Below are 144,179 nucleotides of genomic sequence, written 5' to 3' on the forward strand. Positions count from 1 at the left end.
CAAACTTCCTCGATCGATCTTAAGACGGTATGAATGAATTCTACCTTCTTTTCGCATGTTTCAGGTGTTTTCGCATTCATGATTTTCCTCCAGGTCAAGCCTGAAGTACTTTTTTTTCTGCAACAATGATGTCGACTCCTTAACGAGAGAAAATTTCACAAATTTGATGTTTATTTTGATTTCATTCAACTATAATTATGACGAGAAGAAATAACTCGATGTTCGTTATAATTTTGCTGTGACAGTATGCATCTCCTCTATCTGGATATCAATGTTATTATTCGTATAAATGGTATATAGGATGTATTTAATTGGCACCCATTCACTCATAGGCTCTACTTTTATATTTCCCAACATTGATCCGTTTTTTCTGCATCGAGATACCTTATTCGTTTGCATGTTGTGTTCACCTAGCTTTAAGTTCAAGCCTGAGGCAAACCATAAATTCATAAATCGAAATCAAAACTAGATCGCACAAAAAAATCTCGTTCATCAAAAGTAGATTATTATTATTATTAATATAATTAATGTATAAATCACTTACACGGATGTTTGTGTGAGTGTGCTTTTCAGTCCTAGCATGTACCAATTCTGAATAATCTAGCTGCCCTACTTTCGTTTTATTAATCAGTTAAGGGTGGATGCAGGATCTTACACACTCTGATTTACCGGCCATCAATCATTTGTATTTATTAAATGCAGAATCGTTATCCCAAATGATGTTGGCATCTGTTTTTTTTTTCTTTTTATAACATGTGCAATCCAATCAATTATATACACTGGTTTTATTGTTTTCCTTTCTCGTACGTTCATTATTTTCTTAAAATGAGTCGATTGGAAACCTCATGCGCTTTAGCACCGTGTTTACAAAATACATTGACATGATAGAGGCATTTACTTTATTGGTTAGTTTCTCAAAAAAAGTCTCCCTACCCAAATTTGAGAAATCACATTTGTTGAAGCTTATAGGGTATGATTGTCTCTTTTTCATGTATATCCAATCAAAGTTTCAACGAGATCCAATATATAAAGAGTTTTTACTTTCTGATTGATATCAATTGCCATCTATTTTGAACAGAATCACGCATCTCTTTTTCACGTTGGTCATCAGTATTTGATTTCTGTTCTATTGGCACAGTTTTCCCCACCTCGAACATGCTGCTTTGTAATTTCTTTTGCCCATTATATTTTCCTAAAATCATACTCAATTTCAGTAAAATCAAACTCATGGCTACGCGCCTCTTGATACTTCTATCAAGACTCCCATACTGTTTTATCGCCCAAGGTGTGCTTGACGTTAAGCTTGATGTTCATCCAATTTCAAGTTTTGACCAGAACCAAATTTGCAAATTTGTTATATAAGGTTAATACGACTTATTGAAGTACATTTCATTATTACAATACAATAACTTAGCAATTGTACTATAAAAAATTAGCATGTACATTTCAGGGTGACCAGACGTCCCGTATTTCCCGGGATTGTCCCGTATATTGCTCCTTTGTCCCGGCGTCCCGACAAACCCTTCCCGGGACACTTTTTTGTCCTGTATTTAAGAAAAGGGGTGAATTTTCATCAAATAACCAACAGATGACGAAGCAGAGATAAGAATGAAACTATTTTGGAGATGTAATCGGTGGAACAAATTATTGAGTTTTCATAACTAGATCTTGTTGTTTTCAGCTTTCGTTTTGAGTCTTGTGTATGATGCCACTATGTTTCATCTAATTCTTAAGTTTGACAATGTTTCACTTGAAATTTTACTCATTTCTAAATAATTTTAGTTTTTCAAAATTATGAAAATATATTAATTAACACCAAACTTCATTATGATGACGGAAACCTTTTTTTCTCTCTTTTATTATTTCTTTCATCCCTCTTTTATTTTAGTTTTCTTTAATGTTTTTCTGTTCATTTTCCCCTTCAGTTCATTTTTTCTTTCTTTCTTCATCTCTTCTCTTTTATCTTTTCTTTCTCTCCTTCATTCTTTCGTTTACCCTCCCTTTGAATTGTTTATATTTTTCACATCCCATTGTGTATCTTTGTTGATCTTTTTTGTTGATTGTCCCATATTTTATTTTGTGAAATCTGGTCACCCTGGTACATTTCTTTATTAATTGAAACATGGGGTATTGTGTTTGTAACCAATTATGTGTATACATTCAATGCTGAATTTGTTGAAGATCTGCCAGCATATATAAGTTATGGGTTCTTTCTCTTCTTTTTAACCATCTTTCGGACTGCAGAATCTTCTTTGCTTTTGTTTTGTATACTAATATCACGACATGTATGCATTCATTGATCGATCTTTCTTATTCTACAGGCTTAAATCCTGCTTCCTGTTTTGCTTTTTTTTAATTACTATTTAGTTTTCTCCATTTGATATGACCTCGTTTTGTTATTTTTTGTTATTTTGTACAGATTTCATCAGGGGAGACGGACACAGTATGAATATTTTTTGTCTGCCCTTGCCTTATTTTTGCTTACTTTCTTGTTGATATTTGTTGCTTGTTTGTTTACATTAGGTCTATTTTTAGTAATTCACTAAGGATCAGTCAAGTTTGTTTTGTTTTCATTTTTGTCCTGTTTTTCATCACCTTTATTTCCACCCCCCCCCCCCCCCCTCCAAATTTTGCACTGCAGAAGGTCAATTCCCATGCTTTGTTTTTTTATTTCTTCTTTTACTCCTCTTTTATCGCCTTTTCACTGACACATTTTTTTCTTCTTCTCTTCTACACATACTCGGGAACGGGCACGTTGCACAGTGTATTGTTTCCTTTAGGTTCCATTTAACCACCATCTCCCCTGCTTATGACGGATTTTTCTAGGTTTCCATTTAGCTCTTTAAATAACGATGACTTGTTGTCTCTCTCTGAGCAACATGGTGTTACTTGCACACCAAATAATCATGATAATTCCAACTATGATGCACACGTACAGAATTTTATGGACAATAATACATCGGATCTTAATTACAACTTGGATGCAAATGATCACTTCGGACAGTTCACTACATCACATTATTTCACAGAACAACATTTCAAATCATACATTACATCAGATAACACTGGCGGAAGTTTTTTCTTCTCCATTTTAATATCAGAAGTGCCAGTAATTTTTTTTATAAACTTAGACTATTTCTCGATAAAACCCGGTTTTGAAAACTTCATTTATTGGTTTAACCGAAACATGGTTCTCTGATAAAATTCCCTCTTCACACTCCCTGATTTGTATTTGATTGTTAACAATAGAACGCTAAGACCTGGGGGGTGGCGTCACTCTTTACATACCGCAACAATAGGACCATACTCTTATAGCTAACATGACCATATCAAACGACGTTCTAGAAACCTTATTTGTTGAAGTCACAAACCCCAAAGGTAAAAAAAACTTAGCACTTGGTGTTTTTATAGACCCCCTCAATCTAATGTTAATACTTGTTTTAGAATCTCTCAATGAAATTTTATCAAATCCTGTTTTCAAAAATAAAGATTGCTTTTTTATGTGTGACTTTAATATTAACTTAGTAGATTGTAATTCAAACAGCACCTCACATGAGTTTCTTGCAATGTTTCTTTCACATTTTTTTTTACCGCTTATCACTAAACCGACAGGAGTGACAGATAACTCGACCACTTTAATTGATAATATTTCTAGTAATATAACTCAACAAATTCCCAAAACCGATATTATCCTTAGTGACATTACTGATCACTTTCCAATTTTTGCTAAATTATCTACAAATAAAATTACCATGAAAGAAACCTTCAATACTCCATTTCGAAAGATTACTGATGACAACATTAACAATCTAATTAATAATACAACAGACTGGTCAACTGTATTTGAATCCACAGACGTTGATGACGCATATAACTTTTTCATTTCCAGATTAACCTCTTCTCTAGATACTCATGTTCCTTTCACCACTAACAGAAAATCGAATGATAAAAAAAAAACGTTCACTCCACCTTGAATAACTAAATCACTTTTGAGATCAATCACCCGAAAGAACAACCTTTACTTTAAATACATAACCAAACGAAGTAACGAATCTCGCTTTAAATATACTTCATACAAAAACACACTACTTTATTACCCATTGCAAAAAAAGAGAATATTATACTTCCCAACTCAATTTGTTCAAAAACGATATGAGGAACAAATGGAAAATAATTAATGGAGCATTAAATAAAAACAAAAAAGTACTTCTATAACAAAAATAAAATTAAACAATAAAATTACCGACGACAACATCTCAATAGCACAATAATTTAATTCATATTTTTTTAAAATTGGCTATAATCTGGCAAGCAAAGTCCCTCAAACTCATAAATATTTCAACAGTTTTCTTGACAACCCAAATCCAAACTCTTTACATTTATTTTTTAATCCTACTAACACAAGATAAATTATCAATATTGTTGATAATCTACAGACCAAGAAGAGCCCAAGTTCCGATGGTATTCCTAATTTCCTACTTAAAAAAAATAATTTTAACTATCGTCGATCCTCTGGTCCACATATTTAATGTTTCTATGGACACAGGGAAGGTACCTAACCTAATGAAAATAGCCAAAGTCATCCCCCTTTACAAAAAAGGTGATAATCAGCTTGTTTCTAATTATCGTCCTATTTCATTGCTCTCTTCGTTTTCTAAAATTCTCGAAAAACTTATACATACCCGTACAACTACGTTCTTTAAAAAATACAATACTTTTTCGAACTCGCAATTTGGTTTCCGCGAAAATCATAGCACCTCGCATGCAATTTTGACCTTTGTTGACAATATTACTTCTTCCATAGATAAAGGTTGTCATATTGTTGGTATTTTCCTGGACCTCTCCAAGGCCTTCGATACCATTAACCACGAAATACTTCTTCAGAAACTTTCTTTTTATGGTATCAGGGGGAAGGCCTGGGGGTGGTTCAGGGGCTATCTAACAGACAGGTCTCAATTTGTGTCAGTCAACAACGTTGTTTCTTCTACTCTTCCTTTAACATGTGGAGTACCACAGGGTAGTTTACTTGGTCCTCTTCTTTTATTACATATATTAATGACATTAAGAAAGGTATAATTTACTATCATTTGTATTGTTTGCTGACGATTCGAACATTTTCTTTTCTCATGATAATGTAAACCAACTTGTAAGAATTGTAAACTCAGAATTTATACATGTCACTGACTGGATTAAAGCGAATAAACTATCACTAAACTTAAAAAAAGACGTATTTTATGCTTTTTAGTAATAGAATAAATACAATACCTAATAACATAATTTTTGATAATACTGTTCTTAAAAATGCTTCAGAGACCAGATTTTGGGGGGTTACTATTGAAAATAAGCTATCATGGAAACCACACATCAATAATATTTACAAAACAATTTCAAGAAACATCAGAATTATCAACAAACTCAAATATTTTCTCCCATCTCATACTTTACTTACACTGTATCATCCATCAATATTACCATACATTAATTATGGCATTTTGGCATGGGGTTATGCGACCCAAACACAATTACAAAGAATACTGTTGCTGCAGAAGAAGGCTCTTAGAATAATTTTTCAAACCCAATACAGATCACACACAGATATACTATTCTTCCAAAATACAATTCTTAAAGTGAGCGATTTATATCTTTTCCAACTCGCCCAATTTATGTATAAACTAAACACAGATGATCGCCCAACAATTTTTTCAAATATGTTCTGTAAAAACTCCTCTATACACGATTACCCAACGAGACAACGTAACTGTTATCACCTACCCCCTACCCGTACTACATTAGCCGCTGCGATAAAACTCTTTTATCTTTTTTGGACCTGTGTATTGGAATTCCCTGCCCAACGATTTTAAAGAATGTACAAACCTTTATCTTTTTAAACGCAAACTTAAAAAGATGCTCATTTGTCAATACTCCACACCAACAAGTCAAGCTAACACATAACTAAAACTACATAATAACTTATCCTTTAACTAGCAATAAATTTGTCAAAGTTTACTTATAAAAAACAACAACATTACATCATGATACAATACATTACGACATGTGCACCTGCCATGTTCCTCTTTTCATTTGCACTTTTTATTTGCACCTCCCTTATCTCCCTCTTTCTTTCCTTTGTCACTTTACCCTCCCTATTATAAGTTTGTAAGTAGTTTTTTTGTGTTACCATTCTAATTATTATTTGAACTACTTCCTCTTTTTTTGTGGATTATTCTTTTTTTTTTTAATATTTGTAGATTACTTGTTTTAAGTTTGTCTTCTGCGTCCGTCTCAATTTTTGTACATAGTTGTACATATAGTTTGTTTATAATTAGTATTGAAACTAAGTTTAGGGGCTTGCCTTCTCTACAAGCTTTTGCTTTTCTTGGCAAGTCCCCCCGTTCATTTCTTGTTTCTTTTCATTGATACAATTACTGCAACAAACTGTAGTTTTGTTTAATTTATATTCAATATTTGTAACGAAATTTCATTGATTTGTTTGTATTATCTATTATATTGAATATGTATTATGTTCATTGTATTTTAAAAAAAAATGTTGAACCGAAATAAACAAATCTAAATGAAATCTAAATGAACTTCCAAGCAGTCAGAAAAATTGTGCCATCCTTTCTATCATTCACCTTTCTAAACTTTGTTTCCGGTATTTTGAAGAAGAATTGCCATTTAAAGAAAACTTATTTTCATTTTTCTCTTTTGGAAGACTTACTAGGCAGCTTTTTACAGAGAGCTTTCCCTTGTCAAATCACTGTTGATTTGGGGGCTGCTGGCAAAATATGACATGCGAGCATCGTTTGCAATAAAAAAATACAGTTCTTTTGGCATACATTTTCTCTTTCCTCTCAACATGTTCATACTCTTGAGCTTTATTTGGTTCTTTGGAAAATAGTGCATTTTATCATTCGCGATATTTATTAGGGTTTGCAATATTCAAATCGAGCAGATAAGTTATTTTTTTGTTTTCTGTTCTATGACATGTATGCTTCCCTTTAACAAATCCATGACTATTATATTGCTCCGTCTTGACTGGAACGAGAATGAGAACAAACACATAATTTTGACAGAAAACAACATTGGGAAAACCAGTATCATCAGACACAAAGAAATAAAAAGTTGCCCGCGAAAATAAAACCCTAAGGCCCGTATTCTGAAGTGAGGTTTAACTAAGACCACGGTCTAACTCTGTGCTGAAATTATTGGAAGCCAAACGTGTCAACATTTTCATTATTATAATGTCAATGCCTCAATTAGAATTACTGGCCTAATGCACTAATTAACATCTATGTGCAATATATCAAGCATATATTCCTATGACCGGTGTGTTGGCTCAGTTGGTTGAGCGTCCGTCTCACAATCGGGAGGTCGGGGGTTCAAACCACGGGAGCTTCAGGCCAAAAGACGTTAAAAGACAGGAGTTGTTGCTGCCCTGTTTGACGTTAAACCATTAAAGGGATAGAGTCTCATCGATCTGGCCCTGCTCACCGGCTACCGGGCCCACGATCAATTGGGAAAGCAAATTTTCGGACTATTTCATTTCATGTCTATTTCGAACAATAAATTATGGATTTTCATTTTTTTTCTACGTTAGCTTACATGTATATGCCTGAAAACATGAAAAATACAGCTATCCTATGGTTAGTGGTAATTAAAATACAGGTGCAATACATGTATTTCGTTGTCACTGTAGTTATTGTCTCGCCTGCATAGTAGAGGGAAACTATAGGCGCCGCTTTTCCGACGGCAGCGGGGACGGCATCGTCGTCAACATTGATATCATATAAACCAAGCAATGTCAATGTCATCATAACTTAGAAAGTATATGAACCTAGTTCATGAAACTGGGACATAAAATTAATCAAGTATTATTGAACAGCTTGCCTCAGTTTCAGGTCGCATGACTAATGTCAATGGTCATTTTAATTCGGCCCATGAACTGAGATCTTGTTGGGGAATTCATATCAAAATCTTAACCAAGGATAAGTTTTTGAAATGTCGTCATAACCTAGAAAGTGAATGAACCTAGTTCACGAAACTTAAACATATAGGTAATCAAGTGGTTTACTGAATATTCTGTTTGAGTTTCAGGTCACATGACCTAGGTCAAAGGTCACTTAGCGTCAATGAACTTTGGCCATGTTGGGGGTATTTGTGGAATTGTCATAACTTTAAATGTTTATGGATCCAGATGAAGTTAATGAAACTTTGACATAAATGCAACCATGTAGGCCTATCCATGTATATCCTGTGCGCATGTCAGGTCAAATGACCAATATCAAAGGTAATATAAGGTCAATTAACTTTGGCCATGTTAGGGGTATTTTTTAACTTGGCATCATATCTTAGAAAGTTTATGGATCTAGTTCATGAAACATAAACATATGGGTAATCAAGGATGAAGGATTGTTTTGCACACATGTTAGGTCACTTGATCATGGTCTAAGATTATTTTGGATCAATGGACATCTTATGAATTGTTCTTACGTGAATATTTTATTCAATAGCTGTTTTCAAAGTCAAAACTGCTGCTCTATAAAATCGCGTAATGCAGGCGAGAATGCCAGAGGCGTTCCACTTGGATGAGCTCATTATGCCAATTAAGCTAATTACACCATTAACATTGTTTGAAGTGATATACGGTATCATATTAATTCCTTGTCATAGAAAACTGTGAAATAGCTGTATTATTCATGTTTTCAGGCATGAATTCAGTTTTTTTTAATATATAATGACAAAGGAATATATATATATATATATATATATATATATATATATATATATATATATATATATATATATATATATAATATATATAATAATAATAATATGTCCTAATATGTCCATTTATATAGCGCAGTTACTATGTGCATATACTCAACTGCGCTTTGAAACTTGGTATCATATTAAGAGGCGCTAAAGCGTAACAGGATTAAATACTACCGTGTACCCATTCACCTCAAATGGGTCAAGTGAAGCACAATAAATGTATTATATTTTTAATTATGTTAATTAGCGCAGTATACTGATTGCACTAATTACACAAAAACATTTCGTTATATATAAGAATTGTAAAAGCAATTACATTCATTTATCTAGTAATTTCTCCCTTTAAGGGTATTTGGGAATGATTAAAGCTTGTGTATAGTCTTAGTAAATCCACCAAAATGCACCTATCACTATTCCAATTTATTGCTAGCTAATATGAATGGATATGCCCTATAACAGTTATGATGTGGAGGATATGAAATGAAAATGTGTTTTACAGGATAAATTTTGCGATTTTACATGGAAATTTAACTTGATCGGGTCACCCGATCAAGTTAAAATATCTGTGTGTTTTTGTCTTTTAATTTAATCCTATTCCAAATCATGGAATGGGCTGAAACTTTCAAGATATGTTCTTTGTCTGTAACTTTTGGATATCTAATCACTAAATTTATAAGATTAGTGCTTGAATGCCCATTTTAAAAATTTAAAACAAGCATCATCGAGAGAGGGCGCTATATATCCAAGATTATTTGAAATTTTCTCAGAGAAGTGCAGTTGGAAAAATATCTAGCGGTCTCTACGCTTCAGCAAGACTGTCATATTAGATGATATTCGATTATCAATCACATTATTGACCCTTTACCTAAGCTATACACAGGCTTTAAAGAACATTCTACAACAAGTTTGTAAAAGCTTTTGTTAAGGAGGCCTCTGCCTATTTAAAGGCCAAGGATTATTGTTATTTCTGAATAGAATTGTATTGGTAGTGGAAATGAACAATAGCCCTAGCTATTTTGTTGACACATGTTAATTTCAGTGAGGTCATTCAAGAGTCTTCTGGAATTTGACTTTTCCTGAAAGAATGTTTCTTTTAAAAGACAATTACAGAAGCTTCCATAATAGTGAATATAGAAGCCTCTAGAATAGTGAATTTTAGAATGATCGAGAATAGTTGTAATTAGTATATAAAGCTGGCAGATTCGTCAAGGACATCACATCACATCATATGAGATCACTTCACCAGATCAGATCACAGCTAAGAGTTTCACGCCAGACTTTACGTCAGAGCATACTTCATTACCACCTGGAATATTTACCCGTCATCAATGAACTGTTTGCAATTATTTTGAGAGAGGAATTCTCAGTTCTCATCGAGATCATCAATTCGTTTTATTGAACACTCTTCAACCAATGGATTGCTGAAATTGACTGTTAATCATCATCAACATCGTGCTTCAACATCAGTTTCATCATCGCCATCATTGTGAATTCATTTTCGCCAACCAACTGTGAGTTTATTTGGATTAACCATTATAACCCTGGATTTTATATCAGACACTTCAAGAGATTGATGTAAGATAATTTGTTTTAATTTTGTTTAAGTACATGATTTATTACCCTTGATAAAGAAAGGAAAAATCAAATTTAAAAATTAAATCTTCTTTCTGATTTGTTGCAGTATCGTAACAATTTGTTAAACGGGAAAAATAATGTCACAAAAGAATTCTTCATCATAGAAAACCATTGGATAGATGTAATTGTTTGTTTTCAGGCTTTCTCAATATAATATATATATATATATTGCACATATATATTAGCGCATTATGCTAATTACGAAAATTACATTGGTAAAAAATGTAAATATGTCATAAGTGATTTCCTAGTCGTAGGAAATCATAGGATAGCTGTACTATTCATGTTTTCAGGCATTCTTGATATAAAATGACAAAGGAATATATATTAATATGTAATATATATTGCTCATATAAGTTAATTAGCGCATTATGCTGATAATTAAAACAGTAACAATTGTTAAACGGGAAAAATAATTTCATAAAAAATTCCTCATAGAATAATACCAAAGGATAGCTCTATTATTTATGGCTGTTGTATTACTTTGACAAATAAATAAATAAATATATATATATATATATATGTTAATTAGTGCATAAGGTTAATTATGCTTATTAGGCTAATTACAGCGACTGAATTGGTTAAAATGGAAAAATAATGTCATAAATGAATTCCTCGCCATAGAAAACCATAGGATAGCTGTATTATTAATTTTTTGGGCATTCTCAATATTAAATGACAAAGAAACATGTATTTTATATATATATTACACACATATATGTTGATTAGTGCATTATGCAAATTATGCTAAAGTACATTAGTTAAGATGAAAAAAATAATGTCATAAATGAATTCCTCGCTATAGAAAACCATAAAAGGGTTGCATTATTTACGTATTGGGAATTTTCTGGATAGACATCCACAAATACATATATACAGTGTATTACACTTATGCTTATTACTTCATTATGATAATTAGGCTGATTACGATAATTGCATAACTTAGATATTTAAAATATTGTTATGCATGGATTCAACGTCACATGACCTCTTAGAAAAATGATATTATTTATGTTTTGAGTCTTTCTGGTTTAAGAGAAGTAGCATATTACATATCGTACATGTGCTAATTAGATGATTATGGTAATTAAAAAAAATGCTGAAGGTTGCCAAGGTGGCAACCAAGCTGAATTTACTTCAATACCCATCTAGAACACAAATCAACAAAAAAAGCCTTGTACTACTTTTCCAGGTCTTGTACATGGGCTATGAGACCGTCTTCTGGACTAATATTATATTTCTAGATAACAAGTCGTCTAAAAAAACCCTTAAATTTGCCCCTTTTTGTTTTTGAAAGAGTAGTCCCAACCCAATTTAAACTGTACTACAGAAATGAAAAATGATGGTTTGTAAAGGAGGTAATTGGAAAGAAATGAGATAAATTAATTAGAACAATGAAAAACAGATAGAAAACAAAAAGGGAGGAAATAAACAAGTGCTCCAGTGCCATTGCATTCCGTGCAGTTGATTAGGTTACAAACTTGCAAACAAAAACAAAATGGTTTGCCCTACTAAAGGCCTGGTCACACCGCCCGAGCGTTGTTGGAGTGGTCGTGGAGCGAAGAGAAAAAAATCATCACCGCTCGCTACCGTTCACCATTTTCGATTTCGGTTTATTTTTTCGATTTTTGTTTCCGATTTTTCCCCCAATTGTGTGAGCGAAATTCGACCCTCTCTCCCTACCGCTACACGACCGACAACAACGCTCGGGCGGTGTGACCAGGCCTTGAGTAGTTGGTGTGTGTGGTTATGTGCTTCAAAAGATGTATGAACATGAATATATGTATGCTTACCTTTTAATAACAGGTTTGTCCAATATCAAAGATGAAATAGAACTCATTTTCCTGGTTTATTCTGTCACCATCCATGTTGACTCAATTGTACCATATCTATCACATTCAAGCACATCTATAGGTTTATACTACGTCAATTTGAATCCTTCCTCTCAAACGTATCATAACAGTTAGTACACTGAGAGTCCCGCCTTTCGGTAGACTTTGTTTATGCACTGCCAATTGCTAAACCCGATTGCAAACCTCTTTAACGCCCGAAAGAAAAAAAAGGGTTGGTTGCTAAGAGATCACCATAACATGACATTGATATATGTGCCTAATCAACCGGGACATGGTATTGTGCATTCTAGATAGCACATAGACTTTGTAAAACAGGGAGAGGGAGTTTTCCAATTATCATATTCTACTATATATTATTTCGTTTGGTGTGGATGAATGGAAAGAAAAAAAAAACAGATGGAAGGGCAGAAATAAAGAGAGAGCGAAAGAGAGATATGACAATCATGTGACTGTACAGTATGTAGTCATGTCTAACAGACGTGTACAATAATCTATCTTGATTTGATAACAGCAATTGGCTTGTGTGTACGTTATGATTCATGTGTTTTAGTGGTTGATTATGTGTGTACGTTGCGAATGTATGAGCTCCCTGAATGGTATATAAGGGGTTTTTTTGTCGTAATTACTTGATTATATTTTAACAGTTTCAAGTTAAAATTCGGTGGTTAATTGTTTCAATAAAATATTTTAGATTTAAGACGCCATTGCACAAGGCAGCATATACCCTGAAGCATGTGGATGATATCATTATGGGTCTTTCCTTCTCCCGTACAGGACAGCACATGCCAAAAGAAGTCGTTTCTAACTCGTTTGGCATGTGCTGTTGTACCCTTTCAAGAGCACTTATAGTATATAGTTGGTAATAATGTACAAACGTTGAGTGAAGGAAACCCCTTTTTCTACGTCATGAAATTAATATAATTGTGGGTTAATGTATACATGTATGTTTCAATGTATATAGATCGTCCAACCACCCAACTGTATAAAGAAATTCAATACATTAAGCAAGAGACAAAGTTAGAAAATGGGAGGTAAAAGAGAGAGAGAGATAACAGTGTGACTGTCTATTGATTTGATAACTCAGTGTACTCAAGTACGCCAGGTGTGTGTGCTTGTGGAGATGTATGTGTGTGGGGGTTATATACATATGCACGTTGTAATGGTTTCAGCACTCAATGGGCCTTAATGTTTTTTTCTCTGTTACAAAACCTTACTTATTTCTTTTTAAATAGCCCCAACTTAAGATTGGACAATAATTGTGTATAAAAGGTAAACACACGCGCAAAAGCCTCATGGCGGCTGCATGCAATATCACCCTATTGGTATGAATAATTCTCCAGTACAAAACATGGTGATTAAACGTACTGTCTATGTATATAAGAATATCATCCCGGTTTGTCTTTCTTCCATACAGGAGAGCGACAGACCAGAGAAGTAATTTCTAACTCTTTTACACCAGCAATAATTCCTTCCTAAGAATTATAATGGGTAGTAGCGGAATGAAGAAAACCGGAAACCCCTTTTCTAAAAGCAACTCTAACTGTAGTAGATAGGTATCAAAATTGTTTATTGCAAAGATCATAGTAGCCAAAGGCCAAGTTGTGATCAATTTTACCAAAATACAAAATCATTTCAACTATCCAATAAAGCTTTTACAGTCGTAAACCTTTGGTGCTGGAGGGACGAGGAGTTTTAAAACTTCGAAATTTACTTTATATTATTATTTTTTTCTTGTTTTTACCCATAGTTGTTCATCCGATGTAATAAATACCAGTGATGCTCTCATAATCAGGTCGGCAGCTTTTTAAATACACACACACACACACCTACACACCGTAATAGTACAAATAGTAAGACAAATCATTCAATTATGAAGAGTTTTAAATTTGATTGTCATTTTGTAATGAAAGTAAATTTCATGTACTCATATATACGCCTTTTCAGAGTAATATTTAAAAAGATACCCTTAATATTAGGACTGTGATACTGAACAGTCAAACCAATTCGTCTACATTTAAACCAAGTAATATACCGATCATAAGAAGGGTAATTCTATATCCATAATCCTCAGCCAAGTTAATGCAAATAGGACATTTCACTAATGATGATAAATTGACCAATACATCCCACACTATTATAGATTAAATACATGTATATTCATATATATATATATCTATATACATGTATTCATACAATGTAAAAATGAAGTGCTATTTTAGCACCTACAGTGCTTGTATAGTGATTGCACTACGGGTGCTGATTTTCTAGTTTAAATTTAAACTAGAAAATCAGCACCCGTCGTGCAGTCACTATACATACATTGTAAGTGCTAAATTATCACTCATTTTTTACAGTGTACTTTCGACATGATCTTTTTTTTCCATTCGGCGCAGGCCATATTTTGTTATAGTATCCTGGATAAAGGGTTCGTGTTCGTTCAGGCATAAAAAAAGACTTGTATATATTTTTGGTGTAATCTGACGAGACGAAACAGCTTCTATCAATATCACTCAATCAAGATCTTCATCACACATTTAACAGTGTTTAAGAAACGTGATTCCTACGGCTTTTTTAATTAAAGTGTTTTCTTCGTACAAGGAATGTATATCTGAGCCTCAAACTTATTATATAGAAATATTAACTTAATAAAGAAACATTTTCGACATATATTGATTCTTCTCAATTTTTATTCTATACTACGAAAAAGAAGCAGATACAAAGAATATTTATAGCGCATCAGAAATCAAATAATTCATGATACATAGCAGAAATTAACAATTCAAACGAAGAGCTCTGGCAAAAAGCCGTCTGTGGCACTCTCAGTGATGTAAGGCGATGGATTTCAAAGTATTTACAATAAAATGCGTCCACGAGGTTAATTATTCTCACCTGGAACGCAAATCCATATAATAACAATCATTAAAATCTATATAACAATAACATGGATGATAATGGACAATAGAAGTGGCGGCTCTGATTCTTCTACAAATAGTGGGTCTTATGTTACAATCCTACTCCAGGCATTATTTTCATTCAACAACAAATTTATTAAAAGCTACCATGATTGTGGTTAGCATCCTTAAGCACTGGTAACCAGCATGTAACCCACATCACACACTATAATATTGTATCATCTAACGATGACGTAGAATATTCATCCCCGTCTTTTTCTTTGTCCTTTAAACTCTTAAGAAATAACGTACATACAGATAAGACCATGTCAAGCTTTGCTGTTGTGCTGGGGCTTTTTCTTTAAAAACATATAAAGAATCCAAATTTCTTGATATTGGTTTATATGCAGCACGTTGCATCAACAGAAGTTGTTTTTGTTTCTGTTGGCTAGAACCTGTGTATTCAACTAAACTGAACTTCGGAATGACCTTCAATAAAACTATTATGTAACATGCGGATGGTCAATATATCATAATACTTGGAGCAGCCAGAATCTTACAAAAATTTATGAAAAACTATGCACAAATTTTAGAAAATTACAATGTACATGATGTTAGGTTATAGGGATTTCTCAGTCCCTTTTCTTACTGTAAACATATATGATTGTATACACCACATCATACCACGTGTACATATGGACCAACTCTATTAAGCATAACAATCAAACGTAATCATTAAAGCAATACCCCAAACAATGCGTGAATAGTAAAATTTACAACAGTGCACTAGCCTGATCTTATCTTATATACAAACTTTACGAAACTAACATGTAAGGTTATCAGGTTATAGTGATTTTTTTTCTTGCCGTCAACAAAACAATTCACAAAAAACAATGAAAAATACAAAGACAGTGTTAATGTAATGAAGTTTTTTTACAGATATATACAGATATCAGCAATATTGTGAGGTTGCAAGGATTGTTGAACGTCATCCGTTTTTTTTTTACTTCAACTTTAGTGATTTATGACTGATTACCTATCTTTTCAGCATGCCCGTTTAAGGTATGCCACGTTTGTCACGCACATTTACATTCATTTTTAATACTGTCTTGTATTGACAAGAAATTATGAGATCAAATAAACTCATCGGATTGTGTTTTATTTTACTTAAGGCCAGCCCTTATACATATAAAATGCTACAAAAACAAGGCATCGAACCAATGATGCAATCGGCAATATAAAGTTATAATTTGTTACTCTAATGAAAACATGTTAGGTAGTTTGCTTTTCTCTGCTTAGATTACGTTTTGTACACATGATTTAACTATCCTATTTTCAAACGATATACACGTACATTATACATACCACATTCAACCTCATATGTGGTATATGTTTAAAAACTGATTGCTTATTTCTAACCAAGATCATAACAATGCAAAAGTACAATGAAAAGTGCCTGTTCAGACAAGAAGGTGGCTTATCGTGTCAGGCCAAAAAAAAAATGTGACCGGAAATCAATTCATTTCTTTAAAGAAAGATTATACAGTATTTGATCAGTAGAAATTAACTATCGGAAAAACCAGTTATCGCAATGACAATCGGTCAAATACAGACCACGATGTGGGAAGGGATGTGTTACAATCGCTCTCTCCATGTTGGTTCTCTATCTTCGACTCTTTTAAAATCGGTTGGTCAGAAACAAGTTAAAAGGCACGTCCACCCCAGCGAATACTTCACTTGGATGAAATAGGTAGATTCGAAAAAAGTGCAACGCTGGAAATTTCGTCAAAATCAGATGAAAATAGGAAAGTTATAATGGTTTATCAAGTCTAGCTTTTTCAACAAAAAACAGTTATATTCCCAGCAGGATGATAACATGAACTCATTATTTCATTCGATTTTTTATTCATTTCTCTCTAGTCTTGTCCTTTACACTGAAAAAAATACATGTATAACTGATGGAAAATACAGCATGTATAGATTTGACCATAATTACATATATTCATTGATGGCATTTCTATGCAGCATGTTGCATCAACAGTAAGGGGTTTTGTTTCTTGATTAGAACTCGAGTATTCAACTCAACAAAACCTCGAAACTGGGCCCCTGAATAGTAAATTTACGATAGTGAAACGATCTGATATTATTTCTCAACTGCATGACCTTCAATGATTACGTTACTTGCCGATGATCAATATTATGATAATAATTGAGTAACCAGAATATTAGAAAACGTTATGAGAAACTGTATACATGTACAAACTTTGTGAAATTACAATGCAATGTTTCACAGATTACATAATGTCCCTATCTTGCGGTAAACATACATAATTATATAAACGCATACATCACATTGAACATGAGTTCATATGGACCTACTCTAGGCATAACAATCAAACATAATTATAAAAACACAAAATGCATGAATGGTAACATTTACAACAGTGCAACAGTCTGATCTTATCATATATACAAACTTTACGAAAGTACAGTATAAGGTTATAGTGATAACGTAAATCTATTTTTTGTCTTGCCCTTAACATGCCTAAGTATTTACAACATCATATCACGTGCCCTTGTAGACGTACCCCTAACATAAGAACAATAACTAGAGCAATGTAAAAAAAAAAATACACATATATTTACGTTCATGCAATATAGTGCTCATGAGTACTATACATGCACCACTTTTTTACCATTTACACCCGATACTGTGAGATTTGATACTATTTTACAGCAACCAGCAACATTGTGAGGTTTGTAAAGATTGTTAAACATGCTGAACATCATTCTTTTTTACTTCAAAGTTAACAGCGAACCATTTGCGACTGATAACCCATCGTTTCCTGCACGCCTATTTGAGGTATGCACGTACTTCACATTAATTTTACTGCCCTGTACTGACAGAAATGGTTATCTTGATCTCTTTTGTGTCATTACTTTTTAATTTCATTCAATTTTCAGGCAGTAAAACTTTTCTTTTTCTTGATTTTGTATTTTGATTATTTAAACTGTTTAAACATTACAAAAGAGGATGCTGCGCTCTCCGAGCCCCGCCTTTAGCTGCATCCTCCATTCATAACCAGTTTGTATGATTGTACGTGATTTTATTTTGTTGTACTGCTTATTATAATCGCGGGAAATGTAAGATACAACAATTAAATGAAATTATGAGATGACATAGAGTCATCGCAGTTATTTCAGTCGATCAATCTGTACGTGAAATGCTACATATACAAGTCATCGAAACAATGATGTAATCGGCAATATAAAATGATAGTTTGTTACTTTACTAAACACATACAGTATTAGGTAGCTTGCATTTCTCACTTAAAACTATTTTTTATACAAATCATGTAGCTATCCTATTTACAAAGGATATGTAGATACAGCATTCATCCTCATATCAGACATTAAAACGATCACTTGTTTCTAACCAAGATCACAGCAATGTGAAAAATAAACAAGAAAATTAGCATACCGTATCTTGCATCAAAAAATAGATTGTGAACGAAAATTCAATAATTTCTTAACGAGAGTTTATATCTGATCTGGGGAAAAAAGGTCAAGTCCACCTTAGAAAAAAGTTGATTTGAAATAGTAAAGAAAAATCTAACGACTGAGCATTACGCTGAAAATTATCGGAAGTGAAATAAAAAAGATTTGACAAAGTTTCGTTTTTTACTCAAAATAGCTATAAGCAATAATATGCAATTGAGAGAGTCGATGTTGTCCATTACTCGTTTTTTTTTTTTTACTTTTTAAATTATACAATTTTGTAATGTTTAATGAATTTACAATAATATAAAACTTGATTGAACCACATAAAATTGAAAAATGTTAATTTACTCGGCTCCAAACATATGTTGTCCTTTTTTGACAAAGTGTACTGACACCATGGAGTGGTCTCATTTGTCATGTTTGTATAGATCTAATCATTTTCAAACAATAAAATACTTAACGCCCTATAACATCAGATGCATTTTAATACCCCCTGGAATAACGCCCAGGTCGGTCATTTAACTGTCATAGTACAAGTCATGACGTTCATGACGTTGCCAACTGATCGACAGCGGGAGCATATCTACCTCTATAACTATTCCGAATACTGTACGATAAACCGAAATGAAAAAAAAACAACCCCTGTGTTTCATGTTGGCTGCCATGTTAGGATCGTCTGAGTCGTCATGCCGCAACTTCATCTTCGAAATTACTACCTGTTTGTTGGTATATGAGAGAAGAGAGAGATACTTACATATAAGATTTTTGCGAAATGGAGGAAAAAAACTAATAAGAACATGAGGAAATGGCGAAAGAGAAGCCGGGAGTGGGGGGGGGGAGCAAAATATATTGATCTACACACGCGTGACAAAAAAAAAACGCGTGAAAAAAGGAGGTGTCTTTTAAAGTCCTGAACGCGGACCGCGCATGCACTCGTTAACCCTAAAGATCAATTGAGGACTGGTTTGGGAGGGGGCATCATGCCCCCACCCCCTTCTGATCTGGGCCGCCGTTCGCGCGATCTCACCGAAATTTGGCACGCACATTGCTTACCACGTAAACTACAAGACAGTACAAAACAAAATTTTTTTTAGTGTAGCCTCTTTTACTATAATACAAGTATAGGCTAACTGGTACATTATACATGCATAACTCAGTGGCGTAGCTACGGGGGAGGGGGGGGGGGACACGTGCCCCTCCCTGAGATTTGGTGTGCCCCCCCCCAGGTGCCCCCGAAACGAAAAAAAAGGGAGAAAGAAAAAGGAAAAGAAGAAAAAGGAAAAGAAGAAGAAAGACAGAAGAAAAAAGAAGAGGAAAATAAGAGGAGGAAGACGAGTGAATGAAATAATATGAGGGGAAGACTTGCAATTAAAAAAAAATCTTTTCATGTTACTATGTAAATTTTTTGCTGGAGCTTCGCGCCATAGTTACCTGTTCGATGGGGTTCATATCTTGCTCAATAGGCAAGTTTTGAAGTCAATATGCAAAACATACTTCAGCTCGGACATCGAGCTTTCATTATTTTTTTTTTTCATTTACAAATTTAAATGCTCTGTAAAATGTCCGTTTTATGGTCTACATATCAGCATTTTAAGCTCACGCTGCGTGGTCCCATTGTTTGATTTGCCAAGTTCATGTTGTCTACGTGTATTCCATAATGTTCCTTTAAACAAATGTATTCAGAATGCCCAGATTTTAGGTCTAAATATAAAACATGCGCGATAGCCTGCATGTTCTTTATTTAAAATGTACTTGAATTATCCAGTTTTACATCAGAATATCAATAATTGTCTGCTCACGCTTCACGATCGCATTATTAATGATACCCAATTAACTACATGTATATTATATTTATGACTTACAAAATATGAATAGAGTGTCCCGCTTTTAGATCTAAAATCTCAATTTTCTTCCTCTCGCGCTTCGCGCTCGCATCAATTGTTTAGTTACATACATATCTCATTAATTAATACAAAAATTGGTTAGAATGACCATTTTTTTAAGGTCGGAATGTCAAAAAATTTGCTCGCGCTTCGCGCTCGCATTATTGAAATATGTACCGTTTTCGTAGGTAACTGTAAGCAGTCCTTAACAGGTCCCTTTTCGATAATGCTAGAACAGTTGATAAAAATTTCTGTTCGCGCTTGGGGGTACATTTGAATCTTGTTCAGGATCACACTTAACATTGCCCAGAAAATTAAATTTTCAGGAAAAAATACATTAAAGTAAAAAAAAATTAGCTCGCGCTTCGCGCTCGCACTTTTTATAAGGCTTATGAGATTATTTTATGTTTGTTGTTTTATAAGAATAAAACTAAGAAGCGACTGATATAGGAGAAGATACTTTTGGGCCCCGTGTTCTATTGGCGAAAGTCGGATCCGCCCTTGTGGACACATACACACACACCGGAAAGATGGCCGGTGCCCCCCCCCCTGAAAAAGCAAGGCCCCCCCGTGCCCCCTCCCCGGGAAAAAATCCTAGCTAAGCCACTGGCATAACTAAAATAAATAATAATACATTTAATTCACTGAAATAACACTTAGAAAACATGAGAAACTAGGAATGGGTTGAAATAATTCGGGAATTTTTGAACTTCATCAGAGAAAAATCAGGGAGTTTTGTTTTCTTGAAAAGTTGGGAACCGTGATTGGATTAAGCCAGCCGTTAAATTTCTACAGTAGATCGTATACATAGAGGTGGATAAATAAACATATTTTTTCCACCTCTACATGTATATTAGCGTTATTTTACAGAAAAATAGCAAATTTGATTGTTTTTCACAAAAACCTTCGAAAATCCCCTGAAACAGACAAAAAATCCCTAAAGTTTGTTTAGTCCCCATATATTTTTCGTCCCCAATGCACAGACTTTGGAAAATCCCCACTAATTTTCAAAATTCAGTTGGGGATGAAATATACGTCGCTCTAATTGTACTCCCCGGGGCGCGCGTGTGAAGATTTGATGCCGGCGCGCGGAAAGCAACTTTAAAATTTTCACCAGAAAATTGAAAACAAGTCACCATGCAGACTTTACAAATTAGAGGCATGTAGACGAAATGAATGTTAGACTATCTGGAAATTAGACCAATTGCACATTAGACTAACTGAATAATGGACCAAGTGAGGATTAAACCAACTGGTATTAGACCAACTAGTATTAGACCATCCGACTATTAGACGAAATTGCAATTAGACCAAAATTTAGACCAAGTGACAACTGGGCATAAGACCAAGTGGCTATTAGACCAAGTGTTCATTAGACCAAGTGGCTTTTAGACCAAGTGGTCATTAGACCAAGTGGCTATTAGACCAAGTAGTCATTAGACCAAAAGAGAATTGGAGTAAGGGGGTTTAGCCCGAATGTTGTTAGCCCATCTGATGATTAGACCAAGTGATAATAGACCATCCGTCAGTAAGCCTAGGGAGTGTAGTAAATAAGCGTGTACCATGATGAAAACGCACTCATTAATTTCGACTTAATATTAAAGTTTCCAACGCGATTAGATGAATATATTCTTTACGCACATCTTACAATTAATTGTTAAGATAACGTTACATTTTTGGGTATGGATTGTAAGCTAACGAAGTAAACTTTACATGATTAGAAGCTCTTATCATTAGGGTAACGTGGTTATGCTCTTTCTTTAATAGTCATTTAAATTCAACTTTGGCAAGAATCTTTATTTCTCTCATCTGCTTTTTCTATTAGTGATCACACACATCCCTGAATGCATTTTTAAAATGTTATTTTCTTGCCTTTTGGCCAGACTGATCGAACAAAAACTTTAGCTTCTTATTCCGCTACAAGTATTTGAAAACATACTTTCTGTCAAAATATTTATTATGAATTATGATGAGATTAGAATGATAAGGACATGTCGACGATCGGTTTTATATTTCACAAAATTTATTGGAAAATATAATGGTCTCTAGCCAGCTTTCCGTGGAAAGTGTAGAAGTGTAAAATAACTTTTATATTATATAATTGTGTAGTTACCAAACACCTAGATAATTCCGTTGGAGAGGGGATCTGGGGATCTGATTGCACAATTAGAAAGAAAAGAAAATATTTGATAAAATGAGGTCTGATGACTTACCACTCTGGTTCGCCATGTACTATCTCCACCTGTATCCTATGTTCATCATTAGAATCAATGCTAGAAGGATCTAAGCTCTCATCAGTCCCACATCTTATGAATCTAGTAGTATTAACATGGAGAGAAGACGCATTCGTTGGATTAAATTGTTTTGCGTGTTATGGGGAGGCTGATATTTTTTGGTTTGGCTCTAGGGAAAGTGAGGTAAAATCACCTGCAAAGGCGGGGACAAAATAAGGTTAAATAATGGAACTACAAGGCATGAATACCCATTTGATAGGTTAAAATGTAAGTATGTATAACATAAGATGTGCATAAAATTAAAAAGAAAATAAAATTAATGCAAAGACAAGGTGTTGTCATTTTTAGCAGAAGAGCATCTACCCATCAATTTCCAGCATGGCCCAGCAAAACAAACTGACCCCCAAAATAAACGCAAGACAATAAATCATTCCGGTAATTCTCGTTCGAATATTTTAAGCAGTACCAGTATTATACAAGTGGAATGCCTCTGGCCGTCTCACCTGCATCACGCGATTCAACATAGCAGCAGTGCTGACTTTGAAAACTACTATTACTCGCGCAAGAGGTTCAGTGATACTTGGTTACTCTTATTTCCACGTTTTATGAACTAGACCAATACACTTTACAGAGATAGGGTGGTAATTCAACAAATACCCCGAATGTGGCCAAAGTTCATTGACCTCACATGACCTTTGACCTTGATCATGTGACCTGAAACTTGCACAGGATATTCGGTGATACTTGATTACTCTTATTTCCAAGTTTCAAAAGTCATATCAATGAACTTGCAAAGATATGATGGTAATTCAGAGATACCCCCATTATTGCCAAAGTTCATTGACCTTTGACCTTGGTCATGTGACCTAAAATGCGCACAGGATGTTCAGTTATACTTGATTACTCTTATGTCCAAGTTTTATGAACTAAACCAACATACTTTTAAAGTTATGATGGTAATTCAACAAATACCCCCAATTCGGCCAGTTCATTGACCCTGAATGACCTTTGACCTTGATCATGTGACCTGAAACTTGCACAGCATGTTCAGTGATACTTGATTACTATTATGTCGAAATTTCATGAATCAGATTCAAAAACTTTTAAAGTTTGATTGTAATTCAACGGATACCCCCAAATCGGCCAAAGTTCATTGACCCTAAATGACCTTTGACCTTGGTCATGAGACGTGAAACTCATGCAGGATGTTTGGTGATACTTGATTAGCCTTATGTTTAAGTTTAATGAACTTGGTCCATATATTTTCTAAGTTATGATGACATTTCAAAAACTTAACCTCATGTTAAGATTTTGACATTGATTCCCCCAACATGGTCTAAGTTCATTGACCCCAAATGACCGCCGCCGTCGGAAAGCGGCGTCTATAGTCTCACTCTGCTATGCAGGTGAGACAAAAAGTATGTTTAACTACGTCAATACGTGCGGTCGATTGTACACATCAAAGGGGGAATAAACTCTAATTTTAATAACTGCCATATCTTTAATGTCATGCTTAAACACAGTATAAGATCATACTAGACAACGGATTTGAGCTTCTTTCTAGGAGTATTTATTTTACGTTATACATAAAATATCATTTATACAATTGTCCATCGAGTTGCATAAGGGTTTCTTGTTATGTTTTTGGCAGTATGTGTGTATCCTTCACAATAAAGAAGCGAACAATGGACATTTGGAAAGGATGTACCTTAATCAAATCAATAAATGATCATCGCTAATCAAAAGATGATAGAAATAAAGGAAAGATAGCTCACCCCAGGATCCTCAGATTTTTGAGATCGTGTGTTGATTTGAAAGCTTGAATGATGCGTTCGGCCTGATCGTTACCGATGTTGAGATCTGTGAATGTGACCTTGACAAGCTGAGATGAGACATTGTGGAGTGCATTGGGTAGTGAGGTGGGATCATCGTAGAGAGAAGCCAGGCAAGCAACATACCCATACATGTCATATCTTTGAATAGTGAGCTCTGTCGCTGCTGGTAGATGGATCCTCTGGATGACGTCACATCTGATCGCGCCCCATACCTGTATGGTGATCCTCTTCACATTGTCAAACATCGAACCACAATCCTGCCATTCTCTTAGTGCCATATCAGTAACGGTCAGATCAGTCACAGTTGAACTCGTGTTGCATTCATCCTACGATAGATGCAAAATAAATAAATAAATAAATGAAAAATAACAAGAGATCATGCTAGTGGAAACATGATATCTATCAACTACCACCCCATCAGCTGACAATTATCAAAATAGAACAGGAGAGAGAGAAACAATATAACAAGCTAAAGAAAAAACACATACCATATCACAAGAAAAATACTAAGATTGTATTTGTTATCAGGTTAATCATAATTTCAAGGAACACCAAGGTTGATTCTGTATTCACTTCTCTGCACCCCAAAATGTATTTTTTATGATAAATTCACATTTACCAACATGTTCTTACAAAAACATACTTCATTTTATGAATACAAACAGAAGATCAGTAATTGCACAACAAAATGAAATGGAACAAAATTAAGAGTAGAATCTGTAATTCAATCAAAACTGGATGTAAAACTAGAAAGCTATGCACTAAAAGTTCGTATATTTTTTTCCACAAAACATTTCTATGCATGGCATACAAACGGGATATTCGATTTTGTAGATAAATATTTGTATATTTTGTTCGAATTATGCAATATTTCATTTTCACAGTACAGTAACACTTCATTAAATCAAAATAGTTCACAACAATGGAAATTTACCTCGATCAGAAAGAAATCAAACATTATTCAACATTGTAATGAGAGCGAAAAATAGACATATATCATGCAAAATAAAAAAATGTAAGGGATTGCTTTATCAGTTTCCTCCTTTACATGCCGATCACGATGTGTACATAAAGATGTTTATAAAATTGAACAGAGTTCTATTTGACGTCCGATTTGGGGGGAAACGGTAAGGAAATAAGCTTGTTTTGTTTTCATTTTTATGCATTGCAACTATTCGAAGAGCAGTAAGATGAAGTGGCGTCATTGGGTAAATATATTAACATTATTATTGTTATCATAATTATTATCATTATAATAATCATTATTATGTCTAAAACGGGCTAGACATTCATGGCTGAAGAAGATAAACACATTTCTCTTTCACTCCCTAGTACATATATCAGTGCAATCAAATTCAGTGGAGGAATGAACCAAAATACTTTAAGGGAGCGGGCATGGCATGAGAGGCAAAATTTTACCCCCCCCCCGAAAAAAAGGGAGAAAGAAGACAACCATTTCTTTCTGTTTTGCATTTATCTTATTTTTTTTAAATAAAAAAAAACATTTTGCTGTATCATTTCATCTGTAGGCCTACTCTGATGTTCACTTTCTACTATACCGCACTTCAAGACGATTTCGACGTATATCTTTGCTCTATTTTCAGACGGACATGCCCCTGTGCCATAACTGTAGTTTGACTATCAAAAGGTGAAATAATGATATTCTTAAGCGACCAACTACATATTCATCCAAAATCAGGACTTATACAAAGAACTGAAAAAAACTCAAATCCTAATATATGTATACAAAAAAAGTATTTTCAATAGGACCGCAACATTACCACACCTTTTAAAGTTGGTGTTAGTAGAGAAAAAAAGGGGGGGGGGAACAAATCTATGATTTGATTTCAAGTACTGCTACATCTGAATGTAAGTACCTCCTTCTAGATATTACCTTTGCAGTCGAGGCCATCGAGGATGATGAAGAGTAGAAGTCATCATGATGCTGATTCATCTTACAACATGTACAAAGGGACTGAGCAAGGTGACGTAATGCAGACGGACGTTCACTGGGATCAGCATAGAGATCAAGAGTGTCTATTTGCTATAATAGTAATATCAAATGAAAGTTAAAATCACTTGTAACTATGAGCATTGTAATTACCTGTCGTTGATTGTATTTACGAAATAATACACAGATCTGATATTTCAGTAATCATGGTAAAAGAATTGGTATTATTTAGATAATTGTTCAGGGTATATGTTTAACATTGCAATTTCAGGTTACCGGAAAGTTATTTTTACATATTTGTTCATTCCATTTTCAGGAACATGATACTCGTAACAATATTATATATATGTACACTGAAAATAATCATCATACAATATTCAAAGTACAATATCAGAATGAATAGAAATAAATAAAGAGAAAAGAACAACTCCCGCCATGGGTGAAAAATCTCTCCCCAAGAATAGGGGGACCAGGGGCTTATCCAGGACTTTCCAAGGGGGGGGGGCATTTCCCCCGAGAAATCTAACCCCCCCAAAAGAAAATTATTACCCCAAATGTAAGGTTACTTTGTACAAAATAAATTTCACAAGAAAAAAAAAACACGTTATCACTTTCAGTCGGGGGGGGGGGGGAGCGGGGGCACACTTTGGAACAGAAACGATTAATGATCAATACTATGTACTGTTAATGCTTTTAGTTGCTACAAATGTCATTTGAATATGTTTATAACTTTGAGCATAAACCAGTCAAAAAATCTTTGAATACACTGACGTGACGGGAAGGGGTCATACTATCTTGGCGTCTTTGTGGAAGCGGGGATAATTTGTACAAAGATACAGGCATACTCTCTACTTCAGGTTAACAGTACGATGAGATACTGACCAAATCAATGCCAATAATGAAACACAACGAGGGAAGTTAGGACAGCAATACTTACCACACACTTTACAATTTCACCCTTTTGTAGGAGACACTTAATTACATTTAATTCCATAACAATCTAAAAAAACATGAATGATGCATCACCTCCCAATACAATCTTTAAGATAATTCAAAATCTTTCCTTTCTGCAATATTCTTCTTTTAATTTTCACCATTGTGATATTTATTCGTTCTTGGAAGTTTATATTGTGGCTGTAATGACCAATAATCATTTCATTCATTATCACCCTTAGTCCCATAATAATGATTCTCCTTTTCATTCTCATGTCACCTCTGACCAGTGAGGAAATGAGTTTTCATTGCACAAAATATTGACTGTCATACTTATTTACTCTTCATATGTTTTCCCCTTTCTTCTGTAGTTCAATTTATTGATAATTTACCTTTATCATCCTCTGTACTATTCACAACATTTTAAACGACTGAAACAACTTTCCAAGGCTCGCCCACTACGTTCACTCGCTGGATTTCTCCCATAATTACACACCACTTGGAATACGGTTTTTGGTCATCATTCTATTCTCCAACTATTTAAAATTTGCTCGCTCGCATTTTGATATTCATATAGTTATATACTAACACCTTCACTACAATATAGCCATTGAACAAAGTCATGATAGGCATGTAACTGAAAGATAGAAGTATGTAATGTACACCAAGTATATAAACACGTATACATTGCCCGTGATGTGATAAATGACACACCACTTGAAAAAGGTTTTTGGGAATCATTTACAACTACTGAAAATTTGATCAATCGTTTCGCTCGCTCGCATATTGATAATAATTGTAAATCATTACTTTATAGCCATGATAGCCATGAAGACATCGTTATATGAAAAATGGTAGTATTATGTACATATGTATCCTTCACGGTTAAAAAAAACCTGATTTTACAGAAAAAGGAAAGAAGATTTTGCAAAAAGCAATAACAGAATCATTCTGTAAATTCATAAAACAGGATTTTTTTCTGCAATTTGACAGATTAAGTCTGTTTAAAAAGTGGGAAATTATGTTTTATCAAAGGAAATTTGTAAGGTTTCATAAACCAAATACCCATATCCTGTAAGATTGCGCAATCTGGTAAGATTACAGGTGTTCTCGAGACTCTGCTGCAGGAACTTCTTTTATTTTAAGGATAAATTTTCTAACAGTGTTATACATAGCCCTTGGTGTGGGATGTCACTAAAATTTATATTTTTTTATCATCCCCCACTACTTGGACCTCATTTACGCGAGTGAAGAATCAATTTGATAAATAAAACAGAAAAAGAAAATAATTCTAAATATTTTTTTCGTGGGATATAATTCGGTTGTTGAAGATTCAAATATCAAGCACAATTTAGAAGCTACGTTAATTGATTGAGTGAATTTGGCCACATAAAGTAGTTCATGGGGGCATTATTGATAAATCACTTTTTGCAGATTCTAAGAAATAAAAATGAAAAGAGAAACAATTATTGAATGATTCCTGAATTTTCTTTGGTAAGGACCTGTTGACTATTGACTATTAAATGACAATTGATTTTAATAACAATTCAAGAAAAGATTCATTGCAAAGTGAAACTGGCAATTTTAGTTTATATAAGGCATCGCAGCGTCATGAGACAATTTGAAGAGCATTATGGTTTCATTAAGTACTGTCCCTTTACATATAAAGACTTCTTACTATATATTACCTTTGTAGTTGATGCCATCGACGATGATGTTGAGTAGAAGTCATCATGATACTGACTGGAGAGTGTGAGGTTCTTCAGATGATTCATCTTACAGATGAACTGAGCGAAATCACGTGATGCAGACGGACGTTTACTGAGATTCTCATTGTGATGAAGAATCTCAATCTGATATAATAGTAACGTGAAAATAAATTGAAAATTACTGTATATTCCTTACACTAGTGCGCAGTAAAATCATATTCACCATATCAATCAATAACTTCAACAACACAATGAGACACTAATGTTGCATGACGTTATTCGTGGTAAAAATAAATGATGCAATATGTATATAAAAAAATCAACAACAATGGAAATATGTTCTCCATTTCGGTTTGCGTGTCTCCTAAAATACCATACCCTTCTTTTAGGAAATTATCATCCCGATTTTTATGAGAAAATATAAATAGAAATAAAAAAAAATGTAAAAAGTTGTTACACAAGGTTCATTTCGCAGTGCAGCATCATGCAACCGCTATGTACAGAACTACCAAAATGCTTACAGTCCCGAGAGTTAAAAGAGTAATATTCAAAATGATATTGATATTTTATAAACTATATAAAATCATATAAACTATGTAAATAGTTTTTGTTGTTCTGTTGAAGCTTCACAGTGGACCTCTCCATTTCCAGCATGTTATTTTCAGCCACAAATATTCCATAATCCATATTAAGTTTCAAATGTATAATTTAGATGAATATATATATATATATATATATTGTCACGAAATGGGTTTTATTTCGTGTTAGAAAATTATATTTGGTTGATTTATAATGATTTTGTCGTAGCTGGCGATATTACATGCGTGTTTCTACAGCAATAATGACGTAGATAAGACATTGAAAGTTCTGCATGTTTTGAACCGTTTTTGTGGAATATGCTGGAGATGCTTAACTGATTATTATGGTTATCACAAGCTTGATCTAAATGAATGCTTTAATTTGATATGTCATTCGTGCATATCCGGTTTCGGAGAGCAAAGTTATAGCTGTTTAAGATTGTTAGAGAGGTTAACTGTAACAGATATTGTATAAATAATGCATAAGTACAGTAACTTAGTGCACTCGTGAAGCTTTGCCGAAATACGGCGCCCACGGGGTCCATTGCACGTAAAGTATGCAGATTGATTTGGATCTGCTATCCAGTAAAGTTGGTGGATGCGATCGAAGTGATTTATATGATCGTTCGCAAGTCTTTCCACGGGGAAACCTAGAATCCTAGGCGACAACTGTGGTTAGATTTCCTTGTATGTTGGGTCTTTTGCACGCCAGCAAGAGACTATACCAGGGCTTGCTCTTTTGGTGGTCTGGAGGCGGACGGTTCGGAGTCTGGAGCAGACGGCTGGTGATCCGGAGTAGACGGGTTGGTCTGAGGCGGATGGTTGCTGGTCTGGAAGCAGACGGTCGGAGGTCCGGAGCAGACAACGGGGAAAACTACAAGTAGAGCAGAGCCGATGGGTGTGGTCGTGGGAGCCTGACTGCAGAAGGACCCATACATATAGTCGAAGAACCAGACGTCGTTTCCGGTACTGAACAGAGGTCACTGGTTGCAGTACGGTAACAGACGTGGTTGCGGTACTGAACAGACGTGGTTGCAGTACTGAACAGATGTCAGCGGTTGCAGTACGGACTCAGACGTGGTCGTGGTACTGAACAGACGTTGTTGCAGTACTGAACAGATGTCAGTGGTTGCAGTACGGACTTAGACGTGGTCGTGGTACTGAACAGGCGTGGTTGCAGTACTGAACAGATGTCAGTGGTTTTAGTACGGACTCAGACGTGGTCGTGGTACTGAACAAACGTTGCAGTACGGTATCAGACGTGGTTGCGTACTGAACAGACGTGGTTGCAGTACGGAAATTCAGACGTGGTTGCAGTACGGAGCAGACGTGGTTGCTGTACTGAACAGACATAGTAGCTGGTCGTTACAGAGTCCATGGGTATGGTCGTAGGAGAAACCCATACCTATGGTCGAGAGAGCTTAACTACAGGAATCAGATGCATATGGTCGTAGGAACTTAACTACAGGAATCAGATGCATATGGTCAGCTGTTGGAGCTGACAACAACGAGTGTAGCCGTCTGGAGGTTGCCTGGTGGTGGTACTGACAGGATCAAGGCGTGTGCAAGTGTCAACTGCGGCAGTATACCTCTGCCAAACGGATCTACGACTTAAAGTTTGGAAATCGAAGTGGCGACACACCCGCCGGCGGCAGGCATCCTGACAAGAGCGAGCTGCCGGGGGACCGAACCCACGCCCCGCCGAGCGATTCCATCACAATATATATATATATATATATATATATATATATATATATATATATATATATATATATATATTGTGTTACATGTTTCTTTATTACATTTCAATTGTTATAGCTGTATTTATGATGGATTTTGTCTACTGTTTTGTTGGAAATGAGAAAAATAAAACTGAAGCTGAGCATTATTATTATTATCATCGATATGATTTTAGGTCTTAACCGTTAGATTAAATGTTCATAATACATTGAAATTATAAGGTAAAACATTGTTCGATTTTGTAATAATTATTCATATTTAGTCTAGTCTTGTGATCACAATGCTTGTTTAATCCGAATTTAAAGCCTGATACCCTTCATATTGTTTACACAGCTATTCTGCCAAGATGCAAATATATTGAAATTCTATTTGTCTGAAATACAGGTACATTTATTGTTGAGCAAGTTGCGTATTTCATCATAATATGTCAATTGCACGGTGTATAGTTGTTGATCATGTTTATGATTTTTTCCTGGGTCTTGCTCACTATTGACTATTAAATGAAAATTGATTTTAATAACAATCCAAGAAGAATTTCATTGCAAGGTGGAATTCCCAATTTTAGTTTATGTAAGGCATAATGGCGTCATGAGACAATTAGAAGACCATTAAGGTTTAATTACGCACTCGTGCTTCACATATGAAAACATCCTAATAACTAATTACCTTTGCAGTTGATGCCATCGACGATGATGTTGAGTAGAAGTCATCATGATACTGACCGTAGAGTTTGAGGTTCTTCAGATGATTCATCTTACAGATGAACTGAGCAAGATCACGTGATGCAGACGGACGTTGACTGAGATTCTCACTGTAATGAAGAATCTCAATCTGATATAATAGTAACGTGAAAATAAAATTAAAATTTCTCTACATTCCTTGCACTCGAGTGTGTATTGAAATGATAACAACCATATTAATAATTAATCCCATTAACACATGGACACAATAACGTTGTATGACAGTATTTATGGTAAAAGAAATCGATGCAATATAAAAAAAAATTGAGATATGTTCTAATTTCCCTTTTTCGTGTCTCCTATAATACCATAACCCTCATTTGGGAAGTTATCATCCCGATTATTCACTGGAAATAGACATAAAACTTGTTACAAGCTGATACACAAGGTTCATTTTGTAGTCCAGCCCTATGCAACTGCAATGTACAAAAGTACCAAAAAGCTACCAGTCCCGAAAGTTAAAAGAGTAACTTAATAATGTTAAAAAAAAATTTGCGATGTTCTTATGATAGATCTAGTTATTGAAATTCAAACAAAACGAAATTCCAAGCGGCTTATTGTGTAAAATGAGGCCAATATGATTTCATGTCTTAACTGTTAAATAAATAGTCATAATACATTAGAATGAACTGAAATCAGAAAGTGAAACTTTGTTCGATTTTGTTGTAATAACACCATTTAGTCTGGTCCTTTAATCACAATGCATGTTTAATCCTAACAAGATACCCAAAAGCCTTCATTTCTTTCCCCACTATAGTGCCACGATGCAAATATTCTGAAATTAATTATTTGTTTGAAATACATATACATTTATTTTTCAGCGAGTAGTGCATTTTTATCACAATATGTCATTATGCCCAATGCATGTTGGTATTTTTTCATATATATTCTTGGGTTTGGGTCTCATCTCTCCAATTAAATAAAAGTTTTGACAGAATGTTACACTTGAGTGAGCACTGTCCATTTTTATGCAAAGCTCGCACTTTCAGTCAATTGAAATACAACGGATATATTCGAGGTTATTGTAACAATTTTGACACCCAAATTTAAATTTTAACACTTAGGAAGCGCAACCTTTACCCTTTTTTGTGCCAGCAGGATCTGAGGAAATAACTGAATCTAAACAAAAGCTTACATCAGACATTTGCAACATTTTATGACTAAATCTTAATCATTTATTGTGGGTTTACATTTTATTTTTCATTTAATACTTTTTCTCCACACTTTTCCCAAGCTTGATAATGATTGACAAAATGAAAATCAATGCTAAACTATTTAACGTAAATTATAGCTTAGTGTAACACAAATATCGTCACGATTGCCTCGGTGTGTGGGTGAGTGGGGTGGGACGCAATGGCACTCTTCGAAGTGCTTTGGAAAAGGAAACAAGTTAAAAAAAGGTAAATGATATCTTCAAATCAATTTTACTAGCAAAATTCCATGTGTTCTTCATGATTAAGTTCTACTTTTATTCGCATAACTATTTCAAAGTACTGCGCAAATCATTTTTCACTAACTGCACAAAAGTGGTGGTCACTCATACTGAAATATTTTTACAGTCATAACGTCAATTACTGAAATGGATCCATACCAATGTTAAAATGTCGAAAAATCTTGAGGATATTACAAATGTATAACTTTGCAGGATATTTTTCAAAGTGTTAACTTTTTTATATGCACTATATAATACCATACCCCTTATTTGGGAAATTATCATGCTGCATATTTAACTGAAAATAGAAATAGAAATAAAAATTCATAACGATTTTTCATCAAAAAAATAAAAGGAATTGAAACAGAAGAACAAATCATTGTTGGATTATTAGTAGTAATAATGTACACTATTTTACTCTTGTTCTTGGATCACAATGCTTGTTTCTTCCGAATAATAATCCTAATAGCCTTCATTTCTTGCACCACCATACTACTACACTGCAATTATATTGAAATTAATGATTGGTATAATATACAGAATACAAATATTGTTGAGCGAGATTATGTATTTTGTTTATCACAATATGTCGAATGCATGTTGTATCATTGTTAATCAGTAATCCATGTCCATTCTTCATCTAATTGTTCTCTTTTCCTTCAAACCGCTGTGGCGGCTGGGGAGGGTGTGGCGGATAACGAGGGATTCATCTTTATTTTTACACCACCGTTCTACCCCAAAGAGAACAAAAATGTTATTTGTACAATTCATCGTGTTTCATCCGATTGGTGGTGAAATAATCAAAATGAGGCATAATGGTTAGTTGCGTGCATTTGAGTGTCCGAAAGTCCACACACACAGCTTCAACATGGGAACAATGGTTTTCATGAACGTAATATTGTAGGTATCCGGGTATATCTTTATAGCTATCAATAATCTCACACCGGACTGATAATAATGTGACAAGTTTATCCAATTCCATTAATTCGATGTGAATATTACAATTTATTCATTATTTACGTCTCGCTGTTCATTTGAGGGTGTCCATGTTAACAACTCCTGCTATGGCAAACGGTCTGAAACCACCCATATTTTCGAGACGCCAGCACCTTTGTTTTCCCACTGGAATATCCTTAAGGGTCAGAAAGGTCGAGATTGATTGTTATCCCAATGGTTAATAGATTACCTACAGTTTGGTGCGACTGGTATAATGGTTACATCTTATTTTTCTCCCGAACTTTGAGATCGAGCAAGCAGAACATGGCATATTTTGTGTACAACGTCACGTGACTAACGTATGATAGTTTCTGTTCCTAGATCCTTTTCATTTGAAACAATTAATACAGTTCAAACAAACTTAATTAACGCATTCAATGTTTAAAGTAACAATGTTCTTGTACTATAAAGCTTTGCATGCTGATATTTATAATATAGCTTTAGTTTAAGGAAGCAAGTAACTAGAGTCTGGAATTGATTTTGATTCGCAAAGGGTCTGCGTAAGTGTAATATAATATATTATACTAGCAGGTTAGCATCGTCTGCTACGTACATAAAATGAGCGAACATGACCGAAAGTAACCATTATGATAAACAATTATTTTGTATAGCAGTCTTGTAACTTTTTTGTAAAAACTGGGGACTGAAAACAAACTATAATTGCCTTTAAAAGGGTGGACATTCTCAATGACTTGTGCTGTTAACCTCAAATTCAATGGATTGGTAATATCAAAACGATTCAAAACGCATGTATAAAATATGCTGAATTTAGACAATGAGCAGCATATTCAGGGATAAAGAACGATATATTAATTTATGTTAAGAGGTTTACTATTAAACCTACCATTTTAATTAGCATTTTCAACTAAAAAAATCATCATAGAACGTAAATTGGTGTTCAATCTGTCATAATTATTAGCCGATAGAATCTAATAAAACTTGATTCCATCTACCCCGTAATAAATATTATATTTTGGCAGGGTTCCGTTCAATTTCAAGCAATATCCTCAATTTATCTGGAGGAAATCATGGCCAAAGTGAAACACAGACAGAATGCTTAGTAATATTTTATTACTCTTATGTCCAAGTTTAATGAACTAGGTTCATATACTAAATTTCAAAAACTTACCCTTGGCCAAGATTTCAATGTCGACGACGCCGCTGTTGGATTAGCGGCGCCTGTAGTGTCGCTCTCCTAAGCAGGCGAAACCACTGGCGTAATCCATGTTGATGGGTGGGGGGATGACTGAAATATTTTGGCATTTTTTTGCAATCATGTTTTTAGATATGCAAGGAATTGTCATTGATATGTCCACACAGGCGTTCCGTGGGTCACGGCATTGTGGGGGCACCAGCATTTTTTTTTAATCACTGAGTGAGCGCGCAAAGCGCGAGCTGATTTCTTTTTATATTAACACCTAAAAAGGGACATTATAATCAAATTTATGTAATCATGATAGGTACCTGTCTTGCTAAACAATGCGAGCGCGTAGCGCGAGCTGAATTTTCGTATATTTTGATCACCAACAGCGAGATTTTAAGGAATATATTTTAGGAATCCATTAAGAGTATGCATATCTCACCATAGTCATCTAATGCAAGTGCCAAGCGCTTGCTGATTTTATTAGAATTACATTTGAACACATGAAACACTCTTTGTCATTGCAATAATGATTATCATACGCATCTCACCAATCAAATATTGCGAGCGCGAAGCGCGAGCTGAAAATTTAGATAATTCAGACCTGAAGTGGGGCATTCTAAGGTTTCTTTGTAGGAATTAACTAGGACCATATAGGTATTTCATTAACCAAATGATGCGAGCGCGAAGCGCAACCTGAATTTTTTTCATATTCAGATCAGAAGAACATGAAGAAGGGACATTTTAAGGACTGATTTTAGGATTTCATGAAAAGCAGACATATCTCACCAATCAACTAATGCGAACGTAATCACGGACAGGAAATGTTTATATATACGGAGACCTTAACATGGGGCAATCACTTTTTGAGTCACGTAAAAGAAGCACATGTCAATATATGATAACTCAAGTGCTAGAAAATATATTTGGTTTATATTGACCTGAAAACGTGATGTTTTAGTACAACAGGAATATATATCTTGTTAAACAGACAATGCGAGCACCAGGAACAATGAAGACGTAGGCCCTGGGCAAATTATGTTTCATAAAGTTATTATAAAATGTTTCTTATGTAATGTAACATAAATAATTATAATATAACATTATAATGAATTATATTTTCCTCTTTCCCACTACGTTTCTCTTCTTTTCCCCGCTTTTTTTTTTTTTTGGGGGGGGGGGCATGTGCCCCCCATGCCCCCCCCCGGTAGTTACGCCACTGTATGTCCATATGGCAAATACCCCTCCGATATTGTTATCTTTTTTACCCCATGATGGTTTAATGGTTTTATTAGAGATTACATTCAAAATGTTTTGACATTCCATCTTAATCCCTTCCCTCCAAAATCCCAACATTGATGAATTGGTAGAAACGGGGATTCTCTTCAACGTTTTAGGAAGAATTTTCACCAACAAAACAATTATCTCATGCGATTTTTTTTTCATTTCTTCCGTAAAAAGTGGGGGGATGTTTGTACATGCCATCGCCCCTCCTCGAAAAGTGGGGGATATATCCCCCACCCCCCGGGGATTTACGCCAGTGGGCGAAACAAAAATGCATTTCTTATAGGTACACTACTATTCATACATGTAGATTTGTTTTAAAAAAATTGTTGGATTTTGGGTAATATAGACAAACAAACCTGTAATGTTTTTTTGTGTTTCTTTTCTGTTTTATTTTTTGTGCGTTTTTTCTATGAAATTTTTATCAAAATGTAACTTATTCATAATGTACAATGTTATTCTACGATGATGCTAGACATGATTATGAAATATGTTACTCTGACATTTCTTTATAATTATGAGATGGTTATACCAAATAAAAGTGTAAAAAAATAATGTGATTTATTTTCGGTTTATTCTATTTTTATAATGATATAATCATTTACAAATTGAATTACCGTTTTCATACAAAACTATGTTATAAATTAATGCAACGCTGTTTAATATATTTAAAAAAAATTAAATATGTTTGAAAATCATGAATAACGAAGTCGTAACATATTAAATCATCAATCAAGTATGATTGTTTAACATGTGAAAAACATATAAAGAGGAATGCATAATATCTTTAAAAAGCATATTTATCTTCCACATCAGCATATTTATCTGTGCTTGCTTTTAAAAATGCATCATTCCTTGTGGCTGCACCAACTGGGGGAAATTGTTTAATTTCGTTTAAAAAAAACGAAAATGACTACGTGAAAAGGATACTTTTGCGGTTGATGCTAGGGATGATAACGTTGAATAGAACTCTTTATGAAGTGAGGGACTGGCGTTTCCATATTTATCATCGAGAAGAAGTTCCCTGAGATGAGGCATCTTACAAATGAACTGAGCGAGATCACGTGATGCAGACAGACGTTGACTGAGATTAATGTAATTGATATCAAGACGCTCAATAATGAAGAAAGAAAATTACGTCATCAAAGAAGGGCTTGAATGAGCCATTATAAATACTCATGTACCTGGATTTGAATAAGAATACTGGGAATTATTTGCGCGAGGTTGGAATGCCGTTACAGTATTTACCAATAATAGCAATGTTGACATTAAAACCAAGGCTGAATAATCCCTCCATTCTTTCGAAATAGAGGCCTGGTATAAATATTGTATAATTTTTTGTACATTTTACTTTTAATGAGTTAAAACGATAGATCTTTGTAATTTTGTGCTTGTACTCGTTATTCACCCTTTTACCTTAAGGTCATTGTACTAGTACGACTAATCATGAAAAACATTATCACAGTGGCAGCCATTTTGGAATTTTGCAAATTAGACGTCTTTTCATCACTTGGATTTTCTAAACGTGTATTTTTTTTAACTTCATGGAAATGCATTATACTGAAATAAATTGTACTGCAATTATTTGCACGAGAGGACTGTTTATGATAAATTTGTTATGCTAAGTGTCAATATTTCGAAATGTTAAATTGATTGACCTTTACCAGCCCTCCGGGGTTTTAAAGGTCGAGACTTATAATGCAAAATTATCTCTAGAATGTAAAGATGCCATAAAATCATTATTAAATAACTATTTTGCAACAAAACCGTATTTATCGTGAAACAATGATGCAAAAAGGTCAATATTTTGATATTTGGCAAGTTTGGAGTTACTTGACTGAAAACGTGTGATATCAAGACGCTCAATCTGCCATAATAGTAAGATGATGAAGAAGCCAAACTACGTCATCAAACAAGGGCTTGATTAACCACTACACTCTATTCTACCTTCAGCGCAATGAGGAGAGCTGGACGACATCCTTTTTTACATCAATAACCATGTCTGAACATTACGTAATAAACAGAGTGAAAAACTGGACTAATTTTCTTCATTTCATATAGTTTATGCATGTTCATGGCTGTATAATCAAACTTGTATGAAGTAATGGATATGAGTTAAATTGCACACTAAACAGATGTCAATATGGAAGGCAAAATCATGATTATTAGGATTTATGATCATTCCTTGTGGTTGTACTTGGGGAGGGGGGATCGTTATTTAATTAATTGATTTATTTTTCAAATAAATGAATGAAATGAAAATAAAAAGAAATATGTTTGGTCACATGATGACCTTTAAACCAATCAGCATACAGGATTCAATTTATGTAGGTTATAATGCACACTATTCTATCTTCAGTGGAATGGAGGGAACTTGAAGACCTGTTTGTATGTAAATATACCCAATGTTATAATCATTTCAACTTGTTTATTAAGTAAACGTTTAAAAAACACAATGAACAGATGTCACTATGGAAGGTGCAAGTAATCAATACAAGTTCAGAAGATGCTGATCATCGTGGTAGTAAAAAGGAAATAGCTGTAGGAGTTGATCTGTGGATAAATTAAATTATTATTGAGACGTTCCGACTACACCTGTTAGTCTTAATCGGGCAATGAGGACAGTCGCCGCTTGGTTGTTATACAGTATACTGTTCTACTATATATTATTAGTGGGATGATAATACAGCCCCCCCCCCCGGAAATGTGATATATTATTATCCTCCAGGATCGACGCATTTATTTATTTGTTTAAAAAGAGGGAAGCCCATTCATTAATATGTTCGTCTACCATGGGGCCCTGTGACAATGTACATAGCATAGCATTACATTTATAAGAATTCATTTACATAGTAGCATCATAAGTTAGTAAATAAACTAGTAAGTACATGTGAAGGAAACTTACAACTAAAGTTGCTAGTAAAAAACAGTCAGTTATCAATAAAAGTACAATTATTTAACATAAAAACAGATGACGTTAAATTATTACATGTATTGTTACAATCACAATTAGCCAAAATCTGTAAAATCAAGAAAGTAACCTGAAGTTGTGAGCAGAGGCGTCGATTATGGGGGGGCAGGGGGGGCGATCGCCCCACCAATGAAAATATTGGGGGGGCAAACATATCGTTTTGCCCCCCCAATAATTCCGCATGTGCTAAAAATAAAATAAGATTGTAATGTTACACAGAAATCAGCAAGCGAGATTGAGATACACAACTCGTTCTTCGTCTAAAATCGTGCTCAAAATGTCCACTTTTCAGATTGGAATATCAAAAAATTTCAGCTCGCGCTTCGCGCTCGCATCATTTGTGAAACAAAAACCCATACTTTCCATGATTAAATAGGTGAATATGGTCCCGTTTTCAGTTCTAAACCTCAAAAGAACTCCCACTTCGATTTGCAATAATCTTTTGTTGGATATATATCTTGTTCTTTATCAAAAACGTCCATTAAAGTCAATTTTTTTTCATATCGAAATATCAAAATTTTCAGCTCGCGCTTCGCGCTCGCATTAATCTGCTGGTGAGATATATATATATGTGTGTGTGTATATATATAGGCATATGTGTGTGTGTGTGTGAGTTTGTTTGTTTTGTGTGATCGAGCGCCTTTGGAAAATTGATTCATGATTTTGCCCCCCCAATCTGAAAAATGGATCGACGCCCCTGGTTGTGAGTCGAACAAAATATCGAAATAGATGGCCGAATGTAAATTATGAAAGTGATTTCGGAAACCCTTGAAAAGAAGAACTCTCATGGGTCAAAAGTAGCTAATGCTATATGCTTCATCAAATGATATTTAAATGATGCAAGGCGAATTTCAGATCTATAGACCAATTTCACGGCCGGTTTATGTATTTGGCCCTCTATCGGCGACGCCATTGCTGCGGTGGGCAAGTGCGCTGACCGCGATTGGCTCTGTGTACAAATTCAATGAAAGATTACAGATAAGCTCAGATTTTGTGTCATTAACTTCATCATAAATCAATAAAATAAAGCATGGACACCTGGGTAGACGATGTAAAACAATGGCCATATCTGACCGATGAAGGTATGATGAATTTTTGCACTTTGGCTACTTTTTCCCCTTAGTTTTGTCAGTAAAGTGAGTTGATGATGGAATCGCTGTTGGTTTTCATCAGGGAGCTCACTTCTTGTTGCTAAAAAATTGCGTTAGAGTAGCGGGAGAGTGAACGAGACATAGAGAGAGAGAGAAAGAGAGGATGAGAGAGGGGATGAGAGAGGGGAGAGGGGGAGAGAGTATGTGTGAGAGGAGGGGGATAGTGAGAAGGGGGGGGGGGGTGCTAGCGAGAGAGTGTGTGAGAGAGGGAGAGAGAGAGAGATAGTGTAATACAGACAAGGGGATAGTGAGAGGGAGAGAGAAAGTGGGGTAGTGTGAGATAGAGAGGGAGAGAGAGAGGGGCTGATATTTCCATCTAAGCATGATCAAATAAATCCCCCCCCCCACAAAAACCCCACCATCACCACATTTTATGCAGGCCTATAAGTATCCAAAAGGAGGGGGCAAGGCAAGATAATAAAACAGAGAGGAAGGGGAAGAGAGGGTGGCCAGGCCCCTTTTTCATAAAAAGTTGTTATGATAGCAACTCTTGCTGGAATGGCAACTTTTATTATAAAAGCCAATCAGGAAGCAGAATTCTCACTTTTGCCATGGTAGTTACCATTCCAGCAGGAGTTGCTATCATAACAACTTATGCATGAGATACGGCTTCACACACAAACAGGCTTCATGAGTCCAAGGCGAGTGAATTTCACATTCACTTTGCTTCCAGCTTTCTCCAATTGTTGTGGCAATTGAACACAGCACAGCTGCGGCCTGAACTTCTCCGATTAATGCTCATTGTGAATCTTACAAGAAATCTGCTCAATTGGTCCAAAATAAAAAAAAACGAACGAATGTACCAAATACCCTATTGACTTGTGTACTATAAAAGTTGATTCGCCCACCGCAGCATGGCGACCAGTCTGCTGCCCTCTCACGTTGTGAAATTGGTCTATTGGTAGCCGGGTTGGTACGTATACAGTGCGTATCAAAAAAAAGTTTACACTTTGAAAAAGTCCTATAAAATTATACATTTGTAATATCCTGAAGATGTTTACACATTTTAACATTGGTACAGATCCATTTAAGAAAATGACGATATAACTATCGAAAACTATTTCCGCTTGAGTGAGTACCACTTACTTTTGAAAAGTTAGTGGAGAATGATTTGCACAGAACTTTGAAATAGCTATGCGAATAAAAGTAAACCTTTAACAGGAAGAACACGTAGAATTTAGCAAGTAAAATTTATTTGAAGATATCTTTTACCTCTTTTAACTTGTTTCCTTGCCCAATACACTTCGAAGAGTGCATTGCGCCCCGCCCTACTTCCCCACACACCAAGGCCATCAAGACGATATTTGATTTACACTGAGCTGTGATTTACATAAAATGAATTAGGCCCGATTTTTATTTCATTAATAATTGTCAAGCATGGGAAAAGTGTCGAGAAACATGTAACAAAGGAAAAATTAAATTTCAACCCACTTTAAATAATCAAATCTTAGTGAACAGTTGCTGGAGATGTCTGATGTAAATTTTTGTTCAGATTCAGTTATGTCCTCAGATCCAGTTGGCACAAAAAGGGTAAAAGTTGTGCTTACTAAGTGTTGAAATTTCAATTTGGGTGGCAAATTTGTTTAAAAATGCTTGAATGTATCTGTTTTATCTTAATCGACTAATAGTGCAAGGAAAATGTAGGAAAACTGTATCGCAAGGTAAGTTTGATTTTACCCTTTCCTCTTGACACTGCGTGAAAACGAGCATTTCTGCGCAAACAGATTTCTGCGAGCTTTAAATAAATGGATAGTGCTCACTCAAGTGTTACATTCTGTCAAAAATTTTACTTTCATTGGATAGATTAGACCCAAACCCAAGATTATATGTGAAAAAATTACCCACATGTTGTATATTTTTTTAATTCCCAGAGCTTTTTCAAAGTGTAAACTTTTTTTGATACGCACTGTATAGGGAAGGGCCGTCATAGCATAAATGCGTTTTTACGGTATTCTGTGCAACATTTAGGGAGTACTAGGCATAATTATGTATTATGAAACAATAAAGAAATATGTTTGAAAGTTTTCATTGTTCTTCCTTTAAAACCATAGCAAAATAAAACTCACTGTCAAACCATATTGACACAAAACAAGCAAACATTGTACATGTCTTGCCGATCTTAGACCTAAGAGATGTACTGTCAACCTATTAATTATTAACGGATTCTTAAAATTATATTCTGCTAGCCCACTGTGACTCCCCGTCCCTGTTTCTCCACCGTTTGTGTATCTCTCTCCTTCTCTATCACTCTCTTTCTTTTCTCACGTATTAAATTAGGAAAATTTAAAGAGTAAGCTTTGCGGCCATGCCCGCTCCAAAACTTCAATCGCCAAGATTATGAGAAAAAAAGACAAAAAGGTAAATGAGTGAATGTACCATTTTCTATATTGTTTTCTCAACCAATTCCAAAGTTAGCTAAGAGGGTCATTTTTTTGCTTGCTCTCTTCGATCCCTTAAGATTTGTTTTCACTACACAATGTTTTGCCCCCACAATTTAGGGGGTTGATCATGCAACCCGCACGAGGCTTTTGAATATGACAAAAGTCAGCTAATATGTGATCAAGTTGATTATTGTTTATAATATTCATTCAGAATAAAAGATTTTTGCTGCAAATAAAAAGGGAAAAGTAAACTACTGTAACCTGCATTTGTAGTAATTATCTGCAGTATTATCCTAACAGTAAAACAACAGTAAATACATTATATTGGATGGCTCATTTTTTTTATTCTAGCCTATGGGATATTCGAAGGTTATCAGTCCTTTGTCCAATACGCTCTCGTATTGATGCAGACCACTGATGTAGACAAAATGTGCATTTATATTGCATTTCTAAAACACTTTATAACAATCCATATCATCAGAATTTATTAATATTGATTACAATAATCATTGTCAAAATCATGATCAGTTATCATTATAACTGTTTTCATATTGTTCAAAATCATTATCATTATTATTACTAGTATTATCATCTTTAATAAGTGTCATCATTTGACCTTTCAATATTATGATCTTACTAATCAATTAAAATGGTGACAATTATGATCATAAAATAAAGTGGATGACACTACCACTACTTGTATTTTGGCCATTATTGTCATTGAACATGAGCAACAATTTATATATTTAAGTTTATTACAGAAAAGGCCAATAAATGTATAACAACAAAAAGTCTTGAAATTCCAAGCTTCAAAATCCTTAGAGAATGAAACCTTTGGAACAAGATAGCAAATGGGAAAACAGAAATATCAAAGAAACAGATCAACGCAAGTTTGAGAAAAAATAGACAAATAATGAGAGAAAATTATGAGCATTTGAATATTGTGATCACTAATGCTATGGAGGTCATCAAACTGGCAATGCTATAGAGATGTGTGATGTCACTGGTGCACAACTCTCCCTATTACTTAAGTATCACTCAAAATTGCCTTGTTTATAACATCTATCAATGGATCATGTGTTCTTTCTATAGGAGGGCATGTAATAAAGATTTTTAAAGAAATACATCATGGATAAAGATTTGACATCACCACAAGAAAAAGCAGAAAGAGATATTTTGAAGATATTTTACAGTGACATCACACATCCTTGTTGCATTGCCAATTGGGGGATCTCCGTAGCATTGTTGATTGCAATATCTAAATGCTCATAACTTTCTCAGTATTTGTCCGATTTAGCTCAAATTTTCTTTCTTCTTATTCCTTGATATTTCTGTTTCGACACAAGCCTACTTATTCCAAAGGTTTCATTCCCCGTTAAGGTCAAGGCCGAACCTTGAAAGTCTTAGGCCAATCCTTTGAAAAAGTTTGCCTCAAGGCCAAGGCCGATTATCAACGCACTACAACACTGGCTGAAATATTTTTTTTTGTCAAATGATATTCCTGTTTATCATTAACCAGTGATGCTAATTGTCAATATTCTGAAACGTTAATTCATTGACCTCTGCCAGCTCTTGATGGTCAATGGTTAAGACAAATGATACACGATATCTGTCTAGAATAGCAGGGTTCCTTTAAAGTCAATACCAAATAGCCCTTTTTTGTACTATAACCATATTTATTATTACTAACAAATGATGCAAAAGGTCATTTACCTCTAAAGGTTAGCAGAAGTCAAATCTGAAAATTTACATCTCAATTTTAAACTGGATATTATGACAAGATATAGCAATAGTGAAAGGTTAATGCTTAAATCAAGTTTTTTTAAAGTGCTAGGATCAGATCAGTGTCTGTACAACTACGATTAATCATGAAAGATTCTCACGATGGCAGCCATTTTCATTTTTTTTTCTACCACTTAGATTTTATAGACTGGTACTTTTGGGGACTTCATGGAAATGCATTGTGCTGAAATTAATTGTACTGCAATATTCTAAAAGTTTATTGACCTTTGCCAGCTCTCCAGGGTCAAAGGTCAAAAATTATAAAACACACCAATTATCTCTAGAATATAAAGATGCCATAACAATCAATATTAAATAGTTTTTTTTTAACAAAACCATGTTCATCATGTAATAATATTGCATAGGCACCAATATTTTGATATTTGGATTTGGGTGACTGAGATCAATACGTGTGATATCAAGACGCTTAATCTGGAATAATAGTAGTAACAATTGAAAAAAAAATACGTCATCCACCACTACACTCTTTTCTACCTTCAGCGGAATAGAGTAGAGCTGGGAGACATCCCCCTTCTTATTTTAAATCGATAGTACATGTATACGAATAATGAATGTTAATGAGTGCAATGGACAGAATATTTCATGAGGCGAAAGATGAAATGATCAATTCAACAAGGCTGATAAATTCAAGCATTTTGTGACAATTTTGCCACCCAAATTGAAATTTCAACACTTAATAAGCACAACCTTTTCCTTATTTGTGCCAGCTGGATCTGAGGACATAACTGAATCTTAACAAAAGTTTATATCAGACATCTCCAGCATTTCTTTACTCAGTTTTTTTATCATTGAAAGTTGGTTTACATTTCAGTTTTCATTTAACATTTGTTTCTCCACAGTTTTCCCGAGCTTAGCAATGATTAACTAAATGAAAATCAAGCTTAAGCCATTCCATGCAAATCACAGCTCAATGTAAAGCAAATATCGTCACGATGGCCTCGGTGTGTGGGGAGTGGGGTGGGGCGAAATGCACTCTTCGAAGTGTTTTGGGCAAGGAAACAAGTCAAACAATGTAGAAGATATCTTCAAATCAATTTTACTAGCTAAATTCCATGTGTTCCTAATTATTAAGGTCTACTTTTATTCGCATAATTATTTCAAATTTCTGCGCAAATAATTTTTCACTAACTTTTCAAAAAATAAGTGGTGCTCACTCAATCGGAAATATTTTTCGACAGTTATATCGTCATTTGCTTTAATGGACCTGTACCAATGTTAAAATGTGGAACAATCTTCAGGATATTACAAATGTATAATTTTACAGGATTTTTTCAAAGTGTAAACTTTTTTTTGATACGCACTGTATTGGCATGAAAGCGTGATGTTTTGGTACAACAGGATTATATATCTTGTTAAACAGACAATGCGAGCACATGGAACAATGAAGACGTAGGCCCAAGTTATTATGTTTTATAAGGTTATGATAAAAATGTTTCTTATTTAATGTAACTTAAATAATTATAATACAACATTATAATGAATTATATTTTCTTCTTTCCCACTACGTTTCTTTTCCTTTCTCCCTCATTTCTCCTTTTCCCCTTTTTTTTTTTTTGGGGGGGGGGTGGTCAGCCGATGGGGGGGGGGGGTGTTGCACCCACAAATGTAATAACGCCCACAAATGTAATAACACTTTACCCACAAATGTAATAACGCCCACAAATGTAATAACACTTTACCCACAAATGTAATAATTTCACCCACAAATGTAATAAAGCACTTTACCCACAAATGTAATAATTTTCGATCGCCCACAAATGTAATAATGACTTTACCCACAAATGTAATAAATTTGAAGGGATTTTTGGCAAATCCGTTCTGAACTAAAATCGTATAGTAATGCGTTCATATAGCACAAAAGTGCAAAGTCTCTTTTCCTGACCCGGTTAATTAACAAATTAGAATATAAATCCAAAGTCTTTATTCCAGACCCGGTTGTTTCAAAAATAATAATATGAGCCCAAAGTCTTTATTCCAGACCCGGTTGTTTCAAAAATTATAATATAAGTACAAAGTTTTTATTCCAGACCCGGTTGTTTAAAAAATAATCATATGAGCCTAAAGTCTTTATTCCAGACCCGATTGTTTCAAAAATGATAATATAAGTCCAAAGTCTTTTCTCCAGACCCGGTTGTTTAAAAAATTATAATATAAATCCAAAGTCTTTTTCCAGACCCTGTTGTTTAAAAAATTATAATATAAATCCAAAGTCTTTATTCCAGACCCGGTTGTTTAAAAATAATAATATAAGCCCAAAGTCTTTATTCCAGACCCGGTTGTTTCAAAAATAATATGAGCCCAAAGTCTTTATTCCAGACCCGGTTGTTTCAAAAATTATAATATAAGTACAAAGTCTTTATTCCAGACCCGGTTGTTTAAAAAATAATCATATGAGCCTAAAGTCTTTATTCCAGACCCGATTGTTTCAAAAATAATAATATAAGTCCAAAGTCTTTTCTCCAGACCCGGTTGTTTAAAAAATTATAATATAAATCCAAAGTCTTTTTCCAGACCCGGTTGTTTAAAAAATTATAATATAAATCCAAAGTCTTTATTCCAGACCCGGTTGTTTAAAAAATAATAATATAAGCCCAAAGTCTTTATTCCAGACCCGATTGTTTAAAAAATGATAATATAAGTCCAAAGTCTTTTCTCCAGACCCGGTTGTTTCAAAAATTATAATATAAATCCAAAGTCTTTATTCCAGACCCGGTTGTTTCAAAAATAATAATATGAGCCCAAAGTCTTTATTCCAGACCCGGTTGTTTAAAAAATTATAATATAAGTACAAAGTCTTTATTCCAGACCCGGTTGTTTAAAAATAATCATATGAGCCTAAAGTCTTTATTCCAGACCCGATTGTTTCAAAAATGATAATATAAGTCCAAAGTCTTTTCTCCAGACCCGGTTGTTTCAAAAATTATAATATAAATCCAAAGTCTTTTTCCAGACCCTGTTGTTTCAAAAATTATAATATAAATCCAAAGTCCTTATTCCAGACCCGGTTGTTTAAAAAATAATAATATAAGCCCAAAGTCTTTATTCCAGACCCGATTGTTTCAAAAATGATAATATAAGTCCAAAGTCTTTTCTCCAGACCCGGTTGCTTAAAAAATTATAATATAAATCCAAAGTCTTTATTCCAGACCCGGTTGTTTCAAAAATAATAATATGAGCCCAAAGTCTTTATTCCAGACCCGGTTGTTTCAAAAATTATAATATAAGTACAAAGTCTTTATTCCAGATCCGGTTAATAAAAAATAATCATATGAGCCAAAAGTCTTTATTCCAGACCCGATTGTTTAAAAAATGATGATATAAATCCAAAGTCTTTATTTCAGACCCGATTGTTTCAAATATTATGATATAAGTCCAAACTAAGATACGATAATGATGTTCCGGTGGAATAAAAATGAGAATCCTGCCAAGTCTTCTCTCCGAACCCACTTAATTAAAACTGGTGGAATCAAAGTCTTTGTTGTTTTAAATTATACTGAACGTATTGTGAATATACACGCTATGAGTAAATTAAGAATCAAGCATAGTCTTTTCTCCAGACCCGGTTATTTAAAACTAAAAACTAAAACCCTATAGTAATGCCTTCATATAGCACAAAAGTCCAAAGTCTTTTTCCAGACGCAGTAGTTTCAAAAATTATAATGTAAGTCCAAAGTCTTTTTTCCAGACCCAGTTATTTCAAAAATTATAATATAAGTCCAAACTAAGATACCATAATGATATTCCAGTGGAAAAAAAGAAAATCGAGCTTAGCCTTTTCTCCAAACCCTGTTATTCAAAAATTGTAAATAACAATACAACAACAACAACAAAAACCGTATAAAGACCCCATAATCTTATTAATGCTGGATAACATGGACATTTAAAAAGAGGTTTAGAATGTTGTCTTTATTCCAGACCTAATCATTACAAAAATTACGAAAAAAAATCTTCTAACATAAGACCCTATCATATTCTCTTGGAATAACATGAGTTGTAAAACGTACTCTCTCCTCCAGACCAGGTTATCTAAGAAATGAATTAAAAAAGAAAATCAAATCTAAAACCAGTTTTCAAAAGTTACACCCAGTAAAAAATATGTCTTTTCCCACACCCAGATTCTGTTGTATAATAATACTAAGACCCTTACAAAACATTGCAATTGTGCATTTGCAAAGAAAACGTCCATTTTCCAGACTTGGTTATTATTTAAAAACAAATTTGTCTTAAACAAATACTCAATAATCTAACTACTGTGGAATAACATGGAGATCGAGTGTAGACTTTCCTCCAGACACAATTATTTCAAGAATAATAAAAAACAATAAAACCCAACCCCCAACAACGAATCTAAGAGCCAACAATCCTCCAAATTAAGACCAAGTACAAAAGCACATGTTTAGAGCGTTGTCTCTATTCCAGACCCAGTCATTCAGAAATAAATTCAAACAATCTTAACAACATAATACTTTGTCATATTCTTATTCCTGCTGAATAACATTATTATTATACTCTCTCCTTCGTCTAGGCCCAGCTATTTATAAGATAAACAAATATTGAAAAAAAGTCAAAGCTAAGACCAATCTTTAAAATCAAACCCAGTTAAAATGCTTGGGTTTAGAGAGTTGTCTTTACTCCACATCCAGTTCTCTTAAAATACAAATTAAGCAAAAGATTAAAACTTAGACACCAGCATCTCCCAAAATATAAAACCCTGTGATAAGGTATACCACAAAAACGTCAAATTAATAAAAGGCGTAAATATTCAGATCTGAATGGTACGCGCCTTGAAAACCCAAAATAACAACAACAACGTTATTCTACATCAATGATATTGTGGCGTCTTTGTTAATATTGTTTGTCTGTTTTTATCGTTTCTAATAATTTCCTATTTTGAAATAACTGCATGGGTCTAGAGCAAAGAGGTTCGAACCCTTGTCACGTCTTTTGGATGGTGACGTTAAAGGTCGGTCCCAGACGTAAATAATCATATCTGATTGAGACACGTCTGACAAAACTCAAACACACACACACACGTTTGCCCCCTGGAAAGATTAAACCTCAAGATGTTGATGGACCTGAATCCACCGACGGGACAGCCTAACTCCGTAACTCTGGTACGGGTGTGGGAGGGGGCTCTTCTTTCTTTGCCTGTCTCTCTTTCAGTCATTTCAAATCAGTTTTTTTCCTATCTTATCACTTCTTGATCACATAAATCCTCTCTCTCTCTCTTTACTCAAGGGGTCAATATAACCTCAGAAAATATATCTTAGGCCACTGAGATTATTGGAATTGTAACTAATAAAAAAATGCTGAATATACTACAAATGGTGTTTGGTACACTGAAAATCTAAAGTACCGAAGAACTTGTTAAAACTTGTTAGAATGATTTTCTTTTATATAGTATCTCATAGATCGTCGATCAACAACCTTATCGTTTACGGGAAGTAATTTCCATATTGTATGCTGATATCTAATTCCTCAGTTTTTTGTTTTATATGTATTTAAAGGTTTTGTGTTTTTTTTTTCATAAAAAAGGAATGAATATACAAGAGATAATAATAATAAACAAGTGGAATGCCTCTGACCGTCTCACCTGCATCGGGATAAGCCCGTCAGTCATAAGGACCATAAGTCATAATACTAACTGGTCATAAGGACCGCTAGTCATAATCAACAATGAGGGTCGGAATTCATAATACTAGATGAGGGTCGCTAGTCATAAAAAGGAAGGGCTACATTGATCATAAGGGTCGCCAGTCATAATAGGGGATGAGGGTCGCCAGTCATAATGGTAGAAGGGGTTCGCCAGTCATAATAATGGATGAGGGTCGCCAGTCATAATAATGGATGAGGGTCGCCAGTCATAATAGGAGAAGGGGTTCGCCAGTCATAATGATAGATGAGGGTCGCCAGTCATAATAGTAGAAGGGGTTCGCTAGTCATAATGGTAGATAAGGGTCGCTATTCATAATAGTAGAAAGGGTTCGCCAGTCATAATGATAGATGAGGGTCGCCAGTCATAATAGTGGATGAGGGTCGCTATTCATAATAGTAGAAGGGGTTCGCCAGTCATAATAATGGATGAGGGTCGCTAGTCATAATGATAGATGAGGTTCGCCAGTCATAATAGTGGATGAGGGTCGCTATTCATAATAGTAGCAGGGGTTCGCCAGTCATAATGATAGATGAGGGTCGCCAGTCATAATAGTAGAAGGGGTTCGCCAGTCATAATAGTGGATGAGGGTCGCTATTCATAATAGTAGCAGGGGTTCGCCAGTCATAATGATAGATGAGGGTCGCCAGTCATAATAGTAGAAGGGGTTCGCCAGTCATAATGGTAGATGAGGGTCCCTATTCATAATAGTAGAAAGGGTTCGCCAGTCATAATGATAGATGAGGGTCGCCAGTCATAATAGTGGATGAGGGTCGCTATTCATAATAGTAGCAGGGGTTCGCCAGTCATAATGATAGATGAGGGTCGCCAGTCATAATAGTAGAAGGGGTTCGCCAGTCATAATGGTAGATGAGGGTCCCTATTCATAATAGTAGAAAGGGTTCGCCAGTCATAATGATAGATGAGGGTCGCCAGTCATAATAGTGGATGAGGGTCGCTATTCATAATAGTAGCAGGGGTTCGCCAGTCATAATGATAGATGAGGGTCGCCAGTCATAATAGTAGAAGGGGTTCGCTATTCATAATAGTAGAAGGGGTTCGCCAGTCATAATAATGGATGAGGGTCGCTAGTCATAATAATAGATGAGGTTCGCCAGTCATAATAGTGGATGAGGGTCGCTATTCATAATAGTAGCAGGGGTTCGCCAGTCATAATGATAGATGAGGGTCGCCAGTCATAATAGTAGAAGGGGTTCGCCAGTCATAATGGTAGATGAGGGTCCCTATTCATAATAGTAGAAAGGGTTCGCCAGTCATAATGATAGATGAGGGTCGCCAGTCATAATAGTAGAAGGGGTTCGCCAGTCATAATAATGGATGAGGGTCGCCAGTCATAATAGTAGATGGGGTTCGCCAGTCATAATACTGGATGAGGGTCGCCAGTCATAATAGTAGAAGGGGTTCGCCAGTCATAATAATGGGTGAGGGTCGCTATTCATAATAATGGATGAGGGTCGCCAGTCATAATAGTGGAAGAGGGTCGCCAGTCATAATAGTAGAAGGGGTTCGCCAGTCATAATAATGGATGAGGGTCGTCAGTCATAATAATGGATGAGGGTCGCCAGTCATAACAATGGATGAGGGTCGCCAGTCATAATGGTAGAAGGGGTTCGCCAGTCATAATAGTGGATGAAGGTCGCTATTCATAATAGAACAAAGGGTTCGCCAGTCATAATAATGGATGAGGGTCGCCAGTCATAATAGTAGAAGGGGTTCGCCAGTCATAATGGTAGATAAGGGTCGCTATTCATAATAGTAGAAAGGGTTCGCCAGTCATAATGATAGATGAGGGTCGCCAGTCATAATAGCAGAAGGGGTTCGCCAGTCATAATGGTAGATGAGGGTCGCTATTCATAATAGTAGAAAGGGTTCGCCAGTCATAATGATAGATGAGGGTCGCAAGTCATAATAGTGGATGAGGGTCGCTATTCATAATAGTAGGAGGGGTTCGCCAGTCATAATAATGGATGAGGGTCGCTAGTCATAATAATAGATGAGGTTCGCCAGTCATAATAGTGGATGAGGGTCGCTATTCATAATAGTAGAAAGGGTTCGCCAGTCATAATGATAGATGAGGGTCGCCAGTCATAACAGTGGATGAGGGTCGCTATTCATAATAGTAGAAGGGGTTCGCCAGTCATAATAATGGATGAGGGTCGCTAGTCATAATAATAGATGAGGGTCGCCAGTCATAATAGTAGAAGGGGTTCACCAGTCATAATGGTAGATAAGGGTCGCTATTCATAATAGTAGAAAGGGTTCGCCAGTCATAATGATAGATGAGGGTCGCCAGTCATAATAGTGGATGAGGGTCGCTATTCATAATAGTAGAAGGGGTTCGCCAGTCATAATAATGGATGAGGGTCCCTAGTCATAATAATAGATGAGGGTCGCCAGTCATAATAGTAGAATGTTAGATAAGGGTCGCTATTCATAATAGTAGAAAGGGTTCGCCAGTCATAATGATAGATGAGGGTCGCCAGTCATAATAGCAGAAGGGGTTCGCCAGTCATAATGGTAGATGAGGGTCGCTATTCATAATAGTAGAAAGGGTTCGCCAGTCATAATGATAGATGAGGGTCGCCAGTCATAATAGTGGATGAGGGTCGCTATTCATATTAGTAGAAGGGGTTCGCCAGTCATAATAATGGATGAGGGTCGCTAGTCATAATAATAGATGAGGTTCGCCAGTCATAATAATGGGTGAGGGTCGCTATTCATAATAATGGATGAGGGTCGCCAGTCATAATAGTGGAAGAGGGTCGCCAGTCATAATAGTAGAAGGGGTTCGCCAGTCATAATAATGGATGAGGGTTGTCAGTCATAATAATGGATGAGGGTCGCCAGTCATAACAATGGATGAGGGTCGCCAGTCATAATGGTAGAAGGGTTCGCCAGTCATAATAGTGGATGAGGGTCGCTATTCATAATAGTAGCAGGGGTTCGCCAGTCATAATGATAGATGAGGATCGCCAGTCATAATAGTAGAAGGGGTTCGCCAGTCATAATGGTAGATGAGGGTCCCTATTCATAATAGTAGAAAGGGTTCGCCAGTCATAATGATAGATGAGGGTCGCCAGTCATAATAGTAGAAGGGGTTCGCCAGTCATAATAATGGATGAGGGTCGCCAGTCATAATAGTAGAAGGGGTTCGCCAGTCATAATAATGGATGAGGGTCGCCAGTCATAATAGTAGAAGGGGTTCGCCAGTCATAATAATGGGTGAGGGTCGCTATTCATAATAATGGATAAGGTTCGCCAGTCATAATAGTGGAAGAGGGTCGCTAGTCATAATAGTAGATAGGGTTCGCCAGCCATAATAATGGATGAGGGTCGCTATTCATAATTATGGATGAGGGTCGCCAGTCATAATAGTGGAAGAGGGTCGCCAGTCATAATAGTAGAAGGGGTTCGCCAGTCATAATGATAGATGAGGGTCGCCAGTCATAATAGTGGATGAGGGTCGCTATTCATAATAGTAGAAGGGGTTCGCCAGTCATAACAATGGATGAGGGTCGCTAGTCATAATAATAGATGAGGTTCGCCAGTCATAATAGTGGATGAGGGTCGCTATTCATAATAGTAGCAGGGGTTCGCCAGTCATAATGATAGATGAGGGTCGCCAGTCATAATAGTAGAAGGGTTCGCCAGTCATAATGGTAGATGAGGGTCCCTATTCATAATAGTAGAAAGGGTTCGCCAGTCATAATGATAGATGAGGGTCGCCAGTCATAATAGTAGAAGGGGTTCGCCAGTCATAATAATGGATGAGGGTCGCCAGTCATAATAGTAGATGGGGTTCGCCAGTCATAATACTGGATGAGGGTCGCCAGTCATAATAGTAGAAGGGGTTCGCCAGTCATAATAATGGATGAGGGTCGCTATTCATAATAGTTGATGGGGTTCGCCAGTCATAATAGTGGATGAGGGTCGCCAGTCATAATAATGGATGAGGGTCGCTATTCATAATAATGGATGAGGGTCGCCAGTCATAATAATGGATGAGGGTCGCTATTCATAATAATGGATGGGGATCGCCAGTCATAATAGTGGATGAGGGTCACCAGTCATAATAGTAGAAGGGGTTCGCCAGTCATAATAATGGATGAGGGTCGCCAGTCATAATAGTAGAAGGGGTTCGCCAGTCATAATGGTAGATAAGGGTCGCTATTCATAATAGTAGAAAGGGTTCGCCAGTCATAATGATAGATGAGGGTCGCCAGTCATAATAGCAGAAGGGGTTCGCCAGTCATAATGGTAGATGAGGGTCGCTATTCATAATAGTAGAAAGGGTTCGCCAGTCATAATGATAGATGAGGGTCGCCAGTCATAATAGTGGATGAGGGTCGCTATTCATAATAGTAGGAGGGGTTCGCCAGTCATAATAATGGATGAGGGTCGCTAGTCATAATAATAGATGAGGTTCGCCAGTCATAATAGTGGATGAGGGTCGCTATTCATAATAGTAGAAAGGGTTCGCCAGTCATAATGATAGATGAGGGTCGCCAGTCATAATAGTAGAAGGGGTTCGCCAGTCATAATAATGGATGAGGGTCGCCAGTCATAATAGTAGAAGGGGTTCGCCAGTCATAATAATGGATGAGGGTCGCCAGTCATAATAGTAGAAGGGGTTCGCCAGTCATAATAATGGGTGAGGGTCGCTATTCATAATAATGGATAAGGTTCGCCAGTCATAATAGTGGAAGAGGGTCGCTAGTCATAATAGTAGATAGGGTTCGCCAGCCATAATAATGGATGAGGGTCGCTATTCATAATTATGGATGAGGGTCGCCAGTCATAATAGTGGAAGAGGGTTGCCAGTCATAATAGTAGAAGGGGTTCGCCAGTCATAATGATAGATGAGGGTCGCCAGTCATAATAGTGGATGAGGGTCGCTATTCATAATAGTAGAAGGGGTTCGCCAGTCATAACAATGGATGAGGGTCGCTAGTCATAATAATAGATGAGGTTCGCCAGTCATAATAGTGGATGAGGGTCGCTATTCATAATAGTAGCAGGGGTTCGCCAGTCATAATGATAGATGAGGGTCGCCAGTCATAATAGTAGAAGGGTTCGCCAGTCATAATGGTAGATGAGGGTCCCTATTCATAATAGTAGAAAGGGTTCGCCAGTCATAATGATAGATGAGGGCCGCCAGTCATAATAGTAGAAGGGGTTCGCCAGTCATAATAATGGATGAGGGTCGCCAGTCATAATAGTAGATGGGGTTTGCCAGTCATAATACTGGATGAGGGTCGCCAGTCATAATAGTAGAAGGGGTTCGCCAGTCATAATAATGGATGAGGGTCGCTATTCATAATAGTTGATGGGGTTCGCCAGTCATAATAGTGGATGAGGGTCGCCAGTCATAATAATGGATGAGGGTCGCTATTCATAATAATGGATGAGGGTCGCCAGTCATAATAATGGATGAGGGTCGCTATTCATAATAATGGATGGGGATCGCCAGTCATAATAGTGGATGAGGGTCGCCAGTCATAATAGTAGCAGGGGTTCGCCAGTCATAATAATGGATGAGGGTCGCCAGTCATAATAGTAGAAGGGGTTCGCCAGTCATAATGGTAGATAAGGGTCGCTATTCATAATAGTAGAAAGGGTTCGCCAGTCATAATGATAGATGAGGGTCGCCAGTCATAATAGCAGAAGGGGTTCGCCAGTCATAATGGTAGATGAGGGTCGCTATTCATAATAGTAGAAAGGGTTCGCCAGTCATAATGATAGATGAGGGTCGCCAGTCATAATAGTGGATGAGGGTCGCTATTCATAATAGTAGAAGGGGTTCGCCAGTCATAATAATGGATGAGGGTCGCTAGTCATAATAATAGATGAGGTTCGCCAGTCATAATAGTGGATGAGGGTCGCTATTCATAATAGTAGAAAGGGTTCGCCAGTCATAATGATAGATGAGGGTCGCCAGTCATAATAGTGGATGAGGGTCGCTATTCATAATACAGCGCGTCCCAAAAAAAACTATACACTTTTGAAATGGCTGCCAAATAAGAAATGTAGCACTTTGGGGGAAAAGACTTATAGATATGGAAAGCCAATAAAGTCAACTTACAAATGACACCAAAAAGTTGGAAAATTATTCATGCTTGAGCGAGCACTGCCCACTGAAACAGAGGGTATGCAAATTAGGGTGGGCTGGAATTAGCCTTCCAATTTCTTTCAGATTTTTTGTTTGGTACTGGCAAAGTGGAAGGTTATTTGGTGAGTTAAAGATCAGATGTTATCAGTTTGTTGTTTGTGAAAATTTCATACGTTATTAAATTGAAATTTAATGCATGAGTGATCATGAATTGCAATTTTTAGTGCAGCTTTATCATGTGGATCTTAACAATATGTTCATGACAGTCAGGAGAAGAGGGGGTAATATGACTTAGGTAGGTGAAGTAAGTTGATGGGCTTAAGGTCAACAGAACATTTAGCAACCCCTCCCTCCATCTCTACCCCCTCCCCCACTTCTCTCCTCCTGAGAGACTAAGCTTGGCTAGGCTGGGCAGGAATTAGCCATACAGTTTTTTGAGAGGTTAGTCCTTTGGAACTTACAAAGCTAAGGGTGTTCTGCTATTCATGAGTGAGATAAGTTTTGGTTTTAATAGGCAAATTTCATGAATTTCTCAATTGAAATGTACTGCATGAGTGAACAGGAATTGCAATTTTAGTGTAGCATATTCATCTTGTGGACATCAGAAGTGTGTTCATGAGAGTCAGAGTAATGTGATGGTACATGTACCTGTTACAAGCAAGAGGGCGAGGTATGCTATAAGACTTGGTTAAAAGGGTATTCCTCTTCATTTTGTCCTTTTACAAATTAAAAGTCATAGGTACCCTCCCCTCTTCACCTCCATTTTCCAGCCCCCCCCCCCCCCCCCCTCTCTCTCTCTCTCTCTCATCTCCTGGATTGAAGCCTTTTCAAAACTTAACTGCCAAGTGACCGGTGGCTGATGGTCAGTTTGAATGATTACCAAAAAAAATTAATGATTATGGTGATTAATGAAATAATTTATTGAAAAAAAAATGAATGTTTTATTGATCACATTGCACATTGAATGAGTTAATGTACTGATAAATTGTTGATTGAATGATTGCTAGGAAAAAGTTGATGCCCTAATTCAGAATTAATCATTAAACCAACATTCTGCTCTGGACTTAATTCACGCGTACATAATAGCCATCAGTCTCTCAACAGGAGGGGAGGGTGGGAAAGAGGGAGGGGGCGGGGCTGAATGTTCTGTTGACCCTTATTCCATCAACCTGCTCCTTCCTCTTAAGCCCTATCTCACCCCCTATTCTCACGACTGGTCGACTCCCATGAACACATTGCTGAGATCGCCATGATAAAGTTGAAATGCTGCCCCAAAAGAGATCCAAATGATAAAGCTGAAGTGCTGCTCCAAAAGTGTAATTTGTGTTCACTCATGCATAAAAGTTCAATTTAATAACTTAAAAAATTTGCTTAAGCTATAAAAACTGATCAAGGCTGATCATCAATTTATCACAACGCCCTTAACTTTGCAAGTTCGAAATGATTTGCCTCTCAACAACTGAAATAAATTGGAAGGCTAATTCCAGCCCACCCTAATTTTCATACCCTTTGTTTCAGTGGGCAGTGCTCGCTCAAGCATTAATATTTTTCCAACTTTTTGGTGTCATTTGAAAGTTGACTTCATTGGCTTTCCATATATGAGAGTCTTTTTCCCCAAAGTGCTAGATTGTTTATTTGGCGGCCATGTCAAAAGTGTATAGTTTTTTTTGGGACGCGCTGTAGTAGAAGGGGTTCGCCAGTCATAATAATGGATGAGGGTCGCTAGTCATAATAATAGATGAGGGTCGCCAGTCATAATAGTAGAAGGGGTTCACCAGTCATAATGGTAGATAAGGGTCGCTATTCATAATAGTAGAAAGGGTTCGCCAGTCATAATGATAGATGAGGGTCGCCAGTCATAATAGCAGAAGGGGTTCGCCAGTCATAATGGTAGATGAGGGTCGCTATTCATAATAGTAGAAAGGGTTCGCCAGTCATAATGATAGATGAGGGTCGCCAGTCATAATAGTGGATGAGGGTCGCTATTCATAATAGTAGAAGGGGTTCGCCAGTCATAATAATGGATGAGGGTCGCTAGTCATAATAATAGATGAGGGTCGCCAGTCATAATAGTAGAAGGGGTTCGCCAGTCATAATGGTAGATAAGGGTCGCTATTCATAATAGTAGAAAGGGTTCGCCAGTCATAATGATAGATGAGGGTCGCCAGTCATAATAGCAGAAGGGGTTCGCCAGTCATAATGGTAGATGAGGGTCGCTATTCATAATAGTAGAAAGGGTTCGCCAGTCATAATGATAGATGAGGGTCGCCAGTCATAATAGTGGATGAGGGTCGCTATTCATAATAGTAGAAGGGGTTCGCCAGTCATAATAATGGATGAGGGTCGCTAGTCATAATAATAGATGAGGTTCGCCAGTCATAATAATGGGTGAGGGTCGCTATTCATAATAATGGATGAGGGTCGCCAGTCATAATAGTGGAAGAGGGTCGCTAGTCATAATAGTAGAAGGGGTTCGCCAGTCATAATAATGGATGAGGGTTGTCAGTCATAATAATGGATGAGGGTCGCCAGTCATGACAATGGATGAGGGTCGCCAGTCATAATGGTAGAAGGGGTTCGCCAGTCATAATAGTGGATGAGGGTCGCTATTCATAATAGTAGCAGGGGTTCGCCAGTCATAATGATAGATGAGGATCGCAAGTCATAATAGTAGAAGGGGTTCGCCAGTCATAATGGTAGATGAGGGTCCCTATTCATAATAGTAGAAAGGGTTCGCCAGTCATAATGATAGATGAGGGTCGCCAGTCATAATAGTAGAAGGGGTTCGCCAGTCATAATAATGGATGAGGGTCGCCAGTCATAATAGTAGAAGGGGTTCGCCAGTCATAATAATGGATGAGGGTCGCCAGTCATAATAGTAGAAGGGGTTCGCCAGTCATAATAATGGGTGAGGGTCGCTATTCATAATAATGGATAAGGTTCGCCAGTCATAATAGTGGAAGAGGGTCGCTAGTCATAATAGTAGATAGGGTTCGCCAGCCATAATAATGGATGAGGGTCGCTATTCATAATTATGGATGAGGGTCGCCAGTCATAATAGTGGAAGAGGGTCGCCAGTCATAATAGTAGAAGGGGTTCGCCAGTCATAATGATAGATGAGGGTCGCCAGTCATAATAGTGGATGAGGGTCGCTATTCATAATAGTAGAAGGGGTTCGCCAGTCATAACAATGGATGAGGGTCGCTAGTCATAATAATAGATGAGGTTCGCCAGTCATAATAGTGGATGAGGGTCGCTATTCATAATAGTAGCAGGGGTTCGCCAGTCATAATGATAGATGAGGGTCGCCAGTCATAATAGTAGAAGGGTTCGCCAGTCATAATGGTAGATGAGGGTCCCTATTCATAATAGTAGAAAGGGTTCGCCAGTCATAATGATAGATGAGGGCCGCCAGTCATAATAGTAGAAGGGGTTCGCCAGTCATAATAATGGATGAGGGTCGCCAGTCATAATAGTAGAAGGGGTTCGCCAGTCATAATAATGGATGAGGGTCGCTATTCATAATAGTTGATGGGGTTCGCCAGTCATAATAGTGGAAGAGGGTCGCCAGTCATAATAGTAGAAGGGGTTCGCCAGTCATAATAATGGATGAGGGTCGTCAGTCATAATAATGGATGAGGGTCGCCAGTCATAACAATGGATGAGGGTCGCCAGTCATAATGGTAGAAGGGGTTCGCCAGTCATAATAGTGGATGAAGGTCGCTATTCATAATAGAACAAAGGGTTCGCCAGTCATAATAATGGATGAGGGTCGCCAGTCATAATAGTAGAAGGAGTTCGCCAGTCATAATGGTAGATAAGGGTCGCTATTCATAATAGTAGAAAGGGTTCGCCAGTCATAATAATGGATGAGGGTCGCAAGTCATAATAATGGATGAGGGTCGCCAGATATAATAGGATTTATTTATTGGAAACATTTCTTAATAACTTTGGCGCAATCTCAAAATGTATCACTGTAAGGAAAAGACTCCCTGCAGATTATTCAAATCCAAACGTTAACGTATATATATCTCAATTAATTATGATATCAAATTATTTGGATAAGATGAGATAGGCCTATCCAGCCATAATGATTATGCATTCTCCTTTGGCGACTTGCTGTTTTGAAATTGACTGCGGTATGGTTTCGAATTGGGAGGGGGGGGGGGGGACTCGGGTTAGGTAAGTTCGAAATGTTTGTGTGTGTTTGTGGGGGGGGGGGTTAACATTGTACTGGTTTATTGAAAAGGACGGCAAGGGGAGGGATTGAGCCTCTCATGGTCCCGGTTTCCTGGGTCAGTCAGAATATCAAGGAAAAGTAATATTACATTTCAAGATATTGAAGGTCAAGTCGCAAGAAAAATGTTGACTTAACGTTAAAAATTTCTTATAGATTTATTTATTTAATCATTTATTAAAACATCTTTATACAGGATAAAATGTTCAAATAAAACACTGTTTTTCAACACGGTCCTGTTACATCAAGAATATGAAATAACAATAAAAATGCATACAAACTTAATTAAGTTAAAATACTGAATATGCTTAATTTAAAATAAAAGTTGCAAAAAATAGAGAGAGCAGGAAGAGAAATAGTGTGGTTTAGTATATGGCAGAAGTAGAGAGAGAGAGAGAGAAAGAGAGAGAGAGAGGGGAAAGAAAGGAGTACAACAGCATAATACAGAATTAACTAGACAGTTAAGTATACAATAAAATATGGATAAAAGGTCAGTCTACTGTTAATTTAAAAATACTTGTTTTTGTACGACCTCTTGAAATGTAGGAGGTTAGAAATATTCTGGAGTTCATTTGACAAGGAGTTCCATGTCTTTATTGCACTAAATTTAAAGGATTGCTTGAAACTTTCAATATTTGGCTTATAGGTAATACAGCATTCAGTGAATCAGCATTACGTGTATCCATGTCTATCAGTAAATAGTTCAATATCATTACAGAGTCTAATAGGGGCAAGTCCATATATACATTGGTAGAAGCTAAAATACATAAAAAATCCCTCATTGTATCAAAAGATTGTCACAATTTCAGTTAAATCTGTACAACTAATAGAAAATCATATTCTTTCATTACAATACGTGCCGCTCGCCTTTGCAGTCTATTAAGTTCCCTGTTTTTCAATGAACAATTACCCAAACGGAACGAGCATGATCTATACATGACTGATTATTTTTTTCAATAAAGTATTATGTAAGTCTGGTTTAAGAGTTTTACTTAAATGTCGTAAAGCATTTAACTTATTGATCTACATAGATGTTTGACATGAACATTTCATATGAGATTATTATTAACTTCAACACCTAAATATCTTACAGAATTAACTTGTTTGAGTTGCCATTAAGCTTTATATAAAATTTTCCTTTGTTTTTTTAATAACGAGTTGAAATAAGCATAATACTTATTCTAGTAACATTGATCTTTAAACAATTGTTTATATACCACTTATCAATTTCATGTAAACATACCTGTAAATCGCATTGAATTGTTATGTAGTATTTTATGTAGTATGTGTTTAAGTTCCTGTTATCCTTTCAGTCATTCACATTCACTTGTTTACAAACTCCCCCAATGTCATCTAAGAATCCAAAAACCCCAATGCCATTTAAATCCTAAACCTTGACCATTAATGACCAACCTCCAGTGATGTCAGCTAACTTCAAGGAAGAAGTAGGACTCACACTTCCAGCCCGAGTCACTTGCACAGAGCATCACCACACCCCTTATACCAGAGAAAGTTTGATAGACAGTTACCTATAGACCAATCAGAACAAGTTAACATCCCCCACCTTGAATTGTTACACCCCAAAACTAATGATATAAATAAGACTGCTTGATTATTGAAGAATAGAATACAGAAGAATACTAGACCCACGCTCATCCAGATAGAGAATCGGAAATGTACACAATTACATAATCAGCAAAAATATTACAAACATGCAGCAGCACTGGCGTAAATCCCGGGGGATGGGGATATACCCCCCCCCCCCTTCAAGGAGGGGGAGATGGCCCGAACAAACACCCCCCACACACACACACACATACACACACTTTCTACGAAAGAAATGAAAAAAGTATCACAAGAGATAATTGTTCTATTGGTGAAAATTCTTCCTAAAATACCGCTAAACAAATAAAACAATATTATTTAATCATAAAATGCAAAAAAAGAGCCAGTTCACCATTTCCAAACGAAATACTTATGTCATTGAAGAGAAACCCCGGTTTCTTCAAATTCATCAATGTTGGGTCTTTGGGAAGGGATTAAGATGGAATGTCAAAAAATTGAAACATATAATAAATCCATTAAACCATCATCATGATGGGATAAAAAAAGATAATATTGGAGGGGGTTGCCGTATGGACACACAGTGGCGTAACTAAGGGGGGCATGGGGGGCAGGCCCCCCCCCCTCCAATCAGCTGAACAAAAAAACAAACGGGGAAAATGAGAAAAGAGGGAGAATGGAAGAGAAACGTAGCGGTGAAGAGGAAAATATTATTCATTATAATGTTATATTATATGATAATTTTTACATTACATAAGAAACATTGTAATCATACCTTTATGAAACATAATTTGCCCAGGGCCTACGTCTTCATTGTTCCTGGTGCTCGCATTGTCTGTTTCACGAGATATATAATCCTGTTGTACTAAAACATCCCGTTTTCAAGTCAATATAAACCAAATATGTTTCTTAGCACTTGAGTTATCACTGTTTTATTTAGTGACATAGCTTCTTTTTCATGACTCAAAAAGTGATTGCCCCATGTTAAGGTCTTCGTATCTATGAAACATTTCCTTCCATTATTACGTTCGCTTTAGTGGATTGGTGAGATATGACAGCTCTTCATGAATTTCTAAAATCTGTCTTTAAAATATCCCTTCTCCTAATCTGAATAACAAAAAAATTCAGCTCTCGCTCGCATGATTTGGTTAATGAAATACGTATATGGTCCTAGTTAATTCCTACAAAGAAACCTTAGAATGCCCCACTATAGGTCTATATTATTTAAATTTTCAGCTCGCGCTTCGCGCTCGCAATATTTGTCAGATGCGTTTGATAATCAAAATTGCAATGACTGCAAAAAGTGTTTCATGTGTTCAGATGTAATTCTAATAAATCAGCAAGCGCTTAGCACTTGCATAAGATGACTATGGTGAGATATGCATACTCTAAGTGGATTCCTAAAATATATTTCTTAAAATCTCGCTGTTTGTGGTCTAATTGTGGTCAGTATAACCATGATAACTGGCAATCACTCAGTGATTCAAATATTTTGCTGGCGCCCCCCCCCCCCATGCCGTGACCCACGGTACGCCACTGTGAAAGTTATCAAACCATTGTCCTCATCCACTATTATGACTGGCGACCCTCATCCATTATTATGACTGGCGAACCCTTTCTACTATTATGACTGGCGACCCTCATCCATTATTATGACTGGCGAACCCCTTCTACTATTATGACTGGCGACCCTCATCCATTATTATGAATAGCGACCCTCATCCATTATTATGACTGGCGAACCCCTTCTACTATTATGACTGGCGACCCTCATCCATTACTATGAATAGCGACCCTCATCCATTATTATGACTGGCGAACCCCTTCTACTATTATGACTGGCGACCCTCATCCATTATTATGACTGGCGAACCCCTTCTACTATTATGACTGGCGACCCTCATCCATTATTATGACTGGCGAACCCTTCTACTATTATGACTGGCGATCCCCATCCATTATTATGAATAGCGACACTCATCCATTATTATGACTAGCGAACCTCATCCATTATTATGAATAGCGACCCTCATCCATTATTATGACTGGCGAACCCTTTCTACTATTATGACTGGCGACCCTCATCCATTATTATGACTGGCGAACCCCTTCTACTATTATGACTGGCGACCCTCATCCATTATTATGACTGGCGAACCCCTTCTACTATTATGACTGGCGACCCTCATCCATTATTATGACTGGCGAACCCCTTCTACTATTATGACTGGCGACCCTCATCCATTATTATGACTGGCGAACCCCTTCTACTATTATGACTGGCGACCCTCATCCATTATTATGACTGGCAAACCCCTTCTACTATTATGACTGGCGACCCTCATCCATTATTATGACTGGCGAACCCCTTCTACTATTATGACTGGCGACCCTCATCCATTATTATGACTGACGAACCCCTTCTACTATTATGACTGGCGACCCTCATCCACTATTATGACTGGCGATCCCCTTCTACTATTATGACTGGCGACCCTCATCCATTATTATGACTGGCGAACCCCTTCTACTATTATGACTGGCGACCCTCATCCATTATTATGACTGGCGAACCCCTTCTACTATTATGACTGGCGACCCTCATCCATTATTATGACTGGCGAACCCCTTCTACTATTATGACTGGCGACCCTCATCCACTATTATGACTGGCGATCCCCATCCATTATTATGAATAGCGACCCTCATCCATTATTATGACTGGCGACCCTCATCCATTATTATGAATAGCGACCCTCATCCATTATTATGACTGGCGAACCCCTTCTACTATTATGACTGGCGACCCTCATCCACTATTATGACTGGCGATCCCCATCCATTATTATGAATAGCGACCCTCATCCGTTATTATGACTGGCGACCCTTATCCATTATTATGAATAGCGACCCTCATCTATTATTATGACTGGCGAACCCCTTCTACTATTATGACTGGCGACCCTCATCCATTATTATGACTGGCGAACCCCTTCTACTATTATGACTGGTGACCCTCATCAACTATTATGACTGGCGATCCCCATCCATTATTATGAATAGCGACCCTCATCCATTATTATGACTGGCGAACCCCTTCTACTATTATGACTGGCGAACCCCTTCTACTATTATGACTGGCGACCCTCATCCACTATTATGACTGGCGATCCCTATCCATTATTATGAATAGCGACCCTCATCCATTATTATGAATAGCAACCCTCATTCATTGTTATGAATAGCGACCCTCATCCATTATTATGACTGGCGAACCCTTTCTACTATTATGACTGGCGACCCTCATCCACTATTATGACTGGCGACCCTCATCCATTATTATGACTGGCGAACCCCTTCTACTATTATGACTGGCGACCCTCATCCACTATTATGACTGGCGATCCCCTTCTACTATTATGACTGGCGACCCTCATCCATTATTATGACTGGCGAACCCCTTCTACTATTATGACTGGCGACCCTCATCCATTATTATGACTGGCAAACCCCTTCTACTATTATGACTGGCGACCCTCATCCACTATTATGACTGGCGATCCCCATCCATTATTATGAATAGCGACCCTCATCCATTATTATGACTGGCGACCCTCATCCATTATTATGAATAGCGACCCTCATCCATTATTATGACTGGCGAACCCCTTCTACTATTATGACTGGCGACCCTCATCCACTATTATGACTGGCGATCCCCATCCATTATTATGAATAGCGACCCTCATCCGTTATTATGACTGGCGACCCTTATCCATTATTATGAATAGCGACCCTCATCTATTATTATGACTGGCGAACCCCTTCTACTATTATGACTGGCGACCCTCATCCATTATTATGACTGGCGAACCCCTTCTACTATTATGACTGGTGACCCTCATCCACTATTATGACTGGCGATCCCCATCCATTATTATGAATAGCGACCCTCATCCATTATTATGACTGGCGAACCCCTTCTACTATTATGACTGGCGAACCCCTTCTACTATTATGACTGGCGACCCTCATCCACTATTATGACTGGCGATCCCTATCCATTATTATGAATAGCGACCCTTATCCATTATTATGAATAGCAACCCTCATTCATTGTTATGAATAGCGACCCTCATCCATTATTATGACTGGCGAACCCTTTCTACTATTATGACTGGCGACCCTCATCCACTATTATGACTGGCGACCCTCATCCATTATTATGACTGGCGACCCTCATCCACTATTATGACTGGCGACCCTCATCCATTATTATGACTGGCGACCCTCATCCATTATTATGACTGGCGACCCCTTCTACTATTATGACTGGCGACCCTCATCCATTATTATGACTGGCGAACCCCTTCTACTATTATGACTGGCGACCCTCATCCATTATTATGACTGGCGAACCCCTTCTACTATTATGACTGGCGACCCTCATCCACTATTATGAATGGCGACCCTTATGATCAACGAACCTTTTTCCTCCTTATGACTGGCGACCCTCTTCCTTTATTATGACTAGCGACCCTCATGTTTGATTATGAATGGCGACCCCCATCGTTGATTATGACTAGCGACCTCTATGAACAAAGCCCCTTATGAATAGCGACCCTTATGACTATTATGACTAGCGGTCCTTATAACTAGCGGGTATTATGACCAGTGGTCCTTATGACTGGCGGGTGGACCCCCTTGCATCACGCGATTCAACATAGCAGCAGTGCTGACTTTGAAAACTACTATAACTCGCACAAGATGTTCAGTGATACTTGGTTACTCTTATTTCCACGTTTTATGAACTAGACCAATACACTTACAGAGATAGGATGGTAATTCAACAAATACCCCCAATGTGGCCAAAATTCATTGACCTCACATGACTTTTGACTTTGATCATGTGACCTGAAACTTGCACAGGATATTCAGTGATACTTTATTACTCTTATGTCCACGTTTGAAATGTCAGATCAATAAACTTGCAAAGTTATGATGGTAATTCAACAGATACCCCCATTATGGCCAAAGTTCATTGACCTTTGACCTTGGTCATGTGACCTAAAATGCACAAAGGATGTTCAGTGATACTTGATTACTCTTATGTCCAAGTTTTATGAACTAGACCAACATACTTTCAAAGTTATGATGGTAATTCAACAAAAAAAAAAAATTCGGCCAAAGTTCATTGACCCTAAATGACCTTTGACCTTGACCATGTGACCTGAAACTTGCCCAGGTATTCAGTGATACTTGATTACTATTATGTCCAAGTTTCATGAATCAGATCCAAAACCTTTTTAAGTTTTGATTGTAATTCATCAGATACCCCCAAATCGGCCAAAGTTCATTGACCCTAAATGACCTTTGACCTTGGTCATGTGACGTAAAACTCATGCAGGATGTTTGGTGATACTTGATTAATCTTATGTCTAAGTTTAATGAACCAGGTCTATATATTTTCTAAGTTCTGATAATATTTCAAAATCTTAACCTCAGGTTAAGATTTTGATGTTGATTCCCCCAACATGGTCTAAGTTCATTGACCCTAAATGACCTTTGACCTTGGTCATGTGACATGAAACTCTCAAAGGATGTTTAAGTAATACTTGATTAACCTTATGGCCAAGTTTCATGAACTAGGTCCATATACTTTCTAAGTTATGATGTCATTTCAAAAACTTAACCTTAGGTTAAGATTTGATGTTGACGCCGCCGCCGTCGCCGTCGGAAAAGCGGCGCCTATAGTCTCACTCTGCTATGCAGGTGAGACAAAAAGAAGTAATAAAAATAATACTAAATAAAATTGCTACCCTACTTCTCATACAGTAAGTGGCAAAAGTAGTCAATCATGACTTATTGCCAAATAAAAACATGGAATGGAATGGTTATCCCCTCTTCTTAGAATGTTTTTCTTTTATATAATATATCATAGATCGTCAATCAACAACTTTATCGTTTTCGGGAAGTAATCCTCCTATTGTTTACTGATATCTTATTTCTCAGTTTTTTTTCATATGTATTTTAATGTTTTGTTATTTAGGTTTTTTCATAGAAAAAAGGAAGGAATATACAAGAAATTATTTTCTTTAAAAGGACAAGTCCACCCCAACAAAAACTTGATTTGAATAAAAAGAGAAAAATTCAACAAGCATAACACTGACAATTTCATCAAAATCGGATGTAAAATAAGAAAGTTATGGCATTTTAATGTTTCGCTTCATTTCACAAAACAGTTATATGCACATCTCGGTCGGTATGCAAATGAGGAACTGATGACATCACTCACTCACTATTTCTTTTGTATTTTCTTAAATGAAATATGAAACATTTTTATTTTCTCGTCATTGTCATGTGAAATGAAGTTTCATTCCTCCCTGCAACACGTGGATATTTATTATTTTAACATTTTGTGCTTTAGGCAAGAGGTCCTAATCGTAAAATTGAAATAATGCATAATTCAAACAATGAAAACCAAAAGAAACAGTGAGTGAGTGACATCATCGACTCTCTCATTTGGATCTAGCTGCATGGCTCGTTCATATAACTATTTTGTTAAAAATAAGCAAAACTTTGAAATGTCATAACTTTCTTATTTTACATCCGATTTTGATGAAATTTTTAGCATTGTGCTTATCTGATTTTTCTCTATTGATTCAAATCAACATTTTTCTGAAGAGGACTTGACCTTTAATGGTTGCAGGGTCTTTGTTTTGTTGTTGTTGTTGCGTTTTTAATGACTTTTATAACTGGGTCTGACAGAAAGACTACGCTACATTCCCACGTTATTGAACATAAATAAGATCGTGGGTCTTTGTTTTTTATAATTATTATAATTTTTTAAATAAATGGGTCTGGAAAAAAGACTTTGGACTTATATTATATATTTTTTTTAATTAACGGGTCTGGAAAAAAGATTTCGCATTTTTGTGCTATATTAACACATTACTATAAAGTTTCAGCTTTTAGTTACCGGGTCTGGAGCAAAGACTATGCTTGATTTTCAATTTACCATTAGCGTCTGGAGAAAAGACTAAGCTCGATTCTCATTTTTATTCCACTGGAATATCATTAATGTATCTCATTTGGGACTAAAATTATAATTTTTGAAATAACCGGGTCTGGAAAAAAGATTTTGAATTCATATCATGATTTTTGAAACAACAGGGTCTGGAAAAAGACTTTGGACTTGCATTATTATTTTTTAAACAACCGGGTCTGGAATAAAGACTTTGGACTCATATTATCATTTTTGAAACAATCGGGTCTGGAATAAAGACTTTTGGCTCATATGATTATTTTTTAAACAACCGGGTCTGGAATAAAGACTTTGGACTTATATTATTTTTTAAACAACCGGGTCTGGAATAAAGACTTTTGATTTATATTATAATTTTTGAAATAACAGGGTCTGGAAAAAGACTTTGGATTTATATTATAATTTTTGAAACAACCGGGTCTGGAGAAAAGACTTTGGACTTATATTATCATTTTTTAAACAATCGGGTCTGGAATAAAGACTTTGGACTGATATTATTTTCAAAACAACCGGGTCTGGAATAAAGACTTTTGATTTATATCATAATTTTTGAAACAACCGGGTCTGGAATAAAGACTTTGGGCTCATATTATTATTTTTGAAACAACCGGGTCTGGAATAAAGACTTTGGGCTCATATTATTATTTTCGAAACAACCGGGTCTGGAATAAAGACTTTGGATTTATATTATAATTTTTGAAACAACCGGGTCTGGAATAAAGACTTTGGATTTATATTATAATTTTTGAAACAACCGGGTTTGGAATAAAGACTTTGGACTTATATTATAATTTGTTAATTAACCGGGTCAGGAAATGAGACTTTGCACTTTTGTGCTAAATGAATGCATTACTATACGATTTTAGCTTAGAACGGATTTGCCAAAAATCCCTTCAAATTTATTACATTTGTGGGTAAAGTCATTATTACATTTGTGGGCGATCAAAAATTATTACATTTGTGGGTAAAGTGCATTATTACATATGTGGGTGAAATTATTACATTTGTGGGTAAAGTGTTATTACATTTGTGGGCGTTATTACATTTGTGGGCGATTATTACATTTGTGGGTGTAACAGGGGGGCATGTGCCCCCCATGCCCCCGGTAGTTACGCCACTGTATGTCCATATGGCAAATACCCCTCCGATATTGATATTTTTTTTACCCCATGATGGTTTAATGGTTTTATTAGAGATTACATTCAAAATGTTTTGACATTCCATCTTAATCCCTCCTCCCAAAACCCCAACATTGATGAATTGGAAGAAACGGGGGTTTCTCTTCGATATTATAATAAGGACAAAGGTATTTTGTTTGCAAATGGTGAACTGACTCTTTTTTTGCATTTTATGATCCAATGATATTGTTTTATTTGTTAAGCGGTATTTTAGGAAGAATTTTTACCAACAAAACAATTATCTCTTGTGATTTTTTTTCCATTTCTTCCGTTAAAAGTGGGGGGATGTTTGTACAGGCCATCCCCCCTTCCTCGAAAAGGGGGGGGGGGAAATATCCCCCCATCCCCCCGGGATTTACGCCAGTGAAAGAGATGAGTTTTTAATGACTTTTTGAAGATTGTTAATGATGGAGACTAATTATTAGTGAAAGGTTGTTCCAGGATTTTGAAGCCTACACCGTAGAAGTTCTGTCACCAGCTAATGTACGAGTTAATGAACATGCAACATATTGCATGTTGTCCCAGGACATCAAAACGTGTGGTTGGAAAATGGAAAGCACTGTAAAGAGCTTTCCAACCTGCTTCGAATGACTTCTTTCATCATTCTTGCTCATAATATTTGAGCATCTTTAAACAAGATAACTAATGATTCTAATCCCACGTTTACCAGAAGCAATTGCAACTGTATGTATCTCTTTTATTCGATCATAATGCTGGGCACTTGAGTCATTTACTTAATTTGCATGATATTTTGCAATAGTTTCTAGATGATGAAGGAAAATAAATGATGTACACTGTAAGTTTCCAATAGCTTCGGACTTTGGGTACAATTCTAGCGAATTAATCGAACATACATTTTATGTGTCGCACATGCCTTCTCAAAGTAGGGCATATATTTATTCCAAAAAATTAAGTTAAGACTGGGTTAATCATAAATACGGGAAAGCAAGACTACTATGAAGCATGCAGTATGCTCGACAAAGAATATCAGAGGCAACAGAGGAATACATCAAGAAAGCAACAGTCATCATCCTCTTCGGTGGGACAATTAATTGTTCATCAATCAGAGTGTAAGAAACATTTCTCTCCATAAGGAAATTATGTTGCAACACAAGGTGGTAGTGCCATCAGCAGAATCATTTCCATCTGAGTCGGACATGCCAAGTAGTGTTGGGGGTATATGTAAGGAAGAAGCATATCATAACTCCATGCTACTGTTCTGTGGCCGAGTATGGATCGCGTCCAGCCAACCTGATATCACAAGTGCTTTACATACGTAGGTGACAAAGTCAGATGCGCCAAAATACCTGCAATTGGAACTAACAGGTCAAATCAACTTCTGCACGAGCTTTCAAGTCATGGATCCTGGAGCTGCAGGATTGATCCATGTCAAAACACCTGGAAACAGAACGGACAGGTCCAAATCAACTTTTGCAGAATCGAGTCATGATAGATCAATGATATAGCTGCAGGATCCATGCCAACTTGCCTACAAACGGAACTGACAGGTCTAAGTCAACTCTAGCAAGATCTTTCACGTCATGATAGATCCCAGAGCTACTAATCCAGATTTAAAAAAAAATTGAATAGGAACTGACCGGTCCAAATCAACCTCTGCAGAAGTTGGATCATGTAGCTGCAGGATCCAGACCAACACGCCTAGAAACAGAACTGAGGGGTTTAAATCGAATCTAACAGACCTTTCAAGTGACGCTAAGTCCTGGAGCTGCAGGATTGATCCAGGTTAAAACACCTAGAAAAATAAGGGACAGGTCCAAATCAACTTCTTCACAAGCTTTCAAGTCATGATAGATCCTAGAGCTGCAGTATCTAGGCCAGCACGCCTGAAAACAGAACTTGCTGCTCCAAATCAACAGTTGTGAAATCTTTCACGTGATAAAAAATCATAGAGCTTCATGTCAAAACACCTGGAAAAAGAACGGACAGGTCCAAATCAATTTCAGCAGGATCAAGTCATTTAGCTCCAGAATCCAGGCAAGCATGCCCGATATAAAAACGGAACTGACGGGTCCCAATAAACTCTAGCAAGATCTGTCATAAAAAAGAGCTTCCATCAATATTCAATGATATGTTTAAAACAAATTCTTTTTATCATTCTTATGCTACCAGAAACAAATCAAAATTACTTATTCCTTTTGCACGTACCTCATTAACCCAACATACAATAAGATTTCAGGGTGTTCATGATTGGAATTTGTTACCTTATGTTGTGAAAAAATCTTCAACTTTAACGAGATTCAAATACTTATGTAAACAATTATTGTTTAAACGTTTGATGTGCTCTGAGTAGAGGGTATTCTTTCTCCCTCTCGAACTCTATCTTCCCTCTTTCTTTCTTTCTCCCTATCTCTCCTTTTCCTTTTCTATCGCTTCCCTCTCTTTCGTACTCTTTGTTAACTTCTCAATATTCTGCATATGGGTGTGTGTTGGTGTGATTGTGTGTGTGTATGAGACAGTTTTTTTTTTGTTTATCTGCTTTACGTTTTAACAATGTAAGATCTGTTTTGTTTTGTTAATGATTGTACAGGGCCCCATCCTCGCAAGCTATGCTTTTCTTGGGGTCCTTCCGATTTTTAGTTGTGAACTTTGTATGTATTTATTTCAAATGAATTTTTAATGGAAAATAAATGAACTGAACTGAACTGAACTGAACTGATAGATCGTGGAGCTGCAGGATTGTTGCAGGTCAAAACACCAGGAATCGTAACCGATAGTTCCAAATCACCTTCTGCAGAAGTCGTGATAGATCATGTAGCTGCAGGATCCAGGCCAACAGGCCAGGAATGTAACTGAATGGTCCCAATCGATTCTACAGATCTATCACGTCATGATAGATCCCGCAGCTGGATTGATCTAAGTCAGAATGCCTGGTCAAAATCAACTCCTGCCCGTGGCATTTGATTTGGGAACGGAATGGAGAACTAAATATCATCTTCATTGCAGGCTATGGAAGAGAGCGGGTAAATCAAGGCAAAGAGACCGACTACTGTTAGCAAGGGATAAAGTGGTATCAAACCACTCATTTGGACATTGACTTCAGGCAAGTTTTTGGTGTTTGAACTAATTCTAAACTTAGTTGACTCAATCAATTATTGGTGGAAATTCTTAAATCTCTCCAAGGTCAGAGATATTTATGTTGTAAGTACCCATGCTCTTGTGACCGTTCTTCTACAAGAGTGACCTCTTGCTAAATGTTAATATTGTGGAATTCTTTCCTTGGGTCGATCTTTTACATAATTATGTCTAAGTTTATCCAGAATAAATATGGTTTCCAAATGGATGAATATTGGGGAGGTTCTTTTAACATGCAATAGGTATTATTATACCAGTAATATAGAACCCATAGATATAGTCTTTGGAAATATGAACCCTATCATATGAGCTCGTTTGATTTGTGCAACGTTTTACTTTTTAAGTACCTCTATGATTTACACACATCAATAATCTTACCTTACGGCTTTAACCATTGGTTGCTACAGAAAACATATTACTAAGCAACTGGTACTTCGCATGGGTTTGTACATGTAAACATGGTATAATTGTTCTTGGGTTGTTGTGATTAATGCTTTAATAAAAAATGCGATTTATAGAAATTATAATTATAAAAAAGATATCTTATAATAATTGGTTACCATGGAAAATGTTACTTAGCAACAGTTGCTATGGTGCTCTCTCTGTCTACCTATGGAAGCATTCATCACATGAGAAATCTATGGGGCAGATTTAATTTCTGAGCTATTCCGAGTAAATAATAATGATCTGAACTAAGATAAAGAATTCGTTGCTACGGAAGAGGGTCACTTAGCAACCGTTGTTATGAATAAATGGATCAAAATTATTGTGATACAAAGGAAGATGCTTTAGATTAAAATTTTGTATGACATTTCACCTGAAAAAAAGGGTTACTCAAGCCCAATTAAGCTTAGTTGCTAAGGTAAATATGTTACCTAGCAACCGTTGCTATGTTTGATGAACTCACGTTGGCACCCCCTGCTAAAAATGTTTAGAATAACTTTCTCTACCTTTGTGCCGATTTTCATGCTTGTACCATTTTCTGAACATTTTTTTCACCAATCACCTGGACTATATTGCTACACACATGCTTGACCAAATTATTTTCAGACACCCCCTAAACGAGTTGTTCTGTGTTCCAAAAAAATACCCCCCCCCCAAAAAAAAAAGGTTTTCGCGGGCTTCACTTACACATTTTGGGTCCAAAACAAGTTGCCGCCGGTATATGACTCCTAAACAAATTTTGTACGATCGGGAATCATTTGCAGTATTATCCTGACAGTAAAACAACAGTAAACACGTTATATTGGATGGCTCATTTTTTTTATACTAGCTTATGGGATACGGAAAAAAATCAGTCCTTTGTCCAATACGCTCTCGTATTGATGCAGACCACTGATGTAGACAAAAATGTGCATTTATAATGCATTGCTAAAACACACTTTATAGATAACAATCCATATCATCAGTATTTATTAATACTGATTACAATAATTATTGTCAAAATCATGATTAGTTATCATTATAACTGTTTTCGTATTGTTAAAAATCATTAGCATTATTATTATTACTAGTATTATCATCTTTATTAAGTGTTATAATTTGACCTTTCATTATTATAATCGTAATTATCAATTAAAATGGTGACATGATCATGAAATACAATAGATGGCACTATCAATACTTGTATGTTGGTCATTATTGTCACTGAATATGAACAGTAATCTAAATATCTAAGTTTATTACAGAAAAGGCTATTAAAAGTATAATAACAAAAAGTCTTAAAATTTCAAGGGTTAAAATCATTAAGGTCTAGGCCAATGCTCTGAAAAAGTATGCCTCAAGGCCAAGGCCGACTATCAATGCACTACAACACTGGCTGAAATAAATTGATTTTTTTTTGTCAAATGATACTCCTGTTTATCATTAACCAGTGATGTTAATTGTCAATATTCTGAAATGTTAGTTCATTGACCTCTGCCAGCTCGTGATGGTATACTGTTAAGACTTATGATACACGAAATCTGTCTAGAATATCAGGGTACCTTGAAAGTCAATACCAAATAACCCTTTTTTTACTAAAACAATATTTATTATTATGAACAAATAATGCAAAACTTCAATTGTATGATATTTCAAGGTCGTGAACCTTCACGTCATTCAGCTCTAAAGGTGTTAGTAGAAGTCAAATATGAAAATTTACATCTCAATTTTAAAATGGATATTATGACAAGATATGTCAATGGTGAAAGGTTAATGCTTTAATCATGTTTTTAAAGTGCTAGGATCAGATCAGTGTTTGTACTACTACGATTAATCATGAAAGATTCTCACGATGGCAGAAATTTTCATTTTTGGGGCAAATCAGACGTTTTCCTACCAATTGGATTTTATAGACTGGTACTTTTGGGGACTTCATGGAAATGCATTGTGCTGAAATTAATTGTACTGCAATATTCTAAAAGTTTATTGACCTTTGCCAGCTCTCCAGGGTCAAAGATCAAAAATTATAATACACACAAATCAGGGTGACCAGACGTCCCGTATTTCCCGGGATCGTCCCGTATTTTGCTCCTCTGTCCCAGTGTCCCGACAAACCCTTCCGGGTTTCAGAATATTGAACAAAATATAGTTAATATATCTAAAAGTGAAGAATTTTCATCAATTACCCAACATATGACGAAGCAGAAACAACAATAAAATTGATAACTGTCAACTCTTGCAAGTTCTGCGGTGATTTTCTTGCTAACCCAATACCTTGCAAACGAACTGGCCTCCTGCATGTGTGTGGCAGGCTACTAGCTCGGCATGTAGGATCGGAGCAGATTTCAATGGTGCAAACAATCTCACAGTCATGATAAACAGGTTTCACACAAAAATAATCACAAAATCGGCGGGAAATTTGTATAAGTATATTTTGGATTCTCAGATTACTGATTTGGTGATGTAATTGGAGGAACAAGTTTTCATCTAACTAGATCTAATTGTTTCAGCTTTCGTTTTGAGTCTTGTTGCATTTTGTGATCGGTGCGAACTTGTAACTGGGATGGGAGAGACGGGGGGAGAGATGACTATGTGTAATGCCGCGTTGTTTCATCTAATTTTTAAATTTGACTATGTTTTACTTTTAAATTTTATTCATTTATAAAACATTTTAGTTCTTTAAAATAAAAAAAAGTATATTAAAAAACACCAAATATCATTAAGATTTTTGTTAGATTCTTGGATTTGTTTGTCTGCTTGAAATTAGATTTTTCCCTCTTTTTCTTTTCTGTCCTTCTTTCTTCATCCTTCTATCATTCTTGCTTGCCCCTTTTTGTTCCATTTATCTTTCTTTCCTGATCCTTTCTCTCTCTTTCTGTTCATTTTCTTTCTTTCCTTCTTTCTTTTTATTTATTTTTTTAATTCTCTTTCATCGATCCTTTCTTTCCTTAAACTTTTATTTGCTTCCTTCTCCCTTACTCTCGTTCCTATTTTCATTATTTCTCTCCTTCCATTTTTTTCTTTCATTCTTTCCTCCTTTCTTTCATTGTTTATTTTATTTTTTTCCTTCTAATTATTTTTCCTTCTTCTTTCTCTCCCTCCTCCCTTCTTGTTTTTCTTCTTTCTTTATTTCTTTTTCATTCTATGAAAGAAACCTTTTTTGTTCCTTCATTATTTCTTTCTTCCTCCTTTTGTCTAATACTTTTTTGGCTTTCTGTCATTTATTTCTTTTCTTTCCAATATTATTTTGTTCACCTTCCCTTCCTTTCTTTTGTTTCCTTATTCGTTTCACTTTTGACGGAAACCTTTTTTCTCTCTTTTATTCTTTTCTCATCCTTCTTTTACTCTAACTTTCTTTTACATGATTTTTTTCCTGCATTTTCCCCTTCATTTTTTTCTTTCTTTCTTCTCAATTCATCTCTTTTCTTTCCTCATTTCTTTTTCTTTTTTTTTCATTCTATCGTTCATCCTCCCTTCCTATTCTACATATTTTTTTAACAGTCTAACACTGTCATGACTGTGTAGCCTTCTTTGTTGATCTTTTTTTAAAGACCTGGCTCGGTCGATCTCCTCGTGGAGCGTCCTTTGTCGATTGTCCCGTATTTCACTTTGTGATATCTGGTCACCCTGACACAAATTATCTCTCGAATATAAAGACGCCATAACAATCAATATTAAATACATGAAGCTATTTTTCAACGAAAACATGTTTACCATGTAATAATAATGCAAATACACCAATATTTTGATATTTGGATTTGGGTTACTGAGATCAATGTGTAATATCAACACACTCAATCTGGAATAATAGTAGTAACAGATGATGAAAAAAGCCAAAAACATCATCCACCACTACACTCTATTCTACCTTCAGCAGAATAGAGTCGAGCTGGAAGGCATCCCTTTCTTATTTTACATCGATAGTATACTCATGAATGTTAATGAGTGTAATGGACAGAATAGGCCTATTTCATGAGGTGAAAGATGAAATGATCAATTCACCAAGGCGTAACCGAGTTAAATTTATCATTCATTTCACCCTTCACCAAATGAAGTATTCTGTCCATTGCACGAATGATTATATGTTTAATTATTTGGTTCATAACCCCCTCATATACTTTCGAAATAGAGGCCTGGTATATTTATTGTATTATTTTTTGTATATACTACTTTTAACATGTTTAATAAGTTAGAACGAAAGATCTTGGTATTTTTTGTTCTTGTACTCGTAACCCTATGACCATTAAACAGATGTGAATATGGACAAATGGAAGGTAAAATTAAATCATGGTTACAATATCAGAATTATATTATCATCCCTTGTGGCTGTACTAATTGGGGCAAATTGTTATTTAATTTTCGTCAAAAAACAAGAAAATGAGAAGGTGGAAATATACCTTTGCGGATGATGCTAAGGATGATAACGTTGAATAGAACTCTTCGTGAAGTGAGGAACGTGTTTCTTCATATTCACCACCGAGACAAAGTTCCCTGAGATTAGGCATCTTACAAATGAACTCAGCGAGATCACGTGATGCAGACAGACGTTGACTGAGATCAATGTACTTTATCTCAAGACGCTCAATCTGGAATAATAGTGACATAATGAAGAAACTAAAATACGTCATCAAACAAGGGCTTGAATGAGCCATTATAAATACACATATAAAAAGATTTGAATTTAGATATTACTTTGATTTTTATCTCATCTATAATGTATTATTGATTTGCATGTATTTATGTTTTTAATCTCAGGACCATGATGTTAAACAGTTTTTAACTGATCTTGTCATCCTGAATAATTATATTTGAATAAATAAATGAATAAATAATAAAAAGGAATACTGGGAATTATTTGCTTGAAGTTGGAGTGCAATCACTTTATTTAGCTACTAGCAATTTTGCCATTATATCCAAGGGTGAATAATCCCTTCTATACTTTCAAAATAGAGGCCTTGTATATTTATTGTATTATTTTTTTTGTATATCCTACTTTTAATAAGTTACAACGATAGATATTGTTAATTTTGTGCTTGTACTCGTAATTCACCCTTTGACCTTAAGGTCATTGTACTACTATGATTAATCATGAAAAATTATCACGGTGGCAGCCATTTTGGAATTTTGCAAATTAGACGTCTTTTCATCGCTTGGATTTTCTAAACTTGCAATTTGTTGCACTTCATGGAAATGCATTATGCTGAAACAAAATGTACTGCATTTTTTTACACGAGAGGGCTGGTTATGATAAAGTTGTTATGCTAAGTGTCAATTTTTTTCAAATGTCAAGCGGATTGACCTTTACCAGCTCTGCGGGGTCAAAGGTCAAAACTTCGAATGCACACCAATTATCTCTAGGATATTAAGATGCCATAAAAATCAATATTAAATCACTATTTTTGCAACAAAACCATAACTATCGTGAAACAATGATGCAAAAAGAACAGTATTATGATATTTGGCAAGTTTGGAGTTAGTTGACTAAACACGTGTGATATCAAGACGCTCAATCTGGAATGATAGTAAGATAGTGAAGAAATCAAATTTCCTCATCAAACAAGGGCTTGAATAACCACTGCACTGTTAGAAAAAAAAAAGAAGTTCCTGCAGCAGAGTCTCGAGAACACCTGTAATCTTACCGATTTGCGTAATCTTACAAGAAATTGGTATTTGGAGTATGGAATCTTACAAATTTCCTTGAATAAAACATCCTTTTCCCCTTTTTAAACAGACCTGTTCTGTTAAATTACAGAAAAATTCCTGTTTTATCAATTTACAGAATGATTCTGTTATTGCTTTCTGCAAAATCTTCTGTTTATTTTCTGTAAAATCACGTTTTTTAACAGTGTACACTCTATTCTACCTTCAGCGGAATGAAGGCGAGCTGGACGACATCCCTTTTTACATCAATAACCATGTATAAACATCACGTAATAAACAGAATGAAAAAGTGGACTAATATTTGCCATTTGTATAGTCTATGCATGTTAATGGCTGTATATTCAAACTTGTATTAAAGGACAAGTCCACCCCAACAAAAAGTTGATCTGAATAAAAAGAGAAAAATCCAACAAGCACAACACTGAAAATTTTATCAAAATCGGATGTAAAATAAGAAAGTTAAAACATTTTAGAGTTTCGCTTAATTTTCACAAAACAGTTATATGCACATCCTGGTCCGTATGAAAATGAGGAGACTGATGATGTCATCCACTCACTATTTCTTTTGTATTTTATTATAAGAAAATATTCCTCATTGCCAAGTGAAACAACGATTATTTCCTCCCTGTACATGTGGAATTAGCAGTATTTAATACTATATGGTTCAGTCAAGTTGGTCCTTAATGTCAAATCTGCAAAAAATGAAATATTGTATAATTCAAACAATAAAAAACAAAAGAAATAGTGATTAAGGGACATCATCGTCTATTTAATTTGCATGTCAATGAGTTGTGCATACCACTGTTTTGTGAAAAATAGTAAAACTTTGAAATTTCATAACTTTCTTATTTTACATCCGATTTTGATGAAAATTTCAGTGTTATGCTAGTTTGATTTTTCTCTATTTATTTAGATCAACATTTTTTCTGAGGTGGACTTGACCTTCAAGTAATGTACATGCTTCAAATTGCGCAATAAGTAGATGTCAATATTGCAGGCCAAATTAAATCATGAATATCAATATGATCATTCCTTGTGGTTATAATGATGGGGGGATCGTTATTTGATTAAATAATTTTTTATTTTTTTAATAAATACAAAAAATGAAAATAAGAAATATGTTTGGTCACATGATGCCCTTTAAAATAATCAGCATACAGGATTCATATATGTAGGATGTAATGCACTCTATTCTATCTTCAGTGGAACGGAGGAAACTTGAAGACCTGTTTGTATGTGAACATAGCCAATGCTATAACCATTTCAACTTGCCAATTAAGTAAACGTTTTAAAAAACACAATGAAGAGATGTCAACAGTAGAAGGTACAATTAAATCAATACAAGTTCGGAAGATGCTGATCATCGTGGTAGTGAAAAAAAAATAGCTGTAGGAGTTGATCTGTGGATAAAACAAACTATTATTGCGACGTTTCGACTACACCTGCTAGTCTTAATCAGGCAATGAAGACAGTCGCCGCTTGGTTGTTATACAGTATATTGTTCTACTATATGTTATTAGTGGGATGATAATACACCCCCCCCCCCCCGGAAATGGGATATATTATTATCCTCCAGGATTGACGCATTTATTTATTTGTTTTGAAAGAGGGAAGCTAATTCAACAATATGTTGATCTGCCATGGGGCCCTGTGACAATGTAAAAAGTAAAGAAAAAGTAGCGGATTTATAGTCCCCTCCACCGAGAATTCCTTGGTTCACCGCCGATCTCTAACAAATAGATTACCAGCAAACCGAAAATGTCTTTCTGGTCACACTAATTTTTTTCCATTTTAAATTGTCCAACATATACTTATGTTATTCTTTCTTGCATTTTTCCATGCATTACTCATCATTTGTTGATCATTAAATCCTTTGCACATAAATGTCAAGAAATTAACAACACACGTTCTAAACTAGTGAAATAAACTGAGAATTGAGTAAATTCACAATAAATAAAACGGATTGCAGGAACTTATTGTATATTCTTGGATAATGAAAGAAAGGCAGAATGTCTTGTTTATAATACAAATTTAATTACTAGAATCATGTGATACATAAAATTCATTTTTTACACAAATACATGGTAACGTCTCCGTTGGATTCTGAATTAAGGAAATAATTTGGAGGTTTTTGTTGAACATTTCTCAACGACGTAAAATCTAGACGTCATTCGAAATTGATTATGTGCCGAATATGCCGGGCACCTATCCTAATATAGGTTCTATTTTTATCATGGGTTGGGCTTGGAGGGCCGGGCTTGGACATTTTTCTCTGATTACGAGATAATACTAAGAAGGGAAAAAATAGAGAGAGGGCCGGGGGGCACGGAACAGGAGATGGAGAAGAGAGGGAGAGCATAACCCACTTGTCTGCGCAGTGTTATAGTACATTTTTTTTCGATTAAAAGCGCCTCGTAAATTGAACCCTACCCCCCCCCCCTGCGTAAGCTACTGATTGAAGAGAAGGGAAAAAAGTAAAGGGAAAATAGAGAGAGAGAATGTAGAGGTTGACTAGAGGTAAGGGGATTAGAGAGAGTAGAGGGGATGGCATTCAGCGAAATTGATTCTTCTTTCGGGCTGCGCCAAACATGACAATAGCAATAATATGTTTTAATCAAATTAAACTAAATTATTCTATTCTTTACATGTAAAATAGTCAAATGTTTACATAATATCAATGATAACAATTATAAACATTACTATCAACACCAACAATGATAAATAAGAAAAGAAAATATAACAATCGGATAATAAAAAAATAATAATAATATTGATAATAATAACAACAATGATTAAGATTATGAATATAATAATGATAAGACAAAGAAAAAGATAAAATAAAAAAAGCAGACGAAACAGAAAAAAAGATGAAGGGAGAAGATAATGGTGATCATGGGGGATGGGGTGGGCTAACTTAAATAATTGGATGATAAATGATAAATAATCTTCATAATTGTCGTATACCACCTTGCAAATTTGTGGATTGGTAAGAACTGCTCCCTATCGAGAAGATTATGATTTCTTGTTCAGAAAGTATTACTTGTATGCATATAAAGATATTTTGAAGATTCATGATTTGGCGGACATACTTTTAAAAAGAAATATCATGTTCTTCATTTTTTTTCAATTTGCAAGAAGAGAAAAACAGAGAGAGAACAAAATAAAGCAAAATAGGATGACGGGAGTAAAAGAATAATGAGAATAGGTAAGAGAAGATAAGACGACGAAGAAAAAAAAAACGAAAAAGAAGAAGCACAAACAAAATCATAACAAGAATAAATAGAGGGGAAATAGAAAAAGAAAACTTAGGAGATGGAGGAGGTGTAGGATTGCACAATTATCAGTGAAGAAGAAGAAGGAGGAGGAGAAAAGGAAAAGGGAGCATTATAAAAAGAAAAAGGAAAAAAAGGAGGATTTCATTTGCAAGAGGAAACAAAGCAAGACTATATCAAGGGAGAAGGGGGGGTCTATAAATAGGAAGTATAAGAACAAAAATATGAGAGATCGAACAGAAGAAGAAAGGAAATGAGGATGATAAGATAAGAAGAATATCGAAAAAGAAGAATATGAGAAGAAAAGAAATGAGAATAATAATATTGATAATAATAAGAAGATCGAAAAAGAAGAAAAGGAAGAAGAAAGGAAGGGAGAATGATAATATTATGATAATAGTAATATAAAAAAGAAGAAGTCCAAGAAGAACTTCAAAACCCACATCACAAACAATACATTCTCAAAGAAGTCACTCTGTGCGGACATAATATTATAGCACTTGAGAGACAGGTGAGCTCTGAACTCCGTGCAGCCAAAACGGGAAATGAACTACGCATGCGCGAAAACTATCGATCGATCAATTCACTCATCGTGGATCGCACACACGCTTTTGTAATCAACGATCCAGCTCGCACGCACGGAACAATGGAGCTGTTCGAACTTGACATGGTCGGCTGATTAATCTCGTTTAGGGTGTTAGATCCTATTCTACTATGCCGTAGCGAACGGGTTAAAAAACACAATGAAGAGATGTCAACAGTAGAAGGTACAATTAAATCAATACAAGTTCGGAAGATGCTGATCATCGTGGTAGTGAAAAAAAAATAGCTGTAGGAGTTGATCTGTGGATAAAACAAACTATTATTGCGACGTTTCGACTACACCTGCTAGTCTTAATCAGGCAATGAAGACAGTCGCCGCTTGGTTGTTATACAGTATATTGTTCTACTATATATTATTAGTGGGATGATAATACACCCCCCCCCCCCCCGGAAATGGGATATATTATTATCCTCCAGGATTGACGCATTTATTTATTTGTTTTGAAAGAGGGAAGCTAATTCAACAATATGTTGATCTGCCATGGGGCCCTGTGACAATGTACATAGCATAACATAACATTTACAATAATTCATTTACATAGTAGCATTATACACTCTAAAAATGCAGTGCTAATTCAGCTTTTGAAGAGCGTGTATATAGTGACTGCACTTCGGAGTGCTGATTTTTCTCGTTCAAATTTGAATTAGACAAATCAGCACTCCGAAGTGCAGTCACTATACACGCTTTTTAAGAGCTTAATTAGCACTTCATTTTTAGAGCGTAAGTTAGTAAATAAATTAGTAAGTACATGTGAAGGAAACTTACAACTAAAGTTGCAAGTAAAAAGCAGTCATTTAACAATAAAAGTACAATGATTTAAGATAAAAACAGATGACATTAAATTATTAAGTCGTGTATTGTTACAATTACAATAAGTCAAAATCTGTAAAATCAAGAAAGTAAGCTGAAGTTGTGAGTCGAACAAAATATCAAAATAGATGGTCGAATGTCAATTATGAAAGTGATTTCAGTACAACTCATGGGTAAAAAGTGGCTAATGCTGAATGCTTCATCAAATGATATTTAAAGGATGCAAGACTATTTTGATATCTTATTTCAGTTGGTAGGTTGGTACGTATACACTCTAAATAATGAAGTGCTAATTCAGCTCTTATAGAGCGTGTATATAGTGACTGCACTTCGGAGTGCTGATTTTTCTCGTTAAAATTTGAACTAGACAAAACAGCACTCCGAAGTGCAGTCACTATACATGCTCTTAAAGAGCTGAATTAGCACTTCATTTTTAGAGTGTATAGGGAAGGGCCGTCATAGCATAAATGCGCTTTGGTTTTTCTGTGCGACATTTAAAGAGTACTAGGCATAATTATGCATATAATTATAAAACAATGAAGAAATATGTTTGAAAGTTTTCGTTGTTCTTCATTCAAACCATAGCAAAATAAAGTTCACTGTGAAACCATATTGACACAAAACAAGCAAACGTTGTATATGTCTTGCCGAGACCCTCCACTCAATATTAAGAAGAGATGTACTATCTATCAACCTATTAATTATTAACGGATTCTTCAAATTATATTCTGCTGGCCAACTGTGACTCCCCGTCCCTGTTTCTCCACCATGTGTGTATCTTTCTCCTTCTCTATCACTCTCTTTCTTTTCTCACGTATTAAATTAGGACAATTTAAAGAGTAAGCTTTGCGGCCATGCCCTGTTACAACCGATAATGTCGCACCAACGCATAATGTCGCAGCAACGCATAATGTCGCAATCTGCGACATTATGCCAAGAGCGTCCGACGCATAATGTCGCAGTCAACGCATAATGTCGTAGTTTTTCTAACGCATAATGTCACATGTCGCAACGCATAATGTCGCAGCAAATCGTCAACGCATAATGTCACATGTCGCAACGCATAATGTCACAGCGGTATTTTCTTCAGGACTCGAGCTACAGATGAGATATAAAACATGCTTTTGTTTAGTATTTTGAGACACGAAAAAGAGAATGAAATTATTTTGAAATCAGGATTACTCTTTGTATGGATATTTGTCGCTTTATTGCCATTTCGTCTACTGCCTTTTCCCCACTATCGCATGGTCTGATATCATTTCGTCTATAGTTAGTCAACTATCAACATAGTCCAATAACCATTTCGTCTAATTACCATCTCGTCTAATAGCCAGTTGGTGTAATAACCGTTGTGTTTATTATCATTTAGTCTAATTGTATTTTTTTCAGTTGGTCCAATATCCATTTTGGTCTAATAGCCAATTGGTCTAATAACCACTTGGTGTACTCTCATTTTCGTCCATGTTCCATTTGGTCTAACTTCAGTTGGTTCGCTATCACTTTGTCTAAACCCATTTCGGCTAACAATCATTTGGTATCGTTGCCATGGGTCCAATCACCATTAGGTCCTATCACCGGTTCTAGGACAATTACCCCCCAGAAAATCACCTTCCGGACAACCACCTCTTGACATTTAGCCTCCGAGGACAATTACCCCCCCCCCCGGACAATTACCCCCGAGAACAATTACCCCAGACAATCACCCCCTGGACAATTATTTCACAGACAATTCCCCCCAGCAAATGCCCCCGAGGACAATGATTCCCCAGACAGTTACCGCCAAACAATTACCCCCGGAAAATCCCCCCCACCTTCTCTCTGGCATCGAATCAAGCGTGACCCCCAGGGGGAAGGGGGCACTCGACCAAAAAAGTGGTAGGGGTGTGCCGCGGGCGAGACAAAAAACGGGGTCCTTGGAACGGATCGCTAGCGTGTCAGTGCTGATGCATCCCAGTGGAACGGACATGCGTGCATGATGTAGGTAGCCCGGCGGCACGTCCGCCGGGTGCGCTCGCGCAGAGGTGATGGTCGGACAGCGCTCTGCCGCCGCATTTCACCAAAATTGCAGCTCATTGTAGCAGATCAATGCGACCGGAACGGCGTAACGAAAAATATGACAAGCTTTGGAGCGGATTTCTTTCTTCTTTTTTCTCGATAAGAAGAAAATGTTTTGCCTTGGAGCGGCTTTCTTTGTTCTTTTTCTCAATAAGACAAAGATGCTATGCCTTGGAACGGAAATTTGAGTGTAAAAATGGGCCCCCCGGGGCGTGAACCATTATAATGGCCTGGGTCGGTGGCACAGGTTTTCAATATATTTTTTTACTTTATCTTATGTTAATAACTTTCTCTCTTATATCGCTCTTTCTCCTTTTTCTCTCTCCCTCTCTCTCTCGTTTAATTTTTTTTCATTTTTTTCTTCCTTTTCCGCCTTTTTTTCTTTTTTCGTTTAGCAATGCCTTCTGAAATATTGAAAGTCGGTAACGCAAACCATCAACACTACTATTGACAAGAAGGACCTATAAACCTGTTATATTAAAAAAAATCATCTAACAAGAAGCTAAGAATTATGAAACGATTGGTGCATATTCCAGATTAAGATGTGGCGTTAGTTTTAATACATGCAGTAAGCAAAAAAAATATGCAAAGATAAAATACACAAAAACGCCTTGTAATTTTACAATTAAGCCATAACTCTGTGCACTCCCTTTGTCTAGGGGTTATTGTCCCCGGGGCAGGGTAATTGTTTCCGTTGGTAATTGTCCTCTGGGGTAATTATCCGGGGGTAATTGTCCTCGGGGGGGATAATTTTCCTAAAGGGTAATTGTCCGGGGGTAATTGTCATCGGGGGGTAGTTTTTCAGGGGGTAATTGTCCGGGGGTAATAGTCCAGGGGGTAATTGTCCGGGGGAAAATTGCCCTAGGGGGTAGTTGTCCGGGGGGGTAACTGTCCTCAGGGGGTAATCGTCCTCGGGGGTAGTTTTACAGGGGGTAGTTGTCCGGGGGTAATTGTCTAGGGGGGTAATTGTCCTCGGGTGGGTAAACTTGTCAGGGATTAGTTGTCCGGAAGGGTGATTGTCCGTGGGGTAATTGTCCTAGAACCAATGATTGGACATATTGGTGATTGGACCCGTGGCAACGATACCAAATGAGTGTAAGCCGAAATGGATTTAGACAAAGTGATAGCGAGCCAACTGAAATTAGACCAAATGGAACATGGACGAAAATGAGAGTACACCAAGTGGTTATTAGACCAATTGGCTATTTGACCGAAAGGTAATAGACGTAATGATATTGGACAAAATGGATATTGGAACAACTGAAAAAAATACAATTAGACTAAATGATAATAAACGCAACGGTTATTAGACCAACTGGCTATTAGACGAGATGGTAATTAGACGAAATGGTTATTGGACTATGTTGATAGTTGACTAACTAATGGTAGACGAAATGATATCAGACCATGCGATAGTGGGGAAAAGGCAGTAGACGAAATGGTAATAAAGCGACAAATATCCATACAAAGAGTAATCCTGATTTCAAAATAATTTCATTCTCTTTTTCGTGTCTCAAAATACTAAGTCAAAGCATGTTTTATATCTTATCTGTAGCTCGAGTCCTGAAGAAAATACCGCTGTGACATTATGCGTTGCGACATGTGACATTATGCGTTGACGATTTGCTGCGACATTATGCGTTGCGACATGTGACGTTATGCGTTAGAAAAACTACGACATTTGGGACCTTTCGCAATCTTCACCGACGCTAATATTGGGGTCTCCTAACACAAAAGTTAACGCTTAATCATACACTTGATTTTTAAGATTGATTGTACATTATAGTCAATAGAATCAAACATAGAACACTGCTGTACGATCAATGCTAAGCTTTGTGTTACAGGGGGGTTACAGGCCATACAGATCTGCTTTTCGTGTGCAAAATCCTTTCCCGCGACACCCGCACCATACATACATGTATATTATGACTGATGGCTGGAGATATTCGAAATGCAGGACCTAAAATAGATTATGACATGGATAAGAAAGTGGTTTTTCAAACAGATCGAGTACATATTGAATGAGGAAAAACTTACTGAATGAAGGCTTAGATATAGATCATTACAGTCCATCGAATCGATGTTGCATTTAATGTGGATTATTGGTGGATCACTGGCAATTGATTTCATGAGTCAGATCAACCTCTCTAGCCGAAACCATTTCTGTACACATCATATACTTAAGCACGGACCCTATTGGGTCCATGGTTTGAGCTAACGAGTTTCTTTGTTCTATTGTGTACGCTTTCTACACAAACGATATGCCTCTAGCACACGATGTAATGGGCATTATGTTTTACTTTCCCCAGAAATGGGGGTTAGATTCAAATTCCGGGGGGACCACTTCCATTGATGAGTGGATACCAGGCGCGACAATGGGGTTTCGAAAAGCACCCTAAACAATGGAAGTAAGTCTTTTTCATATTATGAAAATGCATCTCTTAATTAGTATTTGGATTGTGACACCCTACAAGTATTGGATATGTATCCTTTTTTAAGCATTTTATTCGTTTTGACACCCTTATAACGCTACATAGGTCTATACGTAATGTACTTGCCCACTCTGTCCCCTTTTACGCGTGATCGCTCTTGGTATCCACTAATCAATGGAAGTGGGCCCCCCGGGCGGCCTCTCGAGCTCTAGGAGGAGTCAAATGTGGCTTTGGAAAGTCGTCCTCAATCGGATATATCGCTGTTACCATAGTAGCATCCAGAATTTTGCACACGAAACGCATATTGAACGTTTCCGTCGCAGATGCGAAACGAAAAAAAAAATCTCATGTCACACAATTTGCATTGCCGGCCAGAGTTTTACGACGGGCCCAAAAAGTCTCATCCAAAATCAACTACCGTTGTAAATTAGCGTCCGCGTCCTCAAACGAAAGGTCGGGAGTATGCGTTTACCGCGTAATTATGCGTCGGACGCTCTTGGCATAATGTCGCAGATGGCGACATTATGCGTTGGTGCAGAAGACATTCCCGACCTTTCGTTTGAGGACGCGGACGCTTATTTACAACGGTAGTTGACTTTGGAAGGGACTTTTTGGGCCCGTCATCATGGTCGTAAAACTCAGTCCTGCAATGCAAATTGTGTGACATGAGATTTTTTTTTCGTTTCGCATCTGCGACGGAAACATTCAATATGCGTTTCGTGTGCAAAATTCTGGTTGCTACTATGGTAACAGCGATTTATCCGATTGAGGACGACTTTCCAAAGCCACATTTGACTCCTCCTAGAGCTCGAGAGGCCGCCCGGGGGGCCCACTTCCATTGATTAGTGGATACCAGTAGCGACCACCCGTAAAAGGGGACAGAGTGGGCAGGTACGTTACGTATTATGTAACGTTATAAGGGTGTCAAAACGATGTTTAAAATGCTGAAAAAGGGATATATATTCAATACTTCTAGGGTTTCACAAGCCAAATACTTGTTAAGAGATGCATTTTCATAATCTGGAAAATAATTGCTTCCCTTGTTTAGCATGTTTAGGGTACTTTTCGAAACCCCATCATGGTCGTGCCTGGTATCCACTCATCAATGGAAGTGGTCCCCCCGGAATTTGAATCTAATCCCCATTTCTGGGGAATGTAAAACATAATGCCCTTCACATCGTGTGCGAGAGGCATATCGTTTGTGTATAAGGAGTAAACAAAAGAAACAAAGAAACTAAAGGAAACGAGTTCAAAGGTATCGCATATGATGTGTACATATCAACGCATGCGAAATGTTCGGCTGGAGAGGTTGATCTGATCCATGAAATCAATTGCCAGTGATCCACCAATAATCCACATTAAATGTAATATCGATTCGATGGACTGTAATGATCTATATTTAAGCCTTCATTCAGTAAGTTTTTCCTTACTCAATATGTCCTCGATTTGTTTGAAAAACCACTTTCTTATCCATGTCATAATCTATTTTAGGTCCTGCATTTTGAATATCTCCAGCCATCAGTCGTATGGTACGGGTGTCGCGGAAAGGGATTTTGCACACGAAAAGCAGATTTGTAGGGCCTGTAACCCCCCTGTTACACAAAGCTTAGCATTGATCGTAGAGCAGTTTTCTACGTTTGATTCTATTGACTGTAATGCACAATCAATCTTAAAAATCAAGTGTATGATTAAGCGTTAACTTTTGTGTTAGGGGACCCTAATACTAGCGTCCGTGAAGATTGCGAAAGGTCCCAATTATCGATTGTAACATGCCCGACCCCAAGACTTGAATCACCAAGATAATGAGAAAAAAGACAAAGACGGTAAATGAGTGAATGTACCATTTTCTACATTGTTTTCTCAACCTATTTCAAAGTTAGCTAAGAGGGTCTTTTTTTTGCTTGCTCTCTTGGATCCCTTTAATTTTTTTTTCACTACACAATGTTTTGCCCCCACAAATCAGGGGGTTGGTCATGCCATCGGCACGAGGCTTTTGAATTTGACAAAAAACAGCTAATATGTGATCAAGTTGATTATTGTTTATAATATCATTCAGCATAAAATATTCTTGCTGCAAATAAAAAGAGAAAAGTAAACTACTGTAACCTGCATTTGTAGTAATTATCTGCAGTATTATCATAACAGTAAAACAACAGTCAAAACATTATATTGGATGGCTCATTTTTTTTTATTCTAGCCTATGGGATATTCGGAGGTTATCAGTCCTTTGTCCATTACGCTCTCGTATTGATGCAGACCACTGATGTAGACAAAATGTGCATTTATAATGCATCGCTAAAACACTCTTTATAGATAACAATCCATATCATCAGTATTTATTAATATTGATTACAATAATTATTGTCAAAATCATGATCAGTTATTATAACTGTTTTCATATTGTTCAAAATCATTATCATTATTATTACTAGTATTATCATCTTTAATAAGTGTTATCATTTGACCTTTCAATATTATGATCTTACTAATCAATTAAAATGGTGACAATTATGATCATAAAATAAAGTGGATGACACTACCATTACTTGTATTTTGGCCATTATTGTCACTGAACATGAGCAACAATTTATATATTTAAGTTTATTACAGAAAAGGCCAATAAATGTATAACAACAAAAAGTCTTGAAATTCCAAGCTTCAAAATCCTTAAAGGAGAATGAAACCTTTGGAACAAGATAGCAAGTGGGAAAACAGAAATATCAAAGAAACAGATCAACGAAAGTTTGAGAAAAATTAGACAAATATTGAGAAAGTTATGAGCATTTGAATATTGGGTTCACTAATGCTATGGAGGTCCTCAAACTGGCAATGCTATAGAGATGTGTGATGTCATTGGTGCACAACTCTCCCTAGTACTTAAGTATCACTCAAAATTGCCTTGTTTATAACATCTATCAATAGATCATCTGTTCTTTCTACAGGAGGGCATGTAATACAGATTTTTAAAGAATACATCATGGATAAAGATTTGGTATCACCACAAGAAAAAGCAGAAAGAGACATTTTGAAGATATTTTACAGTGACATCACACATCCTTGTTGCATTGCCAATTGGGGGATCTCCGTAGCATTGGTGATTGCAATATCTAAATGCTCATAACTTTCTCAGTATTTGTCCGATTTAGCTCAAATTTTCTTTCTTCTTATTCTTTGATATTTCTGTTTCGACACAAGCCTACTTATTCCAAAGGTTTCATTCCCCTTTAAGGTCAAGGCCGAACCTTGAAAGTCTTAGGCCAATCCTTTGAAAAAGTTTGCCTCAAGGCCAAGGCCGATTATCAACGCACTACAACACTGGCTGAATTTTTTTGGTCAAATGATATTCCTGTTTATCATTAACCAGTGATGCTAATTGTCAATATTCTGAAACGTTAATTCATTGACCTCTGCCAGCTCTTGATGGTCAATGGTTAAGACAAATGATACACGATATCTGTCTAGAATAGCAGGGTTCCTTTAAAGTCAATACCAAATAGCCCTTTTTTGTACTATAACCATATTTATTATTACTAACAAATGATGCAAAACTTCAATTGTATGATATTTCAAGGTCGTGAACATTCAGGTCATTTACCTCTAAAGGTTAGCAGAGGTCAAATCTGAAAATTTACATCTCAATTTTAAAATGGATATTATGACAAGATATAGCAATAGTGAAAGGTTAATGCTTAAATCAAGTTTTTTTTTAAAGTGCTAGGATCAGAGCAGTGTCTGTACAACTACGATTAATCATGAAAGATTCTCACGATGGCAGCCATTTTCATTTTTTTTTCTACCACTTAGATTTTATAGACTGGTACTTTTGGGGACTTCATGGATATGCATTGTGCTGAAATTAATTGTACTGCAATATTCTAAAAGTTTATTGACCTTTGCCAGCTCTCCAGGGTCAAAGGTAAAAAATTATAAAACACACCAATTATCTCTAGAATATAAAGATGCCATAACAATCAATATTAAATAGCTATTTTTCAACAAAACCATGTTCATCATGTAATAATGATGCAAAGGCACCAATATTTTAATATTTGTATTTGGGTGACTGAGATCAATACGTGTGATATCAAGACGCTTAATGTGGAATACTAGTAGTAACAGATGAAAAAAAAATACATCATCCACCACCACACTCTATTCTACCTTCAGCGGAATAGAGTCGAGCTGGGAGACATCCCCCTTCTTATTTTAAATCGATAGTACATGAATACGAATAATGAATGTTAATGAGTGCAATGGACAGAATATTTCATGAGGTGAAAGATGAAATGATCAATTCAACAAGGCGTAGCCGAGTTGAATTGATCATTCATTTCACCCGTCACCGAATTAAGTATTCTGCCCATTGCACGAATGATAATAACATTCATTATTTGGTTTATATGACAGCTACAAATAGATTTTTTTAAATGATATTTATTAATTTCGATGCAAAATATGCTCGGTCTGTTGATTGTCGCGTACATACAACATGCGCGCGTGCAATAGACAAAATTGTATGGATCCAAAATTGCACGGTTGATGACGTCATTGTAAAATGGGCTCAATGATTGATATCAACAACCAATCAAATGACAATGATCTATCAAGGTGTCATATAACCATCGCTTAACATTATGTAAGAATGAAAGACTGGTCATTTCGTATAATGTATGCATGCTGCATAATCTACCTTGTATTGAGTAGAAATGTATATGTTTCAAATTCCACATTAAACAAATGTTAATATGGACAGATGGAAGGTAAAATTAAATCATGATTATCAGAATAATATGATCATCCCTTGTGGCTATACTAATTTGGGCAAATTTTTATTTAATTTCCGTTTAAAAAAACTGAGAAGGTGGAAAGGATACCTTTGCAGATGGTGCTAATAATGACAACGTTGAATAGAATTCTTCATGAAGTGAGGGACTGGTGTTTCCATATTCACCGAGATGGAGTTCCCTGAGATTAGGCATCTTACAAATGAACTCTGCGAGATCACGTGATGCAGACAGACGTTGACTGAGATCAATGTACTTTACCTCAAGATGCTCAATCTGGAATAATAGTACATGGTAAAGAAAAAAAAATACGTCATCAGACAAGAGCCTCAATGAGCCATCATACAAATACACCAGGCTTTGAATGAAAATAGTGGGAACAATTTGTCCGATTTGCTATTTTTAGCAAAAACCAATTTTGCAAGTAAAAGCAAGGGTGAATAATCCCTTCTATTCTTTTAAAATAAAGGCTTGGTATATTTGTTTTATATTCTACTTTTTTTAATCTAGAACGATAGATCTTGGTAAACTAGTTCTTGTACTCTTAATTCATCAATTTTAATCTGAACCTGAATCCACGCACTCACTGGATCACTGACTAAAACCTGCGCCGTCCTTTCACGGGACTTGCCTCGTCTAGACACCTCGCTGACCGGTGCGTATGAGCGTGGTCGAGGAGATTGTGGGTCTATTTCTATTCTGTGATGTTATCGACGGAATAGTGCACCATTTCACTGATATCACAGAATAATATATATTATTCAGTGGGCATTTTATTTTCAACATTATTGTAAAATAGCGAGACTATGTTTGGTCACATGATGTTATTTAGACCAATCACCATACTGGATTTAATTTGTATGATATATATATACACACTATTCTACATTTCTTATGTGAAGCCATTGTTTTAAACATTTTAACTTGTAAATTAAGTATACGCTTGAAAGAACACAATGAACAGATGCCAACATGGAAGGTAAACTTAAATCTAGATTAGTGCGGAAGATGTTGATCATCGTGGTAGTAAAGAAATCGCTGTAGGATTTGATATGTTGCCTCACGATAAAGTAAACTATAATTGCCATGTCTCGACTCACCTAGTCTTCGTCAGGCAATGTAAAATGTCGCCGATTGGTTGTTATAATGGTACTGTATATTATTAGTGGCCCGGCAGGGGCAGTCAAATGTATTGCTATACACATGCGTGACCAAATCATTTCCACACACCCCCTAAACGAGTTATTCTGTGTGCAAAAAACACTCTAAACAAGGTTTTCGCGGGCCTTACTTACACATTTTTGGCCCTAAACAAGTTGCCGCCAGAATATGACTCCTATTCAAGTTTGTACAATCGGGAATTATTTGCAGTATTATCCTAACAGTAAAACAACAGTAAATACATTATATTGTCAATATTCTGAAATGGTAGTTCATTGACCTCTGCCAGCTCTTGATGGTCAATGGTTCAGACTTATGATACACCAAATCTGTCTAGAATATCAGGGTACCTTGAAAGTCAATACCAAATAACCTTTTTTTTGTACTAAAACCATATTTATTATTATGACAAATGATGCAAAACTTCAATTGTATGATATTTCAAGGTCGGGAACATTCAGGTCATTTACCTCTAAAGCTGAGCAGAGGTCAAATCTGAAAATTTACATCTCAATTTTAAAATGGATATTATGGCAAGATATAGCAATAGTAAAAGGTTAATGCTTAAATCATGTTTTTTTTAAGTGCTAGGATCAGATCAGTGTTTGTACTATTACGATTAATCATGAAAGATTCTCACGATGGCAGCCATTTTCATTTATTTTGGGGGCAAATCAGACGTCTTTCTACCACTTGGATTTTATAGACTGGTACTATTGGGGACTTCATGGAAATGCATTGTGCTGAAATTATTGTACTGCAATATTCTAAAAGTTTATTGACCTTTGCCAGCCTTCAAGGGGTCAAAGGTCAAAAATTATAACACACACCAATTATCTCTAGAATATAAAGATGCCATAACAATCATGATTAAATAGCTATTTTTCAAGAAAACCATGTTTATCCTGTAATAATGATGCAAAGGCACCAACATTTTTGATATTTGGATTTGGGCGACTGAGATCAATACGTGTGATACCAAGACGCTCAATCTGGAATAATAGTAGCAGCTGATGAAAAAAACCTGAAAACGTCATCAACCAATACACGAGCTACTACCTTCCGCGGAATAGATTCAAGCTGAGAGCCATCCCCCTTCTTATTTTGCATCGATAGTATACAAATCATGAATGCTAATGAGTGCAATGGACAGACTACTTCATGAAGTGAAAGATCAAAAGATCCATTCAACAAGGCGTAGCCGAGTTGAATGGATCATTCATTTCACCCTTCACCGAATGAAGTATTCTGTCCATTGAACAAAAGATAATAACGTTCATTATTTGGTTTATATGACACCTACAAATATATATATTCATTCATATAAAATTTATGAATTTCAATGCAAAATATGCTCGGTCTGTTGATTGTCGCGTACATACAACATGCGCAAGTGCAATGGACAAAATCGTATGGATCCAAAATTGCACGGTTGATGGCATCATTGTCAAATGGACTGAATGATTGATATCAAACAACCAATCAAATAATAATCTATTAAATCAAATAATCAAGGTGTCATATAAACATCGCTTAACATTATGTAAGAATGAAAGACTGGTCATTTTGTATAATGTATGCATGTTGCATAGCTGCATAATCAACCTTGTATTAAGTAGAAATGTACATATATATGTTTCAAATTGCACATTAAACAGATGTGAATATGGACAGATCAAATTAAATCATGATTATCAGAATAATATGATCATCCCTTGTGGCTGTACTAATTGGGGCAAATTTTTATTTAATTTCCGTTAAAAAAACTGAGAAGGTGGAAAGGATACCTTTGCAGATGGTGCTAATGATGACAACGTTGAATAGAATTCTTCATGAAGTGAGGGACTGGTGTTTCCATATTTATCACCGAGACGGAGTTCCCTGAGATTAGGCATCTTACAAATGAACTCAGCGAGATCACGTGATGCAGACAGACGTTGACTGAGATCAATGTACTTTATCTCAAGATGCTCAATCTGGAATAATAGTACATGATGAAGAAACAAAAATAAGTCATCAGACAAGGGCCTGAATGAGCCATTATGCCCATATACCAGGCTTTGAATAAGTATAGTGGGAATTATTTTTTCTGAGGTTTGCTATTTTTAGCAAAAAGCAATTTTGCAAGCAAAACCAAGGGTGAATAATCCCCTCTATACTTTCGAAATAAAGGCCTGGTATATTTGTTTTATATTCTACTGTTTTATAATTTAGAACGATATATCATGGTAAACAAGTTCTTGTACTCGTAATTCATCCATTTTAATCTGAACCTGAAACCATGCTATCAGTTGATCATTTATTAGTACCTGCACCGTCCATTCACAGGACTTGCCTAATTGTCTGTAGACACCTCTCTGACCGGTGCGTCGGAGCATGGTCCGAGAGATTGCACGACCTGCGACGTCTTTGACGGAATAGTGCACCATTCTATCCTTGACGTCAAAGAATAGTATATATCCTTCAGTGGCCATTTCATTTTCAACATCATTGTAAAATAGCGAGACTTTGTTTGGTCACATGATGCTATTGACCAATCAGCATACTGGATTCAATTTGAAGGATATAATACACATTATTCTACATTTGCAGCGGAATGCAGGGAATTGGAAGACCTGTTCTAATATGTGAAGATAGCCATTGTTATAAGAATTTCAACTTGTCAATTAAGCTAGTGTACGCTTGAGAGAACACAATGAACAGATGCCAATATACATGATATAGAAGGTAAAATTAAATCAAGATTACTTCGGAAGATGTTGATCATTATGTAGTAAATAAATCACTGATATCACAGAATAATATATATTCTTCAGTGCGCATTTTATTTTCAACATTATTGTAAAATAGCGAGACTATGTTTGGTCACATGATGTTATTTAGACCAATCACCATACTGGATTTAATTTGTATGATATATATATACACACTATTCTACATTTCTTATGTGAAGCCATTGTTTTAAGCATTTTAACTTGTAAATTAAGTATACGCTTGAAAGAACACAATGAACAGATGCCAATATGGAAGGTAAAATTAAATCTAGATTAGTGCGGAAGATGTTGATCATCGTGGTAGTAAAGAAATCGCTGTAGGATTTGATATGTTGCCTCACGATAAAGTAAACTATAATTGCCATGTCTCGACTCACCTAGTCTTCTTCAGGCAATGTAAAATGTCGCCGATTGGTTGTTATAATGGTACTGTATATTATTAGTGGCCCCGGGAGGGGCAGTCAAATGTATTGCTATACACATGCGTGACCAAATCATTTCCACACACCCCCTAAACGAGTTATTCTGTGTGCAAAAAACACTCTAAACAAGGTTTTCGCGGGCCTTACTTACACATTTTTGGCCCTAAACAAGTTGCCGCCAGAATATGACTCCTATTCAAGTTTGTACAATCGGGAATTATTTGCAGTATTATCCTAACAGTAAAACAACAGTAAATACATTATATTGTCAATATTCTGAAATGGTAGTTCATTGACCTCTGCCAGCTCTTGATGGTCAATGGTTCAGACTTATGATACACCAAATCTGTCTAGAATATCAGGGTACCTTGAAAGTCAATACCAAATAACCTTTTTTTTGTACTAAAACCATATTTATTATTATGACAAATGATGCAAAACTTCAATTGTATGATATTTCAAGGTCGGGAACATTCAGGTCATTTACCTCTAAAGCTTAGCAGAGGTCAAATCTGAAAATTTACATCTCAATTTTAAAATGGATATTATGGCAAGATATAGCAATAGTAAAAGGTTAATGCTTAAATCATGTTTTTTTTAAGTGCTAGGATCAGATCAGTGTTTGTACTATTACGATTAATCATGAAAGATTCTCACGATGGCAGCCATTTTCATTTATTTTGGGGGCAAATCAGACGTCTTTCTACCACTTGGATTTTATAGACTGGTACTATTGGGGACTTCATGGAAATGCATTGTGCTGAAATTATTGTACTGCAATATTCTAAAAGTTTATTGACCTTTGCCAGCCTTCAAGGGGTCAAAGGTCAAAAATTATAACACACACCAATTATCTCTAGAATATAAAGATGCCATAACAATCATGATTAAATAGCTATTTTTCAAGAAAACCATGTTTATCCTGTAATAATGATGCAAAGGCACCAACATTTTTGATATTTGGATTTGGGCGACTGAGATCAATACGTGTGATACCAAGACGCTCAATCTGGAATAATAGTAGCAGCTGATGAAAAAAACCTGAAAACGTCATCAACCAATACACGAGCTACTACCTTCCGCGGAATAGATTCAAGCTGAGAGCCATCCCCCTTCTTATTTTGCATCGATAGTATACAAATCATGAATGCTAATGAGTGCAATGGACAGACTACTTCATGAAGTGAAAGATCAAAAGATCCATTCAACAAGGCGTAGCCGAGTTGAATGGATCATTCATTTCACCCTTCACCGAATGAAGTATTCTGTCCATTGAACAAAAGATAATAACGTTCATTATTTGGTTTATATGACACCTACAAATATATATATTCATTCATATAAAATTTATGAATTTCAATGCAAAATATGCTCGGTCTGTTGATTGTCGCGTACATACAACATGCGCAAGTGCAATGGACAAAATCGTATGGATCCAAAATTGCACGGTTGATGGCATCATTGTCAAATGGACTGAATGATTGATATCAAACAACCAATCAAATAATAATCTATTAAATCAAATAATCAAGGTGTCATATAAACATCGCTTAACATTATGTAAGAATGAAAGACTGGTCATTTTGTATAATGTATGCATGTTGCATAGCTGCATAATCAACCTTGTATTAAGTAGAAATGTACATATATATGTTTCAAATTGCACATTAAACAGATGTGAATATGGACAGATCAAATTAAATCATGATTATCAGAATAATATGATCATCCCTTGTGGCTGTACTAATTGGGGCAAATTTTTATTTAATTTCCGTTAAAAAAACTGAGAAGGTGGAAAGGATACCTTTGCAGATGGTGCTAATGATGACAACGTTGAATAGAATTCTTCATGAAGTGAGGGACTGGTGTTTCCATATTTATCACCGAGACGGAGTTCCCTGAGATTAGGCATCTTACAAATGAACTCAGCGAGATCACGTGATGCAGACAGACGTTGACTGAGATCAATGTACTTTATCTCAAGATGCTCAATCTGGAATAATAGTACATGATGAAGAAACAAAAATAAGTCATCAGACAAGGGCCTGAATGAGCCATTATACCCATATACCAGGCTTTGAATAAGTATAGTGGGAATTATTTTTTCTGAGGTTTGCTATTTTTAGCAAAAAGCAATTTTGCAAGCAAAACCAAGGGTGAATAATCCCCTCTATACTTTCGAAATAAAGGCCTGGTATATTTGTTTTATATTCTACTGTTTTATAATTTAGAACGATATATCATGGTAAACAAGTTCTTGTACTCGTAATTCATCCATTTTAATCTGAACCTGAAACCATGCTATCAGTTGATCATTTATTAGTACCTGCACCGTCCATTCACAGGACTTGCCTAATTGTCTGTAGACACCTCTCTGACCGGTGCGTCGGAGCATGGTCCGAGAGATTGCACGACCTGCGACGTCTTTGACGGAATAGTGCACCATTCTATCCTTGACGTCAAAGAATAGTATATATCCTTCAGTGGCCATTTCATTTTCAACATCATTGTAAAATAGCGAGACTTTGTTTGGTCACATGATGCTATTGACCAATCAGCATACTGGATTCAATTTGAAGGATATAATACACATTATTCTACATTTGCAGCGGAATGCAGGGAATTGGAAGACCTGTTCTAATATGTGAAGATAGCCATTGTTATAAGAATTTCAACTTGTCAATTAAGCTAGTGTACGCTTGAGAGAACACAATGAACAGATGCCAATATACATGATATAGAAGGTAAAATTAAATCAAGATTACTTCGGAAGATGTTGATCATCGTGTAGTAAACAAATCGCTGTAGGAGTTGATCTGTTGTCTCACGATAAAGCAAACTATTGCGATGTTTCGCCCTCACTTAGTCTTGAGGAAAGCCGCCGCTTGGTTGTGGTAATGTTACTGTAGATTATTAGTGGGCCCCGGGGGGGGGGGGCAGTCAGATATATTGATGTACACATGCGTGACCAAATAATTTCCACACACCTCCTAAACGAGTTATTCTGTGTGCAAAAAAACATCCTTCATTTCACACAGTTTGGCTTCATTTACACATTTTCGGACCTAAACAAGTTGTCGCCAGTGCATGACTCCAAAACAAGTTTTGTGCAATCGGGAAAGAACTCGAACACTTTTTTTTTAAGAGGAGGAAAAGGCCCCTGGAAAATAGCTTCGGGGAAAAAACATGCTTAAAACACATTTGGCTTATCTGAAATAGTTTTTGAAAAAAAAACATACCCTAAATACGGTTGGCTCCGCGATAAGCCATTGACCAGTTTTTCAAAACCACCATTCTTCTTAAAAATGGTTGTTTTTTATGCACTTAACGAGTGCACACGCGGCCTGCCAACAAAAACTATAAAACACACCTACAAACGCGTGTGTGTGTGTCACGCATGTGTACATCAATATATCTGACTGCCCCCTGTTGCACCCACAGATGTAATAACGCCCACAAATGTAATAACACTTTACCCACAAATGTAATAACGCCCACAAATGTAATAATTTTTGATCGCCCACAAATGTAATAATGACTTTACCCACAAATGTAATAAATTTGAAGGGATTATTGGCGAATCCGTTCTAAACTAAAATCCTATGCGTTCATATAGCACAAAAGTGCAAAGTCTTTTTTTTCAGACCGGGTTAATAAAACATCAAAGTACAAGTCCAAAGTCTTTTTTTCCAGACCCGGTTGTTTCAAAAATTATAATATATATTTCCAAAGTCTTTTTTCCAGACCCGGTTGTTTCAAAAATTGTGATATAAGTCCGAAGTCTTTTTTCCAGACCCGGTTGTTTCAAAAATTGTGATATAAGTCCGAAGTTTTTTTTCCAGACCCGGTTGTTTCAAAAATTGTGATATAAGTCCGAAGTTTTTTTTCCAGACCCGGTTGTTACAAGAATTTTAATAAGTCCAAAATCTTTTTCCAGACCCATTTATTTCAAATTTATAATATACGTCCAAACTAAGATACGATAATGATATTCCTGTGGAAAAAAATAGGAATCGAGCTTAGTCTTTTCTCCAGACCCAGTTAATTAAAACTGGTGGAATTAATGTCTTTGTTGTTGTTTGAACTCATACGGTGTATATTGTGAATATGTGAACTAAGAGTAAATTGAGAATCAAGCGTAGTCTTTTCTCCAGACCCGTTTACGTGTTATTTAAAGATTATGAATAACAGTTTAAAAACAGTATGAATACCCCATAATCTTATTAATGCTGGATATAGCGTAGTCTTTCAGCCCGACCATTTTTTTTCTTCAAAAAAAAAAACGCTAATAGTAAGAATTATAAAAAAATCAAAATCTAAGACCAAACAAACCTTCAACCTAAGAGGTTTAGAGTGTTGTCTTTATTCCAGACCTAAAACAGTTACGAAAAAAGATCTTCTAACATAAGATCTTTTATTCTTTTTCTCGTGGAATAACACGAGTTGTATAACACGAGTTGTAAAACGTACTCTTTCCTCCAGACCCGGCTATTAAAAAAAGTAACTGAAAAACTTCAAATCTAAGACCAAATTTCCAAAGTTTCGCCCAGTAAAAATATGTCCTTTTTTAAATAATACTACTTCCCCTACAAACATTGTAATAATGCGTGGGTAAAGCAGACATCTTTTCTCCAGACTTGGTTACTATTTGAAAAATAAAATAGTTTTTACAAATATTCTAAAACGAATACCCAATAATCTAATTACTGTGGAACAACATGAAGACCGATTGTCGAAGATCGACTTTCCTCCAGACACAATTATTTCAGGAATAAAAAATCAATAAAACTCAACCCCCAACAACGAATCTAAGAACCAACAATCCTCCAAATGAAGACCATGCATGTAGAAAAGCACATGTTTAGAGCGTTGTCTTTATTCCAGACCCGGTGATTTAAAATTGATTTAAACAATCCTAAAAACAAAAGACTCATATTCTTATTCTTGTGGAATAACACGAGTATTATGCTTAGTCTTTCGTCTGGACCCGGTTATTTAAAACATAAAGAAATATTGAAAAAAAATGACAGCTGAGACCAATCTTCAAAATTAAACCCACTTAAATGCTTGGGCTTAGAGTGTTGTCTTTACCCCTCAGGTTCTGGAATTCTCTCAATTCAAATATTAAAAAATCGGTAAGCATTTATACTTTTCAGCGTGTACTTAAAGGTTATCTTCTTAATTGTTATTTGTGAGTTGCTCTAGGTTAAGATATGCTTTTATATACTATGTTATTTTTTAATTTTGGAGCCTATAAAATAAAAACTGTATATAAGACTGGAGAATGTTATGATATATCAATATTTATTTATCTTGTATCTTGTCTAACTGGATTCTTCTGCAGAGGGTCAGCCCATGTTTTTTTGTTTATAATTGTACATTCAAGCAATGTATTCTATTTTTAGTGTGTTTTTTGTCATTGATTAGTTTTAGTTTGTCTTTGTTTTATTGTTGTTGCTTTTTTTAGTTGTTTTGTTTCTCTTGTATTTTTAAGGATATTACATGTACACACTGAATACTATTTAGTCATGTACTTGAAACAAAGGAGACCCTAGCCTTACAAGCCTTGCTTTTTCAGGGGTTCTCCTTGTCTTTCTCTCAATACGTAATTAGTTATTTGCTGTGTTTCTTGTTTTTTCTCTACTGTAACAATGATTTATGGTTAATTGATTTTTCATTTGTAGAATGTGAAATCACACTTGTAAGATAAAATGTATGTGCAGACAGAAAGACGAATAAATATCTTATCTTATCTTATATCTTATCTACACGAGGTACCGGTATTATTATAAGATTAATGTTTCTATTTTCAATTTCTGTTATGTTTCATGTATACATAATGTTGTCTATACATTACACCCTACCAATGAAACAAGTATATTGTTATTGTTATGTACTATGGACATGAGTTGAATATGAAACTTTTATTTATACTATTAAATAAAGATGGAACACGTACATGCGCTCGAGTCGAGCATTCGAGGACTTTCTTCCTACCGGGTGCACATTCACCTGGGTTGAGTGCAGCACAGTTGGGACGAATTTCTTGCTGACGGAAAACACGCCATGGCTAGGATGCGAACCCACGACCCTTTGTTTGAAAGACGAGAGTCCGAACCACTAGACCACGACGCACCCACATGCTAATAAGTGGCATCGAAATCGGACTAGTTGAAGTTCACCAGTCCTTTGATCTTATGAGCCAAACCGAAGAAATATGCAAAGGAGGTCATTAGCATGCATGTGACCAATCGTTCACTTATAGCACAGGTAAAACTTGAATCCGGCACTATACGCACATACTAAGCGACATCGGATTTGGAGCTTGCTTTCTTGGTCAAGTTCTCTTTTTGAGGGGGAATGTTGAAATGACGAGAAACAGCCCCAGATTTATGCATATACATACGTCCAACCAGACGTTATATCAACATAAATAAACCAATACTATAAGAACAATTTTAGCCAAGATGAAAAAGAAAGCAATAGGAAGGAAACTGGAAATTCAAAGAGAATGATTGATTTTCTGAAAATATTCCACAATGTATGTCATAATTCCATTTTATTTCGTATAACCATAGCAAAATAAAGTTCACTGTTAAAACATTTGACACAAAACAAGCAAACGTTGTATATGTCTTGCCGATCTTAGACCCTCCACTCAATATACATATTAAGAAGAGATGTACTATCTATCAACCTATTAATTATTAACGGATTCTTAAAATTATATTCTGCTAGCCAACTGTGACTCCCTGTCCCTGTTTCTCCACCGTGTATGCATCTCTCTCTCTTTCTCTATAACTCTCTTTCTTTTCTCACGTATTAAATTAGGACAATTTAAAGAGTAAGCTTTGCGGCCATGCCCGCCCCCAAGACTTCAATCACCAAGATGAGAGAAAAAAAAGAAAAAAAGGTAAATGAGAGAATGTACCATTTTCTACATTGTTTTTTCAACCAATTCCAAAGTTAGCAAAGTTCATTATTATGAACAAATGATGCAAAACTTCAATTGTATGATATTCCAAGGTCGTGAACCTTCAGGTTCATTTACCTCTAAAGGTTAGTAGAGGTCAAATCTGAAAATTTACATCTCAATTTTAAAATGGATATTTTTACAAGATATAGCAATAGTGAAAGTTCAATGCTTTAATCATTTATTTTAAAGTGCTAGGATCTGATCAGTGTTTGTACTACTGCCATTAATCATAAAAAATTCTCACGATGGCAGCCATTTTCATTTTTTTGGGGAAAATTAGACGCCTTTCTACCACTTCGATTTTATTTAATTCAATTTTCAATTCAATTCAATTCATTTTCAATTCAATTCATTTATTCAATCATTTAAAAAAGTCAATATACAAACTTAAATATATACAAAATCATATATAAAATGTAGTGTAGTTTAAATGATTAGGGTGCCCCTAAAAGCAGAAGCTTGATGAGGGGGACATCCGATACATATATACATAATACGTACATAAGAGTTAAAAGGTAACAATAATAAACATAAACAATACATAAGAGAATAAGACGGTAAACCTACAGGGGAAAGGGGGGGGGGTCAGGAAAAAGGGTGTGGAAATGAATCATATGATTAATTGGCATACATAATTACAAGTGAACTTTTGAGTTTTGTTTTAAATACAGTAACGTTTGTGCTAGAAATTACATTGGAAGGGAGGGAATTCCATATTCGAGGACCAGTGGATTTAAATGAATGAAGGGTTGATTGATTGAACGCTATAGGATAATGGAATTTAGAGTGGGAACGGGTATTGTATTGATGGTAGTCTTTATTATATTTAAATAGATTAATTATATCAAGGGGTGCTAAGTTGTGATTTACGTAGTACATGAGAATTGCAATTTGAATTTTATGAATATAAAAAACTGTCAAGGTTTTTAATCTAAAAAATAAAGGGCGTGACGGAGCTAGGTAGTGGGTAGTGGTACTTTTGGGGACTTCATGGAAATGCACTATTTTTCAACAAAACCATGTTTATCACGTTACAATGATGCAAATGCACCAATATTTTTGATATTTGGATATGGGTGACTGAGATCAATACGTGTGATACCAAGACGCTCAATTGGGAATAATAGTAGCAGCTTCAGAGGAATAGATTCAAGCTGATAGACATCTCCCTTCTTATTTTACATCGATTGTATACGAATAATGAATGTTAATGAGTGCAATGGACAGACTACTTCATGAGGTGAAAGATCAAAAGATCCATTCAACAATGCGTAGCCGAGTTGAATGGATCAGTCATTTCACCCTTCACCGAATGACGTATTCTGCCCATTGAAAGAATGATCATTCACGTTCATTATTTGGTTTATATGACATCTGCAAATATATATTTATTCTTATGAAATTTATTAATTTCGACGCAAAATATGTTGATTTGTTGATTGTCGCGTACACACAACATGCACGCGTGCAATAGACAAAATCGTTTGGATCCAAAATTGCAAGGTTGATGACGTCATTGTAAAATGGGCCGAACGATTGATATCAAGCAACCAACCAAATGACAAGGACCTATCAAAGTGTCATATAACCATTGCTTAAAATTATGTAACATACAGAATGAAAGACCGGTCATTTCGTATAATTTATGCATGCTGCGCAGCTGCATAATCAACCTTGTATTAAATAGAAATGTATATGTTTCAAATTGCACATTAAACAGATGTGAATGTGGACAAATGGGACATATGATTATGTTCTTCCTTAAAACCATAAACAAACAAAATTCACTGTCAAACCATATTGACACAAAAAAGTAAGCATTCTTTGATGAGTACCAGCTCATTTTGAAAGCAGATAAATTTGGTGAATGATGCTCATATTGTAGCTTACTTAAAGAGTTATTAAAATGAGTTAGTTCTGCTTACTAACGATTTGTAGCTTTCGGAAAGACTAGACTAGTAACGTTTTGAGTATCATTGAAAACTAGGTACCGTTATAATTATAAGATTAATGTTTTTATTTTCAATTTTAACTATGTTACATGTATTGTCTATGCATTACACCCTACCAATTAAACAAGTATATTATTATTGTTATGTACTATGGACATTAGGTGAATATGAAGCTTTTTTAACTAATAAAGATGAAACACGTACATGCGCTCTAGCCTTCTTGGACTTTCTTCCTACCGAATGCCATTCACCTGCGTTGAGCGCAGCACAGTGTGGATAAATTTCTTGCTGACGGAAAACACGCAACATGCTAAAACAATAAGCGGCATCGAAATTGGACTAATTGAAGTTCACCGGTCCTTTGTTCTTATGAGCCAAACCGAAGAAATATGCAAATGAGGTCATGTGCCTTCATCACTTGGCACAACTAAAATTGAATCCGACACTACACACACACTAAACGTTATCGGAATGGGAGCTTGCTTTATTGATCAGGTCTCTTTTTTAGGGGGGGGGGGGGGGGTTGAAATGACGGGAAAGAGCCCTACATAACCTATACATACATGTACGTCCAACCGAACGCTAAATCAACATAAATAAACCGGTACTACAGTGTGTATAAAAACGGGACAGATGTAAAGTCTACAAAACATTTTTTTCAAATTTTAATGTTTATATTTTGTTAATAGGTGCTCTCAGGTCAAATCTTTCAAATGCTTTTTAAAAAAACAGTTTCGTTCATGCTTAAGCGAACACGGAATGTTTTTGTCTGGGGTCAAAAAGGAGGATTGCGCCAAAATAGCATAAAATTATAAACATGATGATCGGACTTCTTGCTAATTAGCACTTCCTCTTAACCTTTTCTTTTTCTTTGCCATAATCTTCACATCATGTGGTCAAATTCATTTTCAGATTTATCTATTTGCTTGAATTGTTCTATTGTTTTTTTTAATATGCTCTCTGTTAGCTTTGAATATTCCATCTTCAAGCTAAAACAATTTTGCTTCAACCGGAGTATGGGTGAGCGTGGATTTTTTTTTCAAATTCTGTAGTTGTGTGCTACAAAGGTTATGGTGCCTTTTGAACAGTGCCACACAGATGATGGGCGGGGGCTTGGGATGCTCCCCCTCCCCCTCAATTAAAAAAAAATCATGACCAAGAAAAAAAGTGGACAGGAAATAAAAGGAAAGATAGAAAGTAAAATATGATATTATTTCATGAATATTATGAAAAATCTATCACAAAATTTTACATTGTAATAAAAAGTGGGAATATTTGCGTGCTCACTTCACTCGCTCACAACTTTTTAATACATTTTACCTCAGCTGCCATATCTAGCTCCTTCAAATTTGACCCAATAAACCATTGTCATTGAAAGACATGAATGCCTTCCTGTGTTTCCTGTCAAGCAATTAAACTTGGTCAAGGAATCAATGACCCCTTGACAAAAGAGATTCATATCTTTTTACGATACATAACATATTTTTTTCACATAATAAAAGGATTTGAATAATCACAAATTGTCACAATTAATCATGCAAATGTTCTTGCTTGGGTTGACAAAAATATATTCTTTTCTCAGTTCCTTATCAAGGAAAACTAAAGCGTAAGAGAAGTTCAACTGAGAAAAACAAAATAATTCAAGTGAATAAATAGATTTGTAAATAAAATTTGACAGCATAATTCGAAAATTGTGGCACAGATAATGAAAAGGTCAAGTAGGAGTCTCCTGATTAGCAAGAAGTCTGATTTTACTCATATTCTGCAATTCTAGCGCATGCCTCTTTTTGAACCCCAAACAAAAACGTCCAGTGTTCGCTCAAGCATGAACAAAATTAATTTTTAAGTGCATTTCAAAGATAAGACCTTAAAGCACCTATTTACACCGAAATTTAGACATCATAATTTGAAACAAAAATGTCATAGATTTTACAAATCCGTCCCATTTTGTTTTTGATACGCACTGTATAACAACAATTTCGGCCAAGATGAAAAAGAAAGGCAAAGGAAGGAACCTGGAAATTCAAACAGAATGAGATGAGATATTTTCTGAAAATCATCGCTTAAATCTTCCACAAATGTATTTCATAATTCCATTTTATGTCTAATCTCTCACAGATATTACAAACTAATACGCCACTGATTACCAGTAAATATTGTGTTTAAAGCAGCCATAGATTTAGCAAATTATCCTTTGGAAAAAAATATTGACTATTATAAAGTGCTCTTAATTTCCGGAGATAGATGTAGAAGGTATTACAAAACATTTCCAATTACCGGACATGATAATAATGTATGATTAATTTTAAAACGATTACACACACTATGATAATCTATTGAAATTAACTGTAAACTGCGAACACGTCATTTGTTGGGTGAAACGCACCCCCCCCCCCCATTAAAGGAAAGCAATCATAACAATAATTTTGAATAAGTAAGTATAAACCTGAACAAGTAATAAATAATTTTAATACGTACTTTCGAATGAGTGGCGTTATCAGCAAGCACCTCGGATAAATTTTCATGCATATCCTCTACTCCGCCTGCAGAGATAGCGATCCATGCTGATCTCAGAGTAGATGAGGAGCACATAAAGTCAGCCAGGTCCTCCAAGTATGCACATCATTTATGAGAAAAGATAAAAAATAAAATCGTATAACACATACACGTAATCTATACTTGAAAATAAAATTGTGACATTTAAAGAAATATATACTCTTTCAACTTGGAGAGCTTATGCTAAAGCTTAACACTAAACATCATGTACATCAGCCAAAGGTAATCATTACAGATATGTCTTATCTAATGTTAAACCTCAGAAGCTCACTTCTAATGACACAAGTTTATATATATATCCAATATCCAGTTAACCATAATACAATTAGACTTACATTCTGAGCTTTAGAAAGTTAAACAAATGTAACATTTTAATAAAATCACCTTTTAGCTCTACAAAAAATGATTTAAAAGTAATGAAAATTTGGAAAAGCAAATTGCCTTACCCCAATATCATATAAATAGACAGCAAAAGCAGAGAAAAGGGTAATCATATAAAGAGATTGTGGCCAAAAATGTTTTTTATTTTTCTGGGGGGTGGCGGCTGTTTTGAATTTAGGCCCGGCACACTTTTTTCTCGAACGCGAGATAAAAAAAGTAATGATATTGTCATTTCATGTTAAAATGCAATAAAAGGAATACAAAAAAAGGTTGGCGTATCGAAATGACAAAAATAGGACGTTTGGCCCAGGTATAGACCACTCTTAATATTTTATTCACTATTTCATCTGCAATTTTTAAGAACAAATTTTTCGTTAGAGTAAATTTGCCCTTTAAAATTTGACTGTTGCTATTCCTGTATGAATTGCTTTTGAAACTTTACTTACCACATTGCGATGATTCATGATGAAGATATGTCCCGCTACTGTGTGCGCCGGTATATTCTTCTCCCCGATCACAAGTGTCTTGCTGGATGAAGTCGATAGATGATCTGCTACAGCTTTAGCCACTGTTTGGTCTTGACTCTCATATGCTGCATCAACAATGTAGTCATCATCGATATGCCTATATTGCGTTGTCATTGATGCTATGAGACGAGTTATGATATCCAATCCGACCTCCTTCTGTTGGGCTGAGGTGAAGTACAGAAGCTCACGGAATTCACTTGCTTTTTCAATTATATCCTTCATCAACCCGTCGTACTCACTTCTGTTTGAGTTGTGAAGAGATGCCAGATACATCCCTGATAGATACTCCTGAAACAGCTTATGAGGGAACTGGACAGATGAGACTGCAGAATGAGAATGGTGTCTTCTGTCTCTCCGAGAGGGAGTTTGCGTTTGTTTAGTGAGTACTCCAACTTGGCAACCTGTATCCACAGAACCCGGCAATCTCTGAAATTCTTCTTCAGTGAACACCAGTCTCCTTTCATGGAGCCCCTGCAAGGCTAGGCAACCGATATTGGATAGATGACGTAGAATGTCCTTCCGTTTCCTATCCATTTCTCCATCAATATTACGAGCAGACATATTGAGCTTGGAAAGATAATGATCTACTAAGAAGTGGATCATCTCATCAAACAGTTGGGAAAATGTTTGAAGCTTGGACATTGCTTCACGGCGTTTGCCGTCGAAGTCTTTCCACATGATGCAGAGCATAACTGTGTATATCGGGAAGGGAGCCATGTTCTCTCTGATCACACTGTTGTTTGAAATAAATCGATTCAAGTCCTCAGCTGATGTTGTGTCTGGATGAAAGAACTTAGCGATGTAGGAAGACAAGTTGTCAGCAGAAAAGCCTTCGACGGCAATGAAAGCATACACCTTTCTAAGATCCGAATTTATCCGTATCTCATCTGATCGCCATCTTCTAGATGTGATTAGCACTCTCCCTGACTTGAACAGCTGATTGAGGATGATAAGGGCGATTTGATGAGAGCTGTTAAGATCGCCAGCTAGCTCATCTAGACCGTCAAGAACAAGAAAGACGTCTTTCTGATGTGAGAAGACGTACTTGTTTAGCTGCATGGCTGTAACCATATTGTCGTCTGGGAGGTAAGACTTTATTATCTCTCCAAGAGTCTTACCCTCTAAATCACGTAGAAGGACGAGAAGAACCAGTTTGAAATCTTGGTAGCCAGCTCCATGAATCCAGTCCCAAACAATCTTCGAGCAAAGAGTTGTCTTCCCCACACCACCTTCACCTTCAACCAACAAACGTTTAGGAAGGACTCCGTTGACTTTAGTCTTGAGCAGGTCTGCGTAGAGTAGCGGTGCCTTTCGGGTTGTTCCTCGGCCTTCTTCTATCAACGTTAAATTGGTGAAGATCTGATCTAATTGAAATAGAAGACTGCTGTTCAGTGGATCTGCTGGAATCTGACAGTGATGAAGGGCAGAATATTCTTTGACCTCTTTGATGACCCGTTGGATTTCCTCTTCTGTCAGTGATGGTATGTGATCACCGGCCTGGCCTGTCACAAGAGAGAAAAAATGTATCAATTCATAGAAGAATGCAATTCGAAAGAATATGACTGGTCTTTCGGTGACGTGTTTCACTTAATGAACTTTTTGTATGATATATATATTTTTTTTAGTCTCTTGTGATCATTATTTTTATTACTGTTTTTAATATATATATATACATGTACATGTATATATGTAATTGTCATTAAATATTATCATTACTTTTACTACTTATTCTAAATTTTCATTTTAACGTTGTCTATATCATTGTTATTATTTATGATTTTCATCATCATAATAGCTCATCGTCAAACTATCATTCTTATCATCAAGATCTTCATCAGATTATCATTATTATAAATTCAATACATGGCCGTAGTGTAGGCGGGGGTCGTATAGTACTGATAGTCTTAATCACCTTTTAGAACACTGTTTGCCAGCTGTACCAGATGTATGTCTTGTAACTTGGTGGACAATATTTTCCTCGCTTCTTCCTGCCGAACTGTTTTGAGCCATTCGCAAAGCATCTTGTACGTAGCTAGCATTATGTTTCCAGTGTTGTCTTCCTTGAATCTACTTATTTGAGCTTCAGTGAATTCTAGAGCTAGTCCGACCTTCCGAAGGTCTGATGGATCCATACCGTCAGCAAGGAGATACAATTCATGCTCACTTAGATCCCCAAGCCTAATTTGTATAGAAAGACATCGGATAAACACATAATAAATCACAAAGATGTTCCAACGTTGCTCTTCTATTTGATCATTGTGTTTTGGGGAAATATCCTTAACCTGAAGAATAAAAAAGGAGCATTTCATGCATGAATCAGGTTTCACCCTTCAATGATAAAAACAAATAATCATATAAATAAATATAACGACTAAAACAAGCATTAACAAGTGTTTTCGTAATTAATCGCACCCTTTGAATTCCGTCGAATATCATGTACACTATACACGAATGTTATCGCCAATGATTGAAATTAGTAAATTTAAAGTCACTGTCATAGTAATGACCCTGTAATTCAACCCCCTTACTTGGTATTTGGACCCGGGTTTGGTTCCACGTCACCAGACCTCAGTAGGAGCATGTTCGCCATATCGGGAGAGGAACCACCATTGGATAAAGGTGATATGTCATGTCCACTGACTTCAGAGATTTGTATTTCACGATACCCTGCAACCTTTTGATTATGAAGAAAGCAGAAGATAGGAGGAACATAGAGACAACAGTTATTACATTTCATTTGCAAAATGTATTATGTAGGTGTTCATCAACTATTAAAACATTACATGACAATAGAAAGGACATTTTTTATTTGATTTGATTTGATTTTATTGATTTCCGTTTCACAACATAAGAATGATAAATATAACATGATAAGGTCGAAAATACTGCAAAACATAATAAATATATATAACATAATCTTAGACTAAGGAACATGATTTAACAAATAAAAAAAAATAATATGACATTTGTATTTGAATGTAAAACGGAGGGTCTTGCCGAAAAAAAAGCCAAGTTTGTACAAAAGGCAAGACCCTGAATAAACTTAGTTTCATTACACACAAAAAACACTGAGTCGTAATGATATGTAGAGCTTTTGTTTACAAAAAATACAAACAAAGATAAAAAGTTTATCTGAGTCATTTGGGTTTTCTTAAGTGGCTGTGCCCAAATAACCATTTATAAATAATATCTTAAATTATAGTGAATATTAAGTTAATGCCATGTCAAAAATAGCGATTTTGTAAACTTATTTTGTATCATTCACTGATGCTTTTAGAATATATTCTTAATGATAATTAGGCGCTTACTAGCAACACTGTATTATGTTTATGACAGTTTATTCTGGGGAATGGCACAACTATAGTCCGGCAGCCAAAGGGGTAAGGTTGCATTGGAATGTCATAGTTTTTTTATTTTTTATCTATTTGAAGAATCTACATGCTGGAGCTTTTTCAGCATTGAGCAATTTGAGATATACACGAAAATCCAAAATGGCCGCCAGCAGCCATCTTGGATTTTCTGTTTACTCACTTTAGCATACCTAGAAGTTATTTTCGGGAAAAACCATGCACTGAGGTCCAAATATACAGATAGCGGCCATTTTCCAAGATGGCCGCCATATAACATGGATTATTTTGTTTATTTCCTGTATGGGTATTTAGAATTTTCAAAACATGTAATATACTGGTTTTAGGGGATGGAGAGTCCAAATCTGAGATTAATTTGATGATATAACCATGCTTCGATGTCGAAATATACAAGTAGCGGCCATTTTCCAAAATGGCCGCCATATAACATGGATTATTTTGTTTATTTCCTGTATAGGGTACTTAGAATTTTCAAAACATGTAATATACTAGTTTTAGGGGATGGAGAGTCCAAATCTGAGATTAATTTGATCATATAACCATGCTTCGATGTCGAAATATACAAGTAGCGGCCATTTTCCAAAATGGCCGCCATATAACATGGATTATTTTGTTTATTTCAAAGCATGGTTATATCTAAAAATAAACCTCAGATATGGACTCTCCATCCCCTTTAACTAGTATATTCCATGTTTTGAAAATTCTAGGTATCCTATACAGGAAATAAACAATGTAATGCATGTTATATGGCGGCCATCTTGAAAAAATGGCAGCTATCTGTATATTTTGACATCAATGCATGGTTTTTTTATCAAAATAACTTCAGATTTGAATTTTCCGCCCCTAAAACCTTTAACTCCCAAGTTTTTAAACATCTTGGTATGCTAAAGTGAGTAAACAGAAAATCCAAGATGGCTGCCAGCGGCCATTTTGGATTTTCGCGTATATTTCAAATTGCTCAATGCTGACAGAGCTCTAGCATGTATATTCTTCAAATAGAAGGTCTCACCAGTCAAAATTAGTAAAAAAAAAACTATGACATTCCAATGCAACCTTACCCCCCAAATCAGGGTTTGGCTGCCGGACTAATAATACAAATAGCAAAAACTGGTTTGCACCGTCAATTATTGACCGACCTATAATATTAAGCTATAAGAATCGGGTAAGACTCTCATTTTTAGATTATTGCTGGATAAATCTCTTTAGGGAAATAGTGCGTCCTTCTAAACGGAAATCTAGATTGTCGGTTACTTCTTTTTCGACATAAGAAAACGATTTATGGTCTCTTATCATTAAAAATTCAAACTTTTTTTCTTCCTTTTGATACCAAATATGATATGAGTAGGGAGTAAATATGAAATATCAATTTTAATTACAAGTTGCGCGGAAAATGAGTCGAAATTCGCTCAAGACACTCTGACCTTAGCGTATTTTGCACTCTTGGTACAGTTTCTGCGCAAGTTGCTCTTGGTATATCTCATAATTTATCGTAGTCCGCATTGTTTCAACTATTCCGTTTTGGTATTCACAATTGATGCTAATTTTATGACCGAAACTTATCATGATTGCGTTTTTGTGGGATGCGCTGTATAGGAATCAGAATAATTTGTTTTCGCAAGAATGTAATGTTTCTCTGTTTTGCATTATCCTGATAACGTTGTGTTGCTAATTATTCTAATTGAGTAAGATATGGTTCTAGAAAGGATCTTAGACCTACCCTGGTACACGACGATTTGTGTCCAATGCTGCGTGATAGATTCATCCTAGCACTAGCCGATAATTGGTTATCTATCCCCGGCGGTAAAGGGTTTGGTGTCTTCTTCTCGTAACGTGTGCTGTCATCTTGATCACCAGTGAAGGTTCTGACAACCTGTGAGTATGACTCTGATGTGCCGTCTGTTTGGTCAGGTTTACTTGTTTGAGTTAAATTGCTGGAGTTGAGATGTGACACGCGACGAATGGTTATGTATCTCAGGTCCAACTCGTCTAGGTCACAAGACTTGGTAGGTTTGGTGTAAGAAGGATCAGGGACAGGAGTGGATTGCTTCTTGGTTAAACTTGTTGGATGTGTTGCAAGTGTACAGCCACCAGCACACTTAGAGCCATCCTGAGCGATGTGATCGGGGCTTTTCGTATGACAAGAAGAACCTTTGTCCCCAAAGTAACCGGTCTCAGAACATGATTTGACTGTGCTTCTATTGATGTTACTTGGCGATTCAGTTTTGGCTGGGTTCAGCTTTATATCGTTAGAGGACGGAGGTTTTTGGCATGTTGCATTACCAATTTTGCTATTTTCATCAGTTGAAGAGCCATTAGACATGTTAGAAAATGAGTGGTGGCGATGGCCATTGTCATTTGCTTTTGAGTGTTCAGGAGCTTTCTTCACCTTTTCAATCAATTTAAGACCATAAACATACCTCCTTAAATAGTAGTAGAAGTCATATACTTTTTCCTTCCGGCGCATGTACGTACCAATCTTGACACGCCAGACACTAAGAGAGACAGGCATGATGACATCAGGAGACTGCGGGATAAATAAGAACAATGCATTTTTAATGAGCTGGGAAATTTACTTTTTTTAGTATCAGAAACAGCTTATCAAATTTAACGTGGTACACGTTTCACGAGTTCCGTCTGATTTCTCAATAAATAAGATATGCAATATCATATTTTGACCCATTTGACCATGTGGTATTAGCCAATAATCATCATTATTTACCAAGAGTAAACTGAATTAATGCAGAATTAGTAAGTGATAACAAAACGATGGAAATGACCTCATTTCGTTTGACTTTGACCCCTGATGCAGAAATAAAGAAATGAGAGCAAGTTGAACAAAACTTCAAAAAAGAAATGGATAAACATGAACTAATATTATTTTGACTGACCCCAAGATGACCTTTGATACAAGCATCTTCATAGACTCACATACGGTATGTATATGCCAATTGCTAACATAATTGTTGCAGAAATCGAAAAAAAAATATGGAAAGTTTAACCAAGACGTTACAGACTTACATCTAAACACCAACATCAAAAGGGTTTATTGCCATTTCGTCTACTGCCATTTTTTTTATTTTAGTCTAATAGCAAGTTTGCTTAATAACGATTTCGTCTATTATCATTTCGTCCAATGTTTATTTGGTCTAATCGATTTTTTCCAAATTGGTCCAGTAGCAACTTTGTCCCTTTTCATTACGTCTATTACCATTTAATCCAATGGCCCAATAACTTGTCTAAAGCAAATGGTCGAATGTCCACTTAGTCTACTATCATTTCGCCAATGTTCCATTTCGTCTTACTGCAGTTGGTCCACTGTCACTTAGTCTAAACCTATGTCGTTTGACAATCATTTGGTCTAATTTGCATTTGGTCCAATCACCAATTGCCATCTCGGCCAATCATCATTTCGTCTACAATCATAAATAGTCTACTACTAGCAGCCCTACGTGTTCGGTAACTGTGTATTGCTGAATCGACTCATGTTGTCCTTGTGATTTGTTACGAATTTTCACCTGTTGTTTGGTCAATTGTACACTAGTTTAAACTCCTTAAGAGTGGGCTATAAATGGGTTATTTTTTTTACTGTGGGAACAGTTTTTTGTGTGTGTGTTCCTTTTACCTTTTCTTAACATGAAATGACCATATTTTTTGTCTCGGGTCCGAGAAAAAAAGTGTGCCGGGCCAAAATCCAAAATGGCAGCCACCCCCCCCCCCCATCAATTTTTGCCACAACTTCTTTATTTGGTTATTTTTTCTGGTTTTGGTGTCTATTAATATGCTTTGGGGGGCAACCGATTGATTTTCCTAAGATAAGTACTTTTAAACCGTTATTTGTAGAGTAAACTCTTACTGTTCAAGGCCTAGTGCGAATACCCCTCCACTGTCAGGGGTATTCGTGGGAATCCTAAATTGCCCGAAATGTAAGCAGCGACTGATTTTAAAACGGTCATAACTCTTTACCCGGACGTTGTAAAATGAAACCTTCTGACATGAAATAATGCATGGTTCATGGACTTTATGATCGTGTTGTTATCTTGTTTATTCACGTTATGAAAAAAGGAGAAAAGATGTGATTTAAAAATGGTGATTTCATCTACAGGTATATTTACACATTTTTGCCTTTTTTCCGTCAAAAAGTAGGTTTTGCTTCTGCTTGCTTGCTTGAAATTTATTTCTGCGTTCCACATGTTCAACATAATACAACTTAATCAATTATTACATAGATTTTACATACATATATACATTTTATATATACACGTATCATTTACAATCTCTTTCTGAATATAAAAAGGTATATGAAAAATATTATTCAACTGGATTTCAGAACGCAGGAGACCGTCGTCATGAGCGACCTGCTTGATGTTGACGACGGCCTCAAGGTAAAAAAGCGACATGTAAATCTTACACATTTTTTAACAAAAGGGTCATGAGGGTGTAGTGCAAGTGCAAGTTTAGTGCAAGTACATTAGAGGAGGAGGGGTCAAAATTCATCATTAAAATAAATTACAAGTATAGTCAATGTGGCGGATTTGAATAAAATGATACTAGGTTGCGCTTCATAGTGGCTTTAAAGGAATAAAGTGAGGAACATATTTTTGTAGTTGCGGGTAAATTGTTCCATAAGTCAGGGCCATGGTGTCTAATTGATTTATGACTTATTAATAACTTTCGGTTTGTTAGTTGAAAATTTCCAGAAATGTGTGAATTGTACTGTTTAGATTAAATTAATTTTGAAATGAGGAGGGAAGTTGGTTGTTTTTGTATTTGAACATAAAAACTGCAACTTGCATGACATTCAAATCAGAAACCTTCAATGTTTTGAGCTTACAGAATAGTGGATCAGAATGAGTAAACTAAGACGCTCTTGTACAGATACGAAGAGCCCGCTTTTGTAAGGTGAGAATAGGGTTGAGTTTGGCAGTTCCACAATTGGTTATGTTGCCAAATTAGTGCATCTTATAGCAATGCAAACACATATATTAACGAATAATGTTTTAATGACAACAATTATCGTCGTAAATTATGAACGGTAATATATAATCATTTTGTATCGTATATTTCTTTCTTAAACACATTAAGAAACGCATAGTTATTTTTTCCCAAAATTATCCAAGCCTATTAGATTTCACTAATGTCCCTTTGTCACTAACCTTTTATTTGGTCAATTGTTTCATTTTTTAGCTCATAGACCATGTAATAAAACGTGATTTTTCATTAATTATTAACCTTGTTGGCAAAGTTATTCAAACAATAGACATCATTTATTCGATTTCCTTTTATCTAAGTAAACAGGAACTTTGAAATGGGTGTAAATCAATAATCTGAAATCTCTATCAGGCCTGGGGCAAAGTAAGTTTTTGATAAATATAACCGATAGATATTCAAGGTGAAACTTGAGAAGAAGTTTTAAAATCTGAATTAAAGATAACTATCAGTTGTGGCAACGATCTAAAAATTAGTTCAAACAGAATCCAATAAAAGAGCACCCAAATGTTTGTATGTATAAATAAATGAAATATATGTAAAAGGGCTCTGGAAGAAAACGCGAATGGCTTAGAAATTAACAAAATAAGCACGGAATTCGGTATTTTTCCAAGCAATATTAATACATTGCTCCACTTTATGCTTTTCTGCGTTAGTGATCATTGGAAATATCGATAGGGAGCTAAACTTTCATGATTTCACAAAGATAAGTTTGCATTAATAAATTGGTGACACTTAACTTTGATTTCAAAGGCTTTCCCATGAAATATTTGATTGCTGCAACTACTTTAATAGCTTTATGATAAAAAAACCCCTTAATTTTCCGAATGCCCTATCGTTTAACCATGATTTATATGACTTATAATAATTAGTATGTAAAAATTGTGTCAATTGATTCAATAGAATGAACAAAATTCGCTATCGAATCAATTGCTGAATTAATAGCGATCAAATATATTTTTTCAAGGCTTTGAATTGATGTAATGTGATTTATTCATAACTTTTGAAAGTAGAGGCGTTTACACGATGCCAGGTTAAAAACAAAATTGATAAAAATGGCAGGGACATAAAGGGCAGATAAAAACTGGCAGGGGAAAGACTTGCAGGTCTTAGATTTTAAACGCATAGTTTAATTTCCGTCATATTTTGGTTAATCCAAGGTAAATAATTGAAAAATAAATATCATAAAAGGCGATTTTTTAAATAATTATATCTGACGGTCTGAAAGGGGTTTAAGATATTTCGTCTGCACCTTCTTCGATATGGATTAATGCTGCGTTCTGAATGAGTATGTTTCACAACACGACATAATTCAAATGAAAAAAATGTTTTTTTATGACATTTTCCCACCTTAACAAGTTACTCGCCAGTTTGGAAATGATCATTTTGAATATCTTTGCATGATCACGCATAACAAACATAAACTAAAATTCTGTATCTTAATTTCATCCCTCAAGCGTTCAAATACCTAAATTGACAGTTTGATAAATCACAGTCTTAGTAAATGATGGAAAATGCTAATTGATCAGTTTGGTGAAGAAATATATACCTTAACAGCTAGTATAGTATGTTGCCACTTGATTGCAAAGCGGCAATTTCGGACAAAGCTTCACTTTTTTCTACCAAGGTAATTTTTACCTCTGCTATATGCATTTTTAACTTTGTAATTTTGATCTCTGTCATTTTTACCTCTTATGTTGCACTGCAAGATGTCATCCCTGACAATTGGGCGACAATGTGTGCAAAAAGTGACACCACAAATTGTCATCCCTGAAGAAATTGTCAATTTGTGTAGGAGGGGACACCACACATTATCTCCCCATTTCATTTCGACACTAACTTGACCGTTCTTCATGTATACATACACACACAAAGAAAAATAGATCATGTTGAGTTTGTAAGAAACTGTGTATGTTGCTTTGGGTGTGAGTGTGTGCGTATGTGTTAATTAAAAATACTTTGCGTGAAACTGATCATGCTGATCTGCTGATGGTGGTATCTCACGTTTGATCCGGATATCGGACTACATTGAGACGGTTTTGAAACTTGTCACGGTCTTAAACTGTAAACTCCTGCTATAGTGTAACTCGCTCCCTAGCTTATTGAAAATGTGACCAGTGTGTGCTCGCACTGCCTCTGTATTGTTTGGTACCATTTGTTTGTACACCAACGCACCGGATACACGCATAGGATCCACTGCACACGTACACGATCGCCTAGGATTTGCTTTAAATGAAAAAAAAAATATGCTGCAATTTTTTTTACCAGGTTATACGTCTTCAATCTCTTTTATTTTTTTATAAGAAAGCTGTGTTTTTCTAGAACGGACTACAACCCCCCATCCCAAAAGTAAAACTTAAGTAGTTGGAAAAAAGAAACATACAGAGTGTTTGAGCGTGAATATTTTGTACCGAAGTGATTTTTTCGCATAAACTTCCCATTCACTGTGCGCTCGTACATTACATTTGCAATAGAACACTTTTACGCGAACTTACCCGGCGAGTTACACTATAAGCGCGATTCGCTTATAAGATCGTCACAGACGTCTCTTGAAACCCTGTGACGTTTACGAGTCTCGGAAATCTCGGAACCGTCTCAAGAAAGTCCCAAATCAATCTCAGAACCGTCTCAAGATAGTCCCAAATCAATCTCAGAGACGTCTCCAATACTTTTTATCATCAGATATACGATACTTTTTTCCGTCGCAAAGACGCATTTTGGATTCAGGAGATGATTCTCGGGGGTGAATGCGTAATGCTTGCGAAGGCTCGGCAACCATTCTAGTTCACTTTCAGAATGTTAAATGTCTTAAAGGACGGCAAACACATTCCAGAATATGGAGAGAAGTGAGGGGAAATATATAGTGCAAAATAAAAACAAAACATAAAATATTTGAAGTGTGTACATATCTTATATTAGTCTTTCTCTACCTCCCTCTTTATACCACTGCACCACCCCCATGACGAAAATCTCCCGTTTGGGAAGCAATTTTTAATTTATTCAGGTGTATATGCCCTTCAGCAAGCTATAAAATATCTTTTGATTGATCCTGGTCAGATAATCTGGTTCCATTTTCTTTATAACAAAATAACAAAATTATAACCATTCGGTCTAACTACCTTTTGGTTTCAGTTTCAGTTTCAGTTTCAGTTTGGTTTATTTCATTTCAACTCAAATCAATTTTAACAGCAAAAGAAATCATTACAAAGATATACATGAATATGCAAGTATATACAGTATGACAATATGGTATATATAAGTAAATATATACAATAGACACGGAACAATATAATCATTATATAATCTTTACTATTTAAATAAATATTGAGGAAATGGAGGGATCCACTAAAAAGCAGGGCTTGTTGAGTGTGGATTCCTCAAAGAATAAGTTAAAAGACAGGTTTGTAGGTATAAGTATAAATGCAAGAACGAGAAAAAAAAATCGTAAAAAAGCTATTGTGATGGAGTACAGAAATGATGGATGAAAGTGAAAAGATAGATAACCGAGAAGAAAGACTGGTGCACCTGTGTGGATGAAAGAGAATGAAGGGGGGGGGAATAAGGGTGATGGCAGATGAAAGGGAAGGACATAGAGGAAAGAAGAGAGAGAGAAAGAGAGAAGTTGGGTCCTGAGCGCTCAATTTGGACTTACTCTATAAGATTCGAGAATGTGCTTTTTTAGCTTGATTTTAAAACAGTTCAGACTAACGGAGTTAATGATGTCGTGACTGAGTGTATTCCAGTATTTAGGACCGTAAAAGGAAATTGTTTTTTGTGCGAGTTGAGTGCGGGTACGGGGAAGGTGAAAACGGAGTGATTGTCTTGTTGGGTAATTGTGAATGGCGTTATTTTTTGTAAACATGTTAATTAATATGTTTGGGAGTTCGTTTGAATTCAATTTGTACATAAATTGCCCTGTTTGAAAAAGAAATAGATCTGGAAGTTTTAAAATATTGGACTTGTAAAATAAATTGTTAGTATGAGAACGAGGAGGAGCATTATGTATAATTCTTATAATGTTCTTTTGTAAGATGAGAATTTTGTCTGTAAGATATTTGTTGGCGTTACCCCATGTCATTTTCCATAATTCAGATAGGGAAGTATTAGGGAGGAATATAGTGTAAAAAGTGTTGATTTTGGAAAAAAGTGTCTTATTTTATTCATTATACCAATGTTCCTTGATATAGTTTTGGATATATTTTGAATATGAATGTTCCATTTCAATTTATCGTCAATCATGAGACCTAAAAATTTAGTTGAAGAGACCCTATTTAGAGCAGTATCATCCAAAAGGATGTCTCCAAGTAGATTTTGCAAAGTGTTACTAAATAACATAAAGTTTGTCTTCAGGATGTTAAGGGATAATTTGTTTGCTTTAACCCATTCAACTACATGTCTCAGTTCACGATTTATAGTAGACAATAGTGTGTTTTGGTTCGCATGGGAATAAAATAAGGTCGAATCGTCTGCAAATAAAATGAAAGATAGAACATCTGAAGATTTATAAAAGTCATTTATGTATATTATAAATAACAAGGGACCTAGTATACTACCCTGTGGAACTCCACAATTTATTGGTCGCAATGCAGAACTGTGATTATCTATTTGTACAAATTGTTTTCTATTCGATAAATAATTCCTGAACCATTCCAAGGCTTTCCCTCTAACACCATAGTGTGACAACTTTACTAATAAGATATCATGGTTAATTGTATCGAAAGCCTTGGAAAAGTCCAGGAATATTGCAATTGTATGTAAATGTTGATCAACAGCATGTGATAATGTATCGATGCATTTCAATACCGCTTGAGTTGTATTGTGATTTGCTCGAAAGCCAAACTGTGATTCGCAAAAAATATTATGTTTGTTTAAGAAGTCTGTTACTCTAATAAATACGATCCTTTCCAAAACTTTGGATAAGGATGGTAACAGTGATATTGGTCTGTAGTTTTTTGTTTCAGATGTGTCTCCTTTTTTGAATATCGGGATTACTTTCGCAATTTTAATGTTATTTGGTACAATGCCACTAGTGAGTGATAGGTTAAAAATGTGGGCCAGCGGAGTCGCTATTGTTAAGATTATGGATTTTAGGAGACAGTTATCAATTTCGTCGTGTCCTGAGCTTTTCTTTCCTTCTAACCTATTCACTATACCGATAATTTCCTCACGGTCAGTAGGGACAAAAAACAAAGAAGATTGGTTATTATTCCCCAGATAATTATCAAATTTACTGCCAGTTGTCGGAATATTTTCAGCAAGTTTTTCTCCAATTTGAGAGAAGTACGAGTTAAAAATCTCAGCTATCGCTTGAGGTTCTTCAATAAGATCGTTAGACTCTGATTTAATTTTGATAATATTTTGCGTTTTACTGTTTCTGTTTAATGTTCTGTTAATTATTTTCCATGTGTTTCTCATGTTATTTTTATTAAGCTCAAATTGCATTGCATAATAATGTTTTTTCGCTTGTCGTAGTAAATTGGTCAAGATATTTTTATATCGAGTGTATTTTTCACGAGTCTTATTATTTGGATTAGTTTTGTATTTATAAAACAGATTATTTTTCCGGTTTATAGATCTTAAGATAGATTTAGTCACCCATGGAGATCTAGGATATTTTTTATAGTTATTCACTCGTTCTCTAAATGGTATACAAATATCAAATTTATTCTTTAAGATATCAATAAAATTATTGTAAGCCTCATTCACGTCTTCAGAATCATAAATTTGTTGCCAGTTAACTGTACTTAAATTTTCATTCAGGCGCTCTAAATTTCTGGCATTTAAACATCGAGTTTTTACTTTAGAATTACGACTTTCATCTCGTGTGTTTAAAAGAGTAGTTCTACAGAAAATAGGGTAATGGTCAGATATATCAGAAATAACGATTCCTGATTCTAAAGGCATATCTTGCATATTAGTAAAAATGTTATCAATTAATGTGGAAGATCGATCTGTTACTCTCGTAGGTTTAGTTATGGTAGGTAAAAAAGAAGCCGAAAGAATCATTTCAAGAAAATCGTGAGGAAATCCTTGAGCATTGGACTGCAACAAATTGGCATTGAAGTCACCCATTAAGAAACAGTGTTTATTTTGAATAATTGGACTTTGTAAAATGTTTTGGATATCTCTTAAGAATTCATCATGGGGACATTGTGGAGGACGATAAATCACCCCTATTATTACATTCCTACTGTGTTTATTTTTAACCTCTATAAAAAGTGATTCAAGACTGTCATTCATGTGGGTAAGATTTTTTAAACAAGAGTAATCTAGTCGGTTCGGTATATACATACCAACACCGCCTCCTGGTCTATTATGTCTGTTGTTTGTGAGTAAATAATAATCATCAATATTCAAAAGAGAGTTACTAGAGTGTTGGAGCCACGTTTCAGTCAGACCAACAATAGGGCTATTATGTGAATTAAAATGTTCTAGAAGTAGATCAAGCTGATCAAAATTCTTGTTCAGGCTCCTTATATTTAAATGTAAAAGAAACGTGTTTTCATTTACATTGTTCAAACTATTTGATTTGTATTCATTTACCGTATAGTATTTAGATGAAGCAAACTGTTGTACTGGGTCATTGTCATCAAAGTTAAGGGACAACTCTTCTGAGTTTGTGTTTAAATCATAAGAGATGCTGTTGTCGTATTCTGGATTATGTATAGCTCTGGTAATTTTCCTATCTGCATGAAGCTGGAACAAAAACTCGTCGTCGTCAATAGAATTGAAAGGAAATTCTGTTGCTAACGCAAGAGAGACTGAGGAACGAATCCCAATACTACATAAATATTTTTAGTTATAAATACTTTCAAATTCAAATTGAGCAAGCCAGATAAGGATCCCAACATTTGGAAATAGGGACTAGATAGTGCAATGCATGTGTGTAGTGAGATATAACTAAGTGATGAGAAGAAGACAATGATATGGGAAAAAGAAATAAAAGAAAACATGACATGAAATGAAAACATAACATTTAAGTAGAGCATGTTTGAGATAAGCGAAATTGTGAAACGGCGGCGGTTAACCCCTGCTTGTATAGACTAAGCTATTTTAGAAATTCCCTTTGGTATTATTCTGCATAATTAGTAGGAACCTGCTTGAACAAAATTGTAAACAAAGAGCCAGAAATAGAAATTAGAGTATGATGTCACGAGAAATGCTATTCCAAAAAAAAAATGTAATGGCCTACTCAGTATCTATGCAAGCAAATAAAATCAAGTTTGGGGAAGCGTGATTAGAGTCATAATGAACATACACATTTATTTGTGTTTGAAAGGGGGGTGGGTATTTACAGGAGTCTCTGTAATTAACTGTTCAAAAAATTCAGATGATCGTACATATTTGATTCTAATTAGTCATTTGGTCACTCAATGAGACGGAATATATTAATAATAATTAAAGCTGTTAAAGTAGAGCAAAGAATTTATTTTAGATTCCTGAATACGTCACGCATTGTGTTCACAAGCATGCCAAGTGAATTCGTGATTTAAGCATGAGTAAAACATGATAATGCTGACAACCAAATGCAGTATTTACTATGGCATCTATGACATGTACAATGCATTTAAAATGCTGATTGGATTTATGTTATCTTAGTCCAAAAGGCATCAAATTATAATATTAAAGTATCAAATTATAATATTAAAGTGGTCTATGTAGAAGTTCGCCTACTCACATTCCGTCTAATGCCCACTTCGTTTACCGTCCACTATGATCTATCCCCACTTGGCCGCTCTCAATAACAAACTGGTAATAGACTGAATATTCTCTTGGGCATTACACGAAAATACAATGAGACATTTTGGCTGTTACATGAATTGGTCACTAGACCAAGGATATATCAGACCATTTGCAAATTGTTAGTAGACCATATGGTTTAAGCCCATGAGGCAAACGGAGAATTAGTCCAACTGTTGTTTATTTAGACCAAGAGAATAGAAAACGAATCTTCCACAGGCCCTGCAGCTGTTCTCTATAATTAACCTCCCCAAAGGTAAATTGCCAGTGGGTCTAAACGCCATTGATCAATGGTCGTTTAGCCTCATCCTATTTTATACCTATTTCAATTGTAATTGATTTCAAATGTATATTGTATTTTGTTGTATTCCATTTATGATTAAAAGAAAGATAATTCATCCCTTCCCGTTCGCTGGCTGTTCATGTGGGACCCGGTGTCCTCAGATTGCTAGAGCTCCTGTGAGTTATGTACTGACTGGGTTTACCCCTTAAATTGTCAGTGAACGGGGCAGCTAGAGGGCACTGGGTTCCACATGATGATTGGCTGATGGATGGGTTGAGGTGAATGAACCAGATGTGAAATTATTATTATTATTATTCTTACATCGTACTTGTTAATTGTTCTTGTGTAGTATTTATATAAATTTCCATAAAATATAATTCATACATTGTAAAAGACAATTGTTGCTCGGCTAGCGCCATGAGAGTCTGCTGACGGTGTGTGCGCTTTACAAATATACACTATTATTATTATTATTATTATCCTAATTCCATTTCGTCTACAATGATTTTACCATTTGGTGGAATTGTCATTTTGCCTATTTACCATTCCGTCTAATTTCCATTTGGCCTAATTTCTTTTTGGTCTAATACTGATGAGTCTATTAACATCACTTGGTCGATTCCTGGAAATATTTATTTGGGTTTTAGACGAAAAGGCCAATAGATAGTTTGGCTATTCGACGATTCAGCATTTATACCGAGTGTTCTTCTTCTTCTTCCAGGCTGGTACAGTCCGCCACTGGCGTATTATCGTACCTTAGAGACCATGTTCATGAGACCAAACGAGAATTTGACCAATTCCTAGACATTAAACCATTTAGAAGTTAGACCAAACTGTTATTGGAGCAGAGCAAATGGCATGAGCTCATATGATGTTAGACTATCAAAGAGTTTGACAAACTGCTACTGCTAGACCAAGTGAATGACACCCCCCCCCCCGAAATAAAATAATGATGATAAGTAATACTACTACTAATAATACACAAAAATGTACACACACACACACGCACACCCACATACCAGCATCCAAATACACTACACACCAGACTGGTTTTTGAAGACAGTTTGTGTAATGGGCGACAATATGTGGTTCTAGGTTTTATTTTTGCCGACACAAATTGACACAATATGACCGGGGCGTCCAGCACAAAATAAAAGTCGTGAGGCGACAATTTTTGCAGGGGTGACAATTTGTGGTGTCAGTATTTGTACAAATTGTCCCGGGATGACAAAATGTGGTATAACACATTTTCATCTTGTATCATTGTCTTGTATCATTTTGTACTTCTTATTTTGAACAAAATATTGGCAATTGCCTGTGAAGTTCCAATATATTCAATTTAATTCATCTTTACTCCAAATCGTTTACACGATTGTCTTTTTATTATATTTTTAAAGTCGAGTAAAAAATGTTTTTGTTATTGGCATGTAATGTGTTTCAAGTTTATCAAGCCTTAGTGGAAATTCTACTCGTATAGCATTCACACGTATTAGTACAGTCGCTTATGTCAGATATTTGGCTCCAGCTAGATTTGCTTGCCAAAATGGATTTTATTGGCTAACTTTGTCAATTTGAGGGTGCTGATTTCAAAAATTTAGGGTGCCATTTTTTCCGAGCACGTCTTCAGCCGCCATTTTGAAATTTAAAATGGCCGCCGTTTTGAAATGCATTTTCTCCTCTATCTCGACTTGTGAGCAGTATAAACAGTTAAAATTGGTGGCACTGCCAATGTTTGTGATATGATAGATTTCATTCATAGCATAACAATTACTGCAACTCAAAAAATTAGGCCGCCATCTTGAATTTCAACATGGCCGCCATCCCGGGGAGGGGGGAAGCCTCAGAGCCCCCCCCCCCCTCAACGAGCTGCGCGATATTTTCGCCGTGCAAATTTTTTTGACCGCGCTGCTCGCAGCTGACTTTTTACTTTCAAGTCTTGCGCAACTTTTGAGACCAATTTTGCGTCACCTGGGTATGCGGTTACGAAATTACGCAACATTACGTAAGTGCATGTCAGACTAAAAATTGCTCAAAAACGTGATTTTGTGTACAAAGTCAATGTACATAGTACATCAAAAATCATAAATGTATCATTATTTTTAGTTTTGCTGATCTAAATGTTTGTATTTCATGCTGTTTATGATCTTAGAAGAGTCCTCAACGAATTTCATTCAAAACACAATGTAAAAATTGCCCCAAAACAAGGAAATACATGTACATATAAAGAAATTGCAAAAAAAACCCAACATAATACATAAGAAATTGATCTGATATCACAATTTCTTATTGTAAACTTGCTAAGAACACCACAAAGACCTTCTATGCCAAAAATTAGAACATTTGGAGCTGTATGTATGGAGTTAGAGGAAAAAGTATGATTTCACATACTAATTACGCATAAATTAGCATAATTACTTGATAACAATTCGCATGAAATAAATTACTATACAATTTTGTAAATTATATCCACGACAACTTGTGTGCCAATTTCCGGCGCGATCACGCGGTCGACTGCCAAGATCTCAAGGGGGGCTGGGAGGCCATATGAACTCCCAAAATACCCCGGCCTAGATAGGGATAACTTGCAAACTTTTGCAAATGTTAATAAACAAAGGTGTTTAAAAAAAAAAGTTTTACTCTCTAATTTCCTATTTGCTTGGAATGGTCCATGCATTATGTGAGTATTAAGAGAAATGTCAGTGTGGTGACCAGTACAAGCGAGGGCATGGAGAGATGGCACAATTTCTGATGGCCCACATGAAGCAAGTTGAAAGCCTCCTTCATTTGATTCGCGCAAGCAGGCAGGGAGAATGGGAGCTACATCTTGCTGCCATGGAGGAGCAGGTAAAATACTACTTTGTTCATGACCTCTACAAATACGCTCAGCTAGTCCCAGTGTACCTTGTAGAAATGCAGATGCTTCAAAGAACTGATGAGGAAACATGGAATTCCCTGAAATGTGGAGACTTCAGGGTGACAAAGTCAGGAATTCCCTTCACCAATCTCTTCATGATCAAACATTGGAGCAACTCATCCAAGAACTGAAGGTTGTGGGTGGCATCATTGGGCTTACACAGAAAGAGGGTGCACTAGACAGGTTCTTCTTAATTGGTCCTGAACTTGTTACCATAGTACATGACTTTCAGAATGCGTATTGCATAAACAGAGACGAAACAACAACCAAGGAACACTATCAGCTCAGTGGCTCAATGGCAGTACGAATGCATTGCCATTCAGAACAGATCAAACAGGGCATTGTCAAACATTGTGGAAACCCATTCACAGACAAAAGCGCTGATCTAGTGAACTTAGTTTCAAATATGGCAGTTCCAGAGAAGGCAAAAGAAGATATACTAGACAGAGATGCAAAGGGTTTGAAGAAATTTGAAGAGTTTGTATCAGAGAGAGTTGTTGCTTCTACAGCAGATAAGTCTGTTTGGGATCCAATGAAGAAAATGAAACTAAAGACATTTAGTACATGCAAGCAGAAAACAAAGTGTAAAGTTGGAAATAAGATTGTGAAGTTAAGAGAAGATCGTCAGCTCCTGGCACGGTTTCTTGTAGTGCAACAGTCTCGCCCTGGAATGATTGAATCTCTGGGTCAAACAGTTGGAATGGAAAGTATGAATTTTCTGTCATCCCAAGGCCACTATTTTCTTCAGATGGAAGCCTTCTTATTCCCACCGACAAGAGCGCTTTCATGCATGCCATTGAAGAATATGATGTACAATCTACAGATGGAAAAGAAGTAGATTCGCCAACCAATGTGTCAACGAATATGAAACAAGCGGGACAAAGTATGCATTATCGATGCCATGGCGGTTGTACAAGCCATCAACAAGGGCCCATCAATGCATACTTGCTTAGAATTTGCTAAAGCCTTCATTCAGAGCATCTGCAAAATCATGACAGATACATAGACAACTCCTTAAAGGCCCAAACACGTAGAATGAGATCTGCTGGCATCAATCCAGTAAAATTTGACATCAAAGATTCCACCAACGTCAAACTAGTTCCACTAAAGACTATGCTGTCCCACAATGAAACGAAAGCAAAGCTGACAGAGTACCCAGGAAAAGCTCTTCTACACGACTATTCAGACAGTAGCAAGAGCATAGTTACTGCCTATGGAACCTCAACATATGCTACAAACAAGGCGTCTTTGATTCCAGTATTGGCATGCACTCCCATGAAGAGGCAGACACCTTGATACCTCTGCATGTACTCGATGCATCAATGTGTACTGGAGACATCAGAGATATAGACGTATATTCTCCTGATACAGATGTCTTCATCTATTTGATGGATATGCACTCTTGCAGCAACATTAGAGGCAAGCTTCATTTCATCACTGGTAAAGGGAAGGCAAAGAGAACGATTGACATACGAGAAAGATGTGCAGCAATTTGACAGGAGAAAAGCAAGAGTCTGCTTGGTCTCCATGCCTTCAGTGGTGCTGATTGGGGAGGGAAGTTTGCTGGCATATCTAAGAGTAGATGGATAAAGAACTATCTCAAACTTGCCACAGATTCTGATGCAATCGCTGTTTTCCAGAAATTAGGCGGACATGATTTCGACTTGGACAGTATGACATCTATCATTGAAGACTTTGTGTGCACAGAGTTCGCCCAAACCAGTACTTTCAAGACAGTCAAAGACCTCAGATGGGAAGTTTTCAAGAGCAAGAATCTTGAAGCAGAAAAACTGCCACCAACACTTGGAACACTCAAACCGCACATTCAGCGAGCACATGTTATATCACTTATCGGGAAAAGCTACAAAGAGCCACTTTCTGAAATACCTCCTCTAAGTGAAAATTGATGGGAAAGATCAGCAGATGGAACATTCTCTGCAAAGAAATGCCTTGAACTATCTGCACCTCAAGCTGTAATTGAACTTGTGAAATGTGGATGTAGAGGCAATTGCCAGGGTAATTGGAGAGTGAGACGTTTTATTGACAAGCAAACATGTCATGCTGCTGTCAGGGCTCTTGTTCTTTCCAGACTGGACTACTGCAATAGTCTCTTCAGCGTTCTTAGCCAGAAGGACTTAGACCGACTTCAGAGACTACAGAACTCTGCCGCTAGGCTTGTCTTCTCTGCTCCCCTTCGGACTCGTACAGAACCTCTCCGACTGGAACTCCATTGGTTGCCTGTGAGACAGAGGATAGCCTTCAAAATTTTGCTGCTAGTCTTCAAGTCGCTCAACCACAGAAGCCCGGAGTACATCGATAACATTCTCATTCGTCGTTCTCAAGTCCGTACTACTCGATCATCTTCGTCAATCTGGCTCACTCAACGCCTTTCCAAGAAACGTGCGGGTGAAACGTCCTTTCCTGTGATTGCTGCAAAACTATGGAATCATCTACCAGCTGCAGTGAAGATGGCCTCCTCTGTTGAACAATTCAAGAAGGCCATTAAATCCCATCTATTCTGCTAAGTGGACAATTAATTGCAAGGACTAAACTGATCATTCCGAGGTGTAGAACAGTTGTTTTAGTGGCCAAAGCAAATATGGAGTAGTGTGTGTGCAGCGCTTTGTAACCGAAAGGAAAATGCGCTATATCAAATGACTTTTGGATTGGATTTGGATTGGATTGTTCCTGCCGAAAGAATGACTTACCATGCACAGCCCTGTGTAAATGTAACGACTGCTAAAACACAGTGGATTACAAAGCGACACATGAACATGATGAAGACTTTTAGTAGGCCTAAGAATCTATCATCTGGAACCAGAGCACTCTCCAAGCACACTTGAATAAAACAATAGTTGTCAATCAAGTCCAGAAAAAAGTTTAGTTAGAATCTAGAATTACAATAGATGACAATATCTAATAGTGAATTAAAAGTGCACGTTATTCTCTTTGACTTCTTTAATTACTTTATTTGGCTGATGATAATGATAATCCTATCAATGCACTCTTAATTCACATGTACAATGTATTATGATACATATGTTTTGATAACTTATTAAGTTTCATTCATTTCACATCTATTGAACAAGAAATGGTTAGTTGTTTAGTTGGTTAGTTGTTATGGTTGCCCCCCAGGAAAAAATAAAGGAAATCATGGCTCGAAAGCTCATGATAGCGGACAAAATCTATTCCAAGATGGCGGCCATATTGGAATTTAAAGTGGTGGCCTTGTTGACATTCAAGATGGCTTCCAGTATTAATGAGCTGGAAGAAAATTTGTGACCTTATTGAATATTTGGTACACAATCAGGGGCACTTCCACCATTTTAAAGGAAATGCATGGCTCTAAAGCTCAAGATAACGGACAAAATCTATTCCAACGGCGGCCATATTGGAATTCAAGACGGCAGCCAGTATTAATGAGCTGGAAGAAAATTTGTGACCTTATTACATATTTGGTACAAAACTACGGGCATTTACACCATTTTAAGGAAATCATGGCTCTATAAAGCTCAAGACAAAATCTATTTTAAGATGGCGGCCATCTTGAAATTCAAGATGGCGGCCTAAGTTGATGAGTTGCAATTAAAGTTACGACATGAATTAAATCTATGGTATAACAAACATTTTGCCACCAATTTTAATCGTTTATATAGCTCAGAAATCGAGATAAAGGAGAAAATGCATTTCAAAATGGCGGCCATTTTGAATTTCAAAATGGCGGCTGAAGACGTGCTCGAAAAAAATGGCACCTTAAATTTTTGAAATCAGCACCATTGAATTAACAAAGTTAGCTAATAAAATCCATTTTGGCAAGCAAATCTAGCTGGAGAACATAGTCTCCTATACTATATGGTAATCCGTTTAATTATTAACATGTAACTGCCTTATTATTCATGCTTATGATATTGAGAAGGTTATTAAAGATATATGTGTTTTATTGACCTTTATGAACCTTTATATTTCTACGAACTGCTGCTAATCGAATTGACCCCTGAAATGGTATCTCATGTTATACAGATGGGCCTCACGGCCTATACACAATTTTAATTTACCAACTGCTTAAACAAATTGTCAAACTTCGAGCCACATTCGGGAGGGAATTTTGAATTGATCTAAATTGGTAAAAATGCTTTTCGAAGTCCTCAGTGCTTCTTAGTGACTCCTCAGTGCTGACTGGTGTTGCAGCGACAGCTAGTCGTGCTTTTATGCGATTCGATTCTCCCATGAATGCGATCGGAATGTTTAGAATGTTGTCGAAATGTCGTCAGAATATTTGGAATGCAGTCAGAGTGGTGTTGGACTGCACTTTGAATGCCGTTCGATATTTTTCCAGTTCGAATCCACCTCGAAAGTTTTGGGCATGAGCAAAACATTTGGACCCGACACAAGAATGGACCCGAATATTTGGAATGCACTCAGAATGCAGTCAGAATTTTTAAAATGCACTTCGAATATCGAATTATATCAATAATTTTCATTTCGACGGCATTCCGCCTCTAGTGTGACTAGGGTATTAGGCCCATTGATAATGATGGTGCTAAAATGATACTAATAAAGATAATTAGACTTACATTCAATGATTTTTTTTTTATTAAAAAACACATCAAATGAAAAACAACATTAACTAACTAATAATTAAAGGGGTGTGTACGAGTGAAATTTAAAATTATTACAGCAGAATAAAGGCTTTTTTGTATTTAAATTTGCCCATTATATTTTAATTTTAATCGAACCAATTGTGAATGAGGGACTTACTATGAGTGAAAAATATATTGGCAGGTCTTCTTACTTTTAAATTAATTTTCCAAGTGTAGGCATAAGCCGTTTTAAAGCTCACCAGTTTTGCAAACTGAATATTGAACAGTTGTGCAATTATGACAAGAGTGAGTCGCAATTTTTATTTTTAGGATATCTGTGATGAGTATGGCAGATTACTTATCAATTTTTTTTCAGAACTTCTTTTCCCCTTTTTCAACTAAATGGCGTTGGAACTAAAGAATTAAGTCTTGTGTTTTACAATGTCATCACATTCATGTAAGTTTGATTCTGCCTGGGTCTGTAAATGTTTGCCTCCCCCTCCAAAAGACATAGACAGATTGATAGATAAATAAATAGATAAATAAGTAAAACAAAAGTCATAAGTTATAATGTACTCTTTAAAAAAACTATGTCTTCTTTTCCATGTAAAAGTTGTAATATCATGAAAATCGGCAAAGTACATGCGTATATAATAATGACAGTCGTGCACTTGCAAAATTCAGTGTTCACGTTGTTAATCTATGAGAAATGTTTCGGTCGAATGGAAAGCGAGTCTGCCTTGTAAAGCGAAGGTCCATAGTCAGAAAGCAATATTTTTCTTTCTCTTTTTTTTTTGTATTTCCATTTTCATCTTGGCAATCTGTAATGGCGAATGCGAGCTATATAATATTCAAAATATTGTACAGTATTCAATTAACATTCATTTTATATTACCCCTCTCTCTGGAAATATTGACAGACCCCGTAATTCGTTTTTTTTTTGGGGGGGGAGCTGGTTATTGCCTTTTGATGATTGTAGTAAAATAAACAATTAATCCTATTTATCTTATATAATTCTGAGTTTAAAATAGCATGAATAGGCGTACCAGAGGATTCAGTTCCCCGTCCTTTCCTCTTTCTCATATTGTGATCTTTTTTTCTCGCTCTCCCCTCTTTCGCTCTCTCTCTCTCCCCCTCTCTCTCTTTCTCTCCCTCTCTCTCTGTGAGTCATCAACATTTGGTTCTCTTTGTTGATAATTAAATTCAGATAAGAAGGACCTGGGTTTTTTTGCAGCACAATGAGTATTGAATTACATTCCCCCAAGAATATGTATTAATAATTAATATTAATAAACCGAAGAGTTTGTATTAATAATCTAACCTTCAATGTTAAGAAAACACACTGTATTGTCACAGTAAAAACACTGTAGATGAAATATATGTTAATATTAATCATATTAGAGTAAAGAGGGTAGAAACCGACAGTTATTTATTTCCTTATGATGTGTAGAAATTCGTTTTTAACTAGATAAACTCTAACTTCTAGAAATATTGGTATCGTAAAAAATGCCAGACTAGAGTGGGAATTGCATTATCACTATTTTTATATTCCTTACTTTAACGAGTAGGATGAAAATAAGATAAAATAGAAAAAAGAACCTTTTTTTGGTAGTGCAAGATGGTGAAATGAGGTAAATGGTGAAAACTTAGGATTAATTTTCTAGAATAAAAAGGTCTTTTTTATATAGTTTTTCACATGTCTTGAGGTTGTTAAAGTGTATGTTATTAATGTTGGAAAAAGAGCTTTAGTTTTATAGTGTGGAAGAGATTTTGCCTGTAGAATCATTAATAAAAGAGAAATTTGAAATACATACCTTATTTTACTTTTGTATTCGGGATTTAAGAACAGGTAAAAAAGCTGTACTGGGGCAAACTTAGCAAGGAAGCTGTGGAAAAGAAGGACATGCCATGACCAGGGCGTGGATTCTCAGTAGATCATTCATTTCTTTATCACATCTCTAGATTTATCTAGTTTTGAATTAGTAATGGCTCTCAAGTTTAAAGGTGGAAGGACTTGTTTCTGCATAAAGTTTCAATTTTGGAAAGGATTATTTACTTGTAATTTAGCACCACCGCACAGTGGGCCGGGTTGAAACAAAAGTGCGCCAAAAGTCATTTTGGGCAATTTCAGATTTTTAATTTTTGTCATGCCAAGCTGAAATCTAACACTTTGAAGAATACTTACGCAAAATATTTCATTCTGGAATTTGCATAAAGGTTGTTAATTTCCTACCTCAAATCGTAAAATGTGACATTTTGCGAAATGTCGCGTTTAAGACAACCTAGTTGAAAAACAGGCCATTTTACAAGAGGTTTTTCATTTAGGAATCTGAAATTAGTCTAGTCAATCTAGCCAGAATAGGGGAGGGTGACCAGCCACTAATTGCAACACTTGATTTTCCACTGCAATGCTTTCCAGGAAGGTCCCCTTAACAACATACTAAAAGTCCCAAAAAATCCAAGCAGTGGAAATTTATGAAATTTGCATATTATGCAAATAAGCCATAACAAATTTGAAAAATAAGGAAAATAGTCCAAAAATTACAAATTAAGTGTCCAAAACAATTTAATTTGAGCGAAAAGTAATGATGAATAACTGTATTCAATGTTTTTATTCAAAAGCGCCAGCGAATCTACCTAATTTGCATATTATGCAAATAAGCATCCTTATATGGAAAAAATGTTAAGATATTGTGATTGTTCTCATAAAGACTGCTTGAAAACATTTCATTTATGTAGAAATTTTTGCTACTATCACTAAGCATAAGAATTCATCACAATGCCTGAAAATTAATTTGCATATTATGCAAATTAGCCATTAAAAATAGAAAATAACACAAATATTATAAATTAGATGTCAAAAGCAAGCAATTTTAACAAAATTTCACGATGAATAAATAAGTACAATGTTTTTATTTCAAAAAGCTAGCCAATCTGCCTCATTTGCATATTATGCAAATAAGTATCCATATATGGAAAATGTCAAGAAATTTTGATTTTCTCACATTGACTGTTGTTCAAATCAATATGCTGCTATCACTAACCATGCATATTTATCATAATATAATTTGTATTTAATGTAAAATACTGGAAATGTGTTCTTCACGTCCTAAAGCCATGTTGTTAGTCTGACAAGATGATGGGATTGGCAAGAATAAAGCACAGTATCTGAAATTGGTGAGTAGTTTGTTAGAGCTGACGTCCGTTTCTTATATGGATGGGAACGACAGAAGGAAGGCCAAGAAAAGCAAACTTATGGCAGGTGAGATCTGATGAGTAGTCTCATTAAGAAGTGTAGCAGAGATTCCATCTGGCCTAGTAGCTTCATGCAGATTGTTTTCTTTAACAATTTCCTCAGTAGTTTGGGCTACACCCGCTCGACTAAAAAATATGTTTCCTGGCCATGTCTGGGTCAGAACTGGGTTCCCTTACTTGCGGGCAGCGTCATCATCATCATGATCAGTGGTAAATACTAATACTAAAAACCAGTTGTCTTCCAATGTAGTCATAGCATGATAACATGATATTAAGGGCTTTCAACATGTTACAGCCTAGATCATTGCCAATCCGGTCAACAAATGGTGACCATTCTATGGTCCTAGTAAAGCGATTCTGAGCTTCACTTTACTGATGCTTTAGTAGCTCAACATGCGCAAGCCTTCCTATAAAACTCTTCTTCTGACACAACTTATGTCCAGCGTCTAATTGAGGCATCTTGTGTCGGAAGAAGACATGGGTAATGGTTTGGTTCTTGCCAAAGTCCTCTTGATTAACATTCAATCTCCTATGCTCGACTTGTCGGATTTCAGTACAGAGAGTTGTATGACTGTCCAAAGTACATGTGCATGACACTATGAATGTCAGCATTCCTCAAGACTAACATCCTCAGTCGTACCATAATTTCTGACAGGTTTATTCCTCTGTATACTCACAGTATACCAATGAGCAACACAAAGTGGCAAAACAAATTCTGGAATGGGTACACAATGTTTAATCATTGTTAGATGGTATTTGATGGGGATGTTAAGGGTGTTCCGTTTAATATGTTGTGTCCTCAATAATCTGGTTTAGTCCTTCATCCGTTAACGTCTGCTTGGTTGTTCATTGTCTCACTGAAGAATTTCCATTTGCCATAAATATCAGGAAATTGATATTATTTGCATACGATTTGCTTAGAAACTATAGCTACAATATTTGGAGATAGTTGCCATTCTTAGGACATTCATCAAAGAGGAAAGAACAGAATATGGATGCTTCATCCTGAAGCAGCAACTGGATTCAACAAGAACGTCTAATCATGATTCCTGTATCTGGGAATGATGTCTATATACACTTTAAGCCTTTACCATGACTTTATGAATAGCTTTCATGTTGCTCGTATGGGAAAATGCTCATTGGTACTCTTGTAAACCATGCCCAGAGATCTCGTGATTCAAGCAAGTACTCATATTCACCACCAAGACAAGTGGTGTGCTACAAGGACCAAATATTCGAAGCTAACGAGATTTTATTTGTACTGGGTGTGACATCTTGTGCTGATCACTTGACAATCAAGGAGCATGCTAGCGTGGACTATACTAGCAAGTAAAGCAATGACTCTACCAAGTCAAGGAGAGAGCAAGACTTGGATAGAAATATGAAGCATTCAAACAGTGGGACCCATGTAGAACTGACTCATTGCACAATATGAGTGGGGTATCTGTTCCAGTAATAAATGCTCATCAAAAAACTTCAATATCAACCAAGCAAGGTCATCAAGGTTACACATAATCTACGTGGAATTTTAGAGGAAAATATCACAAGTTTACTTGATTATTTATAACATGACGGATGCTTATTTGCATAACATGTACATTCCACTTCAGATATAGATCCACAGAGGGGAGACCTTTGAAGGACCTTTCAAAGACCAAAAATTGGCAAGGTCTTAATTTATACAGCAGTCTCCAAGATCACTGAAATTTGTCATTTCTGTTGTGGAATGGCTCAGAAAGACCCCTCAAAGAACTCTGAAAGACACCTGTCCTATAAAGATCTTTCAATGGTCTTTCAGAGATGTTTATGCATCAAGTGATCTTTCAAAATTCTTTCCATAGACTTTGCCTGGTCTTTCATTTATCTTTCGATGATATTTCAATGATCTCTCATGAGTCTTACAGTAATCTCCGTAAAAATCTTGAGAGACTGCCGAAAGATCATAGAAAGACTAATAAGAACTTTGAAAGTTAATTGAAAGACCACTGAAAAATCATCAAAAAATAATTTTACTGTAAGACCACTGAAAGACTGTTTTGAACCGTTTCAAAAAGTTTTGGGACTCACGAGGAACATAAAGACAATTGAAAGATCTATCAGGAATCGTGAAAGACATCAGAGATCTTTGAAAGTTCGTTGAAAGACCCTTGAAAGATCAAGCAAGTTTTATCGTCTTACAGCAGTCTTTCAGAGGTCTTGTTCTCTGTTGAATGGGGGTTTAACTGTTTGTGTGAGAAAAATAAAAAATTCTGGGTTTTTTTCATACAAGGATGCTCATAATTATATATGCAAATGATGTAGATTTATTTACATTTTTTTATTTGAAGAATTATTAAATTTGTAAAGATTACCATGAGCTTCCGTTCAATTTATATTGTTTTCCGCACTTGATTTCCATTTTTTTTTATCATTTTCCTCATTTGCAAATTATTATGGCTAATTTGCATAAAATGCCAATTTTGTGATATTTCCTATGATCTCTATTTAATGACTTTTAATATGGTATCACTTTCCTGTAAGGTATTTCCATATTCCAATTTCAATAGATAATCAACTTGCAATTTTTGAGGAATGTATCACCAGTGTGTTTTCTTGAATATTTATCACATGTTAGATACTTATGTGCATGATATGCAAATGACACTACAGACACTAAGCTTAATATCAATGTATTCAACGTCCTTAGTGATAGAAGTATAGTAATTTCAACATTTATTGAAATTTTCAAGCAGTCAATGAGAGAAAAATCACAATATCCTGACATTTTTTCCATATATGGATGCTTATTTGCATATTATGCAAATGAGGTAGATTTGTTCACATTTTTGATTAAAAACATTGATTAAAATTATTTATCATAAATTTCATTTAAAAAAAATTGTTTTGGTCACTTAATTTGTAATTTTTGGACTATTTTCCTTATTTTTCTAACTTTTTATGGCTAATTTGCATAATATGCAAATTTCATATATTTCCACACCTTGGATTTTGGGGGACTTTTAGTATGTTGTTTAGGGGACCTTCCTGGAAAGCATTGCAGTGAAATATCAAGTGTTGGAATTAGTGGTGGGTCAAACCCTATATTGACTGGACTAAATAGCTCCCACATAATCCTGATATATTATTTGTTCGTGTGAAAGGGTTCAGAGTAGATAAAAGACACCTTTTGGGAGGTTTATAGGATGATTATTCCCAGTGGCGTAGCTAGGATTTTTTTTCCCGGGGGGGCACTGGGGGTCATTGCTTTTTCAGGGGGGGGGGGGCACCGGCCATTTTTCCGGTGTGTGTGTATGTGTACACAAGGGCGGATCCGACTTTCGCCAATAGGGGACGGGGCCCGAAATTATATCTTCAGCTATATCAGTCACTTGTTAGTTTTATTCTTATAAAACAACATAAACATAAAATAATCTCACAAGCCTTATAAAAAGCGCGAGCGCGAAGCGCGAGCGATTTATTTATTTTTTTACTTTAATGTATTTTTTCCTGAAATTTAATTTTCTGGGCAATGTTATGTGTGATCCTGAACAAGATTCGTATGTACCCCCAAGCGCGAACAGAAATGTTTATCAACTGTTCTAGCATTATCGAAAAGGGACCTGTTAAGGACTGCTTACAGTTACCCACGAAGACGATATATATTTCACTAATGCGAGTGCGAAGCGCGAGCAAATTTTTTGACACTCCAACCTTTAAAAAAATGGTCATTCTAAGCACTTTTTGTATTAATCAATGTTATAGGTATGTAACTAAACAATCGATGCGAGCGCGAAGCGCGAGAGGAAGAAAATTGAGATTTTAGACCTAAAAGCGGGACACTCTATTCATATTTTGTAAGTCATAAATATGATATAGTCAATTGGGTATCATTAATTATGCGATCGTGAAGCGTGAGCAGACAATTATTGATATTCTGATGTAAAACTGGATAATTTAAGTACATTTTAAATAAAGAACATGTACGCTATCGCGCATGTTAAATATTCAGACCTAAAATCTGGGCATTCTGAATACATTTGTTTAATGGAACATTATGGAATACACCTAGACAATATGAACTTGGCAAACCAAACAATGTGACCACGCAGCGTGAGCTTAAAATGCTGATATGTAGACCATAAAACAGACATTTTACAGAGCACTTAAATTTGTAAATGAAAAAGAAAATAATGAAAACTCGATGACCGAGCTAAAATATGTTTTGCATATTGACTTCAAAACTTGCTCCACATCAGCCTATTGAGCAAGATATGAATCCCATCGAACAGGTAATTATGGCGCGAAGCTCCAGCAAAAATTTTATATTGTAATGAAAAGATGAAAACATGAAAAGATTTTTTTTTAATTGGAAGTCTTCCCCTCACATTATTTCATTCAGTCGTCTTCCTCCTCTGGGGGACTTTTAGTATGTTGTTTAGGGGACCTTCCTGGAAAGCATTGCAGTGAAATATCAAGTGTTGGAATTAGTGGTGGGTCAAACCCTATATTGACTGGACTAAATAGCTCCCACATAATCCTGATATATTATTTGTTCGTGTGAAAGGGTTCAGAGTAGATAAAAGACACCTTTTGGGAGGTTTATAGGATGATTATTCCCAGTGGCGTAGCTAGGATTTTTTTTCCCGGGGGGGCACTGGGGGTCATTGCTTTTTCAGGGGGGGGGGGCACCGGCCATTTTTCCGGTGTGTGTGTATGTGTACACAAGGGCGGATCCGACTTTCGCCAATAGGGGACGGGGCCCGAAATTATATCTTCAGCTATATCAGTCACTTGTTAGTTTTATTCTTATAAAACAACATAAACATAAAATAATCTCACAAGCCTTATAAAAAGCGCGAGCGCGAAGCGCGAGCGATTTATTTATTTTTTTACTTTAATGTATTTTTTCCTGAAATTTAATTTTCTGGACAATGTTATGTGTGATCCTGAACAAGATTCGTATGTACCCCCAAGCGCGAACAGAAATGTTTATCAACTGTTCTAGCATTATCGAAAAGGGACCTGTTAAGGACTGCTTAAAGTTACCCACGAAGACGATATATATTTCACTAATGCGAGTGCGAAGCGCGAGCAAATTTTTTGACACTCCAACCTTTAAAAAAATGGTCATTCTAAGCACTTTTTGTATTAATCAATGTTATAGGTATGTAACTAAACAATCGATGCGAGCGCGAAGCGCGAGAGGAAGAAAATTGAGATTTTAGACCTAAAAGCGGGACACTCTATTCATATTTTGTAAGTCATAAATATGATATTGTCAATTGGGTATCATTAATTATGCGATCGTGAAGCGTGAGCAGACAATTATTGATATTCTGATGTAAAACTGGATAATTTAAGTACATTTTAAATAAAGAACATGTACGCTATCGCGCATGTTAAATATTCAGACCTAAAATCTGGGCATTCTGAATACATTTGTTTAATGGAACATTATGGAATACACCTAGACAATATGAACTTGGCAAACCAAACAATGTGACCACGCAGCGTGAGCTTAAAATGCTGATATGTAGACCATAAAACAGACATTTTACAGAGCACTTAAATTTGTAAATGAAAAAGAAAATAATGAAAACTCGATGACCGAGCTAAAATATGTTTTGCATATTGACTTCAAAACTTGCTCCACATCAGCCTATTGAGCAAGATATGAATCCCATCGAACAGGTAATTATGGCGCGAAGCTCCAGCAAAAATTTTATATTGTAATGAAAAGATGAAAACATGAAAAGATTTTTTTTTAATTGGAAGTCTTCCCCTCACATTATTTCATTCAGTCGTCTTCCTCCTCTTATTTTCCTCTTCTTTTTTTCTTCTGTCTTTCTTATTCTTTTCCTTTTTCTTTTCTTTTTTGTTTTGCTCTGCCAATTTTTTCTGGGGGGGGGGGGCACCTGGGGGAGCTTGTTAAATCTCAGGGGGGGGGGGCTGTTACACCCACAAATGTAAT

At 35.9% G+C, this 144,179-nt stretch overlaps 2 protein-coding genes across 2 annotated transcripts; both read right to left on the reverse strand.

Annotated features, from left to right (window-relative positions):
- Window positions 1–18,925: 18,925 nt before the first annotated feature.
- On the reverse strand, window positions 18,926–80,653 carry LOC121413025. Its single transcript, XM_041605788.1, has 7 exons — window positions 80,600–80,653; window positions 79,134–79,322; window positions 32,182–32,346; window positions 29,177–29,341; window positions 24,545–24,930; window positions 22,749–22,850; window positions 18,926–19,368 (listed from the first exon to the last, which is right to left on the reverse strand). The coding sequence occupies exons 1-7, from the start codon at window positions 80,651–80,653 to the stop codon at window positions 19,365–19,367; spliced, it is 1,065 nt and encodes a 354-aa protein (XP_041461722.1). The 3' UTR covers window positions 18,926–19,364.
- Window positions 80,654–93,510: 12,857 nt separating this feature from the next.
- On the reverse strand, window positions 93,511–113,733 carry LOC121413026. The gene is made up of 8 exons (XM_041605789.1): window positions 113,632–113,733; window positions 113,016–113,281; window positions 111,023–112,605; window positions 110,118–110,246; window positions 100,516–100,704; window positions 97,303–97,491; window positions 94,445–94,630; window positions 93,511–93,516 (listed from the first exon to the last, which is right to left on the reverse strand). The coding sequence occupies exons 1-8, from the start codon at window positions 113,691–113,693 to the stop codon at window positions 93,511–93,513; spliced, it is 2,610 nt and encodes an 869-aa protein (XP_041461723.1). The 5' UTR covers window positions 113,694–113,733.
- Window positions 113,734–144,179: the final 30,446 nt, after the last annotated feature.

The sequence above is a fragment of the Lytechinus variegatus genome, chromosome 4, assembly GCF_018143015.1.
Source record: "Lytechinus variegatus isolate NC3 chromosome 4, Lvar_3.0, whole genome shotgun sequence".
Taxonomy (NCBI): Eukaryota; Metazoa; Echinodermata; class Echinoidea; order Temnopleuroida; family Toxopneustidae; genus Lytechinus; species Lytechinus variegatus.

Excerpts from the sequence above, each read along its gene's own strand:
- LOC121413025 (XM_041605788.1), bottom strand. The coding sequence starts at position 80,653 with ATGGTTATTGATGTAAAAAGGGATGTCGTCCAGCTCGCCTTCATTCCG. Across the intron at positions 79,323-80,599 it reads TCGCCTTCATTCCGCTGAAG|ATTGAGCGTCTTGAGATAAA; the intron begins GTAGAATAGAGT and ends CTATTATTCCAG. Across the intron at positions 32,347-79,133 it reads CCTTAGCATCATCCGCAAAG|ATTGAGATTCTTCATTACAG; the intron begins GTATATTTCCAC and ends CTATTATATCAG.
- LOC121413026 (XM_041605789.1), bottom strand. The coding sequence starts at position 113,693 with ATGGCGAACATGCTCCTACTGAGGTCTGGTGACGTGGAACCAAACCCG. Across the intron at positions 110,247-111,022 it reads TCATGAATCATCGCAATGTG|GACCTGGCTGACTTTATGTG; the intron begins GTAAGTAAAGTT and ends GCATACTTGGAG. Across the intron at positions 97,492-100,515 it reads CATTAGCACCATCTGCAAAG|ATTGAGCATCTTGAGATAAA; the intron begins GTATCCTTTCCA and ends CTATTATTCCAG.